Source organism: Syzygium oleosum, unplaced genomic scaffold (genome assembly GCF_021117445.2).
Source record: "Syzygium oleosum isolate NSW1041296 unplaced genomic scaffold, Sole_v2.1 Sole_v2.42, whole genome shotgun sequence".
Lineage (NCBI taxonomy): Eukaryota > Viridiplantae > Streptophyta > Magnoliopsida > Myrtales > Myrtaceae > Syzygium > Syzygium oleosum.
The window spans coordinates 1,970,180-2,114,358 of NW_026607526.1; the positions used below are offsets into that span (position 1 = coordinate 1,970,180).

Here is a 144,179-nt window from a genome sequence, read left to right on the forward strand (position 1 = left end):
CTGGAGACTCTGGATCTTTCTAGTAATGATTTGGTGAATGATGCCCCTGCGGACATTGCGAGGATAACATCTCTTAAGACCTTAGACATAAGTGATTGTGGACTGAATGCTTCAAAGTTATTGGAAGGTACTTCTCTGAAAATGCTTTCATTTATCACCTTCTTAGGAGAAAATAAGATAAGATTGTCTTGAACATAGAAGGCATGACTGCATTATATTCGACGTCCTTTGGATCATATTTTGGCCGCACATTTTCTTCAAATAACTTAGCGCCAACAACTTGCATCTAAGTAAATGATATCATATAGTTGTTTGTCTTATGCTTGAAGTGGGAAGGATTTAGTTAAATGTCTATGGAAGCCATAAATAAACCCATGTCATGCTCAATGTCTTTATTGTGGGATCATGATGTCGGTGATCCTAAGAATTTTGGTCATTTTCAATTTAATCCCTGATCTTTAAATATTGATGTTTAGGCTCCATGCTTTTACATTTGTGAATCTTTTTTACTAGCCAATCTGAAAAATAGTGTGATAACATAATAGATGTAAGGAGTTATTGCTTAGAAGATAAAAATAGTCAAAATAACAATATACTAGAGGGGTTCAAATATTGTGCTGGAATCATAATAAAATTAAATGCAAAAGTTAATCGGGAATCAAAATCCAAAAAATCCTTACAGTTTACATATTAAACCACAGTGATGGTCAAACTTCAGGGATTGCAAGTGTTAATAAATTCAACTAGGCCATGAAAATTATATAAGAAACTGAAAATTCGTATCAGTAAACTAAGATGCATAAAATCAATCAAAGAAAACATTTCTTATAATGGATAAATTAATTAATTTGAAAAATGTTTTTTCCATTAGGATAAACAATGTATAGAATAGAATAAATAATTACAATATTAAAAACTCATTCAGCCTTAAAAAACCTCGGCATCTTTTGCACCAATGTCTATTGCTGCCTCCGCCCACTACGGCACTCATGTCCATCATCACACCACGAAGCTCGGTCGCCATTACCACCGCCAGAAGACCCTGCACGACCTTTGGTGTGAACTACGACGACCTAAGATCTAAAGTGTGTCCTCAATTTTGAGGCCGTGATGCTCAAAACTGAGGTCACGTGTGTCACATCTATGGCCCGGAGGGTGGAATGGACAAGCAGCGAGGTGGCAATGATGGATAGCAAACTGGGACGACAATATGGATGGTGGTGGAGGGCGGCGAGTTGCGGTGGTGAGTTGTGAGTCCAAATGATGTTTGGGGGGCCTCCACTGTTGACTTGGCAGTTGGCAGGCATGTCCGCCAAAAGAACACAGTGATTTCGCGCTGCACTAAATGAAGGATCCCATTGCATTTTTTTGAAAAGTACATAATTAAACTAGTAAAAAAAAAATTCAGAAACTATAACGAAAATGGAGCCAAGATTTAGAGGTTGCCCATGCAATTAACCCATAAATTTTAGGAATAATATCAACTTTAGAGTTCATTTCCGATCCAATTCAAAATTTGTCAAACTCCAGAAGTAATTAATTTAATATGAAGAATAATGGAAATGAAGCATCGTGGTGATGCGACTCCACTCCAAAGCTCCGTCTTACCAATTTTTCTGTTTGTATTTTTGGGTATTAGATTGCATGCTCTTTCTATCCTCCATTCTAGGCACAAACCATGAACTTGAGTGTTTTAATCATACAAAGTACAATTTAGTGACGATACTCATAGTTGCAGTGTCCATTTCAACAGGCTTGTGCGGATTGAGGAACCTTGAAGAGTTGGATATCGGTGGTAATGGATTTTGGGGTCTCCCTTCATGCTTCAGCAATATGACCTCACTCCGCGCACTTCATGTTAGTGATAACAATTTGGTGAATGATGCCCTCGTGGACATTGCGAGGATAACATCTCTTAAGGCCTTAGACATAAGTTATTGTGGACTGAATGCTTCAAAGTTATTGGAAGGTACTTCTCTGAAAATGCTTTCATTTATCACCTTCTTAGGAGAAAATAAGATAAGATTGTCTTGAACATAGAAGGCATGACTGCATTATATTCAACGTCCTTTGGATCATATTTTGGCCACACATTTTCTTCAAATAACTTAGCGCCAACAACTTGCATCTAAGTAAATGATATCATATAGCTGTTTGTCTTATGCTCGAAGTGGGAAGGATTTAGTTAAATGTCTATGGAAGCCATAAATAAACCCATGTCATGCTCAATGTCTTTATTGTGGGATCATGATGTCGGTGATCCTAAGAATTTTGGTCATTTTCAATTTAATCCCTGATCTTTAAATATTGATGTTTAGGCTCCATGCTTTTACATTTGTGAATCTTTTTTACTAGCCAATCTGAAAAATAGTGTGATAACATAATAGATGTAAGGAGTTATTGCTTAGAAGATAAAATAGTCAAAATAACAATATACTAGAGGGGTTCAAATATTGTGCTGGAATCATAATAAAATTAAATGCAAAAGTTAATCGGGAATCAAAATCCAAAAAATCCTTACAGTTTATATATTAAACCACAGTGATGGTCAAACTTTAGGGATTGCAAGTGTTAATAAATTCAACTAGGCCATGAAAATTATTTAAGAAATTGAAAATTCGTATCAGTAAACTAAGATGCATAAAATCAATCAAAGAAAGCATTTCTTATAATGGATAAATTAATTAATTTGAAAAATGGTTTTTCCATTAAGATAAACAATGTATAGAATAGAATAAATAATTACAATATTAAAAAACTCATTCGGCCTTAAAAAACCTCGGCATCTTTTGCACCAATGTCTATTGCTGCCTCCACCCACCGCGGCGCTCATGCCCATCATCACACCACGAAGCTTCGTCGCCATTACCACTGCCAGAAGACCCTGCACGACCTTTGGTGTGGTGTGAATTACGACGACCTAAGATCTAAAGCGTGTCCTCAATTTTGAGGCCGTGATGCTCAAAACTGAGGTCACGCGTGTCACATCTATGGCCCGGAGGGTGGAATGGACAAGCAGTGAGGTGGCAGTGATGGACAGCAAACCGGGACGACAATGTGGATGGTGGTGGAGGGCGGCGAGTTGCGGTGGTGAGTTGTGAGTCCAAATGATGTTTGGGGGGCCTCCACTGCTGACTTGGCAGGCATGTCTGCCAAAAGAACACAGTGATCTCGCGCTGCACTAAATGGAGGATCCCATTGCATTGTTTTTGAAAAGTACATAATTAAACTAGTAAAAAAAAATTCAGAAACTATAACGAAATTGGAGCCAAGATTTAGAGGTTGCCCATGCAATTAACCCATAAATTTTAGGAATAATATCAACTTTAGAGTTCATTTCCGATCCAATTCAAAATTTGTCAAACTCCAGAAGTAATTAATTTAATGTGAAGAATAGTGGAATGAAACATCGTGGTGATGCGACTCCACTCCAAAGCTCCGTCTTACCAATTTTCTGTTTGTATTTTTGGATATTAGATTGCACGCTCTTTCTATCCTCCATTCTCGACACAAACCATGACCTTGAGTGTTTTAATCATACAAAGTACAATTTAGTGGCGATACTCATAGTTGCAGTGTCCATTTCAACAGGCTTGTGCAGATTGAGAAACCTTGAAGAGTTGGTTATTGGTGATAATGGATTTTGGGGTCCTCTTCCTTCGTGCATCAGCAATTTGACCTCACTCCGTGTGCTTGATGTTCAATATAACAATTTTAGCGGGGCCATTCCTTCGCCTCTCCTCTATAATCTCAAGTCACTTGAATATATTGCGTTATCTAAGAATGCATTTGAAGGCTCACTTTCACTTGCTTCCCTGGCTAATAATTACAACCTTGAGGAATTCCACCTCATGGACAACCATAATAGTTTGGTAGTAAATACAGAAGAGCCCACTTGGTTTCCTTCATTTCAACTGAAGGCGTTTAGTTTATCAAACTGTGTGCTCAACAAAGACGCAAGTGGCGTAATTCCCAGCTTTCTGAAAAAACAGTACAACTTGAGCAGTGTTCAACTCAGCCACAATGGAATGACAGGAAATTTCCCAAGTTGGCTATTGGACAACAATGTAAATCTAGAACAGTTGGTACTCAGAGGCAACAATTTGTCAGGTTCATTTTATCTGCCTTCCAATTTGAATCTTGTCAGCTTATTTATTTTCGATGTGTCTGCTAATTTTATTGAAGGAGAGCTTCCATCTCATATTGGTTCTATCCTCCCGATCACGGGCTATTTGAATCTGTCAAACAACAATTTGAAAGGTGGAATCCCTTCCTCAATGAGCAATATGCACCTGTTGTCCACATTGGACTTGTCGAATAATGGCTTCACGGGAGAAATACCAGAGACATTGGCTAAAAATTGTTCGCGACTTTTCTTATTGAACCTGTCAGGCAACAATTTGCAAGGCCAAATGCTACCGAGGTATTCTAACTTGACAAGCTTGGAATTTTTGTATTTGGACAACAATCGTTTTACAGGGGACATATCGCCGGGTATATTAAATATCTCCTCCTTGCAAGTTTTAGATGTAAGTAATAATTCCCTATCTGGAACACTTCCCAATTGGATTGGAGATATTCAATACTTGAGCACGCTTGTACTGTCAAGTAATTTATTGGGAGGTCCTTTACCGTTGAGCTTATGCAACTTACGGTATCTCAATCTTTTAGACCTTTCAAGTAACAACCTTGGGCCGAATATACCCCCTTGTGTCAATGTTGTAGTTATGAGGTTCTTGCATTTAGCAAATGACACGCTTGCTGGGCATTTTCCTAAGTTTCTTGTAGGAGCTTCATCGATTGTCACGTTGGATCTGAGAGATAATGTATTGTCAGGTGAGGTCCCTAGCTGGATCGGTTCACTTCGGAACTTGAAGTTTCTTCTACTACGAGGAAACAATTTTGAAGGTTCAATCCCTCTGGATCTATGTCTGTTGAAAAATATGAGCATAGTGGATCTTTCCAATAATAATCTTTCTGGAACAATTCCTTCTTGTTTGAAAGATTTGACATTTGGAAACGCTGGGGTATCTACGGAGGCATTTGCTACCTCGTTCCTTCCTATGTATTACGGGGGCATATATGCTTATACAGAGAGATTCGAAGAAGTACACTTCATGACAAAGAGTAGGTTGGAATCTTACAAGGGCAACATTCTAAAACTCATGTCGGGAATGGATCTCTCGCAGAATAATTTGACTGGCTTTATTCCTCCAAAGGTCGGCTACTTAAGTGAACTTCGAGCATTGAACTTGTCACACAATCATTTGAAGGGAACGGTCCCGGAAACATTTTTCAAGTTAACGAACATAGAGAGCTTGGACCTGTCCTTCAACAACTTAACCGGTCCCATCCCTCCACAACTAATAGAGCTTTACATGCTGTCAGATTTTAGTGTGGCTCACAACAACTTGTCAGGTAAGATACCAGATCGAAAAAATCAATTTGGAACTTTTGGTGAAGCAAGTTATGAAGGTAACCCTCTTCTTTGTGGAGCACCATTAACCAGCTGTGATGACTCCGATCAGGAACAGGGGACACAACCACCTTGTAATCATACCAGGGAGGATGACTCTTATAGAGAAGCCTTCTTGTGGAGTTTTGCAGGATCATATGTGGTGGCGTTCCTTGGGGTAGTTCTTTTTCTTTGCCTAAACTCGTACTATCAGTGCGTGCTGTTCGAGCTTGTTCGTAAGATTATCCCATCGTTTCCCCATTAGATATTGTTCTTCTAATTATTGTGATTGAAAAATATGATGAAACAGTGGAGAACCTTTATTTAATAGGATTGTAAGCATTTGAGTCTTTATTATGGATTGGGAACGCTTGGCTCCTAGGGTGTTCATATTGTATTCCTTGTCCTGCTAATTTGAATACTAGGAGAATTGATTTGGTTGTCAATTGAGAGAGGATAGTTCACTTCACAACCAAAATGAATCCAACATTAACAAATTCCTGTACACGTTACCCAAGATGTGAAATATCTGATGGTTGCAACCAGCAACATCGAACCAACTGGGTTTTAGCGTATCAAGACAAGATCCTACTAACATAAAGGATTGGGCGCGGGGAATTGCTCCTATTTGACGACAAAGGCATGCATTGTAGGACCACTGTTATGCAGCTCGGGCCCACCTTTATGGTCACTGCTTGATGAAGATTTATAGCAAGAGAACGAAGCTTATCCAATACTTAATGCAAAATTGCTTAGAGGATAAGTTCGACTCTACTGGCAGAAATTTAAGAGCGACTGTCTTCTACATATGTATCAGGATCAATGATTGTGCCAGCATTTCTTTTCCCATCACCTTGATGTCGTGTTCAAACTAAACCAACATAGAATATTAGTCAAGGGTCAACCTAGTCACACCTTTTATCCAAAAGAAATATGGGTCAAGCTCAATTAATAGCCATCTTAAAAAAAACAGAGAACATAATGCTGAGCTACAAATATAACGGATACTGAATCAGGCAATGACGCAATGCAACAGTTCAACAAAAAAACATGAGGTGCTCTTTGCTAGTGCTGTGCATGTGGAGTTCGGTGGTGTTGAGATTGGTTATTGCAAAATAAGGTGAATCTCGTCGAGTTAAAACTCACTGGAAACAACTTGCCGGGTGTTTTTCATTGGCCATCTTAGTCAAATCTTGTGAATATGTGTTGGTTTAATGCATTTGCCAATAGCATCGAAGGAGCGCTTCCATCTTAGATTGATTCCATCCTTTTGAATTTGCAGTACCTAAACCTGTCAAGGGACTCGATAGGAGTTAGAATCTATCCATCTGTAGGCGATATGAAATTGTTGTCGACATTAGATCTGTCAAATAACAGCTTCCCGAGGGAGATGCCAGAGCCACTGGCCATAGGTTGTGTCACACTATCTATACTAAAATGGTCAGGCGAGAAGTTGCGTGGCCGAATGCTACCAATAACTACTAACTTTATAAGGTTGAAATATTTGTATCTGGATGACAATCAATTCATTGGGATATATCACTTGGCATTTGGGATAGCTCAGACTCAAGGATTTTGGATTTAAGCGATAATTTCTTGTCCAGACCAATACCAAACTAGATTGGAGATATTCAACTTTTGGAATTTCTAACGTTGTCGGAAACTTATGGGTGGTCTTTTATTATTGAGCTTTTGCAAATTGAATCCTCTCGTTTTTTATACCTTTGGACTAACAAATTTCGGTCCAAATATACCCTACCGTGCCAATATTACATTTATGAGGTTCTTGCATCTACAAAGAGTTGAGCTCACTAGGCTTTTTCCTTAGTTTCTTCCTAGAGCTCCGTCCATCGTCTCTACGAAAAATGCATTGACAGGTGAGATGCTCAACTGGATCTGTTTCTTCTACTGAAAGGAAACCACTTTTAAGGTTCAATTCCTCTAGCTCTTTGTCAGTTGACCAAGATGAGCATATTGGATCTCTCTTATATAGGCCTTTCTAGAGAAGTTCCTTCTTGTTTTTAAGATTTTCAATTTGGAAATGGTGGGGTATCTAATAGCACATTCGATACTTTGAGTGAAACCGCTGAGTATGGCAGCGCTACTAGTACGAGGGAAAACTTGGCTTATAATTTTTTTATGATGGTAGCGGTACAGATGCTTTTTCGGATGAACTAGGAGAAAGCGACCTTCGTGTCAGAGAGTAGATTGAAATATTAAAAGTGCAACTTTCTAGAATATCTGCTTGGAATGGATCTCTTGCACAATAATTTGATGGGCTTTATTCCTCTAAAATCGATTATTTGAACGAAATATATGTCTTAAATCTGTCGCATAATCATTCGACGAGATCAATTCTAGAAAAATTCTCCAATTGAAGGAATATAGAGAGCTTGGACCTTTCTTTCAACAAGTTAACTGATCTGATTCCTCCGCAAGTGAGAGAGCTATGCGCACTTTCACTTTTTAGCTTTGCTCACAACAACTTGTTAGGCAAGACAACAGACAGAAAAAAATCAAATCAACTTTCGATCAAGCAATTTATGAAAGTAACCCTCTTCTCTGTGGACCACCGTTAATAAGTTATAAAAGCTCAAATGACAGTCCGTGGGTGGACTCTGTCAACTGTTGACATAGGCAAAGATGATGAGTCCTGAAAAGAAACCTTCTTATGGAGTTTCGCCGGATCATACGTGGTGGCATTTGGTGGGGTCGTTATTTTTCTCTACTTCAACTCCTATCTCAACGTGTTAAATTTTGTTTGTAAGGATATCCGATTGTTTCCTTAGCAGAGCTCGTGCTTGCAAGCATTTGAACATCTCGAGTCTCCACTATGCATGTTGAACCCTTGGATCTGTCATGTTGTCTGTCTTTTCTTTTAAATTTGGATGTGAAGTATCACCAGATTTTCTTTTGGTTGTGAACTGAAGGAAAGATCACTGTGGTCACAGATACAATAACCATGAAGAATAATAATTCATAGCTATGGCTGTGACTTGTCATCACAGATTGACGAGTGCTTTTCTGATTTTCCTTGAGAATCTCTAAGGTACGCTAGTATATCTAACCGCCTTCTTTTTCATGACTCTTAACACTACCATTGAAGTGGCTGATTTTTCCGAAGCCAGATCGGCCGTCAACTGACTTTGCCAATATTTATCTGATTCTTCTTCGAGAGTAAGCAGCATTACTGCCAGAATGAAGCTTCGCTGAAGGTGGATATTACATCGTCTGAGAGTCTTTTTTTCCTTCCTAACAACGCCTCCTTCTCGGACTTCCAAATTTTTCATATCTCGCGCTTCTTTCAACAAACTTTTTTAATGGCAGAACTTTGATGGATGCAGAGATTGCAAATGGGCTAAAGCAAGTTCCACGTCTGCAATTTCTATTTGCATACATCTGTTGCTTCTTCCCGAAACCTATTAGGTAGACTCTTAGCAGTTCTATATGCTGTATCGGGTCATAATTTATCTTCTTAAAATTCACCACACAAAGAATTCACCATCCTCCTGCGCTAGCTTTTTTCTGTCGTACAGAGGACGATATAGCGCTTAAAAAACTTTTCTCATGGTGGTGGTGGTAGCATTCTTTAGCCAAAAAAAAAAACGTAATAGTGGTCTAACCAAAATTATAGAGCAACTACTCACAAACAGCTCAGAATAAGATGAAAGCAAAAATGGTTATCACCCGAATATGATCACATTGTAAATCAAATCATCCATGGAAAATGAGAAAAATATAACAAATACAATGAGCATTCCACTTCTTTATAAATGGAGGCATCTCCTCTGTCATGGAACGCCATCTCTCCTTGAGGCTTTTTGATTTGGGGTGTACACACACTAACAACATAATAACATGAAACTCCATCAAATCGTTTGCACTCGGTTCAATCGAAATGAATCGAGTTTTGACTAATTTTTGTACTGTTACACAGTTCTGTAGCACCCAATTCTCTCACCACTGTAAGAGCAACAGAGTAGCGCCATAATGAGCCAAGGCACCCATGATCACAAAAACGTGAAATATCTTATGGCTGTGACCAGCAAGGTCGAACGAACCCGGTTTTAGTCTCTCAAGAATCCTGCTGACATAAAACAAAGTACCTGTAATGTAAGACAGTGCCATGGCCAACTCATAAGCAAGCGTGATCGGGCGTTGGAGATTGCTCCAATTCACAATACAGGCATGAATCGCAGGAACGATGCCCAAAAACCCCATGGAGAGCATCGCCCGAAATGCTTGGAATTTCCGAGAAGAAAGAGAAGGGGCAAGCAGTGTCATGACAGTGAACATCCCCATTGCTGTTATTCCGCTAAGGTAGATCAGTTGCCAATGGGCTCGCACTGGAAAATATAGTAGATTGGGGGGCAGAATGAGGTGATGATCATGACCGTGATGCCGACGTAGTCCATCCGCAGCAGCTGGTTGTTCAAGCAGTGTGAGTGGCATGAGAAAAGGTGGCAAATGCTGCTTGAGAGGAGGCAGAACATGGATCCGCCTAAGACGACAAAGAACGGCCACTGTGTTGCGGCTGGTTAGAGTGAAGCAATCTTCAAATCTTCTTCTGTTATCTGATTCAAGTTCACCAAAGAATTTGTACCCTGAAAACTATATTGTGTTAGATACATCTGTAGACTTCTAAAGAGATTATTCTTTTCGTAAGTCGAATGAAACATCGTTGGCGCGCCACTCACCTAAAGCAATTCCTTTGAGTAAGAGATATTATTTCCTGCACTAGTAGAGTTTGACCTGCACAAGTGGGTTTGCATATCAAGTCATTACATAATCTATGGTATACTAGTCGGAGTCCAATCTTTAGATCATAATATATAGAAAATGGTTCGATCCTGTCTGCCGAAGGGAGAGAATAGGCCAAAACGGTGAAAGTGAATGGGCAGAGCACTAACTGAATAACTATCAAGCCTGCTTAAGCTGATACTTTCAAATTCAATTTGACAACCAGTGTACTACTCTTCACTATAAAAGCTATTTACCATTACGATTTCGTTCAGAAAATCTTATCAGCAATCAACATTCAGAGCATTCTGCAATAGTTTATTGCAAGGTCCACCGTGTGTGAACTTTTTCTAGACACACACAGTGCTACTTGCGTGGAAAATGATTATCCATTGATGGTTTGACTGAATGCATGTTGTATTACCAAGAACAGAGAGAGATTTTCCGATGGGTTCGATCTTTTATTTCTTTCTGAAAAGAACAGAAATTTCTATTAATACTTTGATCCATCATGATAAGTAATCGCTGATGACCCTTGTTATCCATCTTAATTTTGCACTTGCTATTTGAGCAAGACTATCTTGACTGTCAGGCTACTACTCTTGAAATTTAAGCAGCAATGAAAATGACGAGCACGACCCTTGCATATTCCTATGAAACAAAATTTCTGAGTTTAAATTTTATTTTATGTGCCTGCCCTTAATGTCACAAACACGAGTTATTCCTCTGTGGCACCTGCGATTTCGATACAGCACCACAAGAAAATGAAGGTCTTAAATGGCAATTTTGGTTGCCGGTTGCCGGTTGCAAGAAGGGTTGGCTAATGAAAATGGCCGATTGCTCGGTATGGTAACAAGCCATGAATACCACAATACTACATTGACTTGTACGTACTAAAAGCGCCGTTCTGCTAATAAGCAGGTAGAAAAATCTAAGCATTGTGACTTGAAATTCGACGATTTTAAGCTGGTTATGGAGGATTTGATCAAAACAGGGTAATTCAAACATCTTCACCAAATGAGCAATTTAGCAAGCTCTCTAGTGAGTTATAACTTGCACCTACGAGCCTCATCTTAGGTTACACTTCAGACGGTAAAAACGAGCTATGATAGTCAACACAGAACGAGCTACTACTGACAAATTCCTCACTAGAAATTATGGGTTCCATCCGATATCATCGAGTTGGGACGAGTTGCTAAATGCAAACATCGATAGATCAGAACTCACTAAAATGTGCATGCTAGTATAGGACTGAATGATACAAAACACACCTTGGGAATAGGCCGAGAAGATCAGCAACCTGAGGCACGTCCACAAAATTGGCCACCGTCAATCCCAGAAACACCAGAAACCCAATCAAATACCTGCTCCCCCATCACACAGAGGACGCAAAAGAGATCACCACAAATCACAAAGAAAAAAAAACGAGATAAAAATGAACCGAAGAAGAAAATATGAGCAAAGATGGCCTCGCATGAAAAAAAACAAATCGAACTAAAAACACATCATCAGTCATCCTCACGTCCAAACGTTGGGCGTCTCGTTGTGCCAGCGGAACAAGCTGAGGGCGGCCTCGAGGAGGGGCCGGTTGGCGCAGTAGTGGCGGAGGATGAACTCATTGTCCTTTGTGTACTCCGGCAGCTCCCGGAACGACACCAGAGCGTACCGTGATGCCGTAGTCCATCCGCAGCCGCAGGTGGACGTTCAAGCAGTGGGAGCGGCATGAGAAGTAGAATCATCGGTGAAAATGGATGGCCCATCGTCTCCCCCATATTGCCATCACTCCTTTTCCCCTTCTCCATCTCCTCCTCCTCCTCTTTCGCTGGTGGTCTCGCTGTGGCTTTGTCCTTTCTATGGAGAACTCAAGAGGAGGCCTTGGTTTTATCGATAGGCCGAACGGAGAAGACGATGACGAAATTGTTAAGGCCATTATTTTCTAAGTTCAAGATTTAGTATTTTTTTATTTTGCGAAAAAGGTTTTTATTAGCGAGTTATATTGGGTATTTGTTAAGAAATCAAATAACAGAAATTTAAAAATTTTCAACGCTATGCATGTCATGTGGTGACGATATTTTGAAATTCGAAATGTCTTTCGCTAGAATTGACAAAAAAAAAATCAAGGTTCTTAACTTTTACTATCAAGACAAAACTCCGTCAATTTACTTATATATTTCACGATAATGTTAGTCAATACTAAAAATTTTATAATAAAATAGATATACTAACTAATGATACACGATTTAGATTTGAACCAGTACCTTAGTGAAAATCACGAGATAACTGGCCCTTTATCCAAACTACATAAAATAAGTAGACAAAATCTATCAAATCTTGAGATAATAATTTTGTAGAAAATGGTTCAATCCTGTCCGCCGAAGAGAGAGTAGGCCAAATTGGTAAAAGTGAACGGGCAGAGCACTCTTCACCCCGAAAGCCTTCGATGATATTCGTGAATGTCTCTTTTGAGCCTTTCTTCGATCGTCTCTCCTCTATCCGAAATCTGTGCGATCCGACCTCCTCCTCTCTTGGAGCCGAGAAAGCCAGAGCAAGCGCATTTTACAGGATGCCAAAGCCCTCTCCCCCCCCCCACCCTCAGATCGTTCAACACCGCTCCGGAGAGCCAGAGTCACCATCTCTCCGTGCAGAATTGCTCCGGCTCACTTCTCTGTGTTTGGAATTTACGGCAATGAACGGACTATAATCCGAAGACAGGTGCCAGATTTAGCTCCACTGAAGAAGGCGAAGGCGACGCTGAACAATGCACCTGGGTGACGGGATTCCGAGGCCCTGCCGGATGGTGTTCGAGGCGGTCACTTCGATTTTGCCGCGTAATACTGAGGTTACTGATTCTGCTCAGAAAGTGTTCGACGAATTGTCCGAGAGAGGGGAAACGAGAGTAACAGCTCTCTAACGTCGATTACTTGTTACGTCCACAGTAAGCAATACTCCCCTCAGTTCGACTCTATTGAATAACCTCAGCAGAAGGGTCATTGTCTCGGGTCCTCACCAAAATTTTCTTCTCAAGCGGATGAGGTTCTCCCGCGAGATTCTGCTTCGCTGAACTCTTCAAATTGCTGGAGACGTGCTCTTGCACAGACCAGAGAGGTGTTTAAGGCATACAGGGTATTTGAAATTCCAACTGGAGTTACTGAGACTCCATAATGTTGAGAGGCTGGTTCTTGTGTATCAAAACCAGGGCAATTGAGTTGGATATCAGGACATACGGTGACTCCATATTGGTTTTATTTCACAAATACGAAAGTCTCCTCCATCGGAAGACATTTTTCCTTAGGGGGTTGAGCCTCTTACTCTTTCTCCTTCTCCGATCTTTATGCATCCCAACATCTGGTAGTGGAAGAACCCAGTCCATGAAGGTCATTGCATGAACAGAAAGTTTTGAGCATAATGAGTCTTCACATAATAAATCTCACATCTCGTCAGTTAAATACGCAAAGTTTCCCAAGATAAACATCGACGGGTCCTTCGAAGCTGGTGGTTCGGAAGGATCGGTCGCAGGAAGCCGATTCAAGCCCAAACTATGATGTACTTCGGATGCATCTGACGAGAAGAGGACACGTACTTGGAGTCGGACGACTTTGCTCTGGCCGACGCTCTGCTAGAAGACGATCACGTGCCGTGGGAGGTGGAAGCCCTACTTGTCTTGGGCCCATTGTGGAAGAATGGCGAATCAAGGGTGGTATGGTAACGTTTCTATTTCTGAGAACAATTTCTTTTCAGAAATAGTTTTTTCTATTTCTATTTCCTGGAAGAGTTTTTGAGCAAAATAATGCGTTTGGTAACTGCATAAAATTTCTATTTCTAAAACAGAAATGTGTTTGGTAACTGCACAAAATTTCTATTCCTGAAATAGAAAAAGAACATAAATGCGTTTGGTAACTGCACAAAATTTCTATTCCTAATTTTTTGCATTCAAATCTATATCTTTTATTTAACTATAAGTACAAGTTATAAGTGAAAAAAATCAATAAGCATGATTTATTGGTTTGTCTAATCCTTTTTAGGGGTTTAAAACCCCTTTTAATCCCTAAACTAAGGAATCTTCAAAAATACCACTTGGGCACCTCAAAAATTTAAATTTCAATCAAAGTAGGTAGCCACAGGTAGGGGTGTCAATGGGTCGGGTCGGGTCGGGCTTTCTTGATACCCAACCCGACCCGAAACCTACAGGGTCATGCTTGACCCGTCCAGACCCACCCAAGACCCTGTTCACCATACACCCCAAGGCCCGGGCCGGGCCGGGTCGGGCCGGGCTTCGGTTTTTTTTTTTTTCGCGCAAATAGTAACATCAAATGTCCCTATTCTCCAAACCTTGAATCACCAACTAGCTTCTGTTCCCAGCTAATTTCACCCCTCACCGGAACAACAAGACAGGCGGTCGAACCAGACGCTTGAGTTCAAGGCACAACGGGATCCGCTCCTGCCTTCGGAAGAGATTAAACTTTCGACGACGCAGCAGTCTCTCTGCGACTGTGAATCGCAATTCGCAATGCGATTCCCAGCACCAGAACACCCATTGACTCTTATACTGCTGAACTCAGGAACAACATCATCATCCTCATCATCATCCTCACGAAATCAATACAAAAGAAAGGCAACATCTTGGAATCCCAGAAGCAAAATCCCTGTTCATTGTGTCTGCATCAAACTGCAGTTCCAACTCCGTCTCAACTTATTAGGCACAAGTCAGGAACGAAAACTTCGTCAAGATCAAAACCCAACAAGAACCTCACCCCTCAACACCAGCCAAGTTCAAAGCCCCAAAAAGAAAAGAAAAAAAATGGAAACTTGAAAGCATCTACAGGACTTTGAGCATATCCTTGGCACCACTGAAGGTGAAGGGCCCGCCTTCCTCCAGGTTGAGCACCTTCACGACGTCGTCCTCCGCGAGCAGCGCGTACCGCCGTGACAGCACCCCGAGCCCTACCGGCTGGTCGCTCAGGTCGAGCTCGCACCCGATCGCCCTCGTGAAGTCCCCTGCTCCCGTCCGACAATGAAGCATGACGTCGTCGCCGATGCCCGTGTTCTCCTTCCACGCCCGCATCACGAAGGCGTCGTTCACGGAGATGCGGGCGATGTTGCCCACGCCCTTGGCCTTCGCCTCTCCCGGCCTTCTCCACGAACCCCTAAGCAGTGCTTCGCGAGCTGTGTCGGGATGAAGGCCCTCGGGACGGCGAAGAGGATCGACTTCTTCCCGGCGATGAGGGCGGAGACGGTGGTGGTCTGGAGCTCGCCGGCGGGGTCGAAGTAGGAGAGGGTGGCGTCGGGGAGCCTGTCGCCCACGGAGATGGCGGCGCGGGTGGCGGCGGTGGAGAGGCGGAGGGGCTTGCCGGGGGACCGGCGGCAGGGGACGGCGAGGGGGGAGGAGCGGCGGCGTAGCGCTAGAGAGGGGAGAGAGAAGGGAAGAGAGACTGAGAGAGGGAGATGGGTCGGCCCAGAGTGTCAATGGGCTGACCCTAAAATACCCTAACCCTAATGAAACCTCAAATTTAGGGCCATATTTGAATAAAATTAAGGCCCGACCCCAAAATACCCCAAATTTTAGGGCCGGATCGGGCCGGCGCGGGTCGGGCCGGGCCGGCGCGGGTTTGATTGACACCCCTAGCCACAGGTATTCTAAGCCATTATGTGAATTTTTTTATATTTTTTTGGGGTAAAATTTATTAAAATTTTTTACTTTCCCTAAATCTGTTTCTTTTTATTTTTCCAAAAAATTTTTATGAAATTTTTTAAATTGTTTCAATTTCAGAATTTTGCAAATTTTTATAGGTTTTCTGAGTTTTTTTTTATTTTTATGGACTTTCTGAGAATTTTTCTGATATATATGAATTTTGGGAATTTTTTAATTTTCTAATTTTTTATGGGATTTTTCTGAAATTTTTTAATTTTTATGAATTTTTGGAATTTTTTAATTTATTCTAAGCCATTATGTGAATTTTTTATTTTTGATTTTTTTTGGGGAAAAGTTTATTAAAACTTTTTACTTTCCCGAAATTTGTCTCTTTTTATTTTCCAGAAAGCTTTTTATGAATTTTTTAAAATTTTTTCAATTTCGGAATTTTGCAAATTTTTATGGGTTTTCTGAGTTTTTCTGATTTTTATGGATTTTCTGAGAATTTTTCTGATTTTTATGAATTTTTGTAATTTTGTAATTTTTTATAATTTTTTTATTATTTTCGCCGAGAATGGACCGGACCGGTGCTTTGAGACGGTTTGCAGACGACCGAGGATGGAGGAGGAGCTGAGGTCGCGGCTTGAGGACTGGACCTTTCTATTTCTATTTCTATTTCTAGGAACAAAGAAGTAGATTTTTTCTACTTCTTATTTCTGCTCCAAATATATTTCTTGGCCACTTTTTCTATTCCAGAAATAGAAAAATAAAATGCGTTAAGCATTAACGATTGCTTTTTTGTTGAACAGGAAGACGAAAAATAGAGAAACAGAGCGTTCCCAAACGCGCCCCAAGTAGTTGATTGGGTAGCCAAAAAGCCCAACGTTTGAATACCCTTTCTAGGTAGCCCAACCCCCCAGTCCCCATGGGACTTGTTGTGTTTTGATGTCCCTTCTTTGGGCTTTGTCTAGAAGCACTAGTGATAAATAAAAGTGGTGTTTCTGACCAAAAAAATTACACAAAGTTTCCAATTCTATACCCTCAGACCGCCTCAAAAGAAATTTAAGCAAAAAAAAAGGGGGACAAATAAATTGTACGACTGGACAAACAATTGGTACCGTAAATTATGTTTATTAATCTTTAGAAAATAAGTTAACCTAATAATAATAACAAGATAAGATCACGGATATTACTTGGACTTAGCCTTTTGTAGGTTTGACCACATGTTAAGGGAGGATGGACAAGATGAGATAATGAAGCTAACAGTGACATCAGTAATAAAAATGAAAGAGGTCGAGTTACGAAGCTTATTATTGATTTTTTTTCAAGAAAAATCAATGATTTGTGATCATATTTCTAAAATTAGTTATTTGAATTGGTTAGAAAAACTAGTTATCGGAACATATTTTCATCATCAATAATAATCTATGCCTAAACGTTTTATTAATGACAAAAGTATTTCTTATTAATTCATTTTTGCAAGCGATAAAAGTGAATATTTTTAGAAATATTTCAAACCGGTGATTTTTCGTGAAGGGAGAACAAGTGCAGTTACAGGAGGCAAAGCCTCGCCGTTAGACCTATTAAGACCGTTCCAGAGAACCAGAGGCGCCATCTCTCGGTGCAGAACGGGCCTCTTGTCGTCATGGCGGCTGCTTCGACTCACTTCTCTGTGTTTGGAATTTACGGCAGTGGACGGAGTATTGAAGACGGTGCCAGATCTAGCTCCACTGAAGAAAGGTCAAGGCGAGGTTGAACAATGCATATGGGTGACGGATTCCGAGTGCTTGCCGGATGGTGTTCGAGGTGGCCACTTCGTTTTTTCCGCGAACTATTGAGGTTCCTGATTCTGCTCAGAAAGCGTTCAGCGAATTGTCCGAGAGAGGAGAAACGAGAGTAACGACGCTCTAACTTTTGATTACTTGTTATGTCAACAATAAGCAATACTCTTCTCTATTCGACTCTATTGAATAATCTGAGCAGAAGGGTCATTGTCACAGGTCCTCGCCAAAATTTTCTTCTCAAGCAGATGAGGTTCTCCCGCGAGATTCTGCTTCGCTGAACTCTTCAAATTGCTAGAGATGCGCTCTTGCACATACCAGAGAAGTGTTAAGGCATACAATGAATTGGAAATTCCTTAGGCGTTTGTTTCATATTGGTTTTGTTTCACAGATATGAAGTCTCTTCCATTGGGGTTGAATCTCTTACTCTTTCCCCTGCTCCAATCTTTATGTCTCCCAACATCCGGTAGTGGAGGACCAAGTCCTGGAAGGTCGTTGCATGAACAGAAAGTTTTGCGCATAATGAATCTACACATAATAAATCTCACATCTCTTGTTAGTTAAATGCACAAAGTTTCCAATTCTATACCCTCAAACCGCCTCAAAAGAAATTTAAGCAAGATAAAAAAAGAACAAACAAATTGTATTGCTGGACAAACAATTGGTACCGTAAATTATGTTTGTTAATCTTTAGAAAATGAGTTCACCTAATAATAGCAACAAACATACGATCTACGAAACTGTGAGATCATGGATATTACTTGGACTTAGCCTTTAGTAGGTTCGACCACATATAAGGGTAAAGGTCTTCGATGGCCAAAATGAGATAACAAAGCTGACAGAGACATTGGTAATAAAAATGAATGAGGTTGAGTTCCCTAGCTTATTATTGATTTTTTTTTTCACGAAAAATTAATGATTTGTGAACATTTTTTAAAAATAGTTATTTGTATTGGTTAGAAAAATTAGTTAACGGGATATATTTTCGTCATTAACAATAATTTTTGCCTAAAATTTTTATTAATGATACAAGTATTTCTCATTAATTCATTTTTGCAAGAAAAATATTTTTAGAGAAATATTTCAAATTGGTGATATTCCGTGAAACAAACGTATCTAAAAATTAACGGATTTTATCTATTTTTTTTATCATTTCTTCTCCTTTCGCCGAGGGTCTTTCCTTTCATAGCTTTCTCTCTCCAAAATATCTTCTCTTTTTTTTTCTCTCTCTAACTAAAGGGGTTATAATTATGTATCAGCGCCTCGTCATCATTGGCTTTGGTGAGCCATCTCGTGGCCGTGCGTGCGGGCAACAAAAGCCGCTAACAAACGTCGGCAGCAGCTCCTACTCATTGATAGGGCCTCGCTCAATTCATTATGGGCTCTTGGTAGGGGGACAACTTTTACGGACAAGCCCAGCCCATTCAACGTCAATGATAGAAAGAAAGAAATAAAAAAATTCACCTCTCCAGCACTAGTGATGCTAAAGATGAAAATTAAAATTTAATAAAATTCAGGAGCCATCAAGAGCTTGAAAACCCGAATTGGCCCGATTGAACCGAGCCCCGCATTTCTCAGGCACGAGTTAGACGCGCCGGTCCTTGGGGCAGATTTTTGTTATTTTGTTTATGAGCTTGTCTAGGCTACTAGCCTACGAGAGTTGACATGCCATTAGCAAAAATAAGTGAAGTAGCAATTATAGTTGAATGAAGCGAATTATAAAGGAGATACAAAAGATACGCTGATGAGAAGGGAGGCCAATAAGAATCGATGAAAGCATGGTATAAAAATATATTCTAGATTTAGCAACTGCATTCATTCTAATTAACACGACACTTTGGAAGGGTTATACGTATAAAACATTGTTTGTTCATCCTATATCTTGCTATTTACTTCCATTAGAAAATAGAATTTGACAGGCTATGAAAATACCATAAAGCAAAATTCCACGTAGGACCTATCTGACGGTCTTTGATACAGAAACTGCCATCTGGAATTTGGGAACAAATGAGAAACAAAATTACGATTACTATAATAAAGGATGTCAAGTTTTGAAGGTCGATATGGGGGACATGCACAAAGTATGGCACCAACAATTTCCACGTATCTCATCTGATGTCTCGTGGGGAGAAGCTCGACCATTTTGGGATGTGTTTCGAGTATGCGTGGATGAGAGAGAGAGTGAGCTGAGAAAACAGGCTGATCAAATCCAAACAGATAATTACAAGCAGAAAGGAAGCTGAGAGAGGAGACGAGGGGTCGATAGTGAGTTAAGATGGAGATTTGTGGGAGTTGCAGATTCTTCACGATGGAAAGTCATTAACATCGAGTGCTGTATTTACAAGCAAATTTAGACCTCGCAGGAAATTAGATGTGGATTTACAAAAAGTGGAAGAAAAAAGAACTTCTATCATATCTCTCTTTCCATCAACTCACTTTAACCTTGAAAAGGAAATTAGACATGAATTTACCAACAAAAAAAAAAGAAGGAAGGAAAGAAACTTCCAATTCATTGACTATCAATGGATGAATTACTAAATAACGAAAATACAATTATAATATATATACGTTGAATTATTTTACGGTGTTTCGTATGAATTTTCTCAAATGACTCGAGCATTTTGATCTAGTCGTTAACATTACTAGATAAAGTTATTTCACATTTAAGAAAATTCCAATAAGTTTTTCAAATCCGCGTAGGGACAAGGGTCCAGCCGCCCTTGCATTGACCGACTTTCGGAATATTGGCCAAGTGCTTTATGAGAAAAAGAAGTAATTAGTCTAGCGTTTTGTGGGGGGCAAAGAGGCAAAATCTCATCTAAGATTAGATAGAGATGGAAAGAGAAATTGAGGGACTGGACCTAACTTTCTTTTCAATCGTCCTCATATTGCTTTTGGATTAAAGAAACATAAATTTAGTCAAGGTCTTGCCACCTACTTTCTACAATGGACATCCTTGTCAAAAAGGTAAGTGGAAACTGACGGGGTGCTTGGAAGGAGAGACGCGGGGAGTTGCAAATCCTTCACCATGGAAAGTCATTAAGATATTTACCAACAAATCTAGCCCTCGAAGGAAACTAGACGGGAATTTGCAAAAAGTGGAAGGAAAAAGAACTCTCATCATATCTCTCCTTCGATCAACTCAAATTAACCCTTAAAAGGGAATTAGACGTGAATTTACACACAAAAAAAAATAGAATGAAAGAAACTTCCAATTCAGTGACTATTGAATGAATAGAAATTTCTGTGTTTGGAATTTACGGCAATGAACGGCGTATAATCCAGCGATTCCGAAGACGGCGCCAGATTTAGCTCCATTGAAGAAAGGCGAGGTGAGGCTGAACAACAATGCATATGGGTGATGGCTTCCGAGGGCCTATCGAATGGTGTTCAAGGTGGCCACTTCGATTTTCCGTGCATTATTGAGGTTACTGATTCTGCTCAGAAAGTGTTTGGCGAATTGTCCGAGAGAGGAGAAACGAGAGTAACGACACTTCTAACTTCGATTACTTGTTATCTCAACAATAAGCAATACTCTTCTCAATTCAACTATACTGAATAATCTGAGCAGAAGGGTCATCGTTACGGGTCCTCGCCAAAATTTTCTTCTCAAGCGGATGAGGTTCTCCCGCTAGATTCTGCTGATTAGCTGAACTCTTCAAATTACTGGAGATGCGCTCTTGCACATACCAGAGAGGTGTTTAAGGCATACGAGGAATTGGAAATTCCAACTGGAGTTACTGAGACTCCATAGGTTGAGAGGCTGGTTCTTGTATATTAAAACCAGCTGGTTAAAGGAATACATCTTTCTAAAAATAGTTATTTGTATTGGTTAGAAAAACTAATTAACGGAATATATTTTTATCCTCAATAATAATCTTTACCTTAACATTTTGGTTAATGATAAAAGTATTTCTCATTAATTCATTTTTGCAAGCGATAGAAGTGAATATTTTGAGAAATATTTCAAATTGGTGATTTTCCGTGAAATAAACGCATCTAAAAATTGAAGGATTTTTTTTTTATCATTTCTTCTCCTTTCACTGAGGGTTTTTCCTTTCATCGCTTTCTCTCTCCAAAATATCTTGAAAACCTGAATTGGCCCGACCAAACCGAAAAGTGGAAATTAAAAATTATTTTGTGATGCTAAAAAAAATAAAAAAATGATAAGAATTGCAAAATTATTTGAATTGCAAAAGCACTCAAAGGCAATCTGATGGTCCTTGATCAAGAAACTGCCATCTGGAATTTGGGAACAAATGAGAAACAAAATTACGATTACTATAATAAAATACGTCAAGTTTTGAAGGTTGATATGGGAGACATGCACAAAAGCATGGCACCAATAATTTCCACGTATCTCATCTGATGTCTCGTGGGGAGAAGCTCGATCATTTTGGGATGTGCTTCGAGTATGTGTGGATGAGAGAGAGAGTGAGCTGAGAGAAGAGGCTGATCAAATCCAAATAGATAATTACAAGCACAAAGGAATCTGAGAGAGGAGACGAGGGGTCGATAGTGAGTTAAGATGGAGATATGTGGGAGCTGCAGATTCTTCACAATGGAAAGTCATTAACATCGAGTGCTGTATTTACAAGCAAATTTAGACCTCGCAGGAAATTAGATGTGGATTTACAAAAAGTGGAAGAAAAAAGAACTTCCATCATATCTCTCTTTCCATCAACTCACTTTAACCTTGAAAAGGAAATTAGACATGAATTTACCAACAACAAAAAAAAAAGAAGGAAAGAAACTTTCAATTCATTGACTATCAATGGATGAATTACTAAATTACGAAAATACAATTATAATATATATACATTAAATTATTTTATGGTGTTTCGAATGAATTTCCTCAAATGACTCAAGCATTTTGATTTAATCGTTAACATTACCAAATAAAGTTATCTCACATTTAATAAAATTCCAATCAGTTTTTCAAATCCGCGTAGGGACAAGGGTCCAGCCGCCCTTGCATTGACCGACTTTCGGAATATTGGCCAAGTGCTTTATGAGAAAAAGAAGTAATTAGTCTAGCGTTTTGTCGGGGGCAAAGAGGCAAAATCTCATTTAAGATTAGATCGAGATGGAAAGAGAAATTGAGGGACTGGACCCAACTTTCTTTTCCATCATCCTCATATTGCTTTTTGGATTAAACAAACATAAAGTTTAGTCATGGTCTTGCCACTTACTTTCCATAATGGACATCCCGGTCAAAAAGGTGAGTGGAAACTGACGGGGGTGCTTGGAAGGAGGGACGCGGGGGCTGCAGATCCTTCACCATGGAAAGTCATTAACATCAACCACTATCTTTAAGATATTTACCAACAAATCTAGCACTTGAAGGAAACTAGACGTGAATTTGCAGAAAGTGGAAGGAAAAAGAGCTTCCATGATATCTCTCCTTTGATCAATCAAATTAACCCTTAAAGGGAATTAGATGTGAATTTGCACAAAAATAAATGGAAGGAAAGAAACTTCCAATTCAGTGACTATTGAATAAATAGAAACTTCTTTGTGTTTGGAATTTACGGCCAATGAACGGAGTATAATCCAGTGATGCTGAAGATGGTGCCAGATTTTGCACCATTGGAGAAAGGCGAAAGCATGGCTGAACAACAATGCATATGGGTGACGGATTCCGAGGGCCTGCCGAATGGTTTTCGAGGCGGCCACTTCGATTTTGTCACAAACTATTGAGGCTAATGATTCTGCTAAGAAAGTGTTCGACGAATTGTCCAAGAGAGGAGAAATGAGAGTAACAGCGCTTCTAACTTCGATTACTTGTTATGTCTAAAATAAGCAATACTCTTCTCTGTTATGACTATATTGAATAATTTGAGGTGAAGAGTCATTGTTACGGATGAGGTTCTTCTGCTAGAATCTGCTTCGCTGAGTCTTTAAATTGCTGGAGACATGCTCTTGCACATGCCAGAGGTGTTAAGGCATATAAGGAATTTGTATATCGAAACCAGCTGGTGACTCCATATTGGTTTGTTTCACAGATATGAAGTCTCCTCCATTGGTAGTGGAGGACCAAGTCCAGGAAGGTCAGTGCGTGAACAGAAAGCTTTGTGCATAATGAGTCTACACATAATAAATCTCATATCTCTACTCAGTTAAATACATAAAGTTCCCAATTCTATACCCTCAAGACTCCTCAAAAGAAATTTAAGCAAAAAAAAAGGATAAATAATTTATATAACTGGACAACCAGTTTTTACCATGAAATATGTCTATTAACCTTCAGAAAATGAGTTCACCTAATGATAATAACAAACATACGATCTACGAAATTGAGAGATCATGAATATTACTTGGACTTAGCCTTTAGTCAGTTGGACCACATATAAGGGTAAAGGTCTTCGATGGCAACGATGGCCTTTCCTTTTCATGGAGTCCTTTTCAAGGTCAACACAAGTCCAACTGTACTTTCCACTTTTGACTTCTTTGGCCGACTGCACTAACGGGGAAATATAATTTTGTGTGCCCCTCGCTTTTATTCTTGGCCGTCTTCAACTACAGAAAATCAAATTTCCATATATTTATTTTCGAACTTTAACGTACCAAGTAATTTAATTAAGATCGTTTATTTAATATGCTCAAATTCAAAATATATTTTAATAGGTACACCACAACTAGGCTCTAAATTAATATATCTTACATTGATCAAGTAGTCGTGATTTGGAGCCTAGTGAGATATAAAGATGTTGCTCCGGAGACCGAATAAGTACTCCAAAAGCCATAACAAGTCAAAATTAATGGGGGCTTTAAGCCTTAACAAAAAAATTCATGACGACTAAATCACAGAAAATGACGTCAGTGGGTTCCTTAATTTAAGAATGTCATAGGGCTCTCGCCTAGCTTTAGAGATTGTATTTGTAGGATTAACTCCACGTTAACCTATAGACATTTATTTTATTTTATTTGTTTTGCTGTCTCAAGAGACAAATGCTTCATAGTGGTACTGATAATGTCAAGAAAAAGTTATTATGGATGTATCATGTCCTCTCAATCCCCTGTATGCCAAAACCGCCTCATTTAGTAAAATGACACAATTGCCCTTAATCATTTAACTAAATTGTAAAATGCATTAGACCATGTCGTAATAAAATCACTATTACATTCCCCAATGCGGATAAAAGATAAAAATTAATTAAAGCATAACTTTGCATAAATAAATTAAAATGACGGTTAAATTTAATTCGTTTTGAATTGACAAAAAGAAGAACAACAACAAGAAGAAGAGAGAGCAGGAAGTAAATTCACAGCCTCTATCTTTCAGCCAAACAAAAAAGTCCCAACACCTAGCCCAGCTTCTCGATTTTGATCATTCAAAAAATAAAATAAAAACGTGAAGCAGACTGCAGTGAAAGCACTCAAAGGCAATGATATCATTTTTCTTTTTCTTTTTTTCTAAAAATTGGAGGAAATACGTGGAATTACGTTTGTAGCCCGGAAAGAGCTTTATCGGTTCCTTCGTGCCTTATACAAAAATCGAACCAACCTAGAATTAACACGAAGTCTTTTTTTTTTGAACCCAGGTATCCTGCAGCTTGGCGCGCACCTCGACTATTCCTCGGAGGAGACTAGCACAGTAACCCACCGCCATGGCCCCCCACTTATTTAACAGGAAGTCTTTCATCTTCAGTTTAGCTAAAAAATTTGTCTCAACGGTCGAGCTCGACGAAGCTCTTCGTGGCCATGGCTGCAAGCTTGACGAAGCTTTCACAGCCATGGTGAAGCTCAATTGGCCATGACTGCAAGCTTGAAAAATGTTTGACAGCCGGAGTGCCCATGGTCGAGCTTGATAAAACTCGAGCAAGCTGTGGCCCATGGCTAGTAGCTCGAAGAAGCTTGAGTGGCCATGGCTGCGAGCTCAACGAAACTCCAATGGCCATGGTTGCCAACTTGAAGAAGCCTAGAAGCTGAAGCGACGATGGTTGCAAGCTCGACGAAACTCGAGTAGCCATGGCTGAAAGCTTGAAGAAGCCTGAGAGTTGGTAGTTATGGCCGAGCTCCACGAAACTCGGGCGACAAGGTTTTGCCTCTTTTTCCCCCTTAAATTCTTATTTATTTTTTATTTTTTTAAATTTTTATCCTTTTTCCTTTTATCCTATTTTATTTTTTTTTAAAAATCTTGTTATCCTTTTTTCTATTAAATTTTCAAGTATTTTTTTAAAGTAACGCTTGGTGGAAGCCATATCGACATCATTTGTATTTAAAAAGTAATAGAACAAAGGTCACGTCCATATTTTCCGTTAATTAAATTAGATAGAGTTAATTGAAGGATTTAATTACACAAATTTAACAAATTTTAAAATTTAATTGTATATTTTGAAAATTTAGGGATTTGGTTGCACTTTCTAGTGCACTTATTCCTATTTGTAGATTAGATTTCCAAATACGTTTGCACATGGGCCTGGAACATATAAAATTAATGCATTTGACTAATAAATCAAGTGATTCAATATAGGACCCACAAAATGTAACGGATCACATCCATCAAGCGGATGTCTACACAATAAACTAAATAAATTTCCACATACGTTGTTGCGGTCCATCGTTATCATTGAACATTCAATTTCCACGAAAAACTTGATTGGTTTTATGCGGTGCCTACCTTCTTCTCTTTCACTATCATGTCTTTAATTCTCAACTAATTTGAAAAATGGTTTGCATACTTTTCCTTGGAAAATTTCTGGGTCATGACAAGCTTTAATGACCGCGTGAGAGGATAAGATGTGTCTCATCTTTGAGTTGAAGAGGTCCCCAGCAGAAAATTAAAGTGTCCTCCATTTGTACTGAACATGTGCATGTGGACTTGGGAGGTGTCGATGTTGGAGGGAAGTGGAAGTTCTTTAAATCTGCCTTAAACGACCCGAATGGGTCTGCTTCTGTCGTGGATTCTTGCAACACCAACAAGATATCCGTGTATCATACGAGTTTAAGACTATGTTTTACTCTAAAATATTGACAATTAATCAATTTTGCATTCATTGATATTTCAAGTTAAATATAAGATATATTGAACGTTGATCAGAATTGTTTTGATCACATTATCAAATTGAACGAAGAAGTTGTCTTATTTTTTCTTCAATGAGTCCAAACAATTACCAGTTTATGTGATAGCTCTTGGCAAAATAATATTTATACTAAAAATTAATAACATCAAGTTTTTGTTATTTATCTCTCGTTTTTTAGAAACGATACTTGGGGAACGCATATTTCCTCTATAACTTTGGTGAAATCACTAGTGACTTTTTTTTGTCGATCTGCTTATAATCATTTTTATAATCAATTTATAACATTCATCTTACAATTTTCATCTCTCTTTTGGAGAAGTTCTGGGTTAAGTCAACGGCGATAATTACGTGTTCCGTGGAATTGGCCGCAGTAGACTTTGAGTTTACCGATGGTTTTTTTTGGTGGAGTTGGCCCAACCATAATAATCACTCAAAAGGGATAGACTCCGCATGTATAAATGAAGTGGATGACCCTCGTGAGTTTGCACATGGTGAAGCAGAAGAAACAGATAAACGCACAAAATACCATTATAAATATGAAGTGTCTTTCATTGGGTATGTGGACTTGGGTGCTATTGGTATTGATGGGAAGTGGAAGAAGCATGGGGTGCTCGGAAGAAGAGAGGAATGCACTGCTCATGATTAAGGCCGCCTTCAACCACCCGAATGGGTCTTCTCTTTCATCGTGGCGTGATGGCAACGGTGACTGCTGCGGCTGGGAACGCGTGGAGTGCGACAACATCACTTTGCGGGTGACTGAACTAGATCTGAGCTGGATACGCCCGCAGGCATTGGGAAAGGACTATTGGGAATTGCCTGGGCTGGTTATTGACGCGTCTTTATTCCTTCCCCTGGAGGAAATTCAAGTGTTGGATTTAAGTGTGAATTCTCTCTCAGGTGAATCTCTCTCTCTCTCTCTCTCTCGCAGGTATTTGTTCCTTTTGTCTTTTTTCAATTATGTCTCTATGTAATCGTTTACTTACCGTTTCTGAATAATGTAAAAATGTCATACGTGGGTGCTCCAAACAACAAAGTGGATTAAGTGAATTAATGACAAACACATGATTGCACAAATGATGCAATTCTTAAAGTAGTTGATTGCACATATCATAAAATAATTATTAGACTCATCTCCACAATCAGGATAGGTACGAAGAGCTAAACTCGAATCAGCTCAGTAGGCAATGATTTACCAAATGCGGACTTTTCTACCATCATAAAGAGTCTGACTTGTTTGCATTTTGAACCCCAACAAAGTTGACTTGAAGGGCACTTGTTTGGAAGTGGACTAAAATCTACTTAATACTTTTATTTGTGACTTCCTCTCAAGATTCAAAATAAGTAAAAAGAAAATCAAGTTCCATCAGATTATGAAAGAACTATATATAATTCTACGTACTAATATTTACATGTTTGGAAATGTTTTGAGTGTTTCATGATAATTAAAAGTCAAATTGTGAAGGTGATAAGGTTTGCAAAAAATAAAAAATTAAAAGTAAAAATCACGAAAAGTAGATTGATAGAGGGGATTAATTTAGAGGGAAGAGAAAGGATCTTAAAGGTAGTGTAGGGTTTGGATATAGGGAAAGAAAGGGACAGGAAAAGAAAGAGTAGAAGATATTAGGAGGAATTATGTATAGTCATGTGTCTTTTAAATCCCTCATATAAATGGATTTGGAGGGACTAAGGGGGACCAATACTTTCATCAAACATCATTTTTCTTTCCCACATATACCTTCGATGCATTTCAAATTGTAAATACATAATTAATTATATATATAAAAGTACAATAAGGTGATAATGCATCATTTCTTTTCTTTTCTCTCTAGATCATTCCTTTTTCTAGTATCCAAACAATAAAATGAGGGTACATTTTCTCAGCTCTACTAGTGTTAGTTAACTACATATGATCGACATTGTTAAGGGTATAAGTTACTTGTTTATTAAATTGGTTTACAAATTCATGTGACAGAGACCTTTTTTATGCTCGAATAATTCGAACCAGCTGGTTTCTACTTATAAACCAATTCTCCTCATCATGATCATATAATTATTATCAATAAATTTAAGGTAGTTAGACATCTGATATCTGTAGAGAATTAATTAACTATTAGGATATGTATGAGTCTTTTCTTAACCAGATTTAAAAGGAACTCTACACCTGAGGAAATTGAAGAGGCTAGATCTATCTATCAATCAACTACAACGAGTCCCCTCACTGTACAAGCAAACTTCAGTGGATGCCCAAAATTTATCTTCCAATCAGCTTGAAGGTACATGTAAAATAGAAGACCATGCCTTGATATATAAAGTTCGATTTTGAGAACCTTTTGTTAATCACAGGTATGAATCTGGAGGCACTGGATCTTTCTGATAACAAATTGGTGAATGATGCCCTCGTGGACATTGCGAGGATAACATCTCTTAAGGCCTTAAGCATCTATTATTGTGGACTGAATGCTTCGAAGTTGCTGGAAGGTACTTCTCTGAAAATGCTTTCATTATCACTTTCTTAAGAGAAAATTAGATAAGATTATCTTGAATATAGAAGGCATGACTGCATTATATTCGACATCCTCTGGATCATATTTTGGCTGCACATTTTCTTCAAATAACTTAGCGCCAACAACTTGCATCTAAGTAAATGATATCATTTACTTGTTTGCCTTATGCTTGAAGTGGGAAGGATTTAGTTAAATGTCTATGGAAGCCATAAATAAACCCATGTCATGCTCAATTTCTTTATTGTGGGATCATGATTTCGGTGATCATAAAAAGTTTGGTCTTTTTCAATTTAATCCCTGATCTTTAAATATTGAAGTTTAGGCTCCATGCTTTTACTTTTGTGAAACTTTTTTACTAGCCAATCTGAAGAATAGTGTGATAACATAACATATACAAGGAGTTATTGCTTAGAAGATAAATATAGTCAAAATAACAATATACCAGAGGGGTTCAAATATTGTGCCGGAATCATAATAAAATTAAATGCAAAAGTTAATCGGGAATCAAAATCCAAAAAATCCTTACAGTTTACATATTAAACCACAATGGTGGTCAAAATTCAGGGATTGCAAGTGCTAATAAATTCAACTAGGCCATCAATATTATATAAGAAACTGAAAATTCGTATCAGTAAATTAAGATGCATAAAATCAAACAAAGAAAGCATTTCTTATAATGGATAAATTAATTTATTTGAAAAATGTTTTTTTTTCCATTAAGGTAAACAATGTATAGAATAGAATAAATAATTATAATATTAAAAACTCATTCGGCCTTAAAAAAACTCGGCATCTTCAACACCAATGTCCATTACTGACTCCGCCCACCGCGGCCCGCAGGCCCATCATCACCACGAAGCTCGGTCACCATTACCACCACTAGAAGACCTTACACGACCGTTGGTGTGAACTACGACGACCTGAGATCTAAAGTGTGTCCTCAATTTTGAGGCCGTGATGCTCAAAACTGAGGTCACGTGTCTCAAATCTAAGGCCCGGAGGGGGGAATGGACAAGCAACGAGGTGGCAGTGATGGACAGCAAACTGGGACGCGGTGGTGGAGGGCGGCGGGTTGCGGTGGTGAGTTGCGAGTCCAAATGATGTTTGGGGGGCCTCCACTGCTGACTTGGTAGGCATGTCAGCGAAAAGATCATAGTGATCTCGCGCTGCACTAAATGGAGGATCCCGTTGCATTGTTTTTGAAAAGTACATAATTAAACTGGAAAAAAAAATTCAGAAACTATAACGAAAATGGAGCAAAGGTTTGGAGGTTGCCCATGCAATTAACCCATAAATTTTAGGAATAATATCAACTTTAGTGTTCATTTCCAATCCAATTCAAAATTTGTCAACCTCCGGAAGTAATTAATTTAATGTGAAGAATAGTGGAAATGAAGCATCGTGGGGATGCGACTCCACTCCAAAGCTCCATCTTACCAATTTTTCTGTTTGTATTTTTGGATATTAGATTGCACGCTCTTTCTATCCTCCATTCTCGACACAAATCATGACCTTGAGTGTTTTAATCATACAAAGTTCAATTTAGTGACGATACTCATAGTTGTAGTGCTCCCTTCAACAGGCTTGTGCGGATTGAGAAACCTTGAAGAGTTGGAAATTACGGGTAATGGATTTTGGGGTCCTCTTCCTTCATGCTTCTGTAATATGACCTCACTTCGGGCGCTTGATGTTCAGAATAACCATTTTAGCGGGGCCATTCCTTCATCTCTCCTCTATAATCTCAAGTCACTCGAATATATTGCCTTTTCTGGAAATGCTTTTGAAGGCTCACTTTTGCTTGCTTCCCTGGCTAATAATTCTAACCTTGAAGAATTCCATCTCATGGACAATTATAATCGGCTGGTAGTAAATACAGAAGAGCCCACTTGGTTTCCTTCATTTCAACTATGGACGTTTAGTTTATCAAATTGTGTGCTCAACAAAGACGCAGGTGGCGTAATTCCTAGCTTTCTGAAAGAACAGTATAACTTGAGGGGTATTCAACTCAGCCACAATGGAATGACAGGAAATTTCCCAAGTTGGCTATTGGACAACAATGTAAATCTAGAACAGATCGTACTCAGAGGCAACAATTTGTCAGGTTCATTTTATTTGCCTTCCAATTCGAATCTTGTCAACTTACGGATTTTCGAAGTGTCTGCTAGTTTTATTGAAGGAGAGCTTCCATCTCAAATTGGTTGTATCCTCACGAATTTGGAATATTTGAACCTATCAAACAACTATTTAACAGGTGGAATCCCATCCTCAATGGGCAATATGCACAGGTTGTCCTTATTGGACTTGTCGAATAATGGCTTCACGGGAGAAATACCGGAGACCCTAGCTAGAAATTGTACGTCTCTTTCTATATTGAAACTGTCAAGCAACAATTTGCAAGGCCAAATGCTACCGAAGTATTCTAACTTGGCCAGCTTGGAAATTTTGTGTCTGGATGGCAATCGTTTCACAGGGGGCATATCGCCTGATATATTAAATAGCTCCTCGTTGCAAGCTTTGGATGTAAGTAGTAATTCCCTATCCGGAACACTTCCTAATTGGATTGGAGATATTCAACACTTGAGGGAGCTTATGCTATCAAGTAATTTATTGGGAGGTCCTTTACCGTTGAGCTTATGCAACTTACCATATCTCAATCTTTTAGACCTTTCAGGCAATAGCCTTGGGCCGAATATACCCCCTTGTGTCAATGTTACATTTATGAGGTTCTTGCATTTAGCAAATGACGCGCTTGTTGGGCATTTTCCTGAGTTTCTTTCAGGAGCTTCATCGATTGTCACGTTGGACCTACGACGTAATGCATTGTCAGGTGAGGTCCCCAGCTGGATCGGTTCACTTTGGAACTTGAAGTTTCTTCTACTACAGGGAAACAATTTTGAAGGTTCAATCCCTTTGGATTTATGTCTATTGAAAAATATGAGCATATTGGATCTTTCCAATAATAATCTTTCTGGAACAATTCCTTCTTGTTTGAAAGATTTGACATTTGGAAACGCTGAGATATCTAATGACGAATTTGCTACCTGGTTGGCTGGGATATCGTACATTGGCCCAGAATCTATTAGTAGATTTGGTTTATCTTTTCCGTATATTGACGCAGATGTTTATATGGAGAGATTAGAAGAAGTAAACTTCATGACAAAGAGTAGGCTGGAATCTTATAAGGGCAACATTTTAAAACTCATGTCGGGAATGGATCTCTCGCATAACAATTTGACGGGCTTTATTCCTCCAAAGGTTGGGTACTTAAGTGAACTTCGAGCGTTGAACCTGTCACACAATCATTTGGTGGGAACGATTCCAGAAACATTTTCCAATTTAAAGAACATAGAGAGCTTGGACCTGTCCTTCAACAGCTTAACCGGTCCCATCCCTCCGCAACTAATAGAGCTTTACACGCTGTCAGATTTTAGTGTGGCTCACAACAACTTGTCTGGTAGGACACCAAACCGAAAAAATCAATTTGGAACTTTTGGTGAAGCAAGTTATGAAGGTAACCATTTTCTTTGCGGAACACCATTAACCAGCTGTAATGACTCCAATCAGGGACAGAGGACACTACCACCTTTTAATCATACAAGGGAGGATGATTCTTGGAGAGAAGCATTCTTGTGGAGTTTTGCAGGATCATATGTGGTGGCGTTCCTTGGGGTGGTTCTTTTTCTCTATGTAAACTCTTACTATGAGTGTATGCTGTTCGAGCTTGTTCGTAAGCTTATCCCATCATTTCCCTAGTAGAGATTGTTCTTCTAATTATTTTGTGATAGAAAAATATGATGAAACGGTGGAGAACCTTTATTTAATAGGATTGTAAGCATTTGAGTCTTTATTAAGGATTGTGAACGCTTGACTCCTAGAGTGTTCATTTTGTATTTCTTGTCGTGATAATTTGAATACTATGAGATTTGATTTGGTTGTCAATTGAGAGGATTTTTACTTCACAACCAAAAAGAATCCAACATTAACAAATTTCTATAAATGTTACCCAAGACGTGAATTATTGGATGGCTGGGACCAGCAACATCATACCAACTAGGTTTTAGTGTCTCAAGACAAGATCCTACTAACTTAAAGGATTGGGTGCTGGGAATTGCTCCAATTTGACGATTAAGGCATGCATTGCAGTACAATTGCTCTGCAGCCTGAACCCACCTTTGTGCTCACTGCTTGATGAAGAATTATATCGAGAGAATTAAGCCTTATCCAACACTTAATGCAAAATTGCTTGGACTATAAGTTCGACTCTACCGGTAGAATTTTAGGGGCGACTTTCTTCTTCATGTATATCAGGATCAACGATTAAGCCGACGTTTCTTTTCCCATCACCTTAATGTTGTCTTCAACCTAAAACAACATAGAATATTTGTCAAGGGTCGACCCAGTCACACCCTTTATCTAGAAGAAATCTTGGTCGAGCTAAATTGATAGCCATCTGGAAGACACATAGCACAAAATGCTGAGCTACATATAATACAGATACTGAATCAGGCAATGAAGCAATGCAACAATTCGCCAAAAAAACATGAAGGACTCTTTGCTAGTGCTATGCATGTGGAGTTCAATGGTGCTGATATTGGCTATTGCAGAATAATGTGAATCTCGTCGAGTTAAAACTCCCCGGCACAACTTGTCGGGCCAACTTGTTGGGTGCTATTCATTTGCCCTCCAAATGAATCTTGTCTATATGGTGTTGGTTCAATGCTTCTGCCAAAATGATCGAACGAAGCTTCCATCTCAGATCGATTCGTTCCTTCCAAATTTGTAGTACCCAAACGTGTCATTGATAGGAGGTAGAATCCCTCCATCAATAGGTGATATGAAATTGTCGATGACCTTAGATGTGACATCCTCGATTCGGACCCTATTTTGGCAAGAGAAGTGGCTTAAATTGTCAATGCACTAATAGTAGGGTTAGACCATGAGTTGATTCAAGAATCGTACATGCGTCAATTATTCGATTATGAAGGGCAATTGAGGGTTGAAAAATGCGATCGACTAGAGTACTTGACCATGGAAAATAGCTCAACCATAAGCATTGATGTGGGACAACCTTATGATGTTACGGGTTAATCAGTGAAAGGTTAGGAATCGATTCAACGGAAGTATATATAGTTGGATTGTGGATGATTCCGCGCGGTCATTATACTAAATCTGAACAATCCTAAGCTAATTTCACAAAACCACGTGCCCCAGGTAAATAAGTCAATTCTGCACGATTACATGACAACCGATAATGATTTATGGATTGACGAGACTCGACTATGGATTGATTTATTAATCAACCATAAGTCACACTAGTGACACCCAAGAGGCCGTCTAACTAGAATAGACCGTATTAGGAGCACTTCCCATTGAAGTTTAGACACGAGTCTTGGTCCGGTTATAGGTTTTCGATTAAGGATAGTTCAGAGACTTTCCTTTCCGGGTTAGTCGAGGTAGATCTCGAGAATAGTTTTGGGCCCCGAAACTTTGGATAAAGGAATTATGGGGCCGAGATTTGGAAACCCACAAGGGAGTGGGCCGTGAAAAAGGCCAATGGGCCTCACGCCCAAGGCCAAAGCCCAATGGGCCCAAGGAAAGCCCATTAAGCCTTTTAAGCCAATTTCTCTTCCAATTGGGCCCGTTCAAGCCCAAGTTTGTTGGCCTAAGGCCTATTTGAGTTAAGCCCAAGCCCACATGTATAGTGTTCTAGCTTGCTTGGGAAGTTTGCTTGAAGCTTGCATAAAAAGCTTGCAATGAAACTTAAAAGGAGAAGTTGGCAAGAGGAACTTGAGGAGGAAGCTTCCTCTCATTTTCTCTCTCCCTCACACTTTTCGCTCCTCCCCCTCACATTCTCTCTCTCTCTCTCTCTCTCTCTCTCTCTCTCTCTCTCTCTCTCTCTCTCTCTCTCTCTCTCTCTCTCTCTCTCTCTCTCTTTCTTTTCCTTTTGGCCGCCGTTCACCACCCTTACCGCCCCCAAGCCATGCCGTGAGCCGCCCTTGCCGAGCCACCGCCGTGCGCCATCCACTGCCGCTCATAGCCGCCTGTCTAGCCCATCGCAGCTGCTGTCCAGCAGTCGCCCCAGCGAGACCCATTTTCATGCCGCCACCCCGTGCCGTTCCGGACTGAGCCACACGTAGCCCTCTCCGCCGCGGTCGCGCCCGTGTCGTCGAAATCGTTTTCGAGTGAGTTAACACTCTAATTCCTTGATTAGTACATTAAACTTGCTTAGGGTTAAATTAGACTAAGTTAATTATGCTTAGTGCTAATTAATGAGAGATTAGTTGATAAGCTATCGCGATAAGTGATAGGAGGAAGTGATAAGCTATCGCGATAGATGATAAGTGGACTTGATAGGTTATTGAAAAAATGTGATAAGCTATCGTCAAAGGGACGATAAGTTATCGGGTATTTGTTGATAAGTTATCATAAAAAAGGTGATAAGTTATTGTGGATTAGGTGATAAGCTATCACTAAAGGGGTGATAAGCTATAGAGAATTGGGTGATAAGCTATCACCAAAAGAGTGATAAGCTATCAGAAAATAGGTGATAAGCTATTGCTCAATAGGCGATAAGCTATCGGAGGAAGAGCGATAAGTTATCGATGGTAAGGTGATAAGTTGTGATTAGATGTGTTTTGTGCTTGAGTTATGTGTTGAGCTATGCATGTTCTATGTTGTCTAAGGCATGAATTGCCATGAAAAAGGATTGCTTTAGTTAAAGGACTTAGGTTGCTAGTTTAAAGAAAGGTTTTTATGGACATATAAGTGAAAACCCCGAGGTGTCGGGTTTAAATGTCCAATTTTATGAGTTAAATGGGGCAAGGATGTTTAAAAAGGAAGTCGTTCAAAGTTTGATGGGTTGATTGTGTGTATGTGATCACGTGTGAATTTATAACTAAATTTTTATGTGTGGAAGTTGCAGTAATTTGTTGCGTGAGCACGAACCACGTTTGCATTTAGCTAAATGCTGAGATATAAATGAGTTGTGTGGTTGTTATGCTCTCATGATCACATAATATCTTGATGCGTTTTACGTGGGGTTGAACCCGTCCTGATGCGTTTAACGAAGGGCGATGCCCGATTTATCGGATGCCGTCCGGGCCCGGCAGTTTCCGAGGGACGATGCTGAGTCGCGGTTGAGGACGGGCCGATACTCTTAATTGAATGCCGTCTGGGCGGGGGTTCCAAATGATACCGTGCCCGATGAAGCGGGACGATGCCCAGTTATACCGGAAGACCGCCAACCTGATACGAGTAACGCGGGTTGTGCCGTGGCCCTATGAGGTCGTAGTAATCGGAACACGCGTGAAAGAGTGTGGATGCATTGCGCCTGATTATAGGATGAAATTATGAGGGACGGTATGAAACGGGCCAAAACGGTTTCACTTTATAATCGGGAATCGTGTGAATGCTTTGTGCATGGGAAAACTGCTAGTGTTCTAATTGTATTATATACTTGTTGCATTATTATTGCACATGATGGTTTATAACATGCAGGGCGTGTGTGCCAAGGCAAGGTAAGAATGACTGCGATTATTTAATGGCACGTTTGTTTATGCTGGGCTGGGTAGCCTACTCATGCGTATAGTTAAGGCAAAGTAGGGGTCGCTTTGCTATTGATCTGTCGTCGATGTGTGGCTGAGTGTTTAGGTGCGCCCGAGGTGAGTTGACTTCCTAATCGAGGCTTAGGTCGTTAACTTACTGAGATTTATTTTACTCGTTGTTGTTAACCATTTTTCAGGTGCTCAGGTATGAGTATGCGTTGCGTTCCATGAGAACCAGCTGTTTTGAGGGGGATCACCTTTTGAGGTTATCCTCGTGGATAGAGAAGCTAGGTTAAACTCCTACCTTTTGTGGTTGTAATCAGGAAGGTCTGCATGGTGGACTTGTAATATATTAATCCCCGATGTACTTCTGATAATATATATAGATATGTTATACGTTTTCCTTACTATCCATGTTGTTGTTGCTCGGAGATGTTGTGCTTTCGCTTGCGTTTAGCTAAAAGATAAAATGAATGAGTCGGCGACGCGTCCTGGGACGTCGCAATTCCACGACCAAGGAAGGATGTTCGCGCGCTCGAGGGTTCGGGGCGTGACTTTAGACTTGTCGAATAATGGCTTCATGGGGAGATAGCCACTGGCCATAGGTTGTGTCTCACTATCTATACTAAAACTGTGTTGACACCTAAATTTTGATGACCCGTTAGTTATTAATTGAATAGAAAGTTAGGGATCGACCTTGACTCCTACAAAAACTATTAATTTAAATTTGCATATTAGTTGCATTTTTCATGCATTATTAATGTCACATAATTTGCATATTTAATGGATCGGCGGCAAATGGACTTAACAAATGATATTGAGAAGCATGTAAGATTCAGCCACATAAATTATTCTTTACATAGGGGCCGAAATTCATAAAGAGAGGAAGGTGCTGTCTCGACCTTCCCTCGAGTGAACCACCTAGGGTGTGACTGATGGATTACTAAGCTTATACCTAGTTCGGGCTCTTCCAAGCCCATACTAATTCACAACTTATGTTCAATTTCACCATGCAATTTAATCTTATTTCGGAGTCGCTACTAATCAGTTATTAATGGGTCGATTAGAAACCTGAGTGAAGTGTAGGATGGTACTTTACTTCTACGAATAAGAGATTTATGGATTCAGAAACTTGATTACGCTAGATAAAACTAATGCCCTTTCGGTATCTCTTCTATTTCCTTAAAAATCCAATTTCATAAGCTTATTGAGAACCCTAATGACCTTAAATGAAGAACCCGCTGCCGTCATTTTGTACCCAAAAAACTTTACTTCTTTCCTGGGTTTTGGGCTGTTTTAAGAAAACTCCTCAAGCCCATTAGCTGTAGATTTAATTATTTATGCATTTTACGTTAAGGCTTAAACCCCTCATTAACTTGGACTTGCTATGGTTCTAGGAGTACTTACTCATTAAGCTTTTCTTATAACAACACTTGAGAGATTTTTAAACTAGGGACTAGATGGAGTTTGTCCATCTAGCCAAATTAATAGAATCTAATGGGAATCCATCATTTTCCAAACATAGAACTACTCTTAGATTTACCCACATGAACTTGATTTATTCTTCGTAAGTTATCCATATCAAAAAAGCAATTCTTCAAATTCCACATTTGAGGCATCACGGTTCAATAAGCTAACGCGATTAGTATGCTTCTAGTTCTAATATTATGTCAACTACGTGACTAAATCATTGTGATCTCAGCAAATGTACCTGCTAGCCGCTAGGGCGTATATGCTTGGGCAATATAAACAAAAGTGGCAACAACTCATTTTAATATACTACTATGTCTAGTTTGAACCTACGTTAGCATAGAAGAAACAGGTGATCTGTTGAGAAGTGTCAAAGGTTCCTTCGTTTTATTGTTGTCGTTGTTGAAGACAACGTAACCCTACGAGCTAGCCATGTTTATAAAGACCTTAGAAATTTCACATCTCAAGAATTGTATGGCCTGAGGCTCACTTTCTCCTCTCCTTTATCTTTGGATTAATGACTCGCTTTAAACAAAATCAAGACGTGAGCTTAGTATATTGTATGAGGTTACTTCATTATATCACCCGACGAAATTGTTAAAACACAAGGAAGAAAAAAGTTGATGATTTGCGAAAAGTCGGTACCCTTTTTGAGGTTTAATGGGAAACACTTGCAACGAGTTCATTTCGTCTTAAACCAATATCAAGTGTCAAAAATCGCTTAATATAGTTTTTGTGAAGTGCTTATGCTATTTTTGGTGAACTGAACATGTTAATGGCAAAATTAACGCCCTAGTTTAAATCTTTCAAGTGTATTAAGAAAGCTTAACGAATAAGTACTCCTACAACCACAGCAAGTCCAATTTAATGGGGATTTAAGCCTTAACGTAAAATGCATAAATAATTAAATCTACAGCTAATGGGCTTGAGGAGTGTTCTGAAAACATCCTAAAACCCAGGAAAGAAGTGAAGTTTTTTTGGGTAAAGAATGACGTCAGTGGGTTCTTCATTTAAGAAGGTCATTAGGGCTCTCGATAAGCTTATGAAATTGGATTTGTAGGCTCCTTAACTCCACTTAAATCAGAATGTATGGCACACCAAAGTAATCAGCAAATGTTAGTTTTGAGCCGCTTTTGGAATTCTGATTATTCAAAATCTACAGATTCACTTTAACCTCGAACGGCATGTTTTTTTTTTTTGGGTGTTTTGCCGTCTCAACAGATAATGCTTCGTAGTGGTATTGATTTGTCAAGAAGAGATACTATGGATGTATCATGTCCTCTCAACTTCATAGTTGTATTGATTTGTAAAAGTATCACGACTAGGGAACGAGCCCCCATAAACCACATTTATACACACAATAAAGCACAGGGAGAGAGAGAGTTAGAGTAGGATGACCATATAGAAAAAGTTTAAAGTTATTCACTGTCCTCCTTTTTTCTTTATTTCTTCTATTTTATGCCGGACCAAGTTGTCAAAATTAAGAATATCATATTTTTTTTAACTTTAAATGGGTATTAACATGCATATTTAAAAAGCACTAATTTTGTCTTTTTAATTTTTTTTCACTGTATGTATTAACTTTCTCGAAGAGAGAATTTTCTAGAAAGCCTAGTTCTTTTGCACGTTGCCGAGCAAATTTATGAATTAATTGTCAAGAAAAATAAAAATAAAAATTGAACATCTACAACTTTTTGAGACAATCAAATATTCATAAAACTTTCATTTTTATTTTTGCATATCCTACCAAACTCTCTTTTCGTTAGTTATCTTTCATATTCACGTAATGAGATGATCATACGAAATAAAAAAAAAATCTCTCTAAAAGACATGTCATAATAAAATTGCCATTACATTCCCTAATACGGAAATTTGAAAAATAAAAATTAATTAAAGCATACATTTGCATAAATAAATTAAAATGATGCTTAAATTTAATTCGTTTTAAATTGACAAAAAGGACAACGACGACAAGGAAGACAAGGAGGAAGCAATTCCACAACCAATCAAAAAGTCCCAACCACCTAACCCAACCATGCGAGCTTAAGGAAGCCTGAAAGCTAAAGTGGCAACTGTTGCAAGCTCGACGAAACTCGAGAAGCCATGGCAAAATCTTGAAAAAGCACGGAAGTTGGTGGTCATGGCCAAGCTTGACGAGACTCGCGCAGCAAGGTTTTGCTTTTTTTTTTTTACTACATAAATTCTTAGCTTTTTATTTTTTTTAATGTTTATACTTTTTTCTTTTATCCTATCTTTATTTTTTAAAAATAATTATCCTTTTTCTTTTTAAATTTTCAAGTTTCTTCCTGATATGGTGCTTGATGGACGCCACATCGATGCCACGCTTTCGTAGGAAAGTAATAGAAAAAAAAGTCACGTTAGTATTTTTCGTTAGTGAAATTAGATAAAGTTAACTGAGGGATTTGATTACACCAATTTGATAAATTTTAAAACTTGATTGTATTTTTGAAAGTTTAAGGAGTTAATTGCACATTTGCGACAAGTTTACTGACGGATTTGATTACACCGATTTAACAAATTTTAAGATTTGGTCGCATGTTTTTTAAAGTTTAAAGATTTAATTGCATTTTTGCGACAAGTTTAAGACTTTTAGCGTACTTATTCTTATTTGTGGACAAGATTTAGAATAACTTTTGCACATGGACCCGGAACATATAAAATCAATGCCTTCTAACTAATAAATCAAGTGATTCAACATAGGACCCACATAATGTAACGGATCACATCCATTGAGCGCAAGCGATCTACGAACCTCACAATAAACTAAATAGATTTCCACATACGCTCCTGCATCTGCTGTTATTATTGAACATTTAATTTCCACGATGAACCTTGATTGGTTTTATGTCACAACGACTGAATTAACTGTGGTGTCTGCCTTCTCCTCTATCATTTTCGTGTCTTTAATTCTCAACTAACTTGAAAAATGCTTTGCATACTTTTCCTTGGAAAATTTCTGGGTCATGACAAGCATTAATGATCGCGTGGGAGGATGAGATGTGTTGCATCTTTGACTTGAAGAGGTTCCCCAGCAGAAAATTAAGTGTCGTCCAATTGTACTAAGCATGTGCAGGTGGACCTTTGGGTGGTGTCGATGTTAGAGGGAAGTGGAAGCTGAAGTGGAAGTTGTTTAAATCAGCCTTAAACAACCCGAATGGGTCTGCTTCTGTTGTGGCGTGGCGGTTAAAAAGATCCGTATAATACTAACAAGTAGTTTAAGACTATATATATTTTTTATATTATTCTTAAGTATTGATAGTTAACCGATTTTGCAGTCATTGATACTTCAAGTTAAATATAAGATATATTGAAATGTTGATCACTATTATGTTGATCACGTTAACAAATTGAACAGTTGTCTCATTTTTTCTTCAACGTGTCCAAACAAATACCAATTATGTGATATTTCTTAGTACAATAACACCTACACTAAAAATTTATCAGCATCAAGTCCTAGTTATTTATCTCATATTATTCAGAAACGATACTTGGGAACGTATTTTTTCCTTTATAACTTTAGTGAAATCACTCGTAACTTTTTTTGTCGATTTGCTAATAATCATTTTTTATCAATTTATAATATTAATTTTATTATTTTCATCTCTCTCTTTTGGAGAAGTTTTGGGTCAAGTCAATGGTGATAATCAAGTGTTCGGAAAAATTGGCTCCAGAAGACTTAAGTTTGCCCAACGAGAAAATCACTCGAAAGGGAAAGACTCTGCACATATAAATGAAGTAGACGACCCTCGTAAGTGTGCACATGGTGAGGCAGAAGAAACAGATAACCCACAAAACACCGTTATAAACTATGAAGTGTCTTTTATTGTGTTTGTGGACTTGGGTGTTGCTGGTATTGATGGGAAGTGGAAGCTTGGGTTGCTTGGAAGAAGAGAGGAATACACTTCTCAAGATTAAGGCCGCCTTCAACCACCCGAATGGGTCATCTCTTCGGTCTTGGCGAGACGGCGATGGTGACTGTTGCGACTGGCAAGGCGTCGCGTGCGATGACACCTCTTCACGAGTGACTCAACTATATTTGAACGGTACACGCCATGGGAAATTTGGAGTGCGCAATAAGGAAGCGCATTGGCCTTGGGTTATTGACACCTCTTTATTCCTTCCTCTGGAGGAACTTCAAGTGTTGGATTTAAGTGATAATTCTCTCTCGGGTGCATCTCTCTCTGTCGATTATTTGTTTCATTTTTTCCTTTTTCCAAATATGTTCAAACTAATCGTTTACTCACCGTGTTTGAATAATAAAGTATGTCATACAAGATTGCAGAAATGATGCAGTTCTTAAGGTATTTGATTGCACACATCATAAATTAATTAGGAGACTCGTCTCCACAACGAGGATTAGTCTGAAGAGCAAATATAAAATTAACTTAGTAAGCAATGATTTGCAAAAAGCCGACTTTTTTGCCATCATAGAGGTAAAGTCAAATGTCATGGGGAGCTCATGATTGAATGTTCTCTCACCTCTGCTAGAACCATGTCTAATAGATATTGGTAAGATTATAAGTAATTTGATTATGGACTTGGTTTACAAAGTCATGTGATGAGGACTTTTTTTATGCTTGGATATGTTGGACCAACTGGTTTCTGCCTATAAATGTATCCTCCTCATCATAATCATATAGTATTCTTGAAAAATTGAAGATAATTAGACACCTAATATATGAAGATAATAATTAATCATTGTACATGGATATTTCCATAATCAGATTTAAATGAACGATACACCTGAAGAAATTGAAGCAGCTAGATCTATCTTTCAATCACCTAGAACGAGTCCCCTCATTGTACAAGCAAACTTCAGTGAAGGCCCAAAATTTGTCTTCCAATCGGCTTGAAGGTACATGTAAAATAGAAGACCATGCCTTGATACATACCATCCGATATTGAGAACCTTTTGTCAATCACAAGTGTGAATCTGGAGGTGCTCGAGCTCTCTTTTAATAATTTGGTCAATGATGCCCTCGCGGAGATCATGAGGATAACATCTCTTAAGGCGTTAGCTATCATATATTGTGGATTGAATGCTTCGAAATTATTGGAAGGTACTTCTTTGAAGATCACTTATGTTTATCATTATTGGTAACCTATCACCTTTTTAGAATAAGATAAGGTAAGATTGTCTTGAGCATAAAAGGCATGACTGCATTATCTTCGACGTCCACCAGAGATCATATTTTGGCTGCACTTTTTCTTCAAATAACTTAACCCCAACGAGGGCTAAGTTAAATGTCTATGGAAGCCATAAGTAAACTGTGACTTATTGCTAAAAAGGTATGAATCGTCCAAAATAGCAATATAATAAAGGAGCCCAAATTTTGTAAAAGAATTATAACCAAATTAAAGGCAAGAGTTAATCAGAAATCAAAATCAAACAATATTTAAAGTTTACAGATTAATGGCCAAACTTTAGGGATTGCAAGTGTTATTAGTAGAATTATTGCGTTTCATAAATCTTTGATTTTTCATATGTTGTGAAATTTTGTTTGATTCTATTGATAGAAATATATCCAACATAGATTTTTTCCCTCTAAAATGGCCACATAGAATGAACAAGTTTTCAAATTATTCTTTTAGTATAACTATTTCATTCGTTTACTGTGTTACAATTTTTTATTTCTTCCTGCATGTCCAGTTTCTTCAACATTATCATTACCATTACTGTGTATATGATTCATCAATAGTAGTGCAATATTTTTCTTCATAAGTTTAGTAAATTTTAGCTAGGGGGATAGATTATCCATTTGATTGTCATGTTTGCAATACTATGTATATTACTTGATTTGACGTATCGTGATCCTTGAAGCCATCATATGGTGCATCTTTCCGTTTTTTATAATGCATACAAAGCATGATAACAAGATACTATTTCATAAATGGCTCCTAACTCCCAGAGTGAGGGCAATAGGGTTAGGCGGGAACGGAAGAACATTTCTCAAAACTCAAAAACTATAACAAATTGGTACATGGATACTAAGATATAGAAACATTAAAGACAGATAAGAATGAAGCAGAAAAGAGAAATGTGTAATACCTGTCTATTATGTATGTTATTGTATCTCAAAATGAAGAGTACATGAGTTTATTTATAGGCTTTATTATATGATTATTAAGGTAACATTTGCACAATCAAAGGAAGATATGGAGAATTTCCTAGACATATGCAACATTAAGAGATATGGAAAATAAAGGGAGATATCCTAAATATCTCTAACAGACACCATTTCTTTTTGAAAAAATTATTATGGTTTACCCCATATTGCAACCAATAAATATCATACTTTCTTGATATTTGGTTAAATTAACTACAAGTACTATGTTTACGTAAGTAGTTGGATTCATATACATTTGTAAGTCGGTAAAACTCCTACAAGGTTGAGCCACGAGGCACTCTCACGTGCAAGCTCACCCTATAATTTGTCTTTTATGGTCATTTTAGTAAATGTTTTATCCTAGCAAATCTCTAATTCCATGTCTGTAATTCTTATGCATACTCTCATAATAAGTTTCTAAGCGTTATATTGTCATATATTCTTATGCATAATTATCTAATAGAACAATGCATAGTTTGGTAAGAAAATGATTTTATATATGGGTAAAACTCACACGAGATTGAATTACGTGACACGCTCACTTAAGAGTTTTACCTAGTAATTTTTATGATCACTTCAGCAAATATTTAATCCTAGCAAATCTCTTATTCTACATGTCTAATTCTTATGCATATTTTGGTCATAAGTTCCCAACCAATATATTTTCATATATTCTTATGCATAACTCTCTAATAAAATTATACATACGTCGATAATATATGTTTAAGAATAATTGTTTATGTATGTATAGATTCTATACCGAAATACTCATATATTATATGATTAAAATAATTGTCTATGATGTAGTTTTGAAAGACTTCAACAATGTAGGGATACGTATCTCATATTTGCAGCGTTAAATACGACAGGCTTGTGCAGATTGAGGAACCTTGAAGAGTTAGATATTAGTAACAATGGATTTTGGGGTCCTCTTCCTTCATGCTTATGCAATATGACCTCACTCCTTGTGCTTGATGTTCAACATAACAACTTCTGCAAGGCCATTCCTTCATGTCTTCTCTATAATCTCAAGTCACTTGAATATATTGTATTTTCAGGAAATGCTTTTAAAGGCTCACTTTCTCTTGCTTCCCTAGCCAATAATTCTAACCTTGAGATATTCCACCTCCTCAACAACCACAATCATCTGGAAGTAAATGCAGAAGAGCCCACTTGGTTTCCTTCATTTCAACTGAAGGAGTTTGGTTTATCAAACTGTGTGCTCAACAAAGATGCAAAACTGTGTGCTCAACAAAGATGCAAATGATGTAATTCCCAGCTTTCTGAAAGAACAGTATGACTTGAGAAATGTTCAACTTAGCAACAATGAAATGATAGGAAATTTCCCAAATTGGCTATTGGACAACAATGTAAATCTTAAACTTTTCAAACTCACAGGCAACAATTTGTCGGGTGTTTTTCACTTGCCTTCCAGTTTTAATCTTGTCGGCTTGTTGTGGTTCGATGTGTCTGCAAATATTATTGAAGGGGAGCTTCCATCTTGGATTGGTTCTATACTCCCGAATTTGAGTTATTTGAACCTATCAAACAACTTATTGAAGGGTAGAATCCCTCCCTCAATGGGCAATATGAAGCAACTCGATATATTGAACTTGTCGGATAATGGCTTCACGGGAGAGATACCAGAGACACTGGCTAAAGATTGCACAAAACTCATGACATTGATATTGTCAGGCAACAATTTGCAAAGCAAAATGCTACCAAGATATTCTAACTTGACAAATTTGAGATATTTGCAATTGGATAGAAATCGTTTCACCGGGGACTTATCACCTGCTATATTAAATAGCTCATCCTTGCATATTTTGAATGTAAGTCATAATTTTCTATCCGGAACACTCCTCAATTGGATTGGAGATATTCAATACGTGAGAGGGCTTATGCTGTCAAGTAATTTATTAGGAGGTCCTTTACCGTTGAGCATCTGCAGCTTACATTATCTTGATCGTCTAGACCTTTCAAGTAACAACCTTGGGCCAAATATACCTCCATGTGCCAATGTCACAGTTATGAGGTTCCTGCATTTAACAAATGACACACTTGCTGGGCATTTTCCTGAGTTTCTTTCTAAAGCTTCATCTATAGTCACATTGGATCATAGACACAATGCATTGTCAGGTGAAGTTCCAAGTTGGATCGGTTCACTTTGGAACTTGAAGGTTCTTCTCCTGCAAGGAAACAATTTTGAAGGTTTAATTCCTCTGGATCTATGTCTGTTGAAAAATATGAGCATATTGGATCTCTCCAATAATAATCTTTCTGGAATAATTCCTTCTTGTTTGAAAGATTTGACATTTGGAAATGACGGGGAATCTACGAACGCATTTTCTACATCTTCTAGTTGGGTAGAGTACTGGGAACCATATGACTATAAGGGTAGATTCTTAATGATGTTTTCGTATAGGGAAGCCGATGCATCTGGCTTGACGGATGGATTAGATGAAGTAAACTTCATGACAAAGAGTAGGTTGGAATCTTATAAGGGCAACATTTTAAAACTCATGTCAGGAATGGATCTCTCGCAGAACAATTTGACGGGCTTTATTCCTTCGGAGGTCAGCTACTTGAGTGAACTTCGAGCATTGAACCTGTCACACAATCATTTGATAGGACCGATCTCGGAAACGTTTTCCAATTTAAAGAACATAGAGAGCTTGGACCTATCCTACAACAACTTAACTGGTTCAATCCCTCCACAACAAACAGAGCTCTACGTGCTGTCAAATTTTAGGGTGGCTCACAACAACTTGTTAGGTAGGATAGCAGAACCAAAAAGTCAATTTGGAACTTTTGGTGAAGCAAGTTATGAAGGTAACCCTCTTCTTTGTGGACCACCATGAACAAACTGTGATGCCTCAAATCAAGGACGAGGGACACTGCCATCTTTTAATCATACCAAGGAAGATGATTCCTGGAGAGAAGCCTTCTTGTGGAGTTTTGCAAGATATGTGGTGGCGTTCTTTGGGGTGGTTCTTTTTCTCTACCCAAACTCGTACTATCAGTATGTGCTATTAGGTCTTGTTCGTAAGCTTATCCCATCATTTCCCCAGTAAAGATTGTTCTTCTAAGCATTTTTTGCTGGAAAAATGCGATGAAACAGTGGAGAACCTTGGTTTAATAGGATTATAAGCATTTGAGTCTTGATTATGCACTTTGAACGTTTGACTGAATGTTCGTATTGTATTCGTTGTCCTGATAATTTGAAAATTAGGGGATTTGATTTGGTTGAGAATTGAAAGAGAATAGTTTATTCACCATCAAAAGGAATCCAGCATTCACAATTTTTTGTAAACGTTACATGAAAGGTGAATTATCTTAGGGCTGCAACCAACAACATCAAACCGATCGGGTTTTAACGTCTCAAGAATCCTACTAACATAAAGGATTTGGCGCTGGGAATGGCTCCAAATTGATGATAAGGCATGGATTGCAGGACTGCTCCTCTGCAGCCTGAGCCTCACCTTTGAACTAAGCTTAATGAAAAACTTGTTGCTACCCTCCCTCGTGGCTCTCTTAATGGGAGTGGGTTTAGCGTTATGTCTAACAGCAACGAGCGATCCCTCTATTCGAGGTGCTCACTCTCATTCGACGCGGGTTCTCCTTCACCCTATCGGGCACGACCTTGGATGATTCGGTTTGATTAAGCAATGAGATCCTACCTAATTTGGAGCTGCTACTATCTTGTTTGGGCCGACTAAGAGCCAAGTGGAAGGTGAGAAAACGTTTCACTTCCTATGAGCCAGAGATATAAGTTCAGGACTTGGTTATGCTAATATCTAATTAGTGCCCACTCGGTACCTAAACTAATTTTATTACGAAAACGTGAATCATGCGGTATTGTTTGTACGTCCTACTAAATGCCCAATGATTGTTATTTGCGAAAGCTTTTTTATAAATCAATTATATGAGACGAAAATCATAATGACCAAAATAATAAAGGCTACACATCAAACGATATTAAGCACAAAAGTAAAGACGACGAAGATAAAATGCAAAAAATAAACCCGATACGAATTGGGCAAAGAACATACATGACCACCAACTTCCAAGCTCGCCACAGGCCGGCAAGGCTCGAACTCGCCAGATTCGGCTCGACCTCGCCTGACCAACGGAAAATATTTACCGAGACTTTTTCAGATTTCAACCAAACACCGGAAAATTGTGCCATTTTCCAGGAAAATGGCTGTCTAGAAAACATTTTTCAGAAACGTAATATTTTTCGCGAAACGAATGGAGCCTTAATGGCCTTTTGGGAGAAATTCCTTCTTATTTGGAACATTTGACATTTGGAAATGGTGGGGTATCTAATGGCACGTTCGATACGTTGAGTGAAAATGTTGAGTATTGGCAGCTTTACCAGTACGAGGCAAAACTCAACTTAGTGTTTCTCCCATGAAAGTAGGGGTACTGGTGCTTCTTTGATGAACTAGAACAAGTAACCTTAGATTGAAATCTTATAACGGCAACATTCTGGAATATATGTCTTGAATGGATCTCTCACACTATAATTTGATGGGCTTTCTCTTGCACTATAATTTGATGCGTTCTCTTCCTCTAGATATCGGTTATTTGAGCGAAATATGTCTTAAATCTGTCGCATAATCATTTGACGGGATCAATTCCAGAAATATTCTCCATTTTAAGTAATATAAAGAGCTTGGACCTTTCCTGCAAATAGTTAACTGGTCTGATGTCTCCACAACTAACAAAGGTATACACACTTCCAGAAGACAAGACACCAGACAGAGAGTCAATTTGGAATTTTCATTGAAGCAAGTTACGAAGGTAACCCTCTTCTCTGTGGACCACAGTTAATAAGTTGTAATAGCTCAAATCACGGTCCAAGGACACTATCAACCGTTGACAAAGGCAGAGAGGACGAGTCCCAGAAAGATGCCTTCTTGAGTTTCGCAGGATCATGCGTGGTGGCATTCGTTGGGGTCGTCGTTTTTGTCCACTGTCATTTTTCTCTACTTAAACTCCTACTATCTCAACTCAGCGTTCGGTTTTGCCTATAAGCATATCCCATTGTTTCCTGAGCAGAGCTCGTGTTTGCAAGCATTTTAAACATCTTGATTCTCCACCAATGTTGAACCGTTAGATCGTCATATTTTCCTTCTTTTCCTATAAATTTGGATGTGAGTACCATCAGATTTTCTTTTGGTTGTGAACTGAAGGAAAGATTACTGTGGTCACAGATACAACAACCATAAAAAAGAAAAACTATAGCTGTGGCTTGTTATCACAGATTGACTAGCGCTTCTCTGATTTTCCTTGGGAATTTCAACGGTACACTAGTGTACCTTACTGCCTCCCTTTTCATGACCCTTTGAACGTGGTTACGACAAATCGTAAAACCATTTGATAATGTGTACCGGTGTTTTGGACTAAACTTCGATGACATGTCGTACGGTACATCCGAGTACCATTGAAGTGGTTGATTCTTATTTTAGATTTAGCAGAATGACTGCCGGAATGAACCTTTGCTAACGGTGCAAATTAGATCATCTGAGTTTCTTTTCTTACTAAGAAACGGCTCCTTCTTGGACTTCCAAGTTCTTCATAGCTCGTGCTTCTTTCAGACATTTTTATTTTATTTTATCGCAGAACTTTGATAGATGCAGAGATTGCAAATGGGCTAAAGCAAGTTCCGTGTCTTACATCTGTTGCGTTTTCCCGAACACTATTAGGTAGAGACTCTCAGTAGTTCTATATGTTGTATTGGCCCATGACTTAACTTCTTAAAATTCACCACACAAAGTACAAAATAATTCACCATCCTCCTGCTCGAGCTTTGTTCTTTCGTACAGAGAACGATATAGCGTTTACCAAACTATTCTCATGGTGGTGGTGGTGGTGGTGGTGGTGATGGTAGCAGTACTCTTTAGCAAAAAAGGAAAAGTAATAGTAGAAGAACTAAAATCATGGAGCAACAATCTCACAAACAGCTCAAAATAAGACGAAAGCAAAAATAATAATCACCCGCATATGATCACATTGTAAATCAAATCATCCATGGAAAATGAGAAAAATATAACAAATACAATGAGCATTCCACTTCTTTATAAATGGAGGCATCTCCTCTGTCGTGAAATGCCATCTCTTCTTGAGGCTTGATTTGGGGCGTACACAAACCAACAACATAATATCATGAAACCCCAGCATAGCTCACACTTGGTTCAATCGAAATGAAATCAAATTTTGAGTAATTTTAGTATTGTTACACAGTTCTATCGCATCCGAATCTATCTTGCCACTCTAAGAGCAACAGAGTAGCGCCATAATGAGCCAAGGCATCCATGATCACAAACACGTGAAATATCTGATGGCTTTGACCAGCAAGGTCGAACCAGCCCGGTTTTAGCCTCTCAGGAATCCTGCTAACATAAAACAAAGTACCTGTAATGTAAGATAGTGCCATGGCCAACTCATAAGCAAGCGTGATCGGGTGCTGGGGATTGCTCCAATTCACAATACAGGCATGGATTGCAGGTACGACGCCAAAAAACCCCATGGACGAGAAGAGCATCGCCTGAAACGCCCGGAATTTCCCAGAAGAAAGAGAAGGGGCAAGCAATGTCACGGCAGTGAACATCCCCATCGCCGTTATTCTGCCAAGGTAGATCAGTTGCTAATGGGGCTCCCACTGGAAAATGTAGTAGATTGGGGGGAAGAATGAGGTGATGATCATGACCGTGATGCCTACATAGTCCATCCGCGGCAGTTGGATGTTCAAGCAGTGTGAGTGGCATGAGAAAAGGTGGCAAATGCTGCTCGAGAGGAGGCAGAACATGGATCCGCCTAAGAAGACGAAGAACGGCCACCATGTCGCAGCTGGTTGGAGTGAAGCGATCTTCATTTCTTCTTCTGTTATCTGATTCAAGTTCACCAAAGAATTTGTACCCTGAAAACTATGTTGTGTTAGATACATCTGTAGACTTCAAAAGAGATTATTCTTTTCGTAAGTCGAATGAAACATCGTTGGCGCGCCACTCACCAAAAGCAATTCCTTTGAGTAAGAGATATTATTTCCTGCACTAGTAGAGTTTGACCTGCACAAGTGGGTTTGCATATCAAGCCATTGCATAATCTATGGTATACTAGTCGGAGTCCAATCTTCAGATCATAATTTAAAGAAAATGATTCAATCCCGTCTGCTGGAGGGAGAGAGTAGGCCAAAATGGTGAAAGTGAATGGGCAGAGCACTAACTGAATAACTATCTAGCTTGCTTAAGCTCATACTTTCAAATTCAATTTTACAACCAGTGTACTACTCTTCACTATATAAGCTATTTACCACTATGATTTGGTTCAGAAAATCTTAGCAGCAATCAACTTTCAAAGCATTCTGCAAAAGTTTGTTACGAGGTCCAGCATGTGTGAACTTTTTTTTGACACACACAGTGCTACTTGCGTGGAAAATAATTATCCATTGACGGTGGACTGAATCCATGTTGTATTACCAGGAACAGAGAGATTTTCCAATGGATTGGATGTTTAATTTTTGTTTCAAAAGAAGGAAATTTCTATTAGTACTTTGATTCATCATGGTAACTAATCACAGATGACCCTTGTTATCCATCTTTATTTTGCACTTGCTGTTTGAGCAAGACTGTCTTGATTGTCAGGCTACTACTCCTGAAATTTAGCAGCAATAAAAATGGCGAGCATGATCCTTGTATATTCCTATGATACAAACTTTCTGAGTTTATATTTATATGCCTGCACTTAATGTCACAAAATCGAGTTATTCATCTGTGGCATCTACAATTTTGATACAGCACCTGAAGAAAAAGAAGTTTAATGGCAATTTTGGTAGCCAGTTGCAAGAAAGGTCAGCTCATGAAAATGGCCGGTTGCTCGGTATGGTAAAAAGCCACGAATCACAATACTACATTCACTTGTACATACTAAAAGCGCCCTTCTGCTTAGAAACAGGTAGGAAGAATCTAAGCGATTGTGACTGTGAAATTCGACAATTTTAAGCTGGTTGGTTATGGAGGATTTGATCAAATAGGGTAACTCAAACATCTTCACCAAATGAGCAATTTAGCAAGCTCTCTAGCGAGTTATAACTTGCACCTACGGTCCTCATCTTAGATTACACTTTGAGACAGTGAAATAGAGCTATGATAGTCAACACAGATCGAGCTGCTACTGATAAATTCCTCACTAGAAATTATGGGTTCCACCCGATGTCATCGAGTTGGGACGAGTTGCTAAATACAAACATCGATAAATCAGAACTCACTAAAATGTGCACGCTAGTATAGTATAGGATTGAATGATACAAAACACACCTTGAGAATAGGCCGAGAAGATCAGCAACCTGAGGCACGTCCACAAAATTGGCCACCGGCAATCCCAGAAACACCAGAAACCCAATCAAATGCCTGCTCCCCCATCACACACAGAACGCAAAAGAGATCACCACAAATCACAAAAGAGAGAGAGAGAGAGAGAGAGAGATAAAAATGAGCTGAAGAAGATAATAGGAACAAAGTTGGCCTCGCATGAAAAGACAAATCGAACTAAAAACACCATCATTCATCCTCACGTCCAAACGTTGAGCGTCTCGTTGTGCCAACGGAACAAGCTGAGGGCGGCCTCGGGGAGCGGCCGGTTGGCGCGGTAGTGGCGGAGGATGAACTCATTGTCCTTCGTGTACTCCGGCAGCTCCCGGAACGACACCAGCGCGTACCGTGATGCCGACGTAGTCCATCCGCAGCAGCAGCTGGATGTTCAAGCAGTGCGAGCGGCATGAGAAGTAGAATTGTGGGTGAAAATCGATGGCCCATCGTCTCCCCCATTGTTGGTCTTCTTCCTCTCCTCCTTCGCTCCATCTCGCCGTGGATTTTTCCCTTTCTCTATGAGGAACTCGCAGAGCAGTAGGCCTTTGCTTTTGTGGATCGGCCGATCGGAGAAGAAGATGAAGAAATCGTTGAGCGCCTTATTCGGCCCAATATCAGCGTCTCGTTTGGATCCCTCTATACATCTTTTTCAAGATTAAGATTTAACATTTTTTTATTTTGTGAAAAAAGGATTTTTTTTAAGTAACTTATATTGGATATATGTTAAGAAATCAAATAATAAAAATTTAAAAATTTTCAATGCTATTCATGTTATGTGATGACAATATTTTGGAAATCGAAATGTTTTTCGTTAGGATTGAGCAAAAAGATCAAGTTTCCTAATTTTTATTCTCCAGACAAAACTCCATCCATTTACTCATATTTTTCAGGATAGTGTAAGCCATGCTAAAAATTTGTTATAATAAGACAGATTTGCTAATGGACGATGACGATTTAGATTTGAACCGGTACCTTAATGAAAATCACGAAATATCTAAATAAAATTATGCCATCAATCGATACCCGCGTTTTAACAAAAATCTCGTATATTTATGATCAAGGAGGAGTGCCAAAAATCTAGAATCCTCTGGCAATGTCTATGAGGCTTCAGTCTATTTATGGTTGGTAAAGTGTGTGGCCTAGAACGAGAGAAAAAGAAAAAGACCTATGATAATGCAGCGATTTTTGTATGCACCATGTCGGTGGTAGAGGCCTATAAGTAGAGAGGGTAGAACAAACCAAAGTCCAAAGCCTCTTCCCATGCATCAAACTTTATAAATCACTTTCCATTAACTACTCCCTCAGCTCGTCCCAAACTTCCACCGACTTCTCCTTATTTACAAAACCAAATAACTAGCCCTTTGTCCAAACTACATAAATAAATAGACAAAATATATCAAATCTTCAGATCATAATTTGTAGAAAATGGTTCAATCCTGTCCGCCGAAGGGAGAGAGTAGGCCAAAATGGAAAGAGTGAATGGGCAGAGCACTCTTCACTATAAAAGCTATGGGGTGTTGATATTGGTAGGAAGTGGAAGCATGGGGTGCTTGGAGAGAGAGAGAGAGGAGTGCACTGTTCAAGATCAAAGCCGCTTTCAATTACGCGAGATGGGTTTTCTCTTCCGCCGTGGCGCAACGGCAAGGGTGATTGCTGTGGTAGGGAGGGTGTTATGTGTGATGATACCAATTTTCAGGTGAGTCGACTATTTATGGACCACACACGAGATTGGAAGTTGGAATTCTCTTGCGCTATCCATGACTCCTTATTCCTTCCTCTTGTGGAGCTTCGAGTGTTGGATGTGAGTTGGAATGATCTTAACAGGGAATATCTTTGTCTCTCTACCTACAACACACAAACACAACATAGAATTACAAGGAGATTTTGTGAGGTACTATAATATATTGTACACTGTTGTCATGCATTGACAAAGATTTATCCACTAGATATTTTTTATCAACCAGTGTCATATAATGGTTGATAGTTGATGATGTTCTACTATAATATTGTAAAATGAAATGTCTAGAATTTTAGTGAAAACTTTCCATAAAACTTTAAAAAATTGTCAATTTGGAAGTCATCTAACTTTTTCTTTGTAATTTCACCAAAAAATTTTAAAAAATATTTTCTATATTGAGTTTTTAACAAAGGGTCATGCTTGGGTAAGACCAGCCAAAATAACTCGAGCAAGTTAATTTCTTCTTATCTAATTGTAACATACTATTTCAAGAAGCTTTAAAAGAAGAAGAAAATGTGCAGGAAATAGTAATTGGGTTGTGTTTTATGTTGAAGAATTAATGAACATACTAAAGACACAAAGTTTTTTAAAATACAAATGTTTCACCCTATCCTAGTTATTTAAAATAGAAAAAAAAAGAATATTGAAAATGATAGAGATTGGGCTTGAGAAACTTTGAATCTACAATAAATGGAAATTACGAAAGGTGGGATTCTACTATCGAAAAGATTTTCTTTTCTTTTCAAGAAAAGGGAATCGTATTCACTAGCCTTCATTTACACGTATATTGTCCCAATTAAAAATTGCACAATTTTCGCGTCAAGTTTCTTTCTCTCTTTTCATATTGTTGTAACATACGGTTTGAAAAAGGTTTTCAAGTGAAGAAGCATGAGCCGGATATCCGTGATTAATTCAAATCAATGAAATTAATCTGTCAAGCGTCTCTCAAAAGTCATTTTAAGCACGTTCTCGGAAATTCCGTAGATATTCGGCGGACAATGGCCACGACGCCTCCTGAGCATTCCCATCGTCTCTCCTCCTCTCGAAATCTGCGCGACCTCCTCTCGGAGCCGAGAAGCCGGAGCAAGTGCATTTTACAGGAGGCAAAGCCTCGCCCTCAGATCGATCAAGACCGCTCCGGAGAACCAAAGGCGCCATCTTTCCGTGCAGAACGGGCCTCCGACCGTCATGGCGGCTGCTTCGGCTCCCTCCTCTGTGTTTGGAATTTACGGCAATGGACGGAGTATTGACGACGGTGCTGAACAATGCATATGGGTGACGGATTTCGAGGGCCTGCCGAATGGTGTTCCAGGCGGTCACTTCGATTTCCCGCAAACTATTGAGGTTACTGATTCTGATAAGAAAGTGTCCGACGAATTGTCCGAGAGAGAGGGGAGAAACGAGAGTAAAGCCGCTCTAACTTTTGATTACTTGTTATGTCAACAATAAGCAATACTCTTCTCTGTTCTGACTATACTGAATAATCTGAGCAGAAGAGTTATTGTCACGGGTCCTCGCCAAAATTTTCTTCTCAAGCAGGTGAGGTTCTCCCGCGAGATTCTGCTTCGCTGAACTCTTCAAATTGCTGGAGACGCGCTCTTGCACATACCAGAAAAGTGTTAAGGGCGTACAATGAATTGGAAATTCCTTAGGTGTTTGTTTCATATTAGTTTTGTTTCACAGATATGAAGTCTCTTCCATTGAGGTTGAACCTCTTACTCTTTCCCCTGCTCCAATCTTTATGTCTCCCAACGTCTGGTAGTGGAGGACCAAGTCCAGGAAGGTCATTGCATGAATAGAAAGTTTTGCGCATAATGAGTCTACAACAATAAATCTCACACCTATTGTCAGTTAAATACACAAATTTTCCAATTCTATACCCCTCGAAACTCCTCAAAAGAAATTTAAGCAAATAAAAAAAAGGACAAATAAATTGTATAACTGGACAAACAATTAGTACCAGGAATTTTTTTTATTAATCTTTAGAAAATGAGTTCACCTAATAATAGCTACGAACATACTAGGTATGAAATTAAGAGATCATGGATATTACTTGGACTTAGCCTTTAGTAGGTTCGACCACATACAAGGGTAAAGGTCTTTGATGGCCAAAATGAGATAACGAAGCTAACGGGGACATGAGCTTTAAAAATGAAAGACGTTGAGTTCTGAAGCTTATTATTGAATTTCTTTTCACGAAAAATCAATGATGTGTAAACATTTTTTTAAAAGTAGCTATTCGTATTGGTTAGAAAAACTAGTTAACAGATTATATATTTTTATCATTAACAATAATCTTTGCCTAAACGTTTTATTAATGATAAAATTATTTCTCATTAACTCATTTTTGCAAGCGATAAAAGTGAATATTTTTAGAAATATTTTAAATTGGTGATTTTATGTGAAACAGACGCATCTAAAAATTAAAAGATTTTATCTAATTTTTTATTATTTCTTCTCCTTTCACTGATGGTTTTTCTTTTCATCACTCTCTCTCCAAAATATATTTTCTTCTTTCTCTCTCTAACTAAAGGGTTTATAGATCAGTGCCTTGTCATCGGCTTCGGCGCGCCATTGTGTGGCTATGCATTCAGGCAATGAAAAGCCGCTAACAAATGTTAGCAGCAACTCCAACTCATCGATAGGACCTCGCTCAGTTCATTATGGGCTCTTGGTATGGGGACAACTTTTATGGACAAGCCCAGCCCATCCAACATCAAAGATAAAAAAAAAAGAGATTAAAAAATCTACCTCTCCAGCACTAGTGATGCTAAAGATGAAAATTAAAAATTAATAAAATTCAGGAGCCATCAAGAGCTTGAAAACCCAAATTGGTCTGACTGAACCGACCCCGCATATCTCAAGCACAATTTAGAAGGGCCGGTCTTTAGGGCAAATTTTTATAATATTGTTATCAGGCTTGTTTAGGCTACTAGCCTAGGGGAGTCGAGATGCCATAAGCAAAAATAAGTGAAGTAGCAATTATAATGGAATGAAGTGAATTATAGAGGAGATAGAAAGATGCGTAGATGAGAATGGAGGCAATGAGAATTGATGAAAGCATGGGATAAAAATATATTCCAGGTTTAGCAACTGCATTCATTCTATTAATATGACACCTTTGCAACGGTTAAACGTATACAACATTGTTTATTCATCCTATATCTTGCAATATACTTCCATTAGGAAATAGAATTTGACAGGCTATGAAATCACTACAAAGAAAATTTCCACGTAGGACCAATCTAATGGTCCATGTTCCCGAATGAAAGGGACTGACAACTACGACTGATATAATGAGAAACAAAATTACGATTACATGCACAATAGTGTGTCACCAACTTAACATATTTTGTAAACCTCTCTTATATATAATTATAGATACTAGATATTGCAAACTTAATATATTTTGTAAACCTTTTCAGATATATAAGGTAATTTGTATATATTGCAAACGTTTTTAACCAATACATAAGAGCGTGTTTCTTTAACTTCGATATTTAAAGATTCATTTTATTTATTTCTTATTAGTCAACACATATAATTAAGTAATTGGTTAATGTTCAACAGGAAGACTTTCCTACTGAATGGCTGGAACGTTCTTTTTAGGCATGATTGTACACTTACAGCGATTTAGCTACAACCTCTTTTATATATTACACGAACCACTTTTAAGTTATATTTTCTAGAAACCTTCAATTTTAAATAAGTAATTGAGCTTCTTTATCTAATTAATGTAGAAGAAGATTGCACAAAATAACTTTTCTTTTTCTAAAAGAGAAACGGCACAGCTAACAGGCATTAGGCAAAATTAACGTAATCAAGTCCCCAAACCCAAACTCTGTGGTTTGTAGAGTAAGGCTGCCTCTCACACCTTATTCGGCTCCTAACCAACCTAGAGTAGGTTAGTGAAACTCAAATTTCTTTTGATTGAAAATAAATGAGAAACTAAGTTACGATTAGTAGGGTTTGGGAGAGTCCGAGCAAAGTATTAATGCTACCTTACAAGAGGGTTACACTCGTGCGCTTAGTAATTTGTTAAACCCCCCTTGAAGTTCATCTTGGGAGGCTTGTGAAACCACTGTTTCGGAATTGAGATTCTCTAATATTATTAGGAGTTAAATTTATATCTTAAATTTTCTCACTTAAGAGCTGATACCTCACCACATGTATCTTTGGATTGTCTGGATTTATTCTCCTTTCTTCATTTTTCCCCCTTTCTTTTCTTCCCTTTGTTTTCCTTTTCCCTTTTCACTTCTGCCTCCGTCCTCTCTTTCCTTAGATCTTGAATTTGGGGTAAACTTGACCAAATAAAGTTACTTCAGACTTTAGAAAATTGCAATCCGTTTTTTCAAATCCGCGTAAGGAAAAGGGTCCTTGCATTGACCAATTTTCGGAGTATTGGCCAAGTTCTTGACCGAGAAAAAGAAGTATTTAATCTAGCGTTTTGTCGGGATAAAAAGATAAAATCTCATCCAAGATTAGATTGAGATGGAAATAGAAATTGAGTTACTGGGCCGGCTTTCTTTTCCATCGTCCTCGTACTGCCATTGGATTAAAGAAACAAAAAATACGTCAAGGTCTTTTCACTTTTACTTTCTATAATGGACATCGCTATCAAGAAAGTAAAGCATTTCCCAGCTTTCATCGCAGGAGACCGAAACGATCAAGACCGCTCCGGAGAACCAGAGGTGCCATCTCTCCGTGCAGAACGGGCCTCTGCCCGTCATGGCGGCTGCTTCGGCTCACTCCTCTGTTTTTGGAATTTATAATCCAGCGATTCCAAAGACGGTGCCAGATTTAGCTCCATTGAAGAAAGGCGAAGGTGAGGCTGGACAATGCATATGGGTGACGGATTCCGAGGGCCTGCCAAATGGTGTTCGAGGCGGTCACTTCGATTTTTCTGTGAACTATTGAGGTTACTGATTCTGCTCAGAAAGTGTTCGACGAATTGTCCGAGAGACGAGAAACGAGAGTAACAGCTCTCTAACTTCGATTACTTTTTATGTCAACAATTAACAATACTCTTCTCTGTTCGACTATATTGAATAATCTGAGCATAAGGGTCTTTGTTACGGGTCCTCGCCAAAAAATTTCTTCTCAAGCGGATGAGGTTCTCCCGCTAGATTCTGCTTCGCTGAACTCTTCAAATTGCTGGAGACGCGCTCTTGCACATACCAGAAAAGTGTTAAGGCATACAATGAATTGGGAATTCCTCAGGCGTTTGTTTCATATTGGTTTTGTTTCACAGATATGAAGTCTCTTCCATTGGGGTTGAACCTGTTCCTCTTTCTCCTGCTCCAATCTTTATGTCTCCCAACATCTGGTAGTGGAGGACCAAGTCCAGGAAGGTCATTGCATGAACAGAAAGTTTCGTGCATAATGAGTCTACACATAATAAATCTCACATCTCTTGTCAGTTAAATGCACAAAGTTTCCAATTCTATACCCTCAAACCGCCTCAAAAGAAATTTAAGCAAGATAAAAAAAAAAGGACAAATCAATTGTATTGCTGGACAAACAATTGGTACTGTAAATTATGTTTATTAATCTTTAGAAAATGAGTTCACCTAATAATAACAACAAACATACGATCTACGAAAACCGAGAGATCATGGATATTACTTGGACTTAGCCTTTAGTAGGTTCGACCACATATAAGGGTAAAGGTCTTCGATAGCCAAAATGAGATAACAAAGCTAATAGAGACATTAGTAATAATAATGAAAGAGGTTGAGTTCCCAAGCTTATTATTGATTTTTTTTTCATGAAAAATCATCGATACATTTTTCTACTTTTTTTTAATTTGTGTTGGTTAGAAAAACTAGTTAACGGAATATATTTTCATCATCAAATCTTTGCCTAAATGTCTTATCAATGATAAAAAAAATTTCTAATTAATTCATTTCTGGCAAGCGATAGACGTGAGTATTTTTAGAAATATTTCAAATTGGTGATTTTCCATGAAATAAACTCATGCAAAAATTAAATGGTTTTATCTATTTCTTTTTTTTAATCATTTTCTTTCCCTTCGCTCAGGATTTTTCTTTTCATCGCTCTCTCTCCAAAATATCTTCTCTTTTTTCTCTCTCTAACTTAAGGGCTTATGTATCAGCGCCTCGTCATTGGCTTTGGTGCGCCATTTTGTGGCCATGCATGCAGGCAATGAAAGATACGCATCTAGAAATTAAAGGTTTTTATCTTCTTCTTTTTTACCTTTTCTTCTCCTTTCACTGAGGGTTTTTCCTTTCATCTCTCTCCAGCATATCTTCTCCTTTTTCTCTCTCTAACTAAAAGATTTAGGTATCAGCACCACGTCATCGGCTTCGCGCGCCATATTGTGGATCGTGCTTGCAGCTGACGAAAAGCTGCTAACAGCGTCGACGGTGGCTGCAACTCCTTGATAGGGTCTCGCTCAGTTTATTATGGGCTCTTGGTAGGGGAACAACTTTTACGGACAAGCCCAGCCCCTTCAACATCAAAGATCAAAAAAAAAAAAAAATCCACCTCTCCAGCACTAGTGATGCTAAATATGAGAAATAAAAATTAATAAAATTCAGGACCCGTCGAGAGCTTAAAAACCCGAATCGACCCGACCGAGCCAAGCCCCTCATTTCTCAGGCATGAGGTAGATGGGGCCGGTCCTTGGGGCATAATTTGCTAATTTTGTTTTCGGGCTTGTTCAAGCTACTAGCCTAGGGGAGTCGAGATGCCATTAGCAAAAATAAGTGAAGTGGCAACCATATGGAATTTGGGTACCCCCACTTAAATCAGCAATTAAGCCTCTTTATCTGAGTGGTGGTCCTGCAGGGAGCAAATGAGAAACGAAATTACGATTAATACAATGAAAGATGTCAAGTTTTGCAGCTTGGTATCAGAGACATGCACAAAAGTATGGCACCGACAATTTCCACGTATCTCATTTGATGCCTTGTGTGGAGAAGCTCCGATCATTTTGGGATGAATGACTAAATTACGAAATTCCAATTTTATTTAGAGAAATTGCTCAAAGAGTAATTGCACATCACTATTGCACTAAAGCCTTCTATATACGCATCTATCAATATTCAGATTATTCTTAAAAAAACTCAGCATGGCCTACTGATAAAAATAAACCTCTCTTATATTATAGATACTAGATATTGCAAACTTAATATATTTTGCATACGTTTTTCAGATATATAAGGTGATTTATATATATTGCAAACCTTTTTAACCAATACATAGGAGCATGTCTCTTTAACTTCGATATTTAAAATTTTCATTTTATTTATATTTGAATAGTCAACACATATAATTAAGTAATTAGTTAATGTTCAACATAAAAAATTTCCTACTGAATGGCTTGAACCTTCATTTCAGGCATGATTGTACACTTACTGGGATTTAACAATGGCCTCTTTATATATTACATGAATCACTTTTAAGTTATACTTTTTAGGAACTTCAATTTTAAATAAGTAATTGAGCTTCTTTATCTAATTAATGTAGAAGAAGATTGCATAAAAAAAATTATTTCTAAAAGAGAAAAGGTACAACTAATGGGCATTAGAGGAAATTAGCGGAACCAAGTCGCTGGATCATTTGTCATTGGACAGTATAGATTTGTTCTCCTTTAACTTGATCAAATAAAGTTATTCTAGACTTTAGAAAATTGCAATCCAAATTTTCAAATCTGTGTAAGGAAAAGGATCCTTGCATTGACCAATTTTCGGAGTATTGGCCAAGTTATTGACTGAGAAAAAGGAGTATTTAGTCGAGCATTTTGTCGGGAGTAAAGAGATAAAATCTCATTCAATGTTAGATCGAGAAGGAAAGACAAATTGAGTCACTGTGTCCGGTCTTGCAACTTTACTTTCTATAATGGACATCACTATCAAAAAAGTAATGGATTTCCCAGCTTTCATCGCAAGTGACCGAAACGACTTGGGAGAAGTCTTGGTCAAGCTATAATGGACATCCCTTTCAAAAAGTAGAGCATTTCACAGCTTTTATCGGAAGTGATCACGATGACTTGCTCAAATTATACATGAGTCCCTGCATTATGAAGCAGGCATTTGAACATTCAACATAATATAGGTTTGGTGAATAAATATAACATGATATATTCAATCCAATTGATAAGCTCAATTTATCGATTTATAGGTTTGGGTATCTTGTGTTATAGATTTGTCCATTCTATTTCGATATATTTGGTTGGGAAAAATTAATAAAATCATACAACATCTTTAATCGATAATTTTAATAAGTATAACAACTAAACTAATAAGTAATGGGTTACACTGTAATGACATGGCTGGAGCCGCGTTGGCAAACTTCCAAAATAACTATTCAAATAGTAAATATTTGAAAGGTTGGTTTCACTTATGAATCATTGTCAAAGGGAATTACCAGAGAAAATCCGCTTGTGTTTTACATATTTGACTACCGAACGTCATGATACATGACCCAGATCCAGGAATAACGATTAGCATGAAAGGTTCAATTGAGGAGGTGACAAATGATCATCAGACTTAATAAACTACATTAATTTCCAAAAAATCGCATTTTTAATAATAATAACGATAATAAGAGCAATAACAACAATAATGATGATGACAACAACAACTACAATAATAATGGTAGTAGATGTAAAATAATTTAGTGACGAACACCAATTGCAAAATCTGCCACACCATATAATGCACAAAACCCTTGATTATTTGGATACAAAAGATAAGATTATTCATATCAGATATTGCACAATTTTTACAAATAAATAAGAGAACTTGGATAACACATATATAGTGCAAACTTTTCGACCAATATAAGAACATGTTTTTTTTATCTTCAATATTAAAAGATTTTACTTTTTTTCATGAGTCAATATATATAATTAAGTAATTGCGTATTATTCGTTATATATGATGAATTAGCAATGACCTCTTTATATATCACAAGAATCTATTTTATAATTTTTTTTAGGAATATCAACGGTAAATATGTAAGAAAGCCTCTTTATCTAATTAATAAGATGTTAGTTATATTATAGGAAGTCTGTAAAACAGAGCATCAAAATTTGGCTTCCGTCCCTTTAATCCCCATGGACTTGCATATGTGCCTTTTAATTTGGAAACACAAGAGGAAAACGGACATTACTCATAGATTTATGCAATTTCGACCTCTTTTCATCATCGTCCGAAGTTCTGATCACCTCGACATAATCATTTTTCGTTAATAATGCTTATTCGGACCTGTTCCGCTAAGATGATAGTTCTCGGTTGTGCATGCGCACTTCTTAGCGCTAACGTGTTCAAATCCTAAATAATATCTTCATGAAGTAGTTTATGTTGAGAATAGGGGTACGGCTCTAATACCAATTCTTTCCGTCTCTTTGTTACCTGAAAAAGGATTAGCCAATACCCTGCTTATTTTCATCTTTTTTTTGTTGAAAAGCACATGACGTCGGTTTGGCTCAGCCAGCATGTCCATTGTACTCGGTCGTTAGCCATGCTAGAGGCAGCATAGTTTTGTCAAAAAGGCAACAGTGGATAATTTTTGTCCTTTTTGTCCTCCGGGTGAAAATTTGTGTTTTCCTTGGAAGTTTTTGAAAAGTGAGATTATTTTTGGTCCCCGATGTATAAGTCTGCGGATAATTTCGTTCAGTGAGTAAATGTCCGTGCTTCTTTTTGGATGGTTTGAGAAGTGGAATTATTTTTGTCCTGAGGCTAAAAATGCGGGTTTATTTTCTTGTTCTCATTGGGCCCTTTTTCGCCTTAACCGTTCAAGTTATTCACAAAATCCTGTAGCTGCTTATCCTATTTCTATTGGAATGACGTTAGCTCACTGCTTGTAAAATATTCTTGCATAGGGATTGGTACCTGGACCTGGAAGAGAGATCGTTGAGCAATAATATGCATGTACCAGTTTTCTTGCAATAACAAATCAGTAATCATATTTTAGGGTCGATACGTCAAAGAATAACCATGCAAATCGCACGAGAATGCTCTCAGATTGACTAACAACAGAAGCAAATCAATACTGGAAGTCACTTGGGCAAAACATCGAACGCCTGACGAACATGAAGCTCGAGTGCACGGCACAGAATATTCACCAAATCGGTGAGGCGTATAAAGTGAGGTTTGCATTTAAACATTATCAGAGACAAATCGACGAATCGGAGGACAGGCGTGCACTGCATGCTCGGTTGAAGCCAAAACAGAGCATAGAAGAGGGATACGTTGCCAGAGCCGTCTCTGGTCGAGATTGATGATCGCCTGAAGGAGAGAGATCGTAATGGACGGTAACGCCGGGACCTAGAATCATCAAAGGGAGGAATAGACCTAGATTGAATACTTCGGCAGCAGCGATGACTCTGCAAAAAGGAGCGAACAGAATCTCCTCACGGCGGCGGAACTGGTGGCGATCAGGCAGCTACCGGTGATTGTGAGTGACGCTACCGAGAGGGAATGAAGATGGAGAATCCACTGGAAACCGATTCTGCGAGAGAGAATTTTCTCCCCGAGCTCCCCTTGTGCCTGTGCTCTGTCCTTGCAGATGTGCTCTCCGTGATTTCTGCGTGCGTCTGGTGGCCGGCGATGGACGATCGGGCGGCGGCTACCGGTGGCCTGAGGGCGATGGAGAGGGAACGACCGTGAACCGCGAGAGTGGGTAGTGGATCGGGTCTGGGCTGCGCAAATTGGACCCGGCCGTTTCAATTGTGACCGAGTTGGAGCCTTTCTTATTATTTTCTTTCTCTTTTTTACTGTTTGTTATTTTTTTTTCTTACTATTTCTTATGTCTCTCCCTTTCTTTTTATAACAAAAATACATGTTTGACTTGCCAGCAAAAATTCAGTTGTCAACGGCTATCACGAAACATAATGAAAGGTACAATACAAACTTCTGTGGGCGACATGAAGATGTTATGGACTTTAGATTTGGCGACTCATTGCTTCCTAGGAGATATGCTTGATCTAGATGCACTAGCCACTAGATATGCTGTCGAGAATTACCAACTTGACTGGTCTGAAATGTTTGTATCCGGATAACAATGAATTCGCGCGAAATTTATTACCCTATCTACCGAATAGTTCCAGGCATAAGGATTTTGGAATTAAGTAATAAATTAGGGGGACAACTTTTACGGACAAGCCCGACCCATTCAACATCAAATATAAAAGAAACAAAGAAATTAAAAAAATCCACCTCTCCAGCACTAGTGATGCTAAAGATGAAATTAAAAATTAATAAAATTCAGGAGCCACCAAGAGGTTGAAAACCCGAATTGGCCGAGCCAAATTGACCCCGCATTTCCTACGCACAATTTAGACGAGTGAGTCCCTCAGGCGCTTTTTTATAATTTTGTTGTCGAGCTTGTTTAGGCTACTAGCTTAGGGGAGTCGAGATGCCATTAGCAAAAATAAGTGAAGTAGCAATTATGATTGAATGAAGTGAATTATAAAGGAGTTACAAGGATACGCAGATGAAAAGGGAGGCCAATGAGAATCAATGAAAGCATGGTGCAAAATATATTCCAAATTTGGCAATTGCATTATTTCTATTAATATGACACTTTGCAACGGTTATACGTATAAGAACATTGTTTATTCATCCTATATCTTGCTATATACTTCCATTAGAAAATAGAATTTGATAGGCTATGAAATCACCATAAAGCAAATTTCCACTTAGGACCAATCTGACGGTCTTGATCCAGAAACTGCCATATGGAATTTGGGAACAAATGAGAAACAAAATTACGATTACTGTAATAACATACGTCAAGTTTTGAAGGTTGATATGGGAGACATGCACAAAGGCATGGCACCAACAACTACCACGTATTTCATCTGATGTCTCGTGGGGAGAAGCTCGATCATTTGGGGATGTTGTTCGAGTATGCGTGGATGAGAGAGAGAGAGAGTGAGTTGTGAGAAGAGGCTGATCAAATCCAAACAAATAATTACAAGCACAGAGGAAGCTGAGAGGAGAGGTGGGGTCGGTAGTGAGTTAACATGGAGATTGGAGACCTGTGGGAGTTGCAGATTCTTCGCAATGGAAAGTCATTAACATCGACCGCTGTATTTACAAGCGAATTTAGACCTTGAAGGAAATTAGATGTGGATTTACAAAAAGTGGAAGAAAAAAGAACTTCCATCATATCTCTCTTTCTATCAACTCACTTTAACCTTAAAAGGAAATTAGGCATGAATTTACCAACCAAAAAAAGGGAAAGAAACTTCCAATTCATTGACTATTAATGGATGAATTACTAAATTACGAAAATACAATTATAATATATATATGTTAAATTATTTTATGGCGTTTCGGAAATTTGACTCAAGCATTTTGATCTAGTCACTAACATTACCGGATAAAGTTATTCCACATTTAAGAAAATTCCAATCAGTTTTTCAAATTCGCGTAGGGACAAGGGTCCAGGCGCCCTTGCATTGACCGACTTTCGGAATATTGGTCAGTTTAGAGTTTAAAATTTACTAACAAAAAGTAAATTTTATTATAAATGTATCGATTTGAAATTTTTAATAAAAATTTATCATAAATATATTAATTTAGAGTTTTTCGAACCCTAAATTATCGAGCAGGCTTTTGACTGCTTGTTCAGACTTTGCGACTTTTGGAGTCCGTCAAAACAAAAGAAAGAAAGGAAACTTGCCGGTAGCTTGCTGCTCTCCGATCCACGAAGTGCCCTGCACGGCACGTGCACGAACCACGTGGATGCATCAGATTTCGAAGTTCGATGTCAGACAAAGAGGAGAAAATACTGGGGTTCCACGACTAAGACAGAAAATGTTAAATCACTCGGGAACATGGATCGTACGCCCCGATTACAGCCTGGACGCAGAACTAAACTCACGGGATTGTTTATCAAGGTCGAGGATTTGATCGAGACGGGCCCACGGGCAAAATATGCGTTCCCATTCTGTAGCTATCCGCTCGTCAATGTTTATTCTAATTCGAAGAATCGTAATCTTCTCTTTCGTAAACCAAACAATCAAAATGGGTGCAATGTCGTCCATCTCCTACCAACCTTCTTGACTCCGAATTACTGATTCACCAAAAAATGCAGAGGATGAATATTTAAAGGGTTAATACCGCGAAAAGTCTAAAACTGATACATTTATGATAAATTTACTCCAAATTAATTTTGATTCACCAAAAACCCTATATCATATTTCCTCTTATTAACTTCCGTCAAATTTTACAGTGAAATTGCTAAGCTGAATGACGCATGGCAAGCCTATGTGAAAATTCATATTAATTTGAAATAAATTTATCATAAATATATCAATTTAAGATTTTTGTGACCTAAAAATCAGAGTAGGATAAATTTATCACAAATATATCAATTTAATTTTTTTGATAATTTAAAAATTAATTTTGAATAAATTTATCATAAATATTCAGTCCCTTACCAAAAAAAAATATATATCAGTCCATTTCTTATAAGATTCAATCGATCAAGTTAGATGTGACAAATTATGGAGCCTGATGAATATTTTTTGTTATAGAACACGGCCCTTGCCCCCCTCAAAACGTTGAAGTGATTGGTAACACTTTCAATGGGAGGAAAAAGACAACGTCGACCGGGGAAGTCTTTCTATTATGGCCGACCAAGTCAATAATGTCGACGGGTGCGGGCCTCATTGACCCGATATCGGACGAGTAGAGTGGGCAATAAAATATTGGCCAAGTGCTTTATGAGAAAAAGAAGTAATTAGTCTAGCGTTTTGTCGGGGGCAAAGAGGCAAAATTTCATCTAAGATTAGATAGAGATGGAAAGAGAAATTGAGGGACTGGACCCAACTTTCTTTTCCATCATCCTCATATTGCTTTTTGGATTAAAGAAACATAAAGTTTGGTCGTGGTCTTGCCACTTACTTTCTATAGTGGACATCCCGGTCAAAAAGGTAAGTGGAAACTGACGGGGGTGCTTGGAAGGAGAGACGCGGGAGCTGCAGATCCTTCGCCATGGAAAGTCATTAACATCAACCACTGTGTTTAAGATATTTACTAACAAATCTAGCACTTGAAGGAAACTAGACGTGAATTTGCAAAAAGTGGAAGGAAAAAGAACTTCCATCATATCTCTCCTTCGATCACGTCTAAACCCTTAAAGGGAATTAGACGTGAATTTGCATAAAAATAATTGGAAGGAAAGAAACTTCCAATTCAATGACTATTGAATGAATAGAAACTTCTTTGTGTTTGGAATTTGCGGCAATGAACGGAGAATAATCCAGCGATTCTAAAGACGGTGCTAGATTTAGCTCCATTGGAGAAAGGCGAAGGCGCGGCTAAACAACCATGCATATGGGTGACGGATTCTGAGGGCCTACCGAATGGTGTTCGAGGCGGTCACTTCGATTTTTCCGCGAACTATTGAGGTTATTGATTCTGCTAAGAAAGTGTTCAACGAATTGTCCAAGAGAGGAGAAACGAGAGCAACAACACTTCTAACTTCGATTACTTGTTATGCCAACAATAATCAATACACCCTTTTATGTTATGACCATATTGAATAATCTGAGTAGAAGAGTAATTGTTACAGATGAGGTTCTTCTAGTAGAATCTACTTTGCTGAGTCTTCAAATTGCTGGAGACGTACTCTTGCACATACCAGAGGTGTTAATGCATATATGGAATTTGTATATCGAAACCAGCTGGTGACTCCGTATTGGTTTGTTTCACAGATATGAAGTCTCCTCCATTGGTAGTGGAGGACCAAGTCCAGGAAGGTCATTGCGTGAATAGAAAGCTTTGTGCATAATGAGTCTACACGTAATAAATCTCATATCTCTACTCAGTTAAATATATAAAGTTCCCAATTCTATACCCTCAAGACTCCTCAAAAGAAATTTAAGCCAAAAAAAAGGACGAATATTTTATATAACTAGACAAACAGCTGGTACCGTGAAATATGTCTATTAATCTTCAGAAAATGAGTTAACCTAATGATAATAACAAACATACGATCTACGAAATTGAGAGATCTTGGATATTACTTGGACTTAGCCTTTAGTCAGTTGGACCAGATATAAGGGTAAAGGTCTTGGATGGCAACGATGGGCTGTCCTTTTCTTGGAGTCTTGCTTTCACGGTCAACACAAGTCCAACTGGACTTTCCACTTTTGACTTCTTTGGCCGACTGCACTAATGGGGAAATATAATTTTGTGTGCCCCTCCTTGTATTCTTGGCCGACTTCAACTACGGAAAATCAAATTTCCATATATTCGTTTTCGAACTTTCACGGACTGAGTAATTCAATTCGGGTCATTCATTCAACGGGCTCAAATTCGAGACATATTTTAACAGGTACACCACAACTAGGCCTTAGTTTAATGTATCTTACAATGATCAAGTAGTCTTAATTTAGAGCCTAGTGAGATATAAAGATGCTGCTCCGGAGACCGAATAAGTACTCCAAGAACCATAACAAGTCAAAATTAATGGGGGCTTTAAGCCTTAACATAAAATTCATATTGACTAAATACACAGAAAATGATGTCAGTGGGTTCTTCAATTTACGAATGTCATAGGGCTCTCACCTAGCTTTAGAGATTGTATTTGTAGGGTTAACTCCACTTTAACCTATAGACATTTATTTATTTTTATTTGTTTTGCTGTCTCAAGATACAAATGCTTCATAGTGGTATTGATAATGGCAAGAAAAAGTTATTATGAATGTATCATGTCCTCTCAATCCCCTATATGCCAAAACCACCTCATTTTGTAAAATGACACAATTGCCCTTAATTATTTAACTAAAATTTAAAATGGTGGACCACAAACTTATTAACTTTCCTTCTCTCTTTTTTTTTGCTAGTTCTACATAGGATCTAGTCGTCCTCAATTCATGTTTTCTTTTTTCTAAAAATTTTAAGTGGAATTACCATGCATATTAAAAGCACTATTTTCTCTATTTGAATTTTACCATTGTACGTACTAGCTTTCTCGAAGAGAGAATTTTCTGAAAAATCTAATTCTTTTTCTAGTAGTCAAGCAAATTTCTGGATTAATTGTCAAGAAAAATTCTAAAAATAATTGAACATCAACAACTTTTAAAACAATCAAATATTTATAAATAGTTTATTTTTATTGTGCATTTCACCGCTTTCTTGTAAGTTATCTTTTATATTCACATAATAAGCCGATTGAATGAAATAAAAAGAAACTCTCTTAAAGAATTGTCATAATAAAATCACTATTACATTCCCTAATGTGGATAAAAGATAAAACTTAATTAAAGCACAACTTTGCAAAAATAAATTAAAATGACGGTTATATTTAATTCGTTTTGAATTGACAAAAAGAAGAACAACAACAAGAAGAAAACAGAGCAGGAAGTAAATTCGCAGCCTCTATCTTTCAGCCAAATAAAAAAGTCCCAACACCTAGCCCAGCTTCTCAATTTTGATCATTAAAAAAAAAAAAAAAATACGTGAAGCAGACTGCAGTGAAAGCACTCAAAGGCAATAATATCATTTTTCTTTTTCTTTTTTTCCTGAAAATTGGAGGAAATACGTGGAATTGCGTTTGTAGCCCGGAAAGAGCTTTATCGGTTACTTCGCGCCTTACAAAAAAATCGAACCAACCTAGAATTAACTTGAAGTCTTTTTTTTTTTTTGATGACCCGGGAACCGCCGTACAGCCGACAGCCGGCAACGTAAACCTGGGGTGACGCTAGCGCAGGTCCCACCACCACGGCGCCATACTTAAGAATCCCTAACGACTACGCTGGGATTCGAACTCCCCACCCTTCGTGAGGGGCAGAGAACGCGAACCAACGCAGCCGCTGCGAGCGGTGGTATTAACTTGAAGTCTTTCATCTTCAGTTTAGCTAAAAAAATTTATCTCATTGGTCGAGCTCAACGAAGTTCTTCGTGGTCATGGCCGCAAGCTCAATGAAGCTTTCACGGCCATGGTGAAGCTTGATTGGCCATGACTGCGAGCTTGAAAAAACCTTGAAAGCCGGAGTGCCCATGGTCGAGCTTGACAAAACTTGAGCAAGCTATGGCCCATGGCTAGGAGCTTGAAGAAGCTTGAGTGGCCATGGCTGCGAGCTCAATGAAACTCCAATGGCCATGGTCGCCAACTTGAAGAAGCCTAGAAGCTGAAGCGACAAGCTCGAAAAAACTCAAGTAGCCATGGCCGAAAGCTTGAAGAAGCCTGAGAGTTGGTAGTTATGGCCGAGCTCCACGAAACTCGAGCGACAAGGTTTTGCCTTTTTTGCCCCCTTAAATTCTTATTTTTTTATTTTTTAAATTTTTATCATTTTTCCTTTTATCCTATTTTAATTTTTTTAAAAAATCTTGCTATCCTTTTTTCTATTAAATTTTCAATTTTTTTAATGTAACGCTTGGTGGAAGCCATATTGACGCCGTTTGTCTTAAAAAAGAAATAGAACAAAGGTCACGTCCACATTTTCCGTTAGTTAAATTAGATAGAGTTAATTGAAGGATTTGATTGCACAAATTTAACAAATTTTAAGATTTAATTGTGTATTTTGAAAGTTTAGGGACTCGATTGCATTTTCTAGTGCACTTAGTCCTATTTGTAGATTAGATTTCCAAATACTTTTGCACATGGACCCGGAACATATAAAACTAATAAATCAAGTGATTCGATATAGGATCCACGCAATGTAACGGATCACATCCATTAAGCGCATGTCTATACGATAAACTAAATAAATTTTCACATACATTCCCGCAGTCCATCGTTATCATTGAACATTCAATTTCTACGAAAAACTTGATTGATTTTATGTCACGGTGATTGAATCAGCTGTGGTGCCTGCCTTCTTATCTTTCACTATCGTGTCTTTAATTCGCAATTAACTTGAAAAAGGGTTTGTATACTTTTCCTTGGAAAATTTCTGGGTCATGACGAGCTTTAATGACCGCGTGAGAGGATAAGATGTGTCTCATCTTTGAATTGAAGAGGTCCCCAGCAGAAAATTAAAGTGTCCTCCATTTGTACTGAACATTTGCATGTGGAAGTCGTTTAAACCTGCCTTAAAAAAGTAATAGAACAAAGGTCACGTTCACATTTTTCATTAGTTAAATTAGATAGAATTAATTGAAGGATTTGATTGCACAAATTTAACAAATTTAAAATTTAATTGTATATTTTAAAAGTTTAGGGACTCAATTGCACTTTCTAGTGCACTTATTCCTATTTATAGATTAGATTTCCAAATACTTTTGCACATGGACCCGGAACATATAAAATCAATGCCTTCTGATTAATAAATCAAGTGATTCAATATAGGACTCACACAATGTAACGGATCACATCCATCGAGCGCATGTCCACACAATAAACTAAATAAATTTCCATGCACATACGTTCCTACGGTCCATCGTTATCATTGAACATTCAATTTCCATGAAAAACTTGATTGGTTTTATCCTGCAGTCCATCGTTATCATTGAACATTCAATTTCCACGAAAAACTTGATTGGTTTTATGTCACGGTGATTGAATCAGCTGTGGTGCCTGCCTTCTTCTCTATCATTTTCATGTCCTTAATTGTCAACTAACTTAAAGAATGGTTTGCATACTTTTCCATGGAAAATTTCTGGGTCATGACAAGCTTTAATGACCGCGTGGGAGGATAAGATGTGTCGCATCTTTGACTTGAAGATGTCCCCAGCAGAAAATTAAGGGTCCTCCATCTGTACTGAACATGTGCGTGGGGACTTGGAACGTTTCGATGTTGGAGGGAAGTGGAAGCTCAAGTGGAAGTTGTTTAAATCTGCCTTAAACAACCCGAATGGGTCTGCTTCTGTTGTGGATTCTTATAACACTAACAAGATATCCGTGCATCATAAGAGCTTAAGACTATGTTTTTAATATTATTCTAAATTATTGACAGTTAATTAATTTTGCATTCATTGATACTTCAAGTTAAATATAAGATATATTGAACGTTGATCATTATTGTTTTGATCACGTTATCAAATTGAACGAAGTTGTCTTCTTTTTTCTTCAATGAGTCCAAACAAATACCAGTTTATGTGATATCTCTTGGCAAAACAACACTTATACTAAAAATCAATAACATCAATTTTTTGTTATTTATCTCTCGTTTTTTTAGAAATGATACTTGGGGAACGCATATTTCCTTCATAACTTTGGTGAAATCACTAGTGGCTTATTTTTTGTCGATCTGCTTATAATCATTTTTTTAATCAATTTATAACATTCATCTTATAATTTTCATCTCTCTTTTGGAGAAGTTCTGGGTCAAGTCAACGGCGATAATTACGTGTTCCGTGGAATTGGCCGCAGTAGACTTTGAGTTTGCCGATGGTTTTTTTGGTGCAGTTGGCCCAACCGTAATAATCACTCAAAATGGAAAGACTCCGCATGTATAAATGAAGTAGATGACCCTCGCAAGTTTGCACATGGTGAAGCAGAAGAAACAGATAAACGCACAAAACACCATTATAAACATGAAGTGTCTGTTATTGTGTATGTGGACTTGGGTGCTGTTGGTATTGATGGGAAGTGGAAGAAGCATGGGGTGCTTGGAAGAAGAGAGGAATGCACTGCTCATGATTAAGGCCGCCTTCAACCACCCAAATGGGTCTTCTCTTCCGTCGTGGCGCGATGGCAATGGTGACTGTTGCGGCTGGGAACACGTGGACTGCGATAACACCATTTCGCGAGTGAGTGGACTATATCTGAACTGGACACGCCCAAATGAATTTGGAGAGCAATTTGGGGAATTGCCTAGGCTGGTTATTGACGCGTCTCTATTCCTTCCCCTGGAGGAACTTCAAGTGTTGGATTTAAGTGGGAATTCTCTCTCGGGTGAATATCTCTCTCTCAGCTATTTGTTCCTTTTGTCTTTTTTCAATTATGTCTCTATGTAATCGTTTACTTACCGTTTCTGGATAATGTAAAAATGTCATACGTGGGTGCTTCAAACAACAAAGTGGATTAAGTGAATTAATGGCAAACACATGATTGCACAAATGATGCAATTCTTAAAGTAGTAGATTGCACATATCATAAAATAATTAGGAGACTCATCTCCACAATCAGGATAGGTACGAAGAGCGAAAATAGAATCAGCTCAGTAGGCAATGATTTACCAAATGCCGACTTTTCTGCCATCATAAAGAGTCTGACTTGTTTGCATTTTGCACCCTAACAAAGTTGACTTGAAGGGCACTTGTTTGGAAGTGGACTAAAATCAACTTAATACTTTTATTTGTGACTTTCTCTCAAGATTCAATATAAGAAAAAAGAAAATCAAGTTCCATCAGATTATGAGAGAACTATATATTATTCTACGTATTAATATTTACATGTTTGGAAATGTTTTGAGCGTTTCATGGTAATTAAAAGTCAAATTGCGAGAGTGATAAGGTTTGCAAAAAATTAAAATTGAAAATCAGGAAAAGTAGATTGATAGAGGGGATTAATTTAGAGGGAAGAGAAAGGACCTTAAAGGTAGTGTAGTGTTTGGATAGAGGGAAAGAAAGGGACAGGAAAAGAAAGAGTAGAAAATATTAGGAGGAATTATGCATAGTCATGTGTCTTTTAAATCCCCCATATAAAGGGCTTTGGAGGGACTAAGGGGGACCAATACTTTTATCATACATCATTTTTCTTTCCCAAATATACCTTCGATGCATTTCAAATTGTAAATACATAATTATATATATAAAAGTACAATAAAGCGATAATGCATCATTTCTTTTCTTTACTCTCTAGATCATTCCTTTTTCTAGTATCCAAACAATAAAATGAGGGTACATTTTCTCAGCTCTACTAGTGTTAGTTAACTACGTATGATCAACATTGTTAAGAGTATAAGTTACTTGTTTATTAAATTGGTTTACAAATTCATGTGATAGAGACCTTTTTTGTGCTCGAATATGTCGAACCAATTGGTTTCTGCTTATAAACCAATTCTCCTCGTCATGAGCATATAGTTATTATCGATAAATTTAAGGTAGTTAGACATCTGATATCTACAGAGAATTAATTAACTATTGGATGTGCATGAGTTTTTTCTTAACCAGATTTAAAGGGAACGCTACACCTGAGAAAATTGAAGAGGCTAGATCTATCTAACAATTATCTACAACGAGTCCCTTCACTGTACAAGCAAACTTCAGTGGAGGCCCAAAATTTATCTTCCAATCAGCTTGAAGGTACATGTAAAATAGAAGACCGTGCCTTGATATATAAAGTTCGATTTTGAGAACCTTTGTCAATCACAGGTGTGAATCTGGAGGCGTTGGATCTTTTTAGTAACAATTTGGTGAATGATGCCCTCGTGGACATTGCGAGGATAACATCTCTTAAGGCCTTAGACATCAGTTATTGTGGACTGAATGCTTTGAAGTTATTGGAAGGTACTTCTCTGAAAGTGCTTTCATTCACCTTCTTAAGAGAAAATAAGATAAGATTACCTTGAACATAGAAGGCATGACTGCATTATATTTGACGTCCACTTGATCTTATTTTGGCCACACATTTTCTTCAAATAACTTAGCGCCAACGACTTGCATCTAAGTAAATGATATCATATAGTTGTTTGCCTTATGCTTGAAGTGGGAAGGATTTAGTTAAATGTCTATGGAAGCCAAAAATAAACCCATGTCATGCTCAATGTCTTTATTGTGGGATCATGATGTCGGTGATCCTAAGAATTTTGGTCATTTTCAATTTAATCCCTGATCTTTAAATATTGATGTTTAGGCTCCATGCTTTTGCATTTGTGAATCTTTTTTACTGGCCAATCTGAAGAATAGTGTGATAACATAACAGATGCAAGGAGTAATTGCTTAGAAGATAAAAATTAGTCAAAATAACAATATACCAGAGGGGTTCAAATGTTGTGCAGGAATCATAATAAAATTTAATGCAAAAGTTAATCGGGAATCAAAATCCAAAAATTCCTTACAATTTACATATTAAACCACAGTGGTGGTCAAACTTCAGGGATTGCAAGTGTTAATAAATTCAACTAGGCCATGAAAATTATATAAGAAACTGAAAATTCGTACCAGTAAACTAAGATGCATAAAATCAATCAAAGAAAGCATTTCTAATAATGGATAAATTAATTAATTTGAAAAATGTTTTTTCCATTAGGATAAACAATGTATAGAATAGAATAAATAATTACAATATTAAAAACTCATTCGGCCTTAAAAAACCTCGGCATCTTTTGCACCAATGTCTATTGCTGCCTCCGCCCACTACGGCACTCATGTCCATCATCACACCACGAAGCTCGGTCGCCATTACCACCGCCAGAAGACCTTGCACGACCTTTAGTGTGAACTACGACGACCTAAGATCTAAAGTGTGTCCTCAATTTTGAGGCCGTGATGCTCAAAATTGAGGTCACACGTCTCAAATCTAAGGCCCGGAGGGTGGAATGGACAAGAAGCGAGGTGGCAGTGATGGACAGCAAACTGGGACGATAATGTGGATGGTGGTGGAGGGCGGCGGGTTGCGGTGGTGAGTCGCGAGTCCAAATGATGTTTGGGGGGCCTCCACTGCCGACTTGGCAAGCATGTCAGCCAAAAGATCACAGTGATCTCGCGCTGCACTAAATGGAGGATCCCATTGCATTGTTTTTGAAAAGTACAAAATTAAATTGGAAAAAAAAAATCAGAAACTATAACGAAAATGGAGCCAAGGTTTAGAGGTTGCCCATGCAATTAACCCATAAATTTTATGAATAGTATCAACTTTAGAGGTCATTTCCAATCCAATTCAAAATTTGTCAAACTCCGGAAGTAATTAATTTAATGTGAAGAATAGTGGAAATGAAGCATCGTGGTGATGCGACTCCACTCCAAAGCTCCATCTTACCAATTTTTTCTGTTTGTATTTTTGGATATTAGATTGCACGCTCTTTCTATCCTCCATTCTCGACACAAAACCATGAACTTGAGTGTTTTAATCTTACAAAGTACAATTTAGTGACGATACTCATAGTTGCAGTGTCCATTTCAACAGGCTTGTGTGGATTGAGGAACCTTGAAGAGTTGGATATCCGTGCTAATGGATTTTGGGGTCCTCTTCCTTCATGCTTCAGCAATATGACCACACTCCATGCGCTTGATGTTCGTTATAACAATTTTAGTGGGGCCATTCCTTCGTCTCTCCTCTATAATCTCAAGTCACTTGAATATATTGCGTTATCTGGAAATGTATTTGAAGGCTCACTTTCACTTGCTTCCTTGGCTAATAATTATAACCTTGAGGAATTCCTCCTCATGGACAACCATAATAGTTTGGTAGTAAATACAGAAGAGCCCACTTGGTTTCCTTCATTTCAACTTAAGGTGTTTAGTTTATCAAACTGTGTGCTCAACAAAGACGCAAGTGGCGTAATTCCCAGCTTTCTGAAAGAACAGCATGAATTGACACATGTTCAACTCAGCCACAATGGAATGACAGGAAACTTTCCAAATTGGCTATTGGACAACAATGTAAATCTAGAACAGTTCGTACTCAGAGGCAACAATCTGTCAGGTTCATTTTATCTGCCTTCCAATTTGAATCTTTTCAGCTTATGGAGTTTCGATGTGTCTGCTAATTTTATTGAAGGAGAGCTTCCATCTCATATTGGTTCTATCCTCCCGAACATTGGCTATTTGAATCTGTCAAACAACAATTTGAAAGGTGGAATCCCTTCCTCAATGGGCAATATGCACTCGTTGTCCACATTGGACTTGTCGAATAATGGCTTCACAGGAGAAATACCAGAGACATTGGCTAAAAATTGTTCGCAACTTGTGGTATTGAAACTGTCAGGCAACAATTTGCAAGGCCAAATGCTACCGAGGTATTCTAACTTGACAGGCTTGAAATTTTTGTATTTGGACGGCAATCGTTTTACAGGGGACATATCGCCTGGTATATTAAATATCTCCTTCTTGCAAGTTTTAGATGTAAGTAATAATTCCCTATCTGGAACACTTCCCAATTGGATTGGAGATATTCAATACTTGAGAGTGCTTATACTGTCAAGTAATTTATTGGGAGGTCCTTTACCGTTGAGCTTATGCAACTTATGGTATCTCAATCTTTTAGACCTTTCAAGTAACAACCTTGGGCCAAATATACCCCCTTGTGTCAATGTCACAGTTACGAGGTTCTTGCATTTAGCAAATGACACGCTTGTTGGGCCTTTTCCTGAGTTTCTGTCAGGAGCTTCATCGATTGTCACGTTGGATCTGAGAGATAATGTATTGTCAGGTGAGGTCCCCAGCTGGATCGGTTCACTTCGGAACTTGAAGTTTCTTCTACTACGAGGAAACAATTTTGAAGGTTCAATCCCTCTGAATCTATGTCTGTTGAAAAATATGAGCATATTGGATCTTTCCAATAATAATCTTTCTGGAACAATTCCTTCTTGTTTGAAAGATTTGACATTTGGAAACACTGTGTTATCTACGGAGGCATTTGCTACCTCGTTCCTTCATATGCATTACGGTGTCTTAGACTATAATGGCAGATTCGGTTTATATTATTCGTATGATTACATATCTGCTTATACAGAGAGATTCGAAGAAGTACACTTCATGACAAAGAGTAGGTTGGAATCTTATAAGGGCAACATTCTAAAACTCATGTCGGGAATGGATCTCTCACAGAACAATTTGACTGGCTTTATTCCTCCAAAGGTCGGCTACTTAAGTGAACTTCGAGCATTGAACTTGTCACACAATCATTTGAAGGGAACGGTCCCGGAAACATTTTCCAAGTTAAAGAACATAGAGAGCTTGGACCTGTCCTTCAACAACTTAACCGGTCCCATCCCTCCACAACTAATAGAGCTTTACATACTGTCATATTTTAGTGTGGCTCACAACAACTTGTCAGGCAAGATACCAGATCGAAAAAATCAATTTGGAACTTTTGGTGAAGCAAGTTATGAAGGTAACCCTCTTCTTTGTGGAGCACCATTAACCAGCTGTGATGACTCCGATCAGGAACAGGGGACACAACCACCTTTTAATCATACCAGGGAGGATGACTCTTATAGAGAAGCCTTCTTGTGGAGTTTTGTAGGATCATATGTGGTGGCATTCCTTGGGGTAGTTCTTTTTCTTTGCCTAAACTCATACTATCAGTGTGTGCTGTTCGAGCTTGTTCGTAAGCTTATCCCATCGTTTCCCCATTAGATATTGTTCTTCTAATTATTTTGTGATTGAAAAATATGATGAAACAGTGGAGAACCTTTATTTAATAGGATTGTAAGCATTTGAGTCTTTATTATGGATTGGGAACGCTTGGCTCCTAGGGTGTTCATATTGTATTCCTTGTCCTGCTAATTTGAATACTAGGAGAATTGATTTGGTTGTCAATTGAGAGAGGATAGTTTACTTCACAACCAAAATGAATCCAACATTAACAAATTCCTGTACATGTTACTCAAGATGTGAAATATCTGATGGTTGCAACCAGCAGCATCGAACCAACTGGGTTTTAGCGTATCAAGACAAGATCCCACTAACACAAAGGATTGGGCGCGGGGAATTGCTCCTATTTGACGACAAAGGCATGCATTGTAGGACCACTGTTATGCAGCTTGGGCCCACCTTTATGGTCACTGCTTGATGAAGATTTATAGCAAGAGAACGAAGCTTATCCAATACTTAATGCAAAATTGCTTAGAGGATAAGTTCGACTCTACTGGCAGAAATTTAAGAGCGACTGTCTTCTACATATGGATCAGGATCAATGATTGTGCCAGCATTTCTTTTCCCATCACCTTGATGTCGTGCTCAAACTAAACCAACATAGAATATTAGTCAAGGGTCAACCTAGTCACACCTTTTATCCAAAAGAAATATGGGTCAAGCTCAATTAATAGCCATCTTAAAAAAAAACAGAGAACATAATGCTGAGCTACATATATAATGGATACTGAATCAGGCAATGACGCAATGCAACAGTTCAACAGAAAAACATGAGGTGCTCTTTGCTAGTGCCGTGCATGTGGAGTTCAGTGGTGTTGAGATTGGCTATTGCAAAATAAGGTGAATCTCGTCGAGTTAAAACTCACTGGCAACAACTTGCCGGGTGTTTTTCATTGGCCATCTTAGTCAAACCTTGTGAATATGTGTTGGTTCAATGCATTTGCCAATAGGATCGAAGGAGCGCTTCCATCTTAGATTGATTCCATCCTTTCGAATTTGCAGTACCTAAACCTATCAAGGGACTCGATAGGAGTTAGAATCTATCCATCTGTAGGCGATATGAAATTGTTGTCGACGTTAGATCTGTCAAATAACAGCTTCCCGAGGGAGATGCCGGAGCCATTGGCCATAGGTTGTGTCACACTATCTATACTAAAACGGTCAGGCGAGAAGTTGCGTGGCCGAATGCTACCAATAACTACTAACTTTACAAGGTTGAAATATTTGTATCTGGACGACAATCAATTCATTGGGATATATCACTTGGCATTTGGGATAGCTCAGACTCAAGGATTTTGGATTTAAGCGATAATTTCTTGTCCAGACCAATACCAAACTAGATTGGAGATATTCAACTTTTGGAATTTCTAACGTTGTCGGAAACTTATGGGTGGTCTTTTATTATTGAGCTTTTGCAAATTGAATCCTCTCGTTTTTTATACCTTTGGACTAACAAATTTCGGTCCAAATATACCCTACCGTGCCAATATTACATTTATGAGGTTCTTGCATCTACAAAGTGTTGAGCTCACTAGGCTTTTTCCTTAGTTTCTTCCTAGAGCTCCGTCCATCGTCTCTACGAAAAATGCATTGACAGGTGAGATGCTCAACTGGATCTGTTTCTTCTAGTGAAAGGAAACCACTTTTAAGGTTCAATTCCTCTAGCTCTTTGTCAGTTGACCAAGATGAGCATACTGGATCTCTCTTATATAGGCCTTTCTAGAGAAGTTTCTTCTTGTTTTTAAGATTTTCAATTTGGAAATGGTGGGGTATCTAATAGCACATTCGATACTTTGAGTGAAAACGCTGAGTATGGCAGTGCTACTAGTACTAGGGAAAACTTGGCTTATAATTTTTCTATTATGGTAGCGGTACAGATGCTTTTTCGGATGAACTAAGAGAAAGCGACCTTCGTGTTAGAGAGTAGATTGAAATATTAAAAGTGCAACTTTCTAGAATATCTGCCTGGAATGGATCTCTTGCACAATAATTTGATGGGCTTTATTACACTAAAATCGATTATTTGAACGAAATATATGTCTTATATCTGTCGTATAATCATTCGACGAGATCAATTCTAGAAAAATTCTCCAATTAAAGGAATATAGAGAGCTTGGACCTTTCTTTCAACAAGTTAACTGGTCTGATTCCTCCGCAAGTGAGAGAGCTATACGCACTTTCACTTTTTAGCTTTGCTCACAACAACTTGTTAGGCAAGACAACAGACAGAAAAAATCAATTCAACTTTCGATCAAGCAATTTATCAAAGTAACCCTCTTCTCTGTGGACCACCGTTAATAAGTTACAAAAGCTCAAATGACAGTCCATGGGTGGACTCTGTCAACTGTTGACATAGGCAAAGATGATGTGTCCTGAAAAGAAGCCTACTTACGGAGGTTCGCCGGATCATACGTGGTGGCATTTGGTGGGGTCATTATTTTTCTCTACTTCAACTCCTATCTCAACGTGTTAAATTTTGTTTCCTTAGCAGAGCTCGTGCTTGCAAGCATTTGAACATCTCGAGTCTCCACTATGCATGTTGAACCCTTGGATTTGTCATGTTGTCTGTCTTTTCCTTTAAATTTGGATGTGAAGTATCACCAGATTTTCTTTTGGTTGTGAACTGAAGGAAAGATCACTGTGGTCACAGATACAATAACCATGAAGAATAATAATTCATAGCTATGGATGTGACTTGTCATCACAGATTGACGAGTGCTTCTCTGATTTTCCTTGAGAATCTCTAAGGTACGCTAGTATGTCTAACCGCCTCCTTTTTCATGACTCTTTACACTACCATTGAAGTGGTTGATTTTTCCGAAGCCAGATCGGCCGTCAACTGACTTTGCCAATACTTATCTGATTCTTCTTCGAGAGTAAGCAGCATTACTGCCAGAATGAAGCTTCGCTGAAGGTGGATATTACATCGTCTGAGTCTTTTTTTCCTTCCTAACAACTGCTCCTTCTCGGACTTCCAAATTCTCCATATCTCGCGCTTCTTTCAAAAAAAAATTGTAATGGCAGAACTTTGATGGATGCAGAGATTGTAAATGGGCTAAAGCAAGTTTCACGTCTGCAATTTCTATTTGCTTGCATCTGATGCTTTTTCCCGAACCCTATTAGGTAGACCCTTAGCAGTTCTATATGTTGTATTGGGTCATAATTTATCTTCTTAAAATTCACCACACAAAGAATTCATCACCCTCCTGCTCTAGCTTTTTTCTGTCGTGTAGATGGCGATACAGCGCTTAACAAACTATTCTCATGGTGGTGGTGGTGGTATTCTTTAGCCTAAAAAAAAGAGAAAAGTAATAGTGGTCGAACTAAAATTATAGAGCAACTACTCACCAACAGCTCAAAATAAGATGAAAGCAGAAAAGATTATTACCTGAATATGATCACATTGTAAATCAAATCATCCATGGAAAATGAGAAAAATATAACAAATACAATGGGCATTCCACTTCTTTATAAATGGAAGCATCTCCTCTGTCATGGAACGCCATCTCTCCTTGAGGCTTTTTGACTTGGGGGTGTACACAAACTAACATAATAACATGAAACTCCAGCAAATCGCTCGCACTTGGTTCAATCGAAATGAATCGAATTTTGACTAATTTTTGCATTGTTACACAGTTCTATCGCGCCCGACTCTATCTCGCCACTGTAAGAGCAACAGAGTAGCGCCATAATGAACCAAGGCACCCATGATCACAAAATCGTGAAATATCTGATGGCTGTGACCAGCAAGGTCGAACCAACCCGGTTTTAGCCTCTCAGTAATCCTGCTAACATAAATAAAACAAAGTACCCATAATGTAAGACAGTAACACGGCCAACTCATAAGCAAGCATGATCGGGCGCTAGGAATTGCTCCAATACAGGCTTGGATCGCAGGAACGATGCCAAAAAAACCCCATGGATGAGAAGTGCACCGCCCGAAACGCCCGAAATTTCCCAGAAGAAAGAAGGGGCAAGCAGTGTCACAACAGTGAACATCCCCATTGCCGTTATTCCGCCAAGATAGATCAGTTGCCACTGGGGCTCACATTGGAAAATATAGTAGATTGGGGGGAAGAATGAGGTGATGATCATGACCGTGATGCCGACGTAATCCATCTGCAGCAGCTGGATTTTCAAGCAGTGTGAGTGGCATGAGAAAAGATGGCAAATGCTGCTCGAGAGGAGACAGAACATGGATCCGCCTAAGAAGAAGAAGAACGGCCACCGTGTCGCGGCTGGTTGGAGTGAAGTGATCATCATTTCTTCTTCTGTTATCTGATTCAAGTTCACCAAAGAATTTGTACCCTGAAAACTATGTTGTGTTAGATGCATCTGTAGACTTCAAAAGAGAGTATTCTTTTCATAAGTTGAATGAATAATCGTTAGTGCGCCACTCACCAAAAGCAATTCCTTCGAGTAAGAGATATTAGTTCCTGCACCAGTAGAGTTTGACCTGCACAAGCAGATTTGCATATCAAGCTATTGCAAAATCTTTGGAAATACTAGCCGGAGTTCAATCTTCATATCATAATTTATAGTAAATGGTTCAATCCTGTCTGCCGAAGGGAGAGAGTAGGCCAAAATGGTGAAAGTGACTGGGCAGAGCACTAATTGAATAATTATGTAGCTTGCTTAGGCTGATAACTTTCAAATTCAATTTGACCACCAGCGTACTACTCTTCACTGTAAAAGCTATATACCACTGATTTCGTTCAGAAAATCTTAGCAGCAATCAACTTTCAGAGCATTCTGCAATAGTTTATTACACAGTCCCCCATGTGTGAACTTTTTCTTGACACACACAGTGCTACTTGCGTGGAAGATGATTGTCCATTGAAGGTGGACTGAATCCATGTTGAATTACCAGGAACACGGAAAGATTTTCCTATGGATTGGATCTTTAATTTATGTTTGAAAAGAACGAAAATTTCTATTAATACTTTGATCCATCACGGTAACTAATCACAGATGACCCTTGTTATCCACCTTAATTTTGCACTTGCTGTTTGAGCAAGACTGTCTTGACTGTCAGGCTACTACTACTACTCCTGAAATTTAAGCAGCAATGACAATGGCGAGCACGACCCTTGTATATTCCTATGAAACAAACTTTCTGAGTTAAATTTTATGTGCCTGCCCTTAATGTCACAAACTCGAGTTATTCATCTGTGGCACTTGCAATTTTGATACAGCACCACAAGAAAATGAAGGTTTTAAATGGCAATTTTGGTTGCCAGTTGCCGATTTGAAGGAAGGTCAGCTGATGAAATGGCCGATTGCTTGGTATGGTAACAAGCCACGAATATCACAATACTACACTGACTTGTACACACTAAAAGCGCCGTTCTGCTAATAAACTGGTAGGAAAAATTTAAGCGGTTGTGACTGTGAAATTCGACAATTTTAAGCTGGTTATGGAGGATTTGATCAAAATAGGGTAACTCAAACATCTTCACCAAATGAGCAATTTAGCAAGCTCTCTAGTGAGTTATAACTTGCACCTACGAGCCTCATCTTAGATTACACTTTGAGACAGTAAAATCGAGCTATGATAGTCAACACAGATCGAGTGGCTACTGACAAATTCCTCATTAGAAATTATGGGTTCCGTCCGATATCGTAAACTCACTAAAATTTGCACGCTAGTATAGTATAGGATTGAATGATACAAAACACACCTTGAGAATAGGCCGAGAAGATCCGCAACCTGAGGCACGTCCACAAAGTTGGCCACCGTCAATCCCAGAAACACCAGAAACCCAATCAAATGCCTGCTCGCCATCACATACAGGACGCAAAAGAGATCACCACAAATCACGAGAGAGAGAGAGAGAGAGAGAGAGAGAAATGAATTGACGAAGAAAATAGGAAAAAAGATGGCCTCGCATGAAAAAAAACAAATCGAAACTAAAAACACATCATCAGTCATCCTCACGTCCAAACGTTGAGCGTCCCGTTGTGCCAACGGAACAAGCTGAGGGCGGCCTTGGCGAGCGGCCGGTTGGCGCGGAAGTGGCGGAGGATGAACTCGGTGTCCTTCGTGTACTCCGGCAGCTCCCGGAACGACACCAGCGGGTACCGTGATGCCGACGTAGTCCATCCGCAGCAGCAGCTGGATGTTCAAGCAGTGCGAGCGGCATGAGAAGTAGAATTGTGGGTGAAATCGATGGCCCATCGTCTCCCCCATTGTTGGTCTTCTTCCTCTCCTCCTTCGCTCCATCTCGCCGTGGCTTTTTCCCTTTCTCTGTGAGGAACTCGCAGAGCAGTAGGCCTTTGCTTTTGTGGATCGGCCGATCGGAGAAGAAGATGAAGAAATCGTTGAGCGCCTTATTCGGCCCAATATCAGCGTCTCCTTTGGATCCCTCTATACATCTTTTTCAAGATTAAGATTTAACATTTTTTTTTATTTTGTGAAAAAAGGATTTTTTACGCAACTTATATTGGATATTTGTTAAGAAATCAAATAATAAAATTTTAAAAATTTTCAACACTATTTGTGTTATGTGATGACAATAATTTGGAAATCGAAATGTTTTTCGTTAGAATTGAGCAAATAGATCGAGTTTCCTAATTTTTATTCTCCGGACAAAACTCCATTCACTTACTCATATTTTTCAGGATTGTGTAAGCCATACTAAAAAGTTTGTTATAATAAGACAGATTTGCTAATGAACGATGACGACTTAGATTTGAATCCATACCTTAATCAAATCACGAAATATCTAAATAAAATTATGCCATCGAATCAATTGGTACCCACATTTAAACAAAAATCTCATATATTTATGATCAAGGAGGAGTGCCAAAAAATCCAGAATCCTCTGGCAATGTCTATGAGATTTCAGTCCACTTATGGTTAGTAAAGTGTGTGACCCAGAACGAAAGAAAAAGAAAAAGACTTATGATAAAGCAGCGATTTTTGCATGCACCATGTCGGTGGTCGAGGCCTATAAAAGTAGAGAGGGCAGAACTAACCAAAGTCCGAAGCCCCTTCCCATGCATCAAACTTTGTAAATCAATTTCCATTAACTACTTCCCCAGCTCGTCCCAAACTTCCACGGAGTTAATCTTATTTACAAAACCAAATAACCAGCCCTTTATCCAAACTGCATTAAATGAATAGACAAAATCTATCAAATCATCATATCATAATTTGTAGAAAATGGTTCAATCCTGTCCACCGAAGGGAGAGAGTAGGCCAAATTGGTAAAAGTGAATGGGCAGAGTGCTCTTCACTATGAAAGCTATGGGGTGTTGATATTGGTAGGAAGAGGAAGCATGGGGTGCTTGGAGAGAGGGGACTCCAGTGCTCAAGATCAAAGCCACCTTCGACTGCCCGAATGGGTCTTCTCTTCCATCGTGGCGCAACAGCTAGGGTGATTGCTGCGGATGGGAGGGCGTTAGGCTCGATGATACCACTTTGCAGGTGACTCGACTATTTCTGAACCACACACGAGATTAGAACTTGGAATTCCCTTGAGCTATCCATGACTCCTTATTCCTTCCTCTTGTGGAGCTTCGAGTGTTGGATTTGAGTTGGAATGATCTTAACAGTGAATATCTCTCTCTCTGCCTACAACACACAAACACAACATAGAATTACAAGGAGATTTTGTGAGGTACTACAATATATTGTACACTGTTGTCATGCATTGACAAAGATTTAGCCATTAGATATTTTTTTTCAACCAGTGTCATATAATGGTTGATAGTTGATGATGTTCTACTATAATATTGTAAAATGAAATGTCTAGAATTTTAGTGAAAACTTTCCATAAAACTTTAGAAAATTGTCAATTGGAAGTCATCTAATTTTTTCTTTGTAATTTCACTAAGAAACTTTAAAAAATATTTTCTATATTGAGTTTTTAACAAAGGGTTGTGCTTGGGTAAGATCAGCCAAAATAACTCGAGCAAGTCAATTTCTTCTCATCTAATTGTAACATACTATTTCAAGAAGCTTTAAACGAAGAAGAAAATGTGCAGGAAATAGTAATTGGGTTGTGTTTTATGTTGAAAAATTAATCGAACATACTAAAGACACAAAGTTTTTTAAAATACAAATGTTTCACCCTATCCTAGTTATTTAAAATAGAAAAAAAAAGAATATTGAAAGTGATAGAGATTGGGCTTGAGAAACTTTGAATCTACAATAAATGGAAATTACGAAAGGTGGCTTCTACTATCGAAAATATTTTCTTTTCTTTTCAAGAAAAGGGAATCGTATTCACTAGCCTTCATTTACACGTATATTGTCCCAATCAAAATTGCACAATTTTCGTGTCAAATTTCTTTCTCTCTTTTCACATTGTTGTAACATACGATTTGAAAAAGGTTTTCAAGTGACGAAGCATGAGCCGGATATCCGTGATTAATTCAAATCAATGAAATTAATCTGTGAAGCGTCTCTCAAAAATCATTTTAAACACGTTCTCAGAAATTCCGTAGATATTCGGCGAACAATGGCCACGACGCCCTCCTGAGCCTTCTTCCCATCGTCTCTCCTCCACCCGAAATCTGCGCAACCTCCTCTCGGAGCCGAGAAGCCGGAGCAAGTGCGTTTTACGGGAGGCAAAGCCTCGCCGTCTGATCGATCAAGACCGCTCCGGAGAGCCAGAGGCGCCATCTCTCCGTGCAGAACGGGCCTCCGACCATCATGGCGACTGCTTCGGCTCCCTCCTCTGTGTTTGGAATTTATGGCAATGGACGGAGTATTGACGACGGTGCTGAACAATGCATATGGGTGACGGATTCTGAGGGCCTGCCGAATGGTGTTCCAGGCAGTCACTTCGATTTTCCGCGAACTATTGAGGTTACTGATTCTGATCAGAAAGTGTTCGATGAATTGTCCGAGAGAGAGGGGAGAAATGAGAGTAACGCCGCTCTAACTTTTGATTACTTGTTATGTCAACAATTAGCAATACTCTTCTCTGTTCTGACTGTACTGAATAATCTGAGCAGAAGGGTTTTCATTACGGGTCCTCGCCAAAAAATTTCTTCTCAAGCAGGTGAGGTTCTCCCGCGAGATTCTGCTTCGCTGAACTCTTCAAATTGCTAGAGACGCGCTCTTGCACATACCAGAAAAGTGTTAAGGCATATAATGAATTGGAAATTCCTTGGGCGTTTGTTTCATATTGGTTTTGTTTCACAGATATGAAGTCTCTTCCATTGGGGTTGAACCTCTTACTCTTTCCCCTGCTCTAATCTTTATGTCTCCCATCATCTGGTAGTGGAGGACCAAGTCCAGGAAGGTCATTGCATGAACAGAAAGTTTTGCGCATAATGAGTCTACAACAATAAATCTCACATCCATTGTCAGTTAAATACACAAAGTTTCCAATTCTATACCCCTCAAAACTCCTCAAAAGAAATTTAAGCAAAAAAAAAAAGGACAGATAAATTGTATAACTGGACAAACAATTAGTACCGTGAAGTATTTTTATTAATCTTTAGAAATGAGTTCACCTAATGATAGCAACGAACATACTATGTATAAAATTGAGAGATCATGGATATTACTTGGACTTAGCCTTTAGTAGGTTTGACCAAATATAAGGGTAAAGGTCTTCGATGGCCAAATTGAGATAACGAAGCTAACGGGGACATTAGCTTTAAAAATGAAAGGCGTTGAGTTCCGAAGCTTATTATTGAATTTCTTTTCACGAAAAATCAATAATCTGTAAACATTTTTTTAAAAATAGTTATTTGTACTGGTTAGAAAAACTAGTTAACAGATTATATATTTTTATCATCAACAATAATCTTTGCCTAAACGTTTTATTAATGATAACATTATTTCTCATTAATTCATTTTTGCAAGCGATAAAAGTGAATATTTTTAGAAATATTTTAAATTTGTGATTTTATGTGAAACAGACGCATCTAAAAATTAAAAGATTTTATCTAATTTTTTTATTATTTCTTCTCCTTTCACTGTGGGTTTTTCCTTTCGTCACTCTCTCTCCAAAATATATTTTCTTCTTTCTCTCTCTAACTAAAGGGTTTATGCAACAATGCCTTGTCATCATCTTCGGCGCGCCATTGTGTGGCTATGCATTCAGGCGATGAAAAGCCGCTAACAAATGTCAGCAGCAACTCCAACTCATCGATAGGGCCTCGCTCAGTTCATTATGGGCTCTTGGTATGGGGACAACTTTTATGGACAAGCCCAGCCCATCCAATATCAAAGATAAAAAAAAAAAAGAGAGATTAAAAAATCTACCTCTCCAGCACTAGTGATGCTAAAGATGAAAATTAAAAATTAATAAAATTCAGGAGCCATCAAGAGCTTGAAAACCCGAATTGGTCCGACCGAACCAACCCCGCATATCTCAAAAGCACGATTTAGAAGGGCCAGTCTTTAGGGCAGATTTTTCTAATATTGTTATCAGGCTTGTTTAGGCTACTAGCCTAGGGGAGTCGAGATGCTATTAGCAAAAATAAGTGAAGTAGCAATTATAATGGAATGAAGTGAATTATAGAGGAGATAGAAAGATGCGTAGATGAGAAAGGAGGCCAATGAGAATTTGACAGGCTATGAAATATACTTCCTATATCTTGCAATATACTTCCTTTAGGAAATAGAATTTGACAGGCTATGAAATCACTACAAAGAAAATTTCCACGTAGGACCAATCTAATGGTCCATGGTCCCGAATGAAAGGGACCGACAACTACGATTGATATAATGAGAAACAAAATTACGATTACATGCACGATAGTGTGGCACCAACTTAATATATTTTGTAAACCTCTCTTATATATAATTATAGATACTAGATATTGCAAACTTAATATATTTTGCAAACCTTTTCAGATATATAAGGTCATTTGTATATATTGCAGACGTTTTTAACCAATGCATAAGAGCATGTTTCTTTAACTTCGATATTTAAAGATTCATTTTATTTATTTCTTATTAGTCAACACATATAATTAAGTAATTGGTTAATGTTCAACAGGAAGACTTTCCTACTGAATGGCTGGAACGTTCTTTTTAGGCATGATTGTACACTTACAGCGATTTAGCTACACCCTCTTTTATATATTACATGAATCACTTTTAAGTTATATTTTCTAGAAACCTTCAATTTTAAATAAGTAATTGAGCTTCTTTATCTAATTAATGTAGAAGAAGATTGCACAAAACAACTTTCTTTTTTTAAAAGAGAAACGGTACAGCTAACGGGTATAGGCAAAATTAACGTAATCAAGTCCCCAAACCCAAACTCTCTGGTTCGTAGAGTAAGGATGCCTCTTATGCCTTATTCAGCTCCTAACCAACCTAGAGTAGGTTAGTGAAACTCTAATTTATTTTGATTGAAAATAAATGGGAAACTAAGTTATGATTAGTAGGGTTTGGGAAAGTCCGAGCAAAGTATTAATGCTACCTTACAAGAGGGTTACACTCGTGCCCTTAGTAATTTGTTAAACCCCCCTTGAAGTTGATCTTGGGAGGCTTGCGAAACCACTGTTTCGGAATTGAGATTCTCTAATGTTCAAAGAATTGAGATTCTCTAATATTATTAGGAGTTAAATTTATATCTTAAATTTTCTCACTTAAGAGCTGATACCTCACCACATGTATCTTTGGATTGTCTGGATTTATTCTCCTTTCTTTTCTTCCCTTTGTTTTCCTTTTCCCTTTTCACTTCTGCCTCCGTCCTCTCTCCTTAGATCTTGAATTTGGGGTTAACTTGACCAAATAAAGTTACTCCAGACTTTAGAAAATTGCAATCCGTTTTTTCAAATCCACGTAAGGAAAAGGGTCCTTGCATTGACCAATTTTCGGAGTATTGGCCAAGTTCTTGACCGAGAAAAAGAAGTATTTAGTCTAGCGTTTTGTCGGGGTAAAAAGATAAAATCTCATCCAAGATTAGATTGAGATAGAAATATAAATTGAGTTACTGGGCCGGCTTTCTTTTCCATCGTCCTCATATTTCCATTGGATTAAAGAAACAAAAATTACGTCAAGGTCTTTTCACTTTTACTTTATAATGGACATCACTATCAAGAAAGTAAAGCATTTCCCAGCTTTCATCGCAGGAGACCGAAACGACTTGGGAGAATTCTGTGTCAAGCTATCATGGACATTCCCGTAAAAAAGTAAAGTATTTCACAGTTTTCATAGGAAGTGACCAAAATGACTTGCTCAAATTATACATGAGTCCCTACATAATGAAGCAAGCATTTAAAATTCAACATAATATGGATTTGGTGAAAATAAAATAAAACACGATACATTGAATCCAACTGATAAATTCAACATATGGATTTACAGGTTTGATTATTTAGTTTTATTGATTTATCTGTTCTATTTCGTTATTTTTGGTTGAAAAAAATTAATACAATTATACAACATTTTTAATCGGTAATTTTAATAGATCCAGTGATTTAACAAGTAATGGGTTACACTATAATGACATGGCCTGAGGAAAGTTGGCAAACTCCCAAAATAACTATTTAAGTAGTAATCATTTGGAGGATTTGTTTTACTTATAAACCATAGTTAAATGGAAATCACCTGAGAGAATCCGCTAGTGTTTTGCAGACCACCAATTGTCTCCTTGAGGCAAACAGGTGACCCTAATTGAAACTTAATTTGAACATCCTGGGAAATGCCCATTTAAAATGTTCAAGTATTTAGAGAGAAAGTCATCAAATCGTGTAGCTCATGAGGAAATCAATCGTCATAGGCAAAAATAACATGACGGCCTGGAATTTCACGTCCTTTAATAATCTCACGGCCTTTCGTTAACCTAATACATACTAATGATTAAAGATTCTTGGCTACTGAACGTCATGGTCATGGTCTAGATTCAGCAATTGCAATTAGTATGTAAGGTGCAATTGAGAAGGTGATAAATGATCAGACTCAATAACCTACATTAATTTCAAAAGCTCACATTTTTATAATAATAACAACAACAAAAACAAGAACAACAACAACAACAATCACGACGACGACAATAAATGACAATAATAATAACAACAATTATAGCAGTAACAATAGATAATTTAGTGACAAACACTAATTGCAAAACCTCCCACATCATCTAACGCACAAAAACCCTTTTCATGTGGATACATAAGATGAAAGTTATCAGATATTGCGAGCTTTATGTATTGCAAACTTTCTTAACATAAATGAGAGAATTTATGTATAGCACATATATATTGCAAAATCCTTAACCAATATAAGCACATGTTTTGTGATGATCAATATTAAGATATTTCACTTTTTTTTATTTTTTATGAGTCGACGTATATAATTAAGTCATTGTGTACTATTCAACATATAATAGCTCATTCAGCAATGACCTTTTAATATATTAAATGAATCTATTTTAAAATATTTTTTTAGGAAAATCAATGTTAAATAAGAAACTAAGCTCCTTTATCTAATTAATATGTTCCAAGTAATTTTATAGTAAGTGGAAAGAATGCAGTTTTGCCATGATGTGGCTCAACCACAAAACTCTATTCTACCAAACTTTCTCATTGTTTATAAATGAATAGTCCAAGCAACTTTTGCACTTGGACCTGGAGCATATAATTCAATGCATTCTAAATAGTAGATCAGGTTATGACCGGAAAAAAAAAAAAACTAGTAGATCAGGTGAGTCTACGTAGGATCCACACAATGTAACGAATCATTGAGCACATGTGATTCGGGGGCCACATAACAAAAATAATAGATTTTCATATGCTTCTGGCCTTTAAGGTTATAATTGAGCATTAAATTTCCATAAAGAACTTGATTGGTTTTTTTTTTTCCAGTGATTAAATCAGCTGTGGTGCCTACCTTCTTCTCCATCATTTTTCGTGTCCTTAATTCTCAACGAAATTGAAATGGTTTGCTTGGTTTTCCTTGGCAATTTTCTGGGTCACTGCAAGCTTTAATGACCACGCGGGAGGATAAGATGTGTTGCATCTTTGAGTCGAAGAGGTCCCTAGCAGAATTGATCAACTCACGGGCCACAGGCAAGTATTTCATTAATATAATACATATAAAAATTGAATATGGATCATCAAATCTTGTGGGATTAACTAGCTTCAATGGTTAGTATTCATTCAATACATATACTATACTCAATATAATAGTTTCTCATAGTCCTTCATTTTACTGTACATGGGCATGTGGACTTGGGTGGTGCCGAATATTGAAGGGACGTGGAAGATAATAGCAATGCTTGGAAGGAGAGACCGGAGAGGAATGCCCTGCTCAAGATTAAATCCGCCATAAACAACCCGAATGGGTATTCTTCTATCGTGGCACTACGATTAAAACGATTTTTATTTAATACTAGGTAAGTATTCATACATTGCACAAGTTTAAGACTATATGTTCTGAATTATTCTAAATATTGATAGTCAATCGATTTTGCAATCATTGATACTTCAAGTTAATTATAAGATATATTGAATGTTGATCGGCATTGGTTTGACTGCTTTATCAAATCAATGGAAATTGCCCTTATTTTTCCTTCAATAAGTCTAAACAAATACTCATTTGTTTCATATTTATTGACAAAACAATACCTGTACATAAAAATAAACAACATCAAGTTTTATTTATTTATCTCATCTTTTTTTTACGAAGCGTTATAGGGAAACATATTTTTCTTTTATAATTTTGGTGAAATTACTGGTAAAGTTTTGTTGTTGATATGCAAATAGTCATTCTTTATCATTTTATAATATTCACTTTATCATTTTCATCTTTCTCTTTTGGAAAAGTTCTGAGTCAAGTCATTGGCGCTAATCACGCCCATGATTCATGATTGTGCCGTGGAGTTGGACTAACTACGATAATCACTCGAAAGGGCTGCATATATAAATGAAGTACATGAGCCTCATATAAACATTTATATGCTAGTGCTAGCTATGAAAGTTAACATATGGCTCGTGTCCTCTATGAATGAACTTTGTAGATCAAGCATATCGGCACAATTGGACATACCCATTGATTTAATTAATTTAATTTATTTGACCCGTACAGTCTATCTCATCTTATAATTGATCACAATGTCCTATGTAGATAATCTCAACTAATCAAATGACTGTTAGTATATGAGTTGAACTAAGTTTTTGCAGTAACTGTTGAAATAACTCCCCTAGTTTTGTTATGAATACGTTTAAATTCTACATACGAAGAGCAAAAGCACACGTGCATATTGTGATTTTTTTTTATAAAAAAATCTAAAAAAAATCTCAATTTACTAATACGTGATACTTTAAATATTTTACCGTGTTGACCAATCCATCACGTATTAGTAAATTGAGATTTTTTTTACTAATACGTGATGGATTGGTCAACACGGTAAAATATTTAAAGTATATAATAGGGAACAAAAATTATCAGATTGACATACATATTGAAGCGAGCCAACATGACTCGGACGAATGAATCACAGTTACGGACGCTTGGCACTTAAGAGGCATCAAATTTAAAAGTATGCAAGACAAAAAAGAAAAAAAGTAAAAACAAAAGGGGTCTACATAGCAACGTTTCTGTTCCCAGAAATAATTTTTGATCAGAAATAGTTTTTTCTATTTTTATTTCTTGGAACAGTTTCTGAGCAAAAAATAGCGTTTAGTAACTGCACAAAATTTCTATTCCTAGAATAGAAAAAGAATAGAAATGCGTTTAGGGTGCGAATGATCCATTTCTATTCCATGAACGAGTTTCTCCCTTCTGGGCTACCGGCGGAGGACGGTGGGTGGCGGTGGGGGGCGGAGGATGGTGGTCGGCGGTGGCAGAGGATGGTGGTCGGCGGCGGCAGAGGATGGCGGCTGGCGGTGGGAGGCAGTGAGGCACGGCGGTCAACGGCGGAGCACGGTGGCGTTGGGCGGCAGTGACGATAGCGGGGGGCGGCGGCGGGAGGTGGCTGGCGGCGGAGGGTGGCCATCATCGGTCGATGGACCACGGCGGTTGGTGGCGAAGGATGGCGGCCGATGGTGGGTGACCGCCGGCGTCGGGTGGCCAGAGGCGGGAGGTGGCCGGCGGCCGAGGGCAGCCAGCGCCGGGTGGTGGCCGGCGTCGGGCGGTGGAGCACAATGGCCGGCGGCGGAGGATGGCGGCCGGTGGTGGGTGGCCGGCGGCGACTGAGGACGGCGACCGGTGGTGGGTGATTGCCGGCATCTGGTGGTTGGCGGGGGGAGGCGGCCAGCGCAGGGTGGCGGCCGGCGTCAGGCGATGGAGCACGGCGACCAGCGGTGGAGGACGGCGGCCGGTGGCGGGTGGCGACAAGCGTCGAGCGGCGGAGAACAATTGTCGACGACAAGAGGCGGCCAGCGGGCAGGAGGCGACCGGCGAACGTTGGCCGGTGGGCGGCGGCGGCGGAAGGCGGGCGGTAGGTGGCGGCGAAGGACGGCGAGAGGCGGCAGTGAGCGGGTTGCGGCCGATGGATTGTTTTTTATTTTTGGAGAATTCTAGAAAAAAAATCGTTTCTTTTTTCTTGTTCCAGAAACAATAAGCAGATTTTTTTTGCTTCTTGTTTCTGTTCCAAATCTATTTCTGGAACACTTTTTTGTTCCAGAAACAAAAAAATAGATTTTTTTTACTAAACGGATTTATGTTCTTTTTTTGTTTCGGGGAACAAAAGAACGGAAAAACAAAGAAACAGAAACGTTACTAAACAAACCCTTAATAACTCCTAAAGCTATTAATGCAAAGTACTATGGATTTTCATTTTATCAATCCAATAAATAAAATTTACTATTTTTAAAGCATTGACATTCTCGATTCTATATAAATAAATAGCTCTCCACTGCATATGGTGAAGCAGGAACATAGTACACACAAAACACCATAAAACACAGCTTTAAAATTTGGAAATGTTTCTCTTTTTGAGGATGTACAAAACTATTGCTTGCATAACTATATGGAAGAATTCTGTAAAACAGAGCATTAAAATTTGGCTTTCATCCCTTAAATTTCCATGAACTTGCAAATGTGCCTTTTATTCTCTCAAGTGCAACTGATCCTTTGTCCCTTTGTAATTTGGAAACACGAGAATAAAACCAACATTAATTATGGATTTGTGCACTTTTAGTCTCTATTCATTGTCTGAAGTTCGGATCGCCTCGATGTATCTATTTGTCGTCAATAAATGTTATCCTGACTTTTTGCACATGGAATTTAAAGAATGTGAGACCACATTTGTGAAATAAACTGGGCTAGAACCTGACTCTATTACCAAGTTAGAAACCTTGTAAACTAACGGGGATAGTAATAATAAAAATGAAAGAGGCTGGGTTCTAAAACTCACTAGTGTGTTTGTTTCACGGAAAAGAAATGACTTGCAAATATTTATCTAGAAATAATTACTTGCAATAGTTAAAAAACACTAGTGATTGCCTAATCATTTTCGTTATCATAATAATGTTTCTTAGTAATTCATTTTCATAAGCAATATAAGTGATTGTTTTTAGAATAATATTTCAAATTTGTGATTTTTCGGGAAATAAATACAATCTATATATCCAGATAATTCACATTGATATATCCAACATTAACAGCTCCAGTGAAGACAATAGGATGATCAACCAATAAATATAGGTCTGCAGGGCACAAATGAGAAAAAGAAAATAGCAATAATACAATGAAAGATGTCAAGTTTTGAAGCTTCGCATCAGAGACACGCACAAGAGCATGACACCAACATTTACACCTATCCCATCTGATGTCTCGTGGGGAGAAGCTCGATCATTTTTGGGATCATTTTCGTGTACGTGGGGATGAGAGAGAGTAAGTTGAGAGAAGAGAGGAGGGTTGGATAGTGAGTTAACATGGAGATTAATCGCTGTCTCTAAGATGATTAAATACAATTTGACACATGGTATTTACCAATAAATTTAGCCCTTGAAGGAAATTAGATGTGGATTTACAAAAAGTGGAAGGAAAAATAACTTCCACCATATTTCTCTTTCCATCAACTCACTATGACCCTGAAAGGAAATTAGACGTGAATTTGCAAAAAAAAAAAAATTAGACGGAAAGAAACTTCCAATTCAGTGACTATTAACGGTTGGATTACTGCATTACGAATATCCAATTATATATATTATAAAGTTGTTTTATGGTGTTTTGGATGGATTTCCTCAAATTATTGGAGAATTTTTTATCTGGTGGTGGTTAATATTACTGGATAAAGTTACTCCACACTTAAAGAAAATTGATAACTCTATAAAAATAGAGTTATTTTATCTACTCTAGGCAATAAATAATGCAATATTTGTTAGAATATATTTGGATTTCCTCTTATTTACTTAATTTTTCCTTGTTTATGCAGAATATTGAGATATGGAGAAAATAAGGAAAATATGGCAAAAAGAAGGAAAGGAATATGCAACCCACAGAAGAGTTAGAAGGTAGATATCACATTGGGAATTCTGCGATTTATTCCCTAATTTTATACGAAAAAGAAGCAATTGCCTTGTGAGAGGAGTCTTGGATGTTATCATATAAATAGGATAACTTGGGGGAACATGAAGTTTTTTTTTTAGATCGTTTTTGTTTTCAGTGTTCTGAGAGTTTTTCAAGTATTTTGAAGAGAAGACAAAAGTGGTGACAGAATTCTTGTTTTTTGATTCAAGATGTTTGGTTTAATTTCTATTGTCGTTTCTTCTTCTATTATGTTCTAATTTTCTTTGTTAGAGCTACGATGTAGCCTAACCATGATGATATGAATTTCATGTTTTTTTTATGCTTTGCAAGTAATTTCATTCATGTGAGTTATATATTATTGTGCTTAATGCGTTTAGGTGATTGGCCACCACTTGAATGATCCGATGTGCATGTTTGAGACTGAAAAGTAATAATATGCAATTGCTCCTTATAATATATAACCATGAATTAAATATGGATAGAAATATACCATGTTATTTGTGTAGCTTTCGGTGATAAGGTGGTCTAAAAGATTCATTGTAAACCGGGAATATTCACAGATTTTAATGCGCTTATGTTTATTTAAATTCACATAGAAATATAGTGAATTGATAAACTGAGTAGGTTTGCTATACCTAGAGATAGGATAGTAAATAGACTAGGGAATTCCGCTATCACATGTTTGATATTGTTCTTGTATGCATAATGATTCGAAATTCATATCTAGTGGTTATGGTGAAATCGGATGCTCTAACATATTTTACCTGATTGATTATCTGCCTTTAGTTTATAAAATTTCGTTTTTAAAAATTGTCAATTTTTATTTGTTCTCAATTATATTTTGATCAGTTAGATAAATTTTAGAATTAGTCCATTTTTAATATTTAATTGGTTTATTATCATCAATCTCTGTGGGACGATACTCTTCTCATCATTATATTACTTGTTCAACACATTCGTTGACACGTGCAGAATTTTACGAACAAGTTTTTGCAATTTTTAAAAACGAAATTTTATAAACTAAAGGCAGATAATCAATCAGGTAAAATATGTTAGAGCATCCGATTTCACCATAACCACTAGATATGAATTTCGAATCATTATGCATACAAGAACAATATCAAACATGTGATAGCGGAATTCCCTAGTCTATTTACTATCCTATCTCTAGGTATAGCAAACCTACTCAGTTTATCAATTCACTATATTTCTATGTGAATTTAAATAAACATAAGCGCATTAAAATCTGTGAATATTCCCGGTTTACAATGAATCTTTTAGACCACCTTATCACCGAAAGCTACACAAATAACATGGTATATTTCTATCCATATTTAATTCATGGTTATATATTATAAGGAGCAATTGCATATTATTACTTTTCAGTCTCAAACATGCACATCGGATCATTCAAGTGGTGGCCAATCACCTAAACGCATTAAGCACAATAATATATAACTCACATGAATGAAATTACTTGCAAAGCATAAAAAAACATGAAATTCATATCATCATGGTTAGGCTACATCGTAGCTCTAACAAAGAAAATTAGAACATAATAGAAGAAGAAACGACAATAGAAATTAAACCAAACATCTTGAATCAAAGAACAAGAATTCTGTCACCACTTTTGTCTTCTCTTCAAAATACTTGAAAAACTCTCAGAACACTGAAAACAAAAACGATCTAAAAAAAAAACTTCATGTTCCCCCAAGTTATCCTATTTATATGATAACATCCAAGACTCCTCTCACAAGGCAATTGCTTCTTTTTCGTATAAAATTAGGGAATAAATCGCAGAATTCCCAATGTGATATCCACCTTCTAACTCTTCTGTGGGTTGCATATTCCTTTCCTTCTTTTTGCCATATTTTCCTTATTTTCTCCATATCTCAATATTCTGCATAAACAAGGAAAAATTAAGTAAATAAGAGGAAATCCAAATATATTCTAACAAATATTGCATTATTTATTGCCTAGAGTAGATAAAATAACTCTATTTTTATAGAGTTATCAAACCCCCAAACTTAACATTTTGCTAGTCCTCGAGCAAAAGCAAGATATAAAATATACTCAAGCTAACAACCCCCTCCATGACTTCCTTCCATAATTGCTCGAAATCACAATTCAAAGAAAAACACAAATTTCATCCAAACATTGAAATAGATTCATAAGTTAAAACCGATTCTAACTATGTGATCCAAGTGTGTGTGTGAGTCCTCATCTTTTCGAATTATATGCAATCGAAATAAGTTCACATTGGTATGCAACCTCTCAAAAACTCTGTATAATTATAACCAAATCTCATAGGTTTGCTTTTCATTCCTCTCTCCACTAATGTAAGCTAATCATTCAACCAAAAATCAATAGGACTTTCCTCAGGTTGTAATGTAAGGCTGGGCTAACGGTGAGATAATGGTAAATTTAAGCTCAAATCACCCATGAACACATTGATTTCTAGGATCTAATTGGAGCATATGCCACTATCCCCAATTTCACATCTTCAAAATAATCTTTCTGCCACCACGTATCAAAAATTCCAATTCGTTTTTCAAATCCGTGTTAGGACAAGGGTCCAGCTGACCCAGCATTGACCCAATTTTCGGAGTATTGGCCAAGTGCTTTATGAGAAAAAGAAGTAATTAGTCTAGCGTTTTGTCGGGGTAAAGAGAAATCGAGTTATTGGGCAGATTCTCTTTTCCATCATCTTCACATTGCTTTTGCATTAGGGGTCAAGAGAAATCGAGTTAGTGGGCCGACTCTCTTTTCCATCATCTTCACATTGCTTTTGCATTAAAGAAGCATAAGTTAAGTCGAGGTCTTGGCACTTACTCTCTATAATGAACATCCCTGTCAGAAAGGTAAAGCATTTCCCAGCTTTTATAGCAGGCGGCCAAGACGACTTGGGAGAAATTTGGGTCAAAGCTATAATGGACGTCCCTATCCAAAAAGTAAAGCATTTCACAACTTTTATTGCAAGTGACCAAAATGACATGCTTAAATTATACAAGAGTCCCTACATGATGAAGCAGGCGTTCAAACATTCAACAAAATATAGGTTTGGTGAAAAAAATTAGAACATGATATAATGAATCCAACTGTATGTTCAACTTATGGATTTACAAGTTTTGGGTATTCTATGTGATTGATTTGTCCATACTATTTCAATGTATTTGATTGAGAATTTAATGAAGTTATACAACATCTTTGGTTGGTAATTTTTATAGATCAAGCGATTATGCTAAAAAGTAATGGGTTGCCGAGCAAAGTTGCAAACTCCCAAAATAACTATTCAAGTAGTAATAATTTTGAAGGTTGATTTTACTTACGAATCACTGTTAAACCTAAATGACGGCAAAGAATCCAATTGTATTTTGCAGACTTCACCAATTATTCCTTGAGCCATAGAGGTGACACTAATCGAGATCCTATCTGAACATCCAGAGCAATGCCCATACAAAATGATCAAGTCCTTAAGGAGAAAGCCATCATATCGTGCAACCCAATGGTTTTGCTTCTGTCTTGGCACGACGGTTAAAAATATTTTTATCTAATACTAGTAAAGTATCCGGGTGTTTAAGACTATGTTTTTTATAAATTATTAATCAATTTTGCATTCATCGATATTTCTAGTAATTATAAGTTATACTGAATGTAGGTCTGTATTGTCTCGATCGCTTTATCAAATTGATCAAAATTACTTTATTTTTCGTTCAATGAGTCCAAACAAATACCGATTTATTTGATATTTCTTGGCAAAACAACACTTGCACCAAAAACTAACGACATCAAACCTTAGCTATTTCTCTCTCTTTTTGCGAAGTAATTCCTGGGCACGTTTTTTTGGTTGATTTGCTAATAATAATTTTTTCTCATTTTATAATCTCGATCTTTCTCTTTTGGAGAAGTTGTGGGTCAAGTTGACGACGATAATCACGTGTTTCGTGGAATTGGCCCCCGGCAGACTTGACTTTGCCCATGGTTGTTTTGTGGAGTTGGTACAATCGTGGTAATCATGGAAACGTATTACCCACGGGAAAACTGCCAAAAAAGTCCTAAACCTTTTGCATTAATGTCAATTTAGTCCTAAATCTTTTTTTGGTGCCAATTCAGTCCTAAACCTTTTGCATTTGTGCCAATTTAGTCCTAAACCTTTTTTTGGTGCCAATTCAGTCCTAAACCTTTTGTTTTTGTGTCAATTTAGTCCTTCTGGCCAATTTTGACCGGAATTTGCCGACGTGAACGCCTGCCAGCCGGTCACCGGCGCTGACGTGGCGCCGACGTGGACAACTTTAATATTATTTTAATATTTTTTTGAATTTTTATTTTTTTTCTTTTTTTTTCCACTTTTTTTTTTGTCTCTCCCTCCTCCCTCTGGCCGGTCGCCGGTCCGGCGACCTGCGACCGGCCAGAGGCCAGAGGCCGGCGAGCTCGACCTCGCCGGCCACTGGCGAGGGCGACCTCACCCGGCGAGGGCGAGCCTCGCCCAGCGACCTCACCAGATCCGGCGAGATCAGGCCTCGCCCGACCATGGCGAGGCTCGCCCTCGCCGCGGCCTCCGGCGAGGGCTCGAGCCTCGCCTTGGTTGGGCGAGGCTCGACCTCGCCAGATCCGGCGAGGTCGGGCGAGGCTCGACCTCGCCAGATCCAACGAGGTCGGGCGAGGCCCACCCTCGCCAGTGGCCAGCGAGGTCGAGCTCGCCGGCCTCTGACCTCTGGCCGGTCGCCGGACCGGCGACCGGCCAAAGATAGGAGGGAGACACACAAAAAAAAGTGGAAAAAAAAAGAAAAAAAAAGGAAAAAAAATAAAAATTCAAAAAATATTAAAATAATATTAAAGTTGTCCACGTCAGCGCCGGTGACCGGCCGCCGGCCGGCAGGCGTCCACGTCGGCAAAATCCGGTCAAAATTGACCGGAAGGACTAAATTAGCACAAAAACAAAAGGTTTAGGACTGAATTGGTACCAAAAAAAGGTTTAGGACTAAATTGGCACAAATACAAAAGGTTTAGGACTGAATTGGCACCAAAAAAGGTTTATGACTAAATTGGCACTAATGCAAAAGGTTTAGGACTTTTTTGGCACTTTTCCCTATTACCCACATATCATGAGCAAGTATTTTGTGAACGCAATACATATGTTAAATTGTATCTGGCCCATCCGATCTCATGGAATGCATTATCTTTAGCAGTACACACACACTAAACTCATATAATAGTGTCTCATAATCCACAAAATATTATAAAAAAAAAAGTGGACTTGGGAGGTGTCCATATTGGGGGGAAGTGGAAGCTGACGGGGTGCTTGGAAGAAAGACGCCTCGCTCAAGATTAAATCCACCTTATGTCGCGACACGATGTTTAAAAAGATTTTCATCAAATACTAACAAGTATTCGAGCGTTGCCCAAATTTAAGACTATATTCTTTTATATTAGTCTATACAATGATAATTAATTTATTTTGGGTTTGTTGATACTATAATTAATTATGAGATTTACAGAACGTTGATCTACATTGTCTTGATCGCTTTATCAAATTCATGGAAATTGCCTCTTTTTTTTTCCCTTCAATAAGTCCAAGTAAGTACCCATTTATTCGATAGTTCTTAGAAAAATAACACTTGCTGAAAATTAACAACATCATCTATCTCGGCTTTTTTTTTTCTTTTTGTGACGCGATATTAGGGCACATGTTTTTCTTTTATAGCTTTGGTGAAATCAAATGGTAACTTTTTATCTTTTTTGATTTGCTAACAATCATTTTTATCATTTTGTAATGTTCATTTTATAATCTTATCTTTCTCTTTTGGAGAAGTTCCGGGTCAAGTCACCGGCGATAATCACGTGTTCCGGGGAATTGTCCCTAGCAGACTCGACTTTGCCCACGGTTGTTTCGTGGAGTTGGCCCAACCGTGATGACCACTCAAAGGGGAAAGACTCTGCACATATAAATGAAGGAGATGACCCTCGTAAGTTTGCACAAGGTGAAGCAGAAGAAACAGATAAACGCACAAAACACCATATAGATAAACATGAAGTTTCTTTTACTGTGTACGTGGACTTGGGTGTTGCTGGTATCGATGGGGAGTGGAAGAAGCATGGGGTGCTTGGAAGAAGAGAGGAATGCACTGCTTGACATTGACGCCGCCCTCTCCCCCCCCAATGGGTCTTCTATTCTCTCGTGGCGCAACAACGATAGTGACTGTTGTGGCTGGAAAAGCGTGGAGTGCGATAACACCACTTTGCGAGTGACTGGACTATATCTGGGCGGATCACGCCGTTGGAAATGGAGAGTGTCGTACTGGGAACAGTCCGAAAGTAATTGGGAAGGGTCGAGCCAGAAAGAATGGTCTACCCGGTCCGAAAGTTATTGGGAAGGGTTGGGCCGGGAAAGAGAAGGGTCTCGTGGTTTGGTTATTGATGCCTCTTTATTCCTTCCTCTGGAGGAACTTCAAGTGTTGGATTTAAGTCAGCATTCTCTCTTAGGTGAATCTCTCTCTCTCACAGTAATTTGTTTCTTTTTTCCTTTTCTCTAAATATGTTCAAAATAATCGTTTACTCACCGTGTTTGAACTCTCAGGTGAATCTCTCTCTCTCTGTTATTTGTTTCATTTTTCTTCTTTCAATTATGTTTCTAAGTAATAGTTTGCTTTTGGACAACGAAAAAATGCCAGACTATGGTGCTATAAACTATAAAAGTGAATTAAGTCAATTAATGACAAACACATGATTGCACAAATGATGCAATTCTTAAAATAGTTGATTGCACATATCATGAATTAATTACGAGACTCATTTCCATGGCGATGATAAGTACGAAGAACGAAATTAATTAGAATTAGCTCTATAAGCAATTATTTATCAAATTCCGACTTTTCTTTATCATAAAAGGGGTGGACTTGCTAGAATTTTTCACTCCAACAATTTTGCACTTGTTTGGAAGTGGACCAAAATCTACTTAATATTGAGGAGCTTGTGACTTTCTCTCACGATTCAAAATAAGAAAAAGAAAATCAAGTTTATCATTCTACATATTAATAATTACATTTTTGTAAAGGTTTTGAGTGTTTTACGATAAATAAAAGTCAAATTACGAGTGCCATAAGGTTTGCAAAAAATAAAAAAATCACGAAAAGTAGATTGGCAGAGGGGATTAATTTAGAGGGATGAGAAAGGATCTTAAAGGGAGTGTAATGGTAGGACAGAGGGAAAGAAACGGACCGGAAAAAAAAAAGATTAGATCATATCAAGTGGAATTGTAGCTGTAGCTATGTGTTTTTTAAATCCCTCATATAAAGGGATTTGGAGGGATTGAGGGGACTAATACTTTTATCAAACAATTGTTTTTTCTTTCTCACATTTACCTTTGATGTATTACAAATACATCAAATTATATATACATAAAAGTACAGTGATAATCATCATTTATTTTATTCTCTCTCCTGATCATTCCTTTCTCTAGTATCCAAATAATATTATAGCTTATTTCCTTTATTTCGTTTTTCTTCTTTTCTCTTATAATTATTTGCATTTCTTATTTTCTACTTTGGTTACATCTTCTGACATCTATATTTATCTGGATGCATGGTTCCAAAATTCCAAGCCGCTCTAACCATGCATCCAGACATGCAAGAAAATCAGAATACCCTTCAATGCTTTCCAGGTCAACCTTTAGTCTATTTAGATAGGGAAACTCACACATAAGGCGATTGATTAGATTTATGATCAATACATATACTTAAGAAGAGCAGCAAAAAATTTCATTATAAATCAAATAATATAATTGAGATGAGACTAAAAGGATAGTGTTTTTTCCGCTCCCTTTTTTGCTAATACACTCCTTATAATGGTGGATGGACCATATTATCCTTGATGGATCCAACTTGTTTACAGATTATATACACATAAATGATTAAAGTGGGGCCCAATTTTTCCACGCTCTCTGTGTCTCAGATTCTCTCTCTCATTCTTTTCACTTCGTTGCGCTTCTCTTGAATGTATCCAAATTTGAGAAGCCGAAAATAGAATCGAAGCATAGGGGATGAAGTACTCCCAAATGAGTAAACAAGCACTCTCTCCCCAATCAGCTTTTCAAATTTTCATCACCACTAGGCGACGTATCGTCATCGCCACCTACCGTTGCTTGCCCTGCTTAACTTGGTTGATGAAGCCCTGCCTCTGTTCGAGCCACACGATGTCGGCGACCTAGCACTTGGCCTCTAAGCTCAACAAGGCCACCCAAAAGCCCTCCTTGCACCCAACCCCCACCTCTCTCTTCCACTTTCCCGTCATTATGGCAACTCCCCCGCCAGGGTTCAGCGGTTGCTGTCGACCTAAAAACCTCAATTGCGGCTGTTGCTGGCCCCTTTTGACCTCAGATCAAGTCGAGTCTTAGATCTCAGATCTAGAGCTCGGTTGACCTCAGATCTAGAATGTGAGGCTCGATTGTGCCGTGATGGCGCTAGCGGAAGTTGGAGGCGAGGGTGTTGACCTAGAGCAGAGGTCTCTATCAACGTCCGCGTCTGCCATTAAATCTTTTTAATCTACTCTGGAATTCATTGATTTCTTCGGAGAGCTCCCCGATCTCTTTATCCATTCTCAAGATGGAGTTGTTATCATCTTGCAGCCAATTTCTGGGTCATCTTGTCCTCCGTCACCTGGATGATCCTTTCATCTTTGGATGCCACCGCAAGAGAATTGATCCACGGGATGTCGCCGGGAAGCTTCTTCCCAAACTCCGAGAACGCCTTGTCCAAGAATGGCAAATTCAAGACAGCTTCCACCAGCATTGTTTTGTCAGGCTAGCACCTTTATGGTTTCTTTTTTTTTGGGTCGAACCGTTATGGTTTCCACCACCCGCCTCTTGTGCACTTCCTCCAGCTCCGCTTTCTCTTTGTCGTCCATTGTATCGACCATACATCCTAAGATCTTGACATGCTGCTTCACCATCTCTTCGGCTTCAGAATGTCCTCTTTTTCCCCATCTTGCTTCGCTTATGTCGAGTATACTACTTCAATTTCTCTTACTTTTCCAGCATTATTGTTGGTGGTGACGTTATAACGCAAAAGACTCACCCTGAACAGACTTCCTCCGTCCCTCCCTTCTCCCCACCCCCTCTATGTATATATCTTCTACCATCACACGAGCTCTGCGACCCTTAAGCTGCCGTCACCCGCCCGACTTCCTCTCTCTCTCTCTCTCTCTCTCTCTCTCTCTCTCTGGGCGTGTGGCCAAATGGGGCTATGAAGAAAGCCGCAACCCCAAATCCGGGGTTGCTCGAGGCTGGGCCGCTGTTTTGCATGAGGTAGTGACCTCGCGCAAGCAAGCCCAATGTCTGCCATATTTTAACAAATTTTCACCTAGGCTCAATGTCTGCCATATTACAATCGCTTTGCTATTACCTAGACTTTTCGCTAATACCTGAAAAATTTTCTGCTACTCTCCCACATTCTTTATGGGCTCCTTGACCGCTACCGATGTCTTCCAAGTATAAGCTGCACTTGAATTTCTCCATTACCAAGAAGCTTATCAGAACATCAAATCTACTTGCACTTTTATCTATTCTACAAGAATTTCCATATTCAATCTCATCTATCACAGATAAAGCAAAAGCAATATTCATCCACACTTGTCAAGAGATTGAACTCATATCTAGCGGCTACTACATCGATTGGCTCTGTAGGTTCTAACTCAATGCAAGCACCATTTAAGTCGATTATTGCACTAACACCTGCTATCTCAAGAGTTCTCGATGCAACTCCATTTTGAGCTTCACTGTCCATGTTCATATATGCATTACCAATAAAGCTCCTCATCACGAGCATATAGTTATTCTCAAAAAATTGAAGATGATTGGAAATCTGATATCTGTAGATAATTTATTAACTATTGGGTATGCATGGATCTTTCCATAATCAGATTTAAATGGAACTCTACACTTGAGGCGATTGAAGAGGCTATATCTATCTTCTAATTATTTGGAACGAGTCCCCTCATGGTACAAGCAAACTTCAGTGGAGGCCCAAATTTCGTCTTCCATCCAGCTTGAAGGTACGTGTAAGATATAAAATCATGCCTTGATATTAGATGGTTCAATTTTGAAAACCTTCTATCAATCACAGGTGTGAATCTGGAGGTGCTGGATCTTTCGAATAACAAATTAGCCAATGATTCCCTTGCGGACATTACGAGGATGACATCTCTTAAGGCCTTATACATCAATGGTTGTGGATTGAATGCTTCAAAGTTTTTGGAAGGTAATTCTCTGAAAATGCTTTCGGTTATCACCTCTTCAAAATAAGATAAGGTGAGATAGTCTTGAACATAAAAGGCATGACTGCACTATATTCGATGTTCTCCAGAGATCATATTTTGGCCGCACAAATTCTTTAAATTACTAAGCGCCATGGACTTATATTTAGATAAGTGCTAATCACAAAAGCACATATAGCTGTTTGACCTATGCTTGAAGTTGGAAAGATTTAGTTAAATGCCTATGAAAGCCATAAGTAAATGTATGTCATGATTGTGGCATCCTTAAAAGTTGGATCAGTTTCAATTTAGTCTCTGATCTTTGAAGATTGAAGTTTAGTCCCCATGCTTTTACTTTTACATAACTTTTTTTCTCGACCAATCTGAACAATAGTGTGATGCCATAACAGATACAAGGAGTTATTGCTAAAAAGATACAAATAGTCCAAAATAACAATATACTGTACGAGTTCAAAATTTGTCCAAGAATTATAATTATATGTAAAAGTTAATCAGGAATCAAAATCAAACAATATCTTAAGTTTACGGATTAGATCCAAATGGTGGTCAAACTTCTGCATGTGTCATTAGTAGAATTCATGCATTTCACAAATCTTTGATTTTTCATTTGTTGTAAAATTTTGTTTGATTGTCTTGATAGGAAATTATCCAAAATTGATTTTTTTTTCCTTTAAAATATCCACTTAGAACGAATAATTTATGAAATTATTCTTTTAGTATGACAATTTTCATCTTTTACCCAGTTATGATTTTATATTTCTTCCTATTGAACTTGTCTCAAATTCCCGATTACTATATTATACTGATATCAAGTTTTGCAATGGATTTTCCATGCGTCTCTTTCATATATTAAAAGCATATATGCAAATCCAGTTTCTTCAACATTATCACTACCATCACTATGTATACGATTCATCAATAGTAGTGCCACATTTGTGTTGATATGTTTAGTATATTTTAGCTAGGGGAAACGATTGTCCTATTTAATGGTCGGGTTTGACTTACTACGTATATTACTTGTTTTGACATATAGTGATCCTTGAATCCATCATCTGGTGCATCTAACCATTCTCTTAAATGCATGCAAAATATGATAACCAGAGATTATTTCGTAAATGGCTACTAGCTCCTCGTGGGAGTTTAATAGGGTTAGGCGGGAACAGAAGTGCCTCTCTCAAAACTCAAAAGAATAACTAATTGGTACATGAATACTACAACGTAAAAAAATTAAAGACACCATTTTCTTTTGAAAAAATGTTTTTAAATTATGTTTTTCCATGTATTGCTACCAATAAATGTCATATTTTCTCAATATTTGTTTAAATCAACTAAAAGTGCTATGTTTCTGGAAGAAGATGATGTAGGTATGATTTCTTAAATTATGCCAATCGGAGTAGATGTGAAATAAAAGAGGAGCTCACGTTTACTAAATTCTAATATTTATTTCTTTAGTAAAATATCATAAATCAGGAGTTGAAAGATTGATGAGGGGAAGAAAATGTTTCATAAGTTGTGGAAATATAGCAAAAAATTAAATTTCAAATGACTTTTCCATTGACAATACTAAGCCGAGAGCAAAGTTAATTAAATTCTATGGCATTTTTTCAGTATTTGTGAATTTTGCTTCCAATATTTAGGCTCAAGTTCTGTCTTCCAATCTATTGGATGCATCGATCAATAGACAAATAGAAAAACAAAAGCAAACTTAGTGATCTATGCAAAATCGTATCAAAGAAAGGAGGATGAAGATAAAAAGGAAAGCTGGGAACACAGCCCTTTCCTCTGAGGGACCAAAATGCCGTTTTCCTTTAACGGACTCAATTTACTGTATCTCCTTGCACCATTAAAGTTCTTCATTCGAAAAGAATGGACAAGATTTATGCTGAAAATATACACAATAATGTTGATGTCTGATTCTAGTATGCATCCCTTTCATTTGATGAAACGAGTACATTTTGTTTAGTTTAAACAAATCCAGCCATTTATCCATGAAAATACCTGCACCCTATACAAAAAGCTTCCATCTTCAACCTTTATATTACTTAATTAAATTAAAGTATGAGCTAGAGAGCATAACTCTTTATCAATTATTTAAAATTTTATTTGAATTGTGAGATAAAATGAAAAAGTTGTAGCACAACAAACTAATGCTCATGAACTATGTCATTATCAATATATTTGAAATTGTTTGATACCAAATTAAGTGAAAATTTTAAATTAGCTAAAAATTAAACACGATATTCCACAATAAGATTTAAATTTTAAAATATTTTATTCAGATATGTGTGTGTGTGTGGGTGTGTGTGTGTGTGTGTGTCTGTGTGTCTGTATACACACACACACACATACACATGCACATATGCAAGTTTATATTACTATTAATTTTCCACACGCACATATGAATATTAACAAATAAAAAATCAACTGTTGCCAAATTAATAGAAAAGACTACCTATTATTATAAAAAGTCTATAGAATGAAAATGATATACGTTGTGAGGGTTTTATTACCCGTTTAGCCAAATATCATAAATGAATTACAGTAAGTGCATGATTATCGATGACTCTTTTGGTTAGAACATTACACCCGGTAAAAACAAACACTTATATTTGGTATTATTCCTATAACCTTCAGTGGATAAGAACAAACCAAGTTGAATTAAGTATGGATACCGGTTTGATAAAGCACTTTTTCTATATTCAATAAATAAATGATATTAAAAGATCCATAAAATATAACCTGACTTTATAGCCCATATATAACAAACAAATGATTTAAAATGATCTAAATAAGATTGATAACACATATTTCAGATACAGATGAAATCATCATATTAATAATGAACTATCTATTAATACAAACAGTTTATTGAAGAAAAAGTTGATTTCAAAGGGCTCTATTTAACATGATAGTGCATGTATATGAATTATGAAATATAAAGGATAATTACAAAAAATTGTATAACATGATACCTTTAATTGTGAAAGAGTTGAATAATATATAGATAGGTTATTACCACCAAAAACCCCAAACTAATACGCTCATGCCACATTTTACCTCAAATTAATTTTTTTGTCACAAAACCTTGTAAACTGGTATAGTGCCACATTTACCCCAAACTAGTATACTCGCTTAACATTTATCCTAAACTAATTTTTATGTCACAAAAATCTCTAAACTAATGGGGGTGTTTGGTTCAGCTTTGGGAAGGGGCTTTGAGCCTCCAAAGCCCCTTCTCAAAATGCCGGAGTGTTTGGTTCAGCATTTGGCCTAGCATTGGCCAAATGCTAGCATTCCAAATGCTGAAAGCCCAAGGCTGGTCCGGACCAGCCTTGGGCTTTCAGCATTCCACGAATGCTACCGTTCACCTTTTTTTTTTTTTTGGGTTGAAGCTGTTCTTCACAGGCGACTGGCGAGGGCGACCGGCGAGGGAGAAGGGCCGGCGAGGTCGCCTGGGGATGGCGTCGCCTGGGCGGTCGCGCGACCTTAGGGTCGCGTCGCTGGGTCGAGCGACCTCGGGCGGCGTCGCTGGGTCGAGCGACCTCCGGCGGCGTCGCTCGGGTCGAGCGACCTCGGGCGGCGTCGCCTGGATCGAGCGACCCAAGGCGGTGTCGCACAGGGTCGCGCGACCCGCCGAGGGTCGCCCCGGCCTTGGGCGACCGCCGGCGGGGCAGATCTGGCGGGCGGGGTCGCCCGACCCGGGCGACCGCCGCCGGCGACCGTAGGCCCTCGCCGGCGGCCAGCTCCGGCGATGGTAGGTTGTTTTTTTTTTAATAAATAAAATAATTCTCAAAGTCCATTTGCAAAAAAAAATTCACCAAACACAATATTTTGGCCAAAGTAGCTTTACAAAATATTTTTACCAAACACCATTTGCATTTTCCCAATGGGCTTTCACCCAAAGGTATTTGCGTTCCCCCAAGTAGCATTTTCAAAGTTGAACCAAACAGGCCCAATATATCAGTGCCACGTTCACCCCAAACTAGGGCACTGTACCACATTTAGCCCTAAAAAATTCTGGTTTTAACACAATTTAAGGTAAATGTGGCATGGGTATAATTGTGACGGGAGTGTACCGGTTTTGGATTTTTTATGACAAAAAATTAGTTTTGCTTAAATGTGACACGGGTGTACCAAATTACGATTTTTGGTGGTATTACCCCATATAGATAGCCTCTTTCTATCCTCCGTTCTCGACATTAACTATGATCTCGAGTGTAAGTACAATTTAGTGATGATCCTCATAGTTACAATGTCCACTTTAACAGGCTTATGCAGATTGAGGAATCTTGAAGAGTTAGATATTAGTCGTAATGGATTTTGGGGTCCTCTTCCTTCATGCTTGTGCAATATGACCTCGCTCCGTGTGCTTGATGTTCACAATAACAATTTTAGTGAGGCCATTCCATCATCTCTCTTCTATAATCTCAAGTCACTTGAATATATTGAGCTCTCTGGAAATGCTTTTGAAGGCTTACTTTTTCTTGCTTCCCTGGCTAATAATTCTAACCTTGAGGTATTCCGCCTCATCGACAACCATAAACGACTGGAAGTAAATACAGAGGAGCCCACTTGGTTTCCTTCATTTCAACTGAAGATGTTTGGTTTATCAAACTGTGTGATCAACAAAGACGCAAATGGCCTAATTCCCAGCTTTCTGAAAGAACAGCATGACCTGAGAGGTGTTCAACTCAACCACAATGGAATGACAGGAAATTTTCCAAATTGGCTATTGGACAACAATGTATTACTAAAACAGTTCGAACTCACAGGCAATAATTTGTCAGGTCCATTTCATTTGCCTTCCAATTTGAATCTTCTCAGCATGTGGTGGTTCGATGTGTCTGCTAATATTATTGAAGGAGAGCTTCCATCTCGAATTGGTTCTATCCTCCCGGATTTGAGATATTTGAACCTATCAAACAACTTATTGCAAGGTAGAATCCCTCCCTCAATTGGCAATATGAAAAAACTGGATGCATTGGATTTGTCGAATAATGGCTTCACAGGAGAAATACCAAAGACACTGGCTAAAGGTTGTGCATTACTTTCTACATTGAAACTGTCCAACAACAATTTGCAAGGCCAAATGCTACCAAGGTATACTAACTTGACAAACTTGAGATATTTGCATCTGGATAATAATTTTTTCACAGGAGACATATCGCCTGATATATTAAATAGCTCCTCCTTGATCATTTTGGATGCAAGTCATAATTTCCTATCTGGAACACTTCCCAATTGGATTGGAGATATTAGTAGTCATGCGCTTATCTTGTCGAGTAATTTATTCGAAGGTCCTTTACCATTGAGCTTTTGCAAGTTACTGTATTTCGATTATTTGGACCTTTCAAGTAACAACCTTGGGCCAAATATACCCCCTTGTGTCAATTTTACACTTACTTTGAGGTTCTTGCATTTAACTAATAACACGCTTGCTGGGCAGTTTCCTAAGTTTCTTTCTAGAGCTTCAAATATGGTCACATTGGATCTTAGACATAATGCACTATCAGGTGAGATCCCTAGCTGGATCGGTTCGTTTCACAAGTTGAAGGTTCTTCTATTGCAAGGAAACAATTTTGAAGGTTCAATCCCTTTGGATCTATGTCTATTGAAAAACATGAGCATATTAGATCTCTCCAATAATAATCTTTCTGGAAATATTCATTCTTGTTTGAACGATTTGACGTTCGGAAGCTTTGGGAATCCTATGTCCAGATCTTCTTACATGGTAAGCTGGGAAGAGGCATGGGAATCACACTACAAGGTCGATTACCGTTTATTGTATCTTCGAAAAGAAGATGACACATATACTTATACGAATGGATTAGAAGAAGTGAACTTCATGACAAAGAGAAGGTTGGAATCTTATATGGGCAATATTCTAAAACTCATGTCGGGAATGGATCTCTCGCAGAACAATTTGACAGGGTATATTCCTCCAGAAGTCGGCTACTTGAGTGAACTTCTCTCATTGAACCTGTCACACAATCATTTGACAGGACCGATCCCGGAAAAATTTTCCAATTTGAAGAATGTAGAGAGCTTGGACCTCTCCTACAACAACTTAACCGGTCCCATCCCTCCACAACTAATAGAGCTTTACGCGCTATCAGATTTTAGTGTGGCTCACAATAACTTATCAGGCAAGACACCAGATCAAAAAAATCAATTTGGAACTTTTCGGGAAGCAAGTTATGAAGGTAATCCTCTTCTTTGTGGACCACCATTAACAAGTTGTCATGGCTCAAATCAGAAATGGGAGACACTGCCATCTTTTAATTATACCAGAGAGGACGATTCCTGGAGAGAAGCCTTCTTGTGGAGTTTTGCAGGATCATATGTAGTGGCGTTCTTTGGGGTGATTCTTTTTCTCCATCTAAACTCGCACTATCGGTACGTGCTATTCGGGCTCGTTCGTAAGTTTATCCCATCATTTCCCCAGTAGATAATGTTCTTCTAAGCATTTTGTGATGAAATAATACGATGAACGGTGGAGAACTTTTGTTTAATAGGATTGTAAGCATTTTGAGTCTCGATTATGAATTTTGAATGCTTGACTCCTATAGTGTTTGTATTGTATTCCTTGTCATGCTAATTTGAATATTAGGAGATTTGATCTGGTTGAGAATTCAGAAACGATAGTTTATTTACAACCAAAATCAATCCAGCATTCATAAATTTTTGTAAATGTTACACCAAATGTGAATCATCTGATGGCTGCAACCGCCAACATCAAACCAATCAGGTTTTACTGTTTCAAGAATCCTACTAACATAAAGTATTGGGCACTGCAAATTTCTCCAATTTGAGGATAAAGGCATGGATTGTAGCTAGGATGACAGCAATATCCCAATTGCTGGACCACTGGTCTACAACTTGAGCCCCACCTTTGTGATTTACTTGATGAAGAACTTGTCGCAATCCTCCCTCATGGCTCTCTTGAGGGGAGTGGGTTTAGTGATATGTCCAACGGGAACGAGCAGTCCCTCTATTCGAGGTGCCTGCTCTCGTTCAACGAGACTGCGTTTGGTTGTCTAGATTTTTAATTAGGGTAGGACTGAATAAGACAGGATATGAAATCCAAAGAATTTGTTATATCCTATCTACTATTTAGTGAATTACTGTAATAAAGTTGGGTATTTTCATATCTTACGATGTACGTATTTTCAATGAATGTCATATCGGTATAAATGAACCTAAAAATTGCACAAACGGAGATAATAAAAATCTCTCGTGACACTCTTATCCATTTCATTTTTATTTGCTTATTTTTTATTATTTTTCCCTCTCTTTTATAATTCTTTCCTTTTTTTATTTCTTTTTTCCCCTTCCATCATTTTCTAATAAATTTTTCTTAAATAGTAAACTACACTAATATACCTAAAATATATAATAAATATAAATACTAAATGTATTTATTTATATAGATATGAAATTTATATCATAAGATATAAATTTTTTTGAATATTTAAATAAAATTAAGAATAAATAAAAATGATGTATTGTTATGTTGAATTTTTATATTAAAATTAAAATATTATTTATATTCAAATATTATTTTAATTTTATTAATTTAACAAGCTTGTTGTTCAAGAAAAATAAATTTTATATTATGGATATTATAAATCATATCCACCTTTATTTCACCTCTCTCGTGGGATAATTTTATCTCAGCTATATCCCTCCTATATCCGACTTTATTCTGTCTTGGACAGGCATCAAACACAGGATATAATAAAATTTATCCTATGCTAAATTTTATCCCGACTACCAAATATAGACTAAGAGTTCTCCGAAATCCTACGGTGCACGACATTGGATGATTCGGTTTTGATTAAACGATGAGATCTTATCTAATTTGGAGTCCTCACTGGCCTATTTGAGCCAAATAGGAGAAAAGCTAGAAAAATCCAAGTTTGGTTACTTGATTATACTAGCATTTAATTAGCGCTGTTTTGGTACCTAACTCATTTTAATGCAAAAAACGCGAGTTACGCGTTTTTTTTCATTTTAAGTCGCTAGGTATGTTCTATTTAAATGTCTTATGATGGTTATTGGCAAAAGCATTTTTCAATCAATCATACGAGTCAATAATCATATCAAATCAATCAAAATAAAAGACACATGCCAAACGAGATAAAGCACAAAAGAATAGATTATGAAAGCAAAATGCGAAAAAACATACATGGACTTGTTATGAGCCCGGGGTTAAAAATTCCGCTAGCTAAACTTAAAACCTTATATTACTCAAACACATAAAGAACGACAAAATATAAAGCACAGTAAATGAACATGATATGAGTTGAGCAAATAATATACATAACTTTTATCATTTGAGGTCCGGGATATATGAACTCGTGAGCTAGTTTCAAAGTCGGAGTCAAAATCTAATTCTAGCTAAAGAAAAACTACCTACAAAAAGATAATCACCAAGCGAAACTCGAAAACGAAAAAACAGAAGGCCTGCGTGATTTTCAGAACGACGAACCAGAAAAGCCAAATCCGATTATAAGTGTACCTTTCAGGAGTCCACCACCAACAAACAGTAGAGAATTCAAACGAAGCTGGTTGATTAACTATTATATGCTCTTTCATAACAACGAACGAGAAAATCCAAACCCAAACTCTCTCGAATGCTCCGATTCGCATTCACCTTCTCTCTCTTGCGAAACAAATCCGGTGTACATAAACTCAAGGCGAGAGGCAAGATCTCAACATGTACAGGAGCAAGCAGATGTTCAAAGCTTGACGCCAATATAGAGAATGACCGAGATTGGACTGGCCTCATGCGTGATGGTTCTCGACCAGCAAGCAACAAATCGGGAATCATATCTTAGGATCGATGCGTCAAATAATAACCATGAAAATCGCACTAGAATACTCTCAGATTGACTGATAACAGAAGCAAATCAATACTGGAAGTCAGTTGGGCAAAACATCGAACACCTGATGAACATGAAATTCGAAGTGCTCGGGACAGAACATTCAACAAACCATCGGTGAGGAGTATAAAGTGAGGTGTTCATTTAAACATTATCAGAGACAGAATCGACGAATCGGAGGACAGGCAATAAACGATCATGCAGTGAAACATGCTCAGCTGAAGCCAAAACAGAGCATAGAAGATGGATACGTTGCCAGAGCCGTCTCTGGACGAGATTGATGATCGCCTGAAGGAAAGAGATCGTAATGGACAGAAACGCCGGGACCTAGAACCGTCAAAGGGAGGAATAGACCTAGATTGAATACTTCGGCAGCAGCGATGATTTTGAAAAAGGAGCGAACGGAGCCTCTTCACCGCGGCGTAACTGGTGGCGATCAGGCGGCTGCCGGTGGTTGTGAGTGACGCTACCGAGAGGGAATGAAGATGGAGAATCCTCCGGAAACCGATTCTCTGAGAGAGAATTTTCTCCCCCGAGCTCCCCTTGTGCCCGTGCTCTGTTCTTTGCGTACGTGCTCTCTGTGATGACTGCGTGCGTCTGGTGGCCTGGGCCGCTCTTGTGGATGAGCTCTGGGCTGCGCGAATCGGACAAGGCCCTTCCAATTACGACCGAATTGGAGCCCTTTTTTTTTCTTTCCTTTTTTTTATTAATTGTTATTAAAAATTTTATTATATATTTCTTCTGAAAGGAAATAATATTTTTTTTGAAAGTTCAATCCCTCCACAAATATGTCAGCTCCAAGATATGATCATAATGGATCTTTCGTATAATTATCTTTCTGGAGAAATTCCATCTTGTTTGAAAAAGTTTGACATTCCGAAGTCATCGGCTACCCAAAAACACATTTTATGCAGCATTTTGAGATAGAAGAAGATTGGCTGCCACACTTGTATAGGAGCAAATTCGCTGCGACACTTAAATACGGCGATGTTTTTCGAGTTGCTTGGACACATGAACTCGAAGAAGTGAAGTTCATCTCACACATGGATTGGTACTTATATCAAATAACCATTTGAATGATTATTTATATAAATAAGTTTTGCGAAGGTTTGATTTTTTATACTCTTTTTAATGCTTATTAGCATGATCATGTACATAAGATTGAAACTTGAATCTGTAATAAGATTAATATACTGTGTAGGATTATACTGTAGCTAAACTCTGTAGCATGGCTTTTCTCTTTTCGCGGTGCTCTTGGACTTTGCACATTCCTTGCATTAACCCCACCGTGTTATTTACTTTGGACAATATTATCTTAATCACTTACACTACAGTTTTGGCCATTAATGACCATTATAATTAGAAAGCTAAGTGCGACTTAACCCTTGGAATTCCACCGGGGAAATCACGTCTGCAGAATTTACACCTGAAGCGACCACTCAATTGCTCTGCATACTCCCAAAATCTGTCCCTTTTCCTAGTCATTTGGTCCCTAAGCAAACAACACACACCATTCTCTTAATGACTGAACTTCCAAACTTATAATTAATTAGTACTATTGCGCATCACACAATCTGAAGTCTTTTTCTTCGGCTTTAGATCTTATAGCGGCAGGAGATCCATGAACAAAGCGACAAACCATTTCTAAACTGAAGATTACAGTAGAAATGCTAAGCATTTAATTGTAGTGAATGACATTCGGCGGAAATGAAATGACCATGAATGAATCTATCGATGTGTGAAGATACGAACTTAGAATTTTCAGGGAGAGAGAGAGAGAGTTTCACTCATTTGTGCATAGACATCGAAGCCATCAAAAGAGTGGGGTTGTTACCTTAATGAATCAAAGCAGAAGCAGAGTCCACTGAAATTTCTCGCACAGCGCTACGCCTGAAGACGTCAAAGCCATAAAAAATCATAGAGAGAGAGAGAGAGAGAGAGAGAGAGAGAGAGAGATTGCAATGTTGGGAAGCTTGTGCGGCCTTTTCAAGAGCAGCGAAGCCACAAAAGTACGCGAATGATTTTCAAAGTTACGCCATGCCAGCGTCCTTGCACCATCGCAGGCGTACGTAACGTTACGAATCCAACCTAAAAGTCATCGAACATTCTGGGCACTCACTCACCAGTGTCTCTGAGCTAACACTAAATTTTGCATTACTCTAAATATTAACGTTACGAATGTTTTTGTTTTTTTTGGTTTTTGGGCCATTCAATTTTCATCTAGAAGCTTTGTTGATGATTGCAAGGTGCTCCATCCATCACTCTAAATTTTGCATTTTACTGAATTCATCATAAAAATTCAGCCTTTATTGAGTTACAAAAGAAACAGCCCAAGGAAAAATAACTCACATTGGAGTGATGTTATTTTCATATTATGGACGGTGTGACTTATGTACCCAACTGAAAAATCATTTATATCCATCCTTTCTCAGTCATATATAAATATTATCTATTCACATGACTTTAATATTGTTTATTCTTCAATGTGCATGTTGATCGAGGCATTGGAGCCAGAGCTAACGCGTCCACCATGTGAATGGGAATCTTATAATCACGATAAATCTATCTGCTTCTTAATTCCTTATAAAGAACGATGTTCATACTTGCATGTGGAACGTCGAAGTAGGTGAAGAAAGACAAACAGTTCACTATCTCATTATTGATGATTTTCCCAAAAGCACGAAACAATCTCAACCATTCTTTTCTTAAACTGTTGAAGCTCTTATCCAATCTCTTAATAATTGTTGATACTTAGTAAACGTCCCTCGTTATGTGACAAATGGTTCTAGGGACGTTTCCAAAATTGTGTTGGCCAAAAACAGAGTTTTGTTTCGTAAATATGTGACACTAGTAGTGAATTCTAAATCTCTTTTATAAATTCTTGCAATTGGTAACCTGTTGATCTGGTTAGCAGCTATAATTCACGAATGACGTTAATTGATTCAATATGATGTTAATAATTTACTAACTAGTTGCTTGATAAAAAAAGTTACAAATCATATCTTTTTTATGGACAACATACATAGCTTACTAGCAATTTTAAAAACTTCACCTTTTAACTTATTGGAAACTAGACTAGTCCTTTTAATAGCGGATAAGCGACCCCTGACCGCGTTCGATTTTCTAAGTTACGCCATGGAAGCATCGTTTTGAAATATTACGTGCTTAGGACAAATCATTAGATCATCACCATCTATGTCCGTACTTCGTGGAGGCTAATTGTTATCAGATATTCCTGTACCCTCTGCCACTCTTCGAGCTACATGTGTACACAATTCCCATTGGTGGAATTGCGAAGTCATAAAGTAAAAGACAACTCAAATAATGCTTTGAGGCAATAATGATCACATGACAACCTCCCTCGATTGTGCTCTGTCAATTCTGAAACATATTGACAAGTTCGTCCAATGTTCATATAGAAGCTCATTGACGATTGGAAGGGTGTTCAATGCATCACTTATCTCTTTTGGATTCAACTGAATTTATCACCAGGTGAGAAACAAAATAAAAATTCAGCAGCAACCAGCACAAAAAGACAGTCCAAGAACACTCCCATGTGATTGATTTTGCTCGATTGGATGGACGGGGTGACTTAGGCACCCAACGGAGAGATAAGTCAATGGCCTTTGCGGAATTTAATGCTCTCCCTTATCTTTTATGGTAGGTCAAGGTACTAAAGAATCTAATGGGAATCCATCCTTTTCCAAGCATAGCATTATTATTGGATTTACCCACGTTGACTTAATTAATTCCTAGCAAGTCATGCACATCAAGAAAGCAATTCTTGAACGTCCACATTTGGGGCATTATAGTTTAATAGTTAATGCGTAAAGTACGCGTTTAGTTCTAATACTATATCGTCTATGTGACCGGAATATTATAATGTCAACAGATATACTCATCTCTTACTTCTTAAACCATTAGGATATATTTGCTTGGATGGTAAAAGAAATGTGACAACAAGGCAAAATCATTTTCATGTACTACTATTTTAGTTTGAACCTACATGGCCATATAAAAATCAAGTGATCTCCTGAGAAGTGTTAGGATTCCTTCCTTTTGTTGTCGTCATCGTTGTAGATCACCTAACCCTACGAGCCAGCTGCGGTGGTTGTACGGCCTGAGGCTCACTTTTTACTCGACGTAACACAAACATTAGGTCAGAAGAATGTAATTTTTTGCCTCTCTCCTCTATCTAAGTATAGATGACTTGCTTTAAACAACATCATATGTCCACCATTAAAACACAAGAAAACAAGTTGATGATTTTCGAAAAGTCAGTATTGTTTTTGAGGTTTAACGGGAAAAACTTGCAATGTGTTCATTTTGTCTTAAATCAATAACAAGTGTCATCAATCCATTTCTTCTAGTATCTGTGAAGTGCTTATGCTATTTTTGTGAATTGAAGAAGTTAATGACAGAATTAACACCTCTAAGAATGTTTACACGCCATAGGCATGCCATATTTAGTCCCTAGTTTAATAAATATTACCTTAATCAAGTAGCGATCGGGCTAGCAATCTTTTCGTGATTTCAAGAATAGTGAGATTTACAAATGATGCTCCGAAGAACAAATCAACTCAATTATTTGCAGTATTAGCAAGGCACAATTAGAGAGAAAACTCTCTCAAGACTTGTTATAAGAGAAACTTAACGAATAAGTACTCCGAGAACCACAGCAAGTCCAAATTAAGTTTAAGCCTTAAACATAAAATACACAAATCATTAAATATACAGCAAATGGGCCTAATGAGTGCTCTACGAACAGCCGTAAACCCAGGAAAGAAATGGACTGTTTGGGGGCAAAAATGACATCAGTGGGTTCCATAACTCCACTCAAATCAAAATTATGGGCACGTCAAACTAATCAGCCAATGTTAGTTCTAAGCCGCTTTTGGATTTCTACTTATTTAAATTGTAAAGTTCACTTTAACCTCCAATGACATTTTTTAGCGTTTTGCTGTGTAGATCAATGTTTCATATTGGTACTGATTATGTACCCGCTAGCCGTTACGGTGTATATGCTTGGGCAATATAAACAAAAGTGGCAATAAATCAATTTAATATACTACTATGTCTAGTTTGAACCTACGTTAGCATAGAAGAAGTAGAAGATCTATTGAGAAGTCTTAAGGGTTCCTTGCTTTTGTTGTGATTGTTGTTGAAGGCAACATAACCCAACGAGCTAGCCATGTTGATAAGACCTTAGAAATCTCGCACCTCAAGAATTGTATGGCCTGAGGCTCATTTTCTTCTTGTCATAACTCGATCACTAGGTCACAAGAATGTAATTCTTTGCCTTTCCTTTATCTTCGGATAGAATGACTTGCTTTAAACAAAATCAAGGCGTGAACTTGGCATGTTGTATGAGGTTAGTTCCTTATATCATCCAATGAAACTATTAAAGCACAAGAAATAAAAAGTTGATGATTTGCGAGAAGTCGGTACTGTTTTTGAGGTTTAATGGGAAACACTTGTGACGAGTTCATTACGTCTAAAACCAATATCAAGCGTCAAAAATCACTTTCTTCCGGTATAGTTTTTGTGAAGTGCTTATGCAATTTTGGTGAACTAAACATGTTAATGGCAAAATTAACGCCCTAGTTTAAAAATCTTTCAAGTGTTCTAAGAAAGCTTAATGAATAAGTGTACTCCTACAACCACAGCAAGTCCAAGTTAATGTGGGTTTAAGCCTTAACGTGAAATGCACTAATAATTGAACCTACAGGTAATGGGCTTGAGGAGTGCTTTGAAAACAGCCCAAAGCCCAGGAAAGAAGTGAAGTTTTTTGGGTAAAAAATGACGGCAGTGGGTTCTCCATTTAAGAAGGTCATTTGGACCCTTAATGAGCTTTGTAATTGGGTTTGTAGGCTCTATAACTCCACTTAAAACAGAAATTATGGCACGTCAAAGCAATCAGCAAATGTTATTTCTGGGCGGCTTTTGGATTTTTTTTTCCTAATTTAAATGATCCAGATTCAAGAAAAGTTATTGTAGATGTATCACGTCCTCTCAGCTTCCTATATACCTAAATCCATTCCATTTAGTAAAAAGAGACAAAATTGCTCTTAATCACCCTGCTAAAGTTCAAATTGGTGTACCAAGTTGTCAAAATTTCCCTTATTCACTTTCCTCCTTTTTCTTTATTTCTTCTTTTTCTATGCCGGACCAAGTTGTCAAAATTAAGAATATCACGGGTTTGTTTATTAAAAAAAATTTAAGTGGGTTTTACCATGCATATTTAAAAAGCACTAAATTTTTATTTAAAAATTTTTCCATTGTACATAGTAGCTTTGTCGAAGAGAGAATTTTCTGGAAAACTTAGTTCTATTTCATGTTGTCGAGCAAATTTATGAATTGATTGTCAAGAAAAATCAAAATAAATATTGAACATCAACAACAATTAAAGATAATTAAATATTCATAAAACTTTCGTTTTTATTTTGCATATCACCATCAAACTCTTTCTTGTAAGTTATTTTTCATATTCAAATAACGAGATGATTGGATGAAATAAATAAAAAAAACTCTCTTAAAGACTTGACGCAATAACATCACTAGTACATTCCCTAATAAGGAAATTTAAAAAATGAAAATTAATTATAGAATACATTTGCATAAATAACTCAAAGTGACGGTTAAATTTAATTCGTTTGAATTGACAAAAAGAAAAACAACGACGACAAGAAGGCATAGCACGAAGCAATTCCACAGCCAATCAAAAAGTCCCAACCACCTAACCCAAATTCTCGATTTGATAATTCAAAAAGACAAAAAAAAGAACTTACGATTCTTGTAATAATCGAGCGTGCTTCAATCAAACACGAGAAGCAGTGAAAGCACTGAAAGGCAGAGAATAAGAATGGGATAGTCATAATCTCATGCTTTTTTTTTTCCTGAAAATTGGAGGATATACATGAAATAATGTTTGTAGCCCGGAAAGAGCTTTATTGGTTCCTTCGTGCCTTACGAAAAAATCGAACCAACCTAGAATTAATTTTAAGTCTTTCATCTTCAGTTTAGCTAAAATAAATTATCTCAACTGTCGAGCTGGATGAAGCTTTTGCAGCCATGGTTAAGATCGACGAAACTCGATTGGCTGTGATTGCGAGCTTGAAGAATTCTGGTAGCTAGAGTATCCATGGTTGAGCTTGACGAAACTCGAGCAGCTACAGCCCGTGGCCAAGAGCTCGATGAATTTCAAGCGGCCATAGGCCGTGAGCTTAAAGAAGCCTAGAAGCTGAAGTTGCAATGGTTGCAAGCTTGACGAAACGAGAGCAGTCATGACCAAAATCTTGAGAAAAGCTTGGGGGTTGGTGGTCATGGCCAAGCTTGACGAGTCTCGTGCGGCAAGGCTTTGCTTTTTTTTTTTTTTCCATAACTTTTTAGCTTTTTTATTTATTATTTTTTAATGCTTATACTTCTTTCTTTTATCATATTTTTATTATTAAAAATAATCTTGTTATCCTTTTTTCTTTTTAAAGTTTTAAGTTTTTTTCCAAATGTGGTGCTTGGTGAACACCACATTAGCGCTATGTTTGTTTTGGAAACTAATAGAAAAAAAAAGTCATGTCGGCATTTTTCGCAAGTGAGATTGGACAGGGTTAATTGAGAGATTTTATTACATAAACTTAGCAACTTTTAAGACTTGGTTGCATTTGTTTAAAGTGCAAGGACTCAATTTCATTTTTGTAACAAGTTTAAGACTTTTAGTGCACTTATTCTTATTTGTAGATTAGATTTTCAATAACTTTTGCACATGGACCCAAAACATATAAAATCATTGTCATCTGACTAATAAATCAAGTGATTCAACATATGACCCCCACATTGTAATGGATCAAATCCATTGAGCATATACGATCCGCGGACCACACAATAAACTAAATAGATTTCCACATAGGCTCCTACATCCACTGTTATTATTGAACATTCAATTTCCACTATGAACCTTGATTGGCTTTACGCTGAATCAGCTGTGGTACCTGCGTTCTTCTCTATCATTTTCATGTGCTCAATTGTCAACTAATTTGAAATGGTTTGCGCACTTTAACTTGGAAAATTTCCGGTTCAATGACAAGCTTTAATGACCGCGTGAGAGGATAAGATGTGTTCGCATCTTTGACTTGAAGAGGTCCCTAGCAGAAAATTAAGTGTCCTTCATTAGTTATGAACATGTGAGTGTCGACTTGGGTGGTGACGATGTTGGAAGAAAGTGGAAGCCGAAGTGGAAGTTGTTTAAGAGTATGTTTGTTAACATTTTTTTTTCCGAAATAGAAAAGTGGTCAGGAAATAAATTTGGAACAGAAACAAGAAATAAAAAAAATCTACTTCTTGTTCCCGACAACAAAAAGAGAAACAATAAAAAAACAAGATCAGCTTTCTCTTTCTCTCACAAGATATTCCCGGATTGTTTTTGTAATGACCCGGTCCGACGAGGGCGGGGAGTGGTCGCAGGGGCCAGAGGGCCTGGACAAGAAGCGGCTCCTGGTAGGCTTCTAGGATGGCAAGAGGGGCATGTCTCTTGTCCCACATCGCTTAGGGGAGGTGTAAGGACCCGGGGTCTACACTGTATAATATTATCCGCTTTGAGCCCACTGACCCTCACGGCTTTAAAACGCGTTGTCTTGGACAGAGGCGCTCTCTGGCCCTTCCTCCCCCAAGCCCAATATTGTCCTCTTTGGGGCGCTCTCTGGCCCTTCCCCTCAAGGCTTTGTTCTCATCATGCGCAGCGGAAGCAAGCCCATGTGAAACGCGTTACACAGAGTAGAGAACCCAAGCCTGATAATTTGTTCTCATCATGCGCAGCGGAAGTAAGCCCATGTGAAACGCGTTACACAGAGTAGAGAATCCAAGCCTTATAAACTAGCCCAGGACTCCCCCCTAAGCGATGTGGGACAAGAGACATGCCCCCCTTGCCATCCTAGAAGCCTGCCAGGAGCCGCTCTTTGTCCAGGCCCTCTGGCCCCGGCGACCACTCCCCGTTCTCGTCGGACCGGGTCGTTACATTCTCCCCTCCTTCGAGCACAGCGTCCTCGCTGTGGCCCCACACGCGGTCGAGAGTCGGCTCTGATACCATTAAAATACAACTCATTCAGTACCCAAATCACTTTGGAAAGCTCTGAAATAACTGATCCTCACGGCTTTAAAATGCGTTGTCTTGGACAGAGGCGCTCTCTGGCCCTTCCCCTCAAGGCTTTGTTCTCATCATGCGCAGCGGAAGCAAGCCCATGTGAAACGCGTTACACAGAGTAGAGAACCCAAGCCTTATAAACTAGCCCAGGACTCCCCCCCTAAGCGATGTGGGACAAGAGACATGCCCCCCCTTGCCATCCTAGAAGCCTGCCAGGAGTCGCTCCTTGTCCAGGCCCTCTGGCCCCGGCGACTACTCCCCGCCCTCGTCGGACCGGGTCGTTACAGTTTTTTAAATTTTAAGTGGATATTACCATGCATATTAAAAAAGCATTAAATTTTTCTTTTTAATTTTTTCCATTGTACAAATGAGCTTTCCCGAAGAGTGAATTTTCTAGAAAAATCTAGATCTTTTTTACGTTGTTGTTGAGCGGCTTTATGAATTGATTGTCAAGAAAAATACAAATAAAAATTGAACATCAACAACTATTAAAGACAATTAAATATACATAAAAATTTCATTTTTATTTTGCATATTAACGCCAAACTCTTTCTTAATAGTTATTTTTCATATTCACACAATGAGATGATTGGATGAAATAAATAAATAAAAAATCTCTTAAAGACATGTCGTAATAAGATCACCATTACATTCCCTAATACGGAAATTTGAACAATAAAAATCAATTAAAGCATACATTTGCATAAATAAATTAAAATTATGGTTAAAATATAATTCGTTTTAAATTGACAAAAAGAAGGACAACAATGACAAGAAGACAAGCAAGAAATAATTCCACAGCCGATCAAAAAGTCCCAACCACCTAACCCAACCATGCGAGCTTAAGGAAGCCTGAAAGCTGAAGCGGCAACGGTTGCAAGCTCGATGAAACTCGAGAAGCCATGGCCAAAATCTTGAAAAAGCCTGGAAGTTGGTGGTCATGGCCAAGCTTGACGAGACTCGTGCAGCAAGGTTTTGCCTTTTTTTTTGTCCCCCTAAATTCTTAGCTATTTTTTTTAATGCTTATACTTTTTTCTTTTATCCTATTTTTATTTTTTAAAAATAATCTTGTTATCCTTTTTCTTTTCTAACTTTCAAGTTTCTTCCCGATATGGTGCTTGATAGACACCTCATCGATGCCACGTTTTCTTAGGAAAGTAACAGAAAAAAAAGTCACGTCAGCATTTTTCGTTAGTGAAACTAGATAGAGTTAACTGAAGGATTTGATTACACCAATTTAACAAATTTTAAGAATTTGTTGTATTTTTTGAAAGTTTAAGGAGTTGATTGCACTTTTACGACTGCGACGAGTTTACTGAGGGATTTGATTACACCGATTTAACAAATTTTAAGACTTGGTTGAATTTTTTGAAAGTTTAAGGATTCAATTGTACTTTTGCGACAAGTTTAAGACTTCTAGCGCACTTATTCTTATTTATGGACAAGATTTAGAATAACTTTTGCACATGGACCCAGAACATAATAAAATCAATGCCTTCTAACTAATAAATCAAGTTATTCAACATAGAACCCACATAATGTAATGGATCACATTCATTGAGCGCAAATGATCTGCGAACCTCACAATAAACTAAATAGATTTCCACATACGCTCTTGTATCCGCTGTTATTATTGAACATTCAATTTCCACGATGAACCTTGATTGGTTTTATGTCACAGCGATTGAATTAACTGTGGTGTCTGCCTTCTCCTCTATCATTTTCATGTCTTTAATTCTCAACATAACGAGAAAAATGCTTTGCATACTTTCCCTTGGAAAATTTCTGTGTCATGACAAGCATTAATGACGGGGTGGGAGGATGAGACGTGTTGCATCTTTGACTTGAAGATGTTCCCCAGCAGAAAATTAAGTGTCGTCCAATTGTACTAAGCATGTGCAGGTGGACTTTTGGATGGTGTCGATGTTGGAGGGAAGTGGAAGCTGAAGTGGAAGTTGTTTAAATCAGCCTTACACAACCCGAATGGATCTGCTTCTGTTGTGGCGTGGCGGCTAAAAAGATTCTAACCAGGAGTTTAAGACTATATATATATTTTTTTATATTATTCTAAAGGATTGATAGTTAACCGATTTTGCATTCATTGATACTTCAAGTTAAATATAAAATATCTTGAGTGTTGATCAGTATTGTGTTGATCACGTTATCAAATTGAACGAAGTTTTCTCATTTTTCTTCAACGAGTTGAAACAAAAGCCGATTATGTGATATTTCTTGATAAAACAACACCTATACTAAAAATTTATCAGCATCAAGTCTTAGTTATTTATCTCATTTTATTCAGGAATGATACTCGGGAACGTATTTTTTTTCTTTATTACTCTAGTGAAATCACTCGTAACTTTTTTTTGGTCGATTTGCTAATAATCATTTTTTATCAATTTATAATAGTCATCTTATTATTTTCGTCTCTCTCTTTTGGAGAAGTTCTGGGTCAAGTCACGTGCTCCGTGAAATTGGCTCCAGAAGACTTGAGTTCGCCCAACGAGAAAATCACTCGAAAGGGAAAGACTCTGCACATATAAAATAAGTCTTTTACTGTGTTCGTGGACTTGGGTGTTGTTGGTATTGATGGGAAGTGGAAGCAGGAGTTGCTCGGAAGAAGAGAGGAATGCACTTCTCAAGATTAAGGCCGCCTTCAACCACCCGAATGGATCTTCTCTTCCGTCTTGACGAGACGGCGATGGTGACTGTTGCGACTGGGAAGGCATCGTGTACGATGATACCTCTTCACGAGTGACTCAACTATATTTGAATGGAACACACCGTGGGAAATTTGTTGTGCGCAATTGGGAAGCGCCTTGGCCTTGGGTTATTCACGCCTCTTTATTCCTTCCTCTAGAGGAACTTCAAGTGTTGGATTTAAGTCATAATTCTCTCTCAGGTGAATCTCTCTCTCTCTCTCTCTCTCTCTCTCTCTCTCTCTCTCTCTCTCAGTTATTTGTTTCATTTTTCCTTTTCCAAATATGTTCAAAATAATCGTTTACTCACCGTGTTTGAATAATAAAGAATGTCATACAATATTGCAGAAATGATGCAGCTCTTAAAGTATTTGATTGCACATATCATAAATTAATTAGGAGACTCATCTCCAGGAGGAGGATTATTCCGAAGAACAAATATACAATTAACTTAGTAAGCAATGATTTGCGAAATGCCGACTTTTTTGCCATCATAGAGGTAAAGTCAAATGTCACGGGGGAGCACATGATTGAATGTTCTCTCACCTCTGCTAGAACCATGTCGAATAAATATTGTTAAGATTATAAGTAATTTGATTATGGACTTGGTTTACAAAGTCATGTGATGAGGACTTTTTTTTATGCTTGGATATGTTGGACCAACTGGTTTTTGCTTCTAAATGTATCCTCCTCATCATAACCATATAGTATTCTTCAAAAATTGAAGATAATTAGACACCTAATATATGTAGATAATTAATTAATCATTATTCATGGATATTTCCAAAATCAGATTTAAACGGAACGTTACACCTGAAGAAATTGAAACAGCTAGATCTATCTTTCAATCACCTAGAACGAGTCCCCTCATTGTACAAGCAAACTTCAACGAAGGCCCATAATTTGTCTTCCAATCAGCTTGAAGGTACATGTAAAATAGAAGACCATGCCTTGATACATACCATCGGATATTGAGAACCTTTTGTCAATCATAGGTGTGAATCTGGAGGTGTTGGAGCTTTCTTTTAACAATTTGGTCAATGATGCCCTCGCAGACATCATGAGGATAACATCTCTTAAGGCCTTAGCCATCAGATATTGTGGATTGAATGCTTCGAAATTATTGGAAGCTACTTCTTTGAAGATCACTTACGTTTATCATTATTGGTAACCTATCACCTTTTTAGAATAAGATAAGGTAAGATTGTCTTGAGCATAAAAGGCATGACTGCATTATATTCAACATCCTTCGGAGATCATATTTTGGCTGCACTTTTTCTTCAAATAACTTAACCCCAGCGAGGGCTAAGTTAAATGTCTATTGAAGACATAAGTAAACTGCGACTTACTGCTAAAAAGATATAAATAATGCGAAATAACTATATACTGAAGGAGCCCAAATTTTGTAAAAGAATCATAACCAAATTAAATGCAAGAGTTAATTAGAAATCATAATCAAGCAATATTTAAAGTTTACAGATTGATGGCCAAACTTCAGGGATTGCAAGTGTTATTAGTAGAATTATTGCGTTTCATAAACCTTTGATTTTTCATATGTTGTGAAATTTTGTTTGATTCTATTGATAGAAATATATCAAACATAGATTTTTTCCCTCTAAAATAGCCACATAGAATGAACAATTTTTGAAATAATTCTTGTAGTATAACTATTTCATTCTTTTACCCTGTTATTTTTTTTATTTCTTCCTGCATATCCAGTTTCTTCAACATTATCATTACCATTACTGTGTATATGATTCATCAATAGTAGTGCAATGTTTTTCTTCATAAGTTTAGTAAATTTTAGCTAGGGGGATAGATTATCCATTTGATTGTCATGTTTGAAATACTATGTATATTACTTGATTTGACGTATCGTGATCCTTGGAGCCATCGTATGGTCCATCTTTCCATTTTTTATAATGCATACAAAACATGATAACAAGATACTATTTCATAAATGGCTCCTAGCTCCTGGAGTGAGGGCAATATGGTTAGGCAGGAGCGGAAGGGCCTTTCTCAAAACTCAAAAGTAAACTATAACGAATTGGTACATGGATACTGAGATATAGAAACATTAAAGACACAGATAAGAACGAAGCAGAAAAGAAATGTGTAATATTTGTATATTATGTATATTATTGTCTATCATAATGAAGAGTACATGAGTTTATTTATAGGTTTTATTAGATGATTATTAAGGTAACATCTGCACAATGAAATGGAGATATGGAGAATTTCCTAGATATATGCAATATCGAGAGATATGGAAAATAAAGGAAGATATCTAAATATCTATAACAAGCACCATTTCTTTTTGAAAAAAATGATTATGGTTTACCACATATTGCAACCAATAAATGTCATACTTTCTTAATATTTGGTTAAATTAACTACAAGTACTATGTTTACGTAGTAGTTGGATTCATATACACTTGTAAGTCGGTAAAACTCCAACAAGATTGAGCCATGAGGCACTCTCACGTGCAAGCTTCACCCTATAATTTGCCTTTTATGATCATTTTAGTAAATGTTTCATCCTAGCAAATCTCTAATTCCATGTCTGTAATTCTTATGCATACTCTCATAATAAGTTTGTAAGCATTATATTTTCGTATATTCTTATGCATAATTATCTAATAGAACAATGCATATTTTGTTAAAAAAATGTTTTTATATTTGGGTAAAACTCACATGAGATTGAGTTATGGGCAGCTCATTTAAGAGTTTTACCTAGTAATTTTTTATGGTCGCTTTAGCAAATATTTAATCCTAACAAATCTCTTATTCTACATGTCTAATTCTTATGTATACTTTGGTCATAAGTTCCTAAACAATATATTTTCGTATATTCTTATGCATAACTCTCTAATAAAATTGTACATACGTTGATAATTTATGTTTAAGAATAATTGTTTATGTATGTATAGATTCTATACTGAAACACTCATTTATTATATGTTTAAAAATAATTGTTTATGATGAGGTTTTGAAAGAGTTCAGCAATGTAGGGATACGTATCTCATATTTGCAGTGTTCAATACGATAGGTTTGTGCGTATTGAGGAACCTTGAAGAGTTGGACATAAGTGGTAATGGATTTTGGGGTCCTTTTCCTTCATGCTTATGCAATATGACCTCACTCCTTGTGCTTGATGTTCAATATAACAACTTCAGCGAGGCCATTCCTGCATGTCTCCTCTATAATCTCAAGTCACTTGAATATACCGTGTTTTCTGGAAATGCTTTTGACGGCTCACTTTCTTTTTCTTTTTTTTGGTAAGGATTGAAGGCTCACTTTCTCTTGCTTCCCTAGCCAATAATTCTAACATTGAGATATTCCACCTCCTCAACAACCGCAATCATCTGGAAGTAAATATGGAAGAGCCCTGATGTAGGCCAGATTGATAATGCCGCCTGCATCAAAGACGAGCTCACTCGACCAAGGAGATCAGCCCGCATCCGAGCTCGACAAGTCGCTCAACCAGTCTTGGAGATATCGAAGGGATGCAATTCGAAGACCAAGAGTCTCATCCGCGAGTCCATGCCACAATAAAGTCCTTGTCTTTCCCTATACATTGGAAGCCTAAAAGATACTTTGGGAATGATCAAGAAGACGTTGGGCATGTATCTAGTTTCTAGTTTCTAAGTTCTTTAATGTTTTATGCCTTCTAGGGTCTTTAATGCTCTTTAGTCTCTTCATTTGCTTGAGTCTTTGCATTTGTTTTTCTTTGGGTATAAAAGACCATCTACTTTATGTATTTGACAGACAACTTGATAAATGAAAATTTTCCTTGAGCAATTATCCTGAACCTTGAAGAGTTCAACCCCTGAAAACCTAGAAGAGTTTTCACTCCGTCTTTGAAGAGTCGGAGGTTTTCAAAATTTGCACCCTTGAAGAGTTGCAGTCGTTGATCTAGAAGAATCGAACCCTATCAACTTCCTTGGAGGCCTAGAAGAGCAACCATCGAAGTTTCTATCTATCCTCTGTTCAATCCGCTGTTTCGACCATTTTAATCCGCCCATTTTCTATCGGCGTTACTCTCCCGATCCTTTCATTCGAGTAGCCTATTCCGAGACTGCATCATCTTGGTATTAGAGCTTTGGAGGAGAGAACCATGCCGCCAAGACAAGCTAGATGTCGTGGAGGTAGAACCATCCCACTAAATGAAGTGCATACGCTCGCTGACAATTTGCAACAACAAATTGATGAGTTGACACGGGAAGTTGAGCGTCTGAGGGCGGAAAGAAACAATTCACCACCTCGTTCCAGGACCGAAGATTCCAATGGTGACTCTTCATCTTCGGAGAATGTTCGACCATTTCGCAATCGGAGGAATGTTCGACATCACGAGCAAAACATTCATGAACCGGAGTGGGAAAAAGAAGTTAAAAAGGATATCTCGGAATTCTCAGATAATGATTCTCCTGAAGAAATTATTGACTGGCTAACACTTGTTAATGAAGTGTTTTGAGTATCGAAATATTCCGGAGGATCGTCGAGTTGGGATCATCGCTATGCGATTCAAAGGTAAAGCCATCGCTTGGTGGAGGCGTGAGAAGCAAACTCGCCAATCCGTTGGCAAAGCGCCAATTACCTCGCGGAGGAAGATGGAAGACAAGATCCGAAAGTATTTCCTACCTAAGGGATACAAGAGAGAGCTCTATCAACGGTACCAAAATCTGAGACAAGGTACACGAACGATGGACTAATACACCAACGAATTCAATGAGTTGGTGATTCGCAACAATATTCAAGATCCGGAGGAGATGCTTGTGAGCAGGTACTTGAATGGCCTTCAACTTCATATTCAAGATGCCCTGTAAGTCCTTGACATTTGGGACTTAGGAGATGCACACCAACGAGCACTCAAGGTGGAGCGTTCTCGCTCAAGGAGGCAACAATCCTCTATTATGACCAATCGACCCGCTAGGAGTACCCCCGGCACCACCAAAGTTGCTAAGGCTACGACGCAAACCGCTAGTAAGTTTCCTAATCAGCCCAACATTTTGAAGCAACCAACTACGTCCGATATTCATTGCTATACTTGTGGTGAGTTGGGTCATCGTGCTAGCAATTGCCAAAAGAACAAGAATCGACAAGCCGGCAAAGCCTTCTTAGTGGATAACGATTCTGATGAGCATGTGGAGGATCCGCTCGAAGAAGAGGTGAATGATGTCGAAGAGTCCGCAGATGACGATCAAATAGTGCATGTTGATTCTGGTGAGTTTCTGATGGTGAGAAAAAATCTTTCTAGTTCCTCGTGATGAGACCGAAGATGGGTGGCTGTGTACCAACATTTTTCATTCCGCTTGCACGATTAAGAGGAAGGTATGTCAATTGATTATTGACTCTGGATGCTGTGAGAATATAATTTCTGAAATGGCAGCGAACAAACTAAAGTTGGAGTTAAAGGCGCACCCCACACCTTACAAGATGTCGTGGCTATCGAAAGGCACCGAGATAATCGTTTCCAAACGCTGCCTTGTTAATCTATCCATTGGTTCTGTTTATTTCGACAAGATATGGTGCGATGTTCTACCAATGGATGCTAGTCATATTATTCTTGGGTGACCATGGCAATTCGATAGGCAGACTACTCATGATGGTTATCGAAATACGTATTCTTTTTGAATTTGGAGGGAAGAAAATTATATTAGCACCTCCTTACCAAAAAAAAAATTATATTAGCACCTAGTAAGGAGCCTTTGAAAACTCACGTTGTCGAAAAGTTTTCATCTCCTACATTGCTTTCGATGAAGGATATGAAAGGTGATTTAAAAGGGGTTCGTATTGTATATGTTTTACTTCAGAAAGCAGGTGAAATTGCTTCTTCCACACCTCTTGAAGTTCGGCTACTTTTGGAAGAATTCAAGGTTGTTTTCCCGATGGACTTACCTGCAGGTCTCCCTCCTATGAGAGACATTCAACACCAAATCGATTTAATGCCCGGTGCTTCCCTACCAAATTTGGCTTATTATCGGATGAGTCCGACGAAGCATGAAGAATTGCATTGACAGGTTGTCGAACTCTTGACTAAGGGTTTTATTCGAGAAAGCCTTAGTCCATGTGCCGTTCCAGCTCTCTTGGTACCTAACAAAAATGGTACTTGGAGGATGTGTGTCGATAGTAGGGCGATCAACAAAATCACTGTCAAGTATCGATTCCCTATTCCTCGCCTTAATGACCTCTTGGATCAACTCTCTGGTGCAATCATCTTTTCGAAGCTAGATTTGAAAAGTGGATATCATCAAATCAGAATGAAGCCCGGAGATGAATGGAAGACAGCATTGAAAACGAAAGATGGGCTGTATGAGTGGCTAGTCATGCCATTCGGATTGTTGAATGCACCATCGACATTCATGAAGTTCATGACCCAAATTCTGAAACCCTTTTTGGGAAAATTCATTGTGGTCTATTTCAATGATATTCTTATTTTTAGCAAGTCTACTGACGAGCACCTGCAGCATCTTCAAGAAGTACTTCACGTATTAAGATAGGAGCACTTGTATGTAGCCCTCGAGAAGTGCTATTTCATGGTACTGCAAATCCTTTTCTTGGGATTTCATATTTCAGCAAAGGGCATTTCAGTGGATGATGCCAAGATCAAGGTGATTCGAGAATGGCCGACTCCATCAAATGTGCATGAGGTACGAAGCTTTCATGGCCTCGCTTCTTTCTATCGACGATTTATTGCACACTTCAGCACTATTGCGGCCCCACTTACTTCTTGCATGAAGAAAGGAGTCTTTGAGTGGACGTGTATGGCTCAGAAAAGTTTTGAGCAGCTCAAAGAAAAATTGACCACGGCCCCAGTATTCGCATTGCCTAATTTTGATCTTGTTTTTTAAGTACATTGCAATGCGTCAGGTACTGGTATTGGAGGAGTTCTGAGTCAAGGAGGTCGACCCATTGCCTTCTTTAGCGAAAAAATTGAATAGTGCTAAACTTTGTTATAACACTTATGATCTGGAGTTCTATGCACTGTTTCGCACACTCGAACATTGGAGGCAATATCTTATTCATCGAGAGTTTGTTTTGTACACTGATCATGAAGCTCTCAAGTATATTTCAGAGCAACAAAAGCTTAACTCCAGGCGAGCAAAATGGGCTGAATACGTTCAGGAGTTCACTTTCATCATTAAACATAAAGCTGGAGTTCAAAATCAGGTTGCCGATGCTCTTAGTAGAAAGAAGAGCTTACTCCACACAATGCGATCAACAGTTCTTGGATTCGAATTATTCCAAGAGTTGTATCATGAAGATCCTTACTTCTCCAAAATCTTGCCCGAAGCAAATGAGAAGAAACTTGCTAATTTCACTGAGTGTGATTCTTTTCAAAAGGAACCGTTTATGTGTACCTGATTGTTCACTTCGACAAAGGGTGATCGATGAAGTTCATCGCGACGGACATTTTGGGTGTGACAAGACCGTGCAACTTGTTTCAGCCAAGTACTTTTGGCCTCATTTGAAACGAGACATACATCGACATGTGATGAGGTGTCGACGCTGCCAAACTGGAAAAGGGCATGCTACTAATGCTGGCCTTTATTTGCCCTTACCAATCTCTCAAGCATCTTAGGAAGATATCTCTATGGACTTTGCTCTTGGACTACCTCGCACTCTCATAGGTATGGATTCCATCTTTGTTGTTGTAGATCGATTCTCAAAGATGGCGCATTTTATTCCTTGCCGCAAAACTATGGATGCTTCGCGTATTGCTGAATTATTCTTTAAGGAAGTCTATAAATTGCATGGCATTCCGAAGACTATTACTTCTGATCGGGACACAAAGTTTCTCAGTCATTTTTTGCGACAATTGTGGAAGAATGTCGGTACTAAACTGCAATATAGTACTATGTTTCATCCCCAAACTGAAGGACAAACTAAAGTCGTCAATCGAACCCTGGGAAATCTATTGAGGACATTGATTGATGAAAATCCTCGCTCTTGGGAGACGCGATTGTCACATGACGAATTTGCATATAATTGTGCTGTAAACCGTACGATTGGGTATAGTCCTTTCATGATCGTGTATGGACAACAGCCGAACACTGCTCTTGATCTTGCACCCATTCCTTTTGCTGAAAAGTCGAGTGGCAATGTTGAAGATATTGTTTCTCAGATGAGAGCAATTCATGAAGATGTGCGTCAAAGGTTAGAAAGCAAGACAGAGTCCTATAAAAAGGACGTCGATAAGCGGCGGCGTGAAGTTATCTTTGAACCAGGAGATTTTGTTTGGGCTTACTTGCCACCAGAGCGTCATCCTGTTGGAAGCTATAACAAGCTTAGTGATTGAAAGCTTGGTCCTCTTGAAGTTCTTGAGCGCATCAATCCCAATGCATATCGCTTAAGGCTTCCTTCTCATATGAAAACACATGATGTTTTCAACGTTCGGCATTTAACACCTTATGCTGGTGATTCGTCTGATGATGACATGAATTCGGGGACGAATTCTTTTAAAGAAGGGGAGGATGATGCAGGCCAGATTGATAATGCCGCCTGCATCAAAGACGAGCTCACTCGACCAAGCAGATCAGTCTGCATCCGAGCTCGACAAATCGCTCGACCAATCTTGGAGATATCGAAGGGATGCAATTCAAAGACCAAGAGTCTCATCCGCGAGTCCATGCCACAATAAAGTCCTTGTCTTTCCCTATACATTGGGAGCCTAAAAGATACTTTGGAAATGATCAAGAAGATGTTGGGCATGTATCTAGTTTCTAGTTTCTAAGTTCTTTAATGTTTTATGCCTTCTAGGGTCTTTAATGCTCTTTAGTCTCTTCATTTGCTTGAGTTTTTTCATTTGTTTTTCTTTGGGTATAAAAGACCGTCTACTTTATGTATTTGATAGACAACTTGATAAATGAAAATTTGCCTTGAGCAATTATCCTGAACCTTGAAGAGTTCAACCCTTGAAAACCTAGAAGAGTTTTCACTCCGTCTTTGAAGAGTCGGAGGTTTTCAAAATTTGCATCCTTGAAGAGTTGCAGTCGTTAATCTAGAAGAATCAATACCCTATCAACTTCCTTGGAGGCCTAGAAGAGCAACCATCGAAGTTTCTATCTATCCTCTATTCAATCCCCTGCTTCGACCATTCTAATCCGCCCATTTTCCATTGAAGTTACTCTCCCTATCCTTTCGTTCGAGTAGCCTATTCCGAGATTGCATCAAGCCCACTATTGTTATAGATACGAGGTTTTTGCATTTAACAAATGACACACTTGTTGGGCATTTTCCTGAGTTTCTTTCTAGAGCTTCATCTATAGTTACATTGGATCTTAGACACAATGCATTGTCAGGTGAGGTCCCTGGTTGGATCGGTTCACTTCGGAACTTGAAGGTTCTTCTCTTGCCAGGAAACAATTTTGAAGGTTCAATTCATCTGGATCTATGTCTGTTGAAATATATGAGCATATTGGATCTCTCCAATAATAATCTTTATGGAAAAATTCCTTCTTGTTTGAAAGATTTGACATTTGGAAATGATGGGGAATCTACGGACGCATTTTCTACATCTTCTGGTTGGGTAGACTACTGGGAACCATTCGACCATAAGGGCAGATTCTTAATGATGTTTTCCTATAGGGAAGCTGATACATCTGGCTCGAGGGATGAATTAGATGAAGTAAACTTCATGACAAAGAGTAGGTTGGAATCTTACAAGGGCAACATTCTAAAACTCATGTCGGGAATGGATCTCTCACAGAATAATTTGATGGGCTTTATTCCTCCAGAGGTCGGCTGCTTAAGTGAACGTCGAGCATTGAACCTGTCACAGAATCATTTGATAGGATCAATCCTGGAAATGTTTTCCAATTTAAAGGATGTAGAGAGCTTGAACCTGTCCTACAACAACTTAACCGGTTCAATCCCTCCACAACTGATAGAGCTCTACGTGTTGTCAAATTTTAGGGTGGCTCACAACAACTTGTCAAGCAGGACACCAAAATCAAAAAGTCAATTTGAAACTTTTGGTGAAGCATGTTAAAATATGTCTCGAGTTTGAGCCCGAAACGACAATCTGAATATTTTGAATTGGATATTTTGCGGCTATCCAAAATCGAGCAAAAGATGGAAATACAAAAATCAACTTCCGAATAGTCCGAAAGCACGTTGGAAAATTTGGCTATTGGAATAGGAAAGTTGATCGTTGACTTTGACTGGGATCAACATATGTCAGACACAGAATGAAATAAAATTCCTTCTGGAGTCGGCCAACGCAACGAAATAAGAAAGTCCAAATTTGGACTTGTTGACCGAATCGTGAATTATCTTCTCTACATTGAGTCGGCCTTCGTGTGTTCTTTTGCTACGTAATATATATTGCAAGGAACGTCGTGGCAGATGCAGTCTTGAAGCGCCTAATGCGAGTGCTTGGTGTGCCGTACAAGTGAACCAGAAGCTATTGTGCACGAAGAAGGAAGCGCCGCATTCGTGAGTGCTTGACGGTGGGTGTTTCCATGGATTCTCGTTCGTGAATTACATCCAAGAAGAATTAGTGTTCAAGCATAAATCTTGTGATAAGATTTGTGTACAATTCCTTCGTGAGATTGAGAGATTATTTCATGAGGAATTGTGGGGCTAAACACTGCGTGAGTTATTGAGTGTAATTGGGGCTTGGGAAACACTTAGAGAGTTTGAGTGACTCGAGTGTGGTTGTAATATCCGTTGTATCGCTTGATCTATAGTAAAATTTTGTGCTGCTCTCCCCATGGACGTAGGTCACTATGACCGAACCACGTAAATCTGGTGTCGGATTTATTTTCTTATTCTGTCAATTTTATTGTTCGATCGCTTGGCTTTCGCAACAATTGGTATCAGAGCTAGACTTGCTTAAGTTGAAGCGAATCGATGGTGATAGAAGAAGGAAAAGTGAGAATCGACAGATTTGATGGGAAGGATTTTGGTTTCTGGAAGATGCAGATTGAGAATAATCTATATCAGATGAAACTGCACTTGCCCTTGTCTGGGGAGAAGCCAGAGACAATGAAGCAAGTTGATTGGGAATTGCTGGATAGACATGTTTTGGGTGTTATTCGGCTGACGTTGACACGTAACGTCACGTTTAACATCTTGAATGAGAAGACCACTGCGGGTTTGAAGAAAGCCATGTCGAACATGTACGAGAAGCCTTCTGCGATCAACAAGGTCTATTTGATGCGACGTCTATTTAATTTGAAGATGAGCGAAGGTGCGTCAGTTGCTGATCATATTAATGAATTCAATGTGATCGTTAGTCAATTGAGTTCAGTTGATATTGACTTTGAAGATGAGGTACGTGCTTTGATTCTATTATCCTCATTACCTAATAGTTGGAGTACTACTGTTACTGCTGTTAGTAATTCCTCTGGGTCAACAAATTTGATGTTTGATGGTGTTCGAGATTTAATTCTGAGTGAAGACATCCGTAGAGCAGAATCTGGCGAACATGTATCTGCTGCTTTAGTAGGTGAAAATAGAGGAAGAAATGGTACACGTATTAGTAGGAGTAGTATGAACTCGAATAGACGAAGTCAGTCTAGGACTGGTGATGTTGTCTGTTGGAGTTGTGGCAAGAGGGGGCATCTTAGAAGAGATTGCCTTAAGTTGAAAAATGACAAGGGTAAGGGAATTAGAGCTAATCCTGCGGATGATGTTGCAGCTATTGCTGACAGTAATTCGGATAATGCTGATTTTGTCTTGTCTGTCACTGATAATTCGTCGTTTGGCGGATGGATTATGGATTCTGGTTGTTCTTTTCACTCTACACCAAACAGGAACTGGTTTACTACTTATCAGTGTACGGATAGTAGTAAAGTGTAGTTGGGGAACAATTCTGAATGCGATGTTGCAAGTGTTGGTAATGTCAGAATCAGAATGCATGATGGTATCGTGTGGACATTGACTGGAGTAAGGCATGTTCTAGAGTTGAAGAAAAATTTGATTTCCTTAAGTGCCCTGGATTCAGCTGGGTGTCGGTATTATTCAGAATGTGGACTTCTGAAAGTTGTTTGAGCTGTCTTGGTAATAATGAAAGGAATCAAGCATAGTGGCCTGTATGAACTTCAAGGTGAGACAGTGATGGAATTCGTTGCGGAGACGTTGAATGCATCTGTTCGAGACTCTGAATTGTGGCATATGCATTTAGGGCACATTAGCGAGAAAAGCCTAATGGTTCTAAGTGAAAGGAATTTGCTATGTGGTTATGTGGCTAATGAACTGAATGTATGCAGGTGCTGTGATTTAAATCAACGGCGGAAAGTGCAGTTCAGTATGGTTGTAAAAGAAACCACAGATATTGCAGAATTAATTCACTTAGATGTTCGTAGGTTGTCACGATTTCCTTCGAGGAAGAGTGCCAGATTTATGCTAACAGTTGTTGATAACTACTCAAGGAAGACTTAGGTGTTTGTGCTAAGGCACAAGTTTAATGCTGTTGTCAGGATCATGCAGTTAAAAACTTTGATCGAAAAGGAAACTGGTAAATCGATCAAGCAGGTACGGACTGATAGTAGTATGGAGTTTTGCTCGGAGCTGTTAAATGAATTCTGCATGAAGGAAGGCATAGTGAAACACCGCACTAGTGTCAATGAACCACAACATGTTGCAGAGTTGATGAGCAAAACATTACTAGAGACGGCCCATAAAATACTCTCTAGTGTTGGTATGGCTAGAAGATTCCTGGCGGATGCGCTTAGTACGGCGAGCTACCTGAAGAATAGATCCCCATCGACTGCGATTAAATGTCGGACTCCCGAAGAAGTGTGGTCAGGTAACGTTGCTGATTATTCTGTTATTAGAATATTTGGTTGCCCATGTTATGTTCGAGTTAGTGATAGTAAGCTCGATGGAAGGGCAATGAAGTGCATGTTCCTAGGTTATGCACAAAGTGAGCGGGGTTATAAGTTGTGGTGCCCGGAATTAAATTCACTTATTATCAGCAGAGAAGTTACATTTGACGAGTCTCCAGTACTTTTGGCTAGGAGTGTTAATAGCAGTGTTTATACGGATCTAGACGGTGTTCAGCTTGAGGTGGAGTTACAACCAGAAACTCCTGATGTAGCAGGTACTAGCAAAGTAATCGACACGGATGGTGCTTGTAGTGAGGTGAAGCCTATTGAGCCAACGATTGCTGTAACTGTTGATATTGACAAGGTGCGTATTCGATATCCGAACAGATATGGATGCAATGATGGTTTTGCTTTATCTGTGGTTAAAGAAGTTGTGTTAGAAAATCCTTGTGGAGCGGTTAAAGGTGCATGTGGAGTTGGTGTTCTGATGAGGTTCACGGCTATGGCGAAGTTCAAGCGAGACTTGGACTTGAAAGACGTCTGTGGCGGTTGAGCCCATTGGTGCTGTGGGAGAGTAGTAGCGAAATTCGGATTCTATCAAAGCGATTGTTACTTGGCTCAAACGTCGAGCCAAGATGGAGATTGTTAAAATATGTCTCGAGTTTGAACCCGAAACGAAAATCTGAATATTTTGAATTGGATATTTTGCGGCTATCCAAAATCGAGCAAAAGATGGAAATACAAAAATCAACTTCCGAATAGTCCGAAAGCACGTTGGAAAATTTGGCTACTGGAATAGGAAAGTTGATCGTTGACTTTGACTGGGATCAACATATGTCAGACACAGAAGGAAATAAATTCCTTCTGGAGTCGGCCAACGCAACGAAATAGGAAAGTCCAAATTTGGACTTGTTGACTGAATCGTGAATTATCTTCTCTACATTGAGTCGGCCTTCGTGTGTTCTTTTGCTACGTAATATATATTGCAAGGAACGTCGTGGCAGATGCAGTCTTGAAGCGCCTAATGCGAGTGCTTGGTGTGCCATACAAGTGAACCGGAAGCTATTGTGCACGAAGAAGGAAGCGCTACATTCGTGAGTGCTTGGCGGTGGGTGTTTCCATGGATTTTCGTTCGTGAATTACATCCAAGAAGAATTAGTGTTCAAGCGTAAATCTTGTCATAAGATTTGTGTACAATTCCTTCGTGAGATTAAGAGATTATTTCGTGAGAAATTGTGGGGCTAAACACTGCGTAAGTTATTGGGTGTAATTGGGACTTGGGAAACACTTAGAGAGTTTGAGTAACTCGAGTGTGGTTGTAATCACCGTTGTATCGCTTGATCTATAGTGGAATTCCGTGCTGCTCTCCCCGTGGATGTAGGTCACTACGACCGAACCACGTAAATCTAGTGTCCGATTTATTTTCTTATTCTGTCAATTTTATTGTTCGATCGCTTGGCTTTCGCAACAAAGCAAGTTATGAAGGTAACCCTCTTCTTTGTGGACCACCATTAACAAGCTGTGATGCCTCAAAACAAGGACGAGGGACACTGCCATCTTTTAATCATACCAAGGAGGATGATTCCCAGAGAGAAGCCTTCTTATGGAGTTTTGTAGGATCATATGTGGTGGCGCTCCTTTGGGTGGTTCTCTTTCTCTACCTAAACTCGCACTATTAGTATGTGCTATTAGTTCTTGTTCGTAAGCTTATCCCATCATTTCCCCAGTAAAGATTGTTCTTCTAAGCATTTTGTGCTAGAAAAATGCGAAGAAACAGTGGAGAACCTTTGTTTAATAGGATTATAAGCATTTGAGTCTTGATTATGCATTTTGAACGTTTGAATCCGAGAATGTTCATATTGCATTCGTTGTCCTGCTAATTTAAAATTTAGAAGATTTGATTTGGTTGACAATTGAAAGAGAATAGTTTATAAACCATAAAAAGGAATCCATCATTCACAAATTTTTGTAAATGTTACATGAAAGGTGAATTATCTTATGGGTGCAACTAGCAACATCAAACCAATCGGGTTTTACTGTCTCAAGAATCCTACTAACATAAAGGATTTGGCGCTGGAATTGCTGCAAATTGACGACAAAGGCATGGATTGCAGGACCACTGCTCTGCAGCCTAAACCCGACCTTAGGGATGAAAACTTGTTGCAACCCTCCTTGGCGGCTCTCTTAAAGGGAGCGGGTTTAGTGTCATGTTGAACGGGAACGGGCAGTCCCTCTATTTGAGATGCTCGCTCTCGTTCGACACGGGTTCTTCCACACCCTACTGGGCACATCGTTGGATGATTCGATTTGATTAAGCGATGAGATCCTACCTAATTTGGAGTCGCTATTAACCTATTTGGGCCGACTAGGAGCCAAGTAAAGGGTGAGAAGACGTTTTACTTTTTACAAACAAGAGATATAAGTTCGAGGACTTGGTTATGCTAAAATC

The 144,179-nt window shown here is 38.2% G+C and overlaps 5 protein-coding genes and 7 pseudogenes across 5 annotated transcripts in view; 8 read left to right on the forward strand and 4 right to left on the reverse strand.

Moving 5' to 3' along the window:
- The window catches only part of LOC130136156 (receptor-like protein 9a), a 2,985-nt gene extending 1,817 nt beyond the window's left edge, over window positions 1-1,168 (forward strand). The window contains exon 3 of the mRNA XM_056306264.1: window positions 1-1,168. This exon is cut by the window's left edge and continues 8 nt beyond it. Coding sequence (XP_056162239.1) covers window positions 1-192 — 192 coding nt within the window. The 3' untranslated portion in view covers window positions 193-1,168.
- Window positions 1,144-5,720, forward strand: LOC130136124 (receptor-like protein 13). The gene is made up of 3 exons (XM_056306202.1): window positions 1,144-1,243; window positions 1,754-1,969; window positions 3,592-5,720. The coding sequence occupies exons 1-3, from the start codon at window positions 1,144-1,146 to the stop codon at window positions 5,718-5,720; spliced, it is 2,445 nt and encodes an 814-aa protein (XP_056162177.1).
- Window positions 5,721-9,412: 3,692 nt separating this feature from the next.
- Window positions 9,413-11,863, reverse strand: LOC130136125 (heptahelical transmembrane protein ADIPOR1-like; annotated as a pseudogene).
- A 3,115-nt stretch (window positions 11,864-14,978) lies between these two features.
- Window positions 14,979-15,655, reverse strand: LOC115661752 (peroxiredoxin-2E-2, chloroplastic-like; annotated as a pseudogene).
- Window positions 15,656-27,233: 11,578 nt separating this feature from the next.
- On the forward strand, window positions 27,234-33,028 carry LOC115661749 (receptor-like protein 15). The gene is made up of 4 exons (XM_030583954.2): window positions 27,234-27,528; window positions 28,773-28,904; window positions 28,975-29,109; window positions 30,718-33,028. The coding sequence occupies exons 1-4, from the start codon at window positions 27,234-27,236 to the stop codon at window positions 32,886-32,888; spliced, it is 2,733 nt and encodes a 910-aa protein (XP_030439814.2). The 3' UTR covers window positions 32,889-33,028.
- Window positions 33,029-36,626: 3,598 nt separating this feature from the next.
- On the forward strand, window positions 36,627-47,351 carry LOC130134649 (receptor-like protein 13; annotated as a pseudogene).
- Window positions 47,352-50,483: 3,132 nt separating this feature from the next.
- LOC115661750 (heptahelical transmembrane protein 1-like) lies at window positions 50,484-51,827 on the reverse strand (annotated as a pseudogene).
- Window positions 51,828-73,604: 21,777 nt separating this feature from the next.
- On the forward strand, window positions 73,605-79,596 carry LOC115661871 (receptor-like protein 15). Its single transcript, XM_030584069.2, has 4 exons — window positions 73,605-74,211; window positions 75,432-75,563; window positions 75,633-75,767; window positions 77,386-79,596. The coding sequence occupies exons 1-4, from the start codon at window positions 73,782-73,784 to the stop codon at window positions 79,557-79,559; spliced, it is 2,871 nt and encodes a 956-aa protein (XP_030439929.2). The 5' UTR covers window positions 73,605-73,781; the 3' UTR covers window positions 79,560-79,596.
- Window positions 79,597-82,938: 3,342 nt separating this feature from the next.
- LOC130136126 (heptahelical transmembrane protein 1-like) lies at window positions 82,939-88,206 on the reverse strand (annotated as a pseudogene).
- Window positions 88,207-112,492: 24,286 nt separating this feature from the next.
- Window positions 112,493-114,748, forward strand: LOC130136127 (receptor-like protein 13). The gene has a single exon (XM_056306203.1). The coding sequence runs from the start codon at window positions 112,493-112,495 to the stop codon at window positions 114,686-114,688; it is 2,196 nt and encodes a 731-aa protein (XP_056162178.1). The 3' UTR covers window positions 114,689-114,748.
- Window positions 114,749-128,063: 13,315 nt separating this feature from the next.
- On the forward strand, window positions 128,064-130,128 carry LOC130134585 (receptor like protein 21-like; annotated as a pseudogene).
- A 6,501-nt stretch (window positions 130,129-136,629) lies between these two features.
- Window positions 136,630-143,460, forward strand: LOC115661869 (receptor-like protein 13; annotated as a pseudogene).
- The last annotated feature ends 719 nt before the right edge of the window (window positions 143,461-144,179 follow it).

Excerpts from the sequence above, each read along its gene's own strand:
- LOC130136124 (XM_056306202.1), top strand. The coding sequence starts at position 1,144 with ATGGCCCGGAGGGTGGAATGGACAAGCAGCGAGGTGGCAATGATGGAT. Across the intron at positions 1,244-1,753 it reads GAGGGCGGCGAGTTGCGGTG|GCTTGTGCGGATTGAGGAAC; the intron begins GTGAGTTGTGAG and ends CCATTTCAACAG. Across the intron at positions 1,970-3,591 it reads TGCTTCAAAGTTATTGGAAG|GCTTGTGCAGATTGAGAAAC; the intron begins GTACTTCTCTGA and ends CCATTTCAACAG.
- LOC115661749 (XM_030583954.2), top strand. The coding sequence starts at position 27,234 with ATGGGGTGCTCGGAAGAAGAGAGGAATGCACTGCTCATGATTAAGGCC. Across the intron at positions 28,905-28,974 it reads ATCTTCCAATCAGCTTGAAG|GTATGAATCTGGAGGCACTG; the intron begins GTACATGTAAAA and ends TGTTAATCACAG. Across the intron at positions 29,110-30,717 it reads TGCTTCGAAGTTGCTGGAAG|GCTTGTGCGGATTGAGAAAC; the intron begins GTACTTCTCTGA and ends TCCCTTCAACAG.
- LOC115661871 (XM_030584069.2), top strand. The coding sequence starts at position 73,782 with ATGACCCTCGCAAGTTTGCACATGGTGAAGCAGAAGAAACAGATAAAC. Across the intron at positions 74,212-75,431 it reads AAGTGGGAATTCTCTCTCGG|ATTTAAAGGGAACGCTACAC; the intron begins GTGAATATCTCT and ends TTTCTTAACCAG. Across the intron at positions 75,564-75,632 it reads ATCTTCCAATCAGCTTGAAG|GTGTGAATCTGGAGGCGTTG; the intron begins GTACATGTAAAA and ends TGTCAATCACAG.
- LOC130136127 (XM_056306203.1), top strand. The coding sequence starts at position 112,493 with ATGTCCACTTTAACAGGCTTATGCAGATTGAGGAATCTTGAAGAGTTA.